The sequence below is a fragment of the Trachurus japonicus genome, chromosome 11 (assembly GCF_045865225.1).
Source record: "Trachurus japonicus isolate A0001 chromosome 11, Traja_1.0".
Taxonomy (NCBI): Eukaryota; Metazoa; Chordata; class Actinopteri; order Carangiformes; family Carangidae; genus Trachurus; species Trachurus japonicus.
In genome coordinates this window covers 22,785,491-22,925,501 of record NC_140917.1, presented here as the reverse complement: position 1 = coordinate 22,925,501, position 140,011 = coordinate 22,785,491, and the positions used below count along the sequence as shown (strand labels likewise).

The 140,011-nt window shown below is 41.4% G+C and overlaps 12 protein-coding genes across 16 annotated transcripts in view; 3 read left to right on the top strand and 9 right to left on the bottom strand.

The window, feature by feature from the left end:
* The window catches only part of yars1 (tyrosyl-tRNA synthetase 1), a 5,859-nt gene extending 4,575 nt beyond the window's left edge, over window positions 1-1,284 (top strand). Inside the window, exon 14 of the mRNA XM_085791908.1 lies at window positions 480-1,284. Within this exon, the coding sequence (XP_085648034.1) occupies window positions 480-590 (111 nt within the window). The 3' untranslated portion in view covers window positions 591-1,284. The remainder of the gene's footprint in view (window positions 1-479) is intronic.
* Window positions 1,285-1,368: 84 nt separating this feature from the next.
* On the bottom strand, window positions 1,369-36,741 carry nhsl3 (NHS like 3). Of its 4 annotated transcripts, XM_085791903.1 has the most exons (10): window positions 36,303-36,741; window positions 35,247-35,662; window positions 8,445-8,603; window positions 8,252-8,301; window positions 8,007-8,145; window positions 7,320-7,427; window positions 7,061-7,227; window positions 6,662-6,859; window positions 3,059-6,536; window positions 1,369-2,579 (listed from the first exon to the last, which is right to left on the bottom strand). In XM_085791903.1, exons 2-10 carry the CDS (start codon window positions 35,476-35,478, stop codon window positions 2,539-2,541), a joined length of 4,572 nt encoding a protein of 1,523 aa, XP_085648029.1. In that variant the 5' UTR covers window positions 35,479-35,662; window positions 36,303-36,741; the 3' UTR covers window positions 1,369-2,538. The 4 variants fall into 4 exon arrangements, with proteins under 4 accessions (XP_085648029.1, XP_085648030.1, XP_085648031.1 ...); XM_085791904.1 differs by lacking the exon at window positions 36,303-36,741 and having other exon boundaries at window positions 35,247-35,845; XM_085791905.1 differs by lacking the exons at window positions 35,247-35,662; window positions 36,303-36,741 and adding an exon at window positions 25,928-26,550.
* Window positions 36,742-46,895: 10,154 nt separating this feature from the next.
* sync (syncoilin, intermediate filament protein) lies at window positions 46,896-51,216 on the top strand. Its single transcript, XM_085791902.1, has 6 exons — window positions 46,896-47,107; window positions 48,260-49,875; window positions 49,956-50,170; window positions 50,403-50,610; window positions 50,728-50,852; window positions 50,931-51,216. The coding sequence occupies exons 2-6, from the start codon at window positions 48,319-48,321 to the stop codon at window positions 50,977-50,979; spliced, it is 2,154 nt and encodes a 717-aa protein (XP_085648028.1). The 5' UTR covers window positions 46,896-47,107; window positions 48,260-48,318; the 3' UTR covers window positions 50,980-51,216.
* A 308-nt stretch (window positions 51,217-51,524) lies between these two features.
* rbbp4 (retinoblastoma binding protein 4) lies at window positions 51,525-56,740 on the bottom strand. Of its 2 annotated transcripts, none has more exons than XM_085791900.1 (12): window positions 56,588-56,740; window positions 55,810-55,960; window positions 55,583-55,728; window positions 54,995-55,171; window positions 54,755-54,870; window positions 54,433-54,593; window positions 54,190-54,316; window positions 53,938-54,015; window positions 53,619-53,695; window positions 53,139-53,196; window positions 52,935-53,045; window positions 51,525-52,318 (listed from the first exon to the last, which is right to left on the bottom strand). In XM_085791900.1, exons 1-12 carry the CDS (start codon window positions 56,601-56,603, stop codon window positions 52,256-52,258), a joined length of 1,281 nt encoding a protein of 426 aa, XP_085648026.1. In that variant the 5' UTR covers window positions 56,604-56,740; the 3' UTR covers window positions 51,525-52,255. The 2 variants fall into 2 exon arrangements, with proteins under 2 accessions (XP_085648026.1, XP_085648027.1); XM_085791901.1 differs by having other exon boundaries at window positions 54,995-55,168.
* Window positions 56,741-58,933: 2,193 nt separating this feature from the next.
* tert (telomerase reverse transcriptase) lies at window positions 58,934-68,880 on the top strand. The gene is made up of 16 exons (XM_085791898.1): window positions 58,934-59,211; window positions 59,955-61,269; window positions 61,346-61,535; window positions 62,698-62,851; window positions 62,938-63,105; window positions 63,440-63,601; window positions 63,690-63,791; window positions 63,890-63,975; window positions 64,059-64,175; window positions 64,280-64,351; window positions 64,993-65,181; window positions 65,419-65,545; window positions 65,752-65,813; window positions 66,587-66,711; window positions 66,812-66,949; window positions 68,020-68,880. Exons 1-16 carry the CDS (start codon window positions 58,996-58,998, stop codon window positions 68,121-68,123), a joined length of 3,327 nt encoding a protein of 1,108 aa, XP_085648024.1. The 5' UTR covers window positions 58,934-58,995; the 3' UTR covers window positions 68,124-68,880.
* LOC146978860 (sodium-dependent neutral amino acid transporter B(0)AT3-like) lies at window positions 67,896-73,991 on the bottom strand. The gene is made up of 12 exons (XM_085791899.1): window positions 73,647-73,991; window positions 72,643-72,783; window positions 72,325-72,462; window positions 71,578-71,759; window positions 71,377-71,487; window positions 71,176-71,288; window positions 70,951-71,079; window positions 70,703-70,859; window positions 70,286-70,490; window positions 70,032-70,191; window positions 69,771-69,933; window positions 67,896-69,259 (listed from the first exon to the last, which is right to left on the bottom strand). Exons 1-12 carry the CDS (start codon window positions 73,786-73,788, stop codon window positions 69,065-69,067), a joined length of 1,836 nt encoding a protein of 611 aa, XP_085648025.1. The 5' UTR covers window positions 73,789-73,991; the 3' UTR covers window positions 67,896-69,064.
* Window positions 73,992-76,596: 2,605 nt separating this feature from the next.
* LOC146978859 (sodium-dependent neutral amino acid transporter B(0)AT1-like) lies at window positions 76,597-83,430 on the bottom strand. The gene is made up of 12 exons (XM_085791894.1): window positions 83,095-83,430; window positions 80,927-81,067; window positions 80,641-80,778; window positions 80,363-80,544; window positions 80,151-80,261; window positions 79,267-79,379; window positions 79,011-79,139; window positions 78,545-78,701; window positions 78,258-78,462; window positions 77,983-78,142; window positions 77,486-77,648; window positions 76,597-77,281 (listed from the first exon to the last, which is right to left on the bottom strand). The coding sequence occupies exons 1-12, from the start codon at window positions 83,291-83,293 to the stop codon at window positions 77,108-77,110; spliced, it is 1,872 nt and encodes a 623-aa protein (XP_085648020.1). The 5' UTR covers window positions 83,294-83,430; the 3' UTR covers window positions 76,597-77,107.
* Window positions 83,431-94,042: 10,612 nt separating this feature from the next.
* LOC146978858 (sodium-dependent neutral amino acid transporter B(0)AT1-like) lies at window positions 94,043-100,029 on the bottom strand. Its single transcript, XM_085791896.1, has 12 exons — window positions 99,750-100,029; window positions 98,156-98,296; window positions 97,810-97,947; window positions 97,511-97,692; window positions 96,916-97,026; window positions 96,726-96,838; window positions 96,499-96,627; window positions 95,761-95,917; window positions 95,474-95,678; window positions 95,235-95,394; window positions 94,881-95,043; window positions 94,043-94,724 (listed from the first exon to the last, which is right to left on the bottom strand). The coding sequence occupies exons 1-12, from the start codon at window positions 99,946-99,948 to the stop codon at window positions 94,551-94,553; spliced, it is 1,872 nt and encodes a 623-aa protein (XP_085648022.1). The 5' UTR covers window positions 99,949-100,029; the 3' UTR covers window positions 94,043-94,550.
* Window positions 100,030-100,498: 469 nt separating this feature from the next.
* On the bottom strand, window positions 100,499-107,757 carry LOC146978857 (sodium-dependent neutral amino acid transporter B(0)AT1-like). The gene is made up of 12 exons (XM_085791891.1): window positions 107,339-107,757; window positions 104,765-104,905; window positions 104,405-104,542; window positions 104,127-104,308; window positions 103,905-104,015; window positions 103,474-103,586; window positions 102,751-102,879; window positions 102,510-102,666; window positions 102,194-102,398; window positions 101,932-102,091; window positions 101,498-101,660; window positions 100,499-101,375 (listed from the first exon to the last, which is right to left on the bottom strand). The coding sequence occupies exons 1-12, from the start codon at window positions 107,535-107,537 to the stop codon at window positions 101,166-101,168; spliced, it is 1,908 nt and encodes a 635-aa protein (XP_085648017.1). The 5' UTR covers window positions 107,538-107,757; the 3' UTR covers window positions 100,499-101,165.
* A 3,855-nt stretch (window positions 107,758-111,612) lies between these two features.
* On the bottom strand, window positions 111,613-119,489 carry LOC146978856 (sodium-dependent neutral amino acid transporter B(0)AT1-like). The gene is made up of 12 exons (XM_085791892.1): window positions 119,197-119,489; window positions 117,145-117,285; window positions 116,326-116,463; window positions 116,048-116,229; window positions 115,826-115,936; window positions 114,530-114,642; window positions 114,319-114,447; window positions 114,079-114,235; window positions 113,439-113,643; window positions 113,182-113,341; window positions 112,576-112,738; window positions 111,613-112,434 (listed from the first exon to the last, which is right to left on the bottom strand). The coding sequence occupies exons 1-12, from the start codon at window positions 119,393-119,395 to the stop codon at window positions 112,225-112,227; spliced, it is 1,908 nt and encodes a 635-aa protein (XP_085648018.1). The 5' UTR covers window positions 119,396-119,489; the 3' UTR covers window positions 111,613-112,224.
* A 1,808-nt stretch (window positions 119,490-121,297) lies between these two features.
* LOC146978855 (sodium-dependent neutral amino acid transporter B(0)AT1-like) lies at window positions 121,298-128,910 on the bottom strand. Its single transcript, XM_085791893.1, has 12 exons — window positions 128,609-128,910; window positions 125,448-125,588; window positions 125,048-125,185; window positions 124,771-124,952; window positions 124,558-124,668; window positions 123,839-123,951; window positions 123,622-123,750; window positions 123,373-123,529; window positions 123,071-123,275; window positions 122,814-122,973; window positions 122,203-122,365; window positions 121,298-122,086 (listed from the first exon to the last, which is right to left on the bottom strand). The coding sequence occupies exons 1-12, from the start codon at window positions 128,805-128,807 to the stop codon at window positions 121,877-121,879; spliced, it is 1,908 nt and encodes a 635-aa protein (XP_085648019.1). The 5' UTR covers window positions 128,808-128,910; the 3' UTR covers window positions 121,298-121,876.
* A 7,710-nt stretch (window positions 128,911-136,620) lies between these two features.
* LOC146978854 (sodium-dependent neutral amino acid transporter B(0)AT1-like) lies at window positions 136,621-139,729 on the bottom strand. Its single transcript, XM_085791897.1, has 10 exons — window positions 139,480-139,729; window positions 138,995-139,135; window positions 138,613-138,750; window positions 138,335-138,516; window positions 138,114-138,224; window positions 137,643-137,755; window positions 137,432-137,560; window positions 137,181-137,337; window positions 136,885-137,089; window positions 136,621-136,784 (listed from the first exon to the last, which is right to left on the bottom strand). Exons 1-10 carry the CDS (start codon window positions 139,676-139,678, stop codon window positions 136,621-136,623), a joined length of 1,539 nt encoding a protein of 512 aa, XP_085648023.1. The 5' UTR covers window positions 139,679-139,729.
* Window positions 139,730-140,011: the final 282 nt, after the last annotated feature.

Genomic DNA, 140,011 nt, shown 5'->3' with positions numbered 1-140,011 from the left:
CCAAGGGATGCGCGTGAATGTGGCGACGTAGGGACGAGGGCGGGGGCTGCTAACTCCATCGGCTGACAAGACTTTATGGTGCGTTCAAGGCAACTCGTAACTCGTGTTTTTCCGACCTGTGAAGTCGTACCAGTTCGATCTGGTACGAGTTCACGGGTCGGAAGTTACGAGTGGCCGTTATAGTGACTTTCACAGGTAAAACAGGTCGGAAAAACACGAGTGGGTTGCCTGGAACGCTACAAAGTCGTAAGTCGTGACTTGAAGCTGTAATTTACAGTTTCAAAAGCCTGCCTGGAACGCAGCATTAGCCAAAACGACCGGATCGCTTACTTCTGCTTTAATAGAATGGAGCCGTTGTTGATGTTAGAACCACACCTGTGCCTCTCGTGTTAGGACAAGTCATCTGAAGTGAAAGAATAACACAGTAAATTCAGTTCTGTTTTTAGTTCAGACGTGTTATGCTCATTGTCTTTTCCCAGGTGGACCTGAAGGTATCAGACGAGTGTGTAGCTCAGTGGAAAGACAAGCAGCTGATGACCAAACTGGGACAGATCACATGTAAGACACTGAAAGGAGGCAACATCAGTTAAATACACACACGTCACAGTCGCCACTGAAGCTCCTGCTGCCGCCGACCACCTGACAACAACAATACGCTCATCACCAAATTGCCATGGCAACAACGATAAATCTTCATCATTGGACTTCATGGGACATCGATGCCAAAAGTATCAGATGCTTCAGACTGGTTTAGAACAACTTCTGTTACCTTGCTTTGACTTTAATATAAAATATCAACCACTTCTAAGAAATCTAATGTACCGTAACTAATCAACATCTCATTCATTATTTTCTCTTTTTCGTTTACTGGTCATTGATGGTTTTAGTAATGCACTTACATGTACTCAACAAATACAACAAATGTTCAAATTGGGGATAATCACAGAAGGTTTGATTGCTTGAATGCTAAGGTACCAGTTGCTCATTCCTGGTAGTAGCTCATAAGGAATCTCAGGTGTATAAAAAGGGACTTAATGTTTCAGTTCTTTTTCCAGAGTTTAATTGCACTTGTGTTGTTAGCCTTCATGGTAAATGTCAGGGCAGTGGTCAATCAATAAGAATGGTTTCATGGGTTTCAGACATCAGATGTGTGGAATTGAAATTTTTGCCTTGTGCTATAGGACGGTTGCATCAGGGGTTGTGTTGTACAGAAATCAATAAACTTTAACTGTCATAATCATATAATACATCATCTCCAATATGAAATAAATGCTGTATTCTGTGGTCTGCAGGAAGTAGTGTTTGTTTTTGATGAAGGACACATGTTAAACCTGTGGTTACTTGAAAGACAGGAGGCAGGAAACAGCATATTTAATACACTTAAATTTTTATTTATAGAAGTAATAACTGTACATAATTCTTTATAAGCATCAAAATGTAGATTTATGACCCATTACAAAGAGTCGGTATAATTCACTCATTGATTTTTGCTGGGGGAAAGCATTCTGTGCAAATAGTAATGAGCTCGATTTTTCCATCCAAAAGGCCAGGGCCAAAGATTTAGATAGCGAACATTTAATAAAAACACTGATCTCACACTAAGTCTACTTCCAGTGTATCAATCATCCAGGGCCAATCTTCACATCCATAGCCCAAAAAGTGATTTTCAGATGAAACAGGTTTTTAAATATTTCATATTTGGTAGGAAAAGGTGACTGACAGTGCTACTAGTGGAAAGAATCACACATAAATAAATAGAATAGTTTTGTTACTGTTCCTAAAAGGGTTTCACAGAATGTGTTGGATTGACCCTTCTCTATATCCAAGAAATAAACTGTTAAAGCATCTAATATAAGACATTTTAGCAGTTGCTGTAAATAGATGCCTTTGTGTTAAATCTTCATTTGTAACTTTACAAACATGCCTGTGTTATGACAAATCTCTCATTCTTGTGAATGTGCAGCATCCCTTTTGTTCAGATCTGTCTATAGCCACACTGTGAAAAGCCAGGACTAAAACTGAATGTTGTGTGCTTTTGCTCAGATATTTCTTCTCCTGTACTGTCAGCCTTTTCTGGCAACTGCCTAAAATCCCCATGAAAATTAAGTATATTACAACAGGGGGGAAAAAAACCAGACAAACTTCTGTACAGAAATGCTTTGTTGAGATAGTTTCACACTCTGAGCCGCAGTGACCACTACCTACTTCAACCTCTAGGAGGCGATCTCACACAAGCCAAATATTTACACTTGAGCCAATGTACACCATTTCATCCTGAGGGGCCTTAAGAAGAGATAAACTATAGCTTAGAAAAATACTCCAGAATAAAGCTATCATAAGAAATTGGGAGCGACACATTTTTTTTGCATAAATATGTAGGAAGGCCATAAACAGGCTAAGGCTTTTGGAGAAGACTAACACAACACTCAGACAGTTGAGCTTAATGTCTCTCTGTAATGTCAATCCTTGTTAGGAGTTGTCCTTTCACTTTGCTCCTGGCGTGAGTCTGGTCCTCATTTTCATCACCGCAAAGCTCTCTCAAAACAGTGTCTCAATTGTATCTGCTGTCACTCGTGTAGCTGGAGGAGGAAGAAAAGTGGATGTTAGACATTATGGCATTACCATTATACAGTTACAGAAACAAACATAATGAGAATTCTGCCCTAACCTAATTCAGTTACTGAGACACGATCATGAGCTTCAGGTTAAGGCGGACTGAGCCACATGCCATGCTTGCACATCTCACTGGTGGAAAAAAAACTTGTGGGCAAGTTGGCTGAATTTATATTGTGTTTGTGTGGAGGGGGTTCCATGCATGCTGACGTGGAGAGCACAAAGTATGCTCTTTTGTATAATGTTCAAGTGTTCAGCTGTTATGGTGATGCTAGATTGCTGAATTCTGATTTTCATGGGCATTGCATCAGTTATTGATTTAAGCTAACGATGGGTCAGCCTTGAGTTTACAGCCTGCGCACTGAAACACATTCGTAAAGGTGGTAATGCAAGAACAACATCAATATGTTTAAATTTAATTGTAATTAAAGTTAATTGTCCTTACTTGTTGTCTCAGGAGGTGTTATTCCGCTTGCGTGTTGTCCATCTCCTATTGCTCCGTTTCCAGCAACGCAGTGCTGTGAAGGACTGACGCTGCCGTGTGTTGGCTTCTTAGCCACAGGTGGAGGAACTTTGTCACACTTCACCCCACCATTGGAGAAAGTGACGGCCCTTGATTTGTCGGATACGTGCATAAGCTCAGCCGCCAAGCTTTGCTTCAAACTTGCCTGCGCTTCGGGGGAGGAGGCGGACGCAGTCTCAATGACGACCTTTTTTGTGCTCCTGGAGAAGATGAAGCTGGCGGTGGAGGCTGGGGACTTGTGCAAGTCACATCCTTCAGGTGATTTCGGGGACAGAGCCCCCGGTTCACTGACCAAGCTGTAAGTGGATGATCTCACACCCAGTCTGGAGGGAAGGCCGTCTCTTGAAGACATGGCTGCAGTTTTCATGCGTATGGCTTCCTGTAAGCGCATTGATTGGGTGTTCAATGTCACAGGGGATCCTTTCGCTGTCTGAGGGGGAGATTTTAGAGACAAGGACTTGCGGATGGGCTTTTGTGGAGTACTTGGAGGTCCTGGGATTGAGACTGGGCAATTCTGTTGAAGGGGAGCTCCCTCATCTGTTGGCTTGTCCTCGGTGGAAGCTTTCGCCTGCTCTTCAGTCATGTTGACTGATCTGAGGCGAACCATCTGAAGCAGGGAAGGGGTGACAAGAGGTATGTTAGCATCCTCTTTAGGAATGGGTGCACTTTTGTGGCGTGAAAGGAGCTCCTTGCTCCTACTGTCCCGGTTTGATATGCTAGGCTGCCTTCTGAAATTAACCCCATGGGTTAGATTCTCTGCTGGTAGAGGGGGGGCTACTGGGACTGTAGTTGGAGTTTGGGCACTAACGGGAGGCCCAGACTGATCTTTAATTTTCAGCGAGTCTCGTCTTAGGAAGCTGGTGGGGGAAACAACAGCAGATACTGATATCGGGATCTCTGCTCTTGTAAAATGTGGTAAAGGAGGTGCATCAACCGATGGAGGGGGGACACTCTCCGGAAGAGATGAAACACTCTCCATTGGTCTGCAAGAAATATCATCAGCAGTGTTATCTTGTGGAACAAGCACTGCAGCCTCTGGTTGGTTGTCATTTACCACCAGTTGTGGAGCAACACTGGGTAAATCTGGATTTTGTCCCTGTACGGATGTCACAGCTCCGCTTGAGTCTTCCTTAACTGTCTCTCCAGCCTCCTGTGTAGCCACAGTTTGCTTATCCAGCTGTTTGACACAACTGTCCATCACATCTGGTACAGACTCTGTTACAAAAGGTGGTGGAGGAGGAGGGAAGTCCACCTCCTCGCCTCCTTCAAAGACCGAATCCCCTTCTAAAGGAGGTGGAGGTGGTGGCCAGCAAGACTCGACCAAGTGGACCTCCTCCTGTACCCTCTGTAAATCATCTGATGACATAGATACTGATGAGGGGGGTGTCTTTCTTGAGGGAGGAGGTGTAGGGTGGTATGCCGGGGGAGGGGTGGGTGGTGGTGAGATCTTACTAATTTTGGGGACCTCTACGGAAAGAGTGTGCATGGGTGGGGCGTCACTTCTATCTGTTTGATTCTCACTCTTATCACCTGCGACCATAACCCCGTTCTGTGGAGAGGTTGCAAGGTTCTCAACAACTATCTGAACTTCTGGCACAGCACTGCTACTCCTGTCCTTCTGCTCAATCTCGACCGACTGCTCTTTTGAAATCAGCTCCTCTCTGTGCAGCACCGTCATGGGCTTCTTCATCACAGGAGGGGGGTCTTTCTTTGGAGATGTCTTTTGATTCTTTGGGCTCTTCACTACCAGGCTACTACTTTGCTCTTGTCTTTGAACATCTGCACTTGCTTCAACTTCCTTTGTTTCAGTACTTTGACATTCCCTGTTCTCAAGTTCCTCGTGGACAACAACAGGATCTGTTATCTCAGGCTTTGCTTTGCCTGTTGACATTTCTAAAATGGGTTTGACTACAGTTGTCTGTTTTTCATCTAAAATTTGCACTTCCTCCTTGGCTTTAGTCTGGGTCCCTGCCTGTTTATCTATGCAGTCCTCTACCTGTTCCGGTTTGTGAGTTTCTTTGCTGACATTGGGGGACGGCCCACACAGGAGCTCAAAGGTGCGCCTGTTGTGGACCCATGTCTCTGGAGGAGGAGGACATGGTGCCTTGACCTTGGGAGGTGGTGGGATATTCAACAGCTCTTTGATCTCTTCTTGCAGTGAAGTCGACACATTGTTATTTGGTGTGAGTTCATTTGGAGTAACAGTGGGTGAAGTTCCTTGTAGAAGCAGATTGGGGTTACACGTGGAAACATCTGGATTGACAGGCTCAGATGTACCTGATGATAGAGACGTAAGAGAAGAGGAAGGAGAAGCTGCTGAGGATGAGGCCCGGGATACTGATCTCTCTGGTTTGACTGGTTTCTTCTTCTGTTTTTCTGGGGAGGTTGGGGAGATGCCCTTAGGGGAAAGTGTTGGGGTTCCACTCTGGCTTGAATAACCACTGGAAGGGGACATGGTCCGTTCAAATTTCCCCCCTTCTGAGGGAGTTTTCTGTGGGGAGGAGCTGCTGGACCCTGACTGGGGCTCTGGTGACCCTCTTGTCTCTTTGGAAGACGTCAGTGTGGAGGAAACATCTGGAGAGCTGGACCCAGCAGAGTTGGATACAGGGGTGAGGATCTTACCGTTATCTCCAGTCACCAACTTCATCTCATCCTTTGCTGCAGGATTTTCTGTACCAGTTTCCACCTCTCCAGACACAGAATCATTAAGATCTATGCTTTCTACTAGAATCTTGGTGTTACTCCTGATCTTATTACTGTGGAGAGAGTTTGTTCTCCGTGGAGGGGCCGGAGGAAGCTTGGTCTTCATAACGGAAAGACTACGAATGAAGTTGCGCTTGTTCTTTGCATCCTCCCCAGCAGTCAGTGACGCTGACTCGCTGGATTCATAACCTTGACCTGTAACAACATATTCACTTTTACTGATGGGGCTGCCAATCCCACAAACTGAGATACGAAGACTGACAAGTTCTTGATCTCCACTGGAGTGCACCGGCTGACTTTCCTGTCCACTGGGACCCATTCTCTGAGAGTTACCACTGTATGCGCTTCCCTTAGAGGACACAGGGGAGGAGTTTGACATAATGGTCTTGGAAGACTCCGACTCACTCCAGTTTGACCCGGAAGTTGATGAGGGCATTGGTGTGGAGTCATTGCAGGAATGTTCAGTCTGGGAACCATCGCCATCTGACCTTCTGGACAACAAAGGGCTCACTGATGAGTCCCCAGATGCCAGGCTGCTTTTGCTTACAGTATGGACACCGCTGCCATGATTGATACTGCTACCACGGGTCCGGCTGCTGCGGTCAATCTCTATAACTTCGACTGAGGCTGGTAAAACTGCATTAGGGATGATCGTAGACAAATAAGTGGCCTGAGGAGATATGGACATCACTGGACCCTAGAGAAAAACAAAAAAATTCAAAAATGGTCAAGGCCGAAGCAGTTAGCGTATTGAAGAGTGAAGTTTCAAAATATTAATCTAAATGTTAGACCACATCATTAAGAGCTCGTTTTTATCCTTACCTGGGGTTCCTGAAGGAAGTTTAACATTGCTGAAGGACAGAAGGTGGAAGAAGTGGTCATGCCAGGTACAGCAACAGACTTGGGCCTCAAGCTGTAGGTGGAGCAGAAGTGGGAACCGAAGCCCTGATGGTTCAGGGACTGCTCGTCCTGGTACATTGCTTGGAGGTGCTTCCTAAGCAGCTGTTCATCTCTGGATGCCTGTTAAGGATAAGATAAGATAAGATAAGATAAGATAAGATAAGATAAGATAAGATAAGATAAGATAAGATAAGAAGACTTTATTTTATTTTATTTTATTTTATATTTATTTATTTAGGAGTTGAGAAAGCCTCATTCATACACGTTTGACAAAACACATTGTATGTTAATGACTTGTCTCTGTTGAATCCATGACTGTACCTCCAGCTCTGAAAGATGCACTCTTGCTCCTTCCTTATTTGCTGTCGGGGTTCCTCCATCAACAGTAGGAATGATAACAACCCCTGATTGGCTGCTAGTAATCTGTCCATTGTGGTTCGGGAGCTGGGTAGAACTAAGCGGCTGGAAGGTGGAGCTTCTGTGCAGTGCTGGAAAGATGTTGGATTACAATGAATAACATGTTTACCATGTAGGATACGTCATGTCTATTGGTTATTCACTGATGATGCTGAAAACATACCAAGCTCTTTCTGGACCTGGTTGGGAATACCCATGATGGTGGTGCGCCTGCTCCTCTTCTTACTCTTGTCTAACCTTTTCACTGGATTCAGGGGCTTGAATGTTGAACCTGAGAAAGAAAAAAAAAGAGGTGCTATTTTTGCAAACACAATACTGCATTTGGCACAGGAGAAAATATTGTTTGAATAATGGGGACACTGTATGATAATGCATTGAAACTCAGCCTGGGAAGGACTGGATTTTCTTGAGGGATTAAAAAAAAAAGGATTTTTGAAATATGATAAGAATACCAATCACACTTGCTGCATGTGCACACACAGAGCGGCACATTTGCCTTCCAGCTGTGAAATGCAGAGGCAGCCGCAGTGTTGCCTTTTTAGATGCTTATAACTTTTGAGTAACCACAAAAAAAGCTACAGCTGTGTGTGCATGTGAGTGTGTGCGAGTGTCTATGTGTTTGTTTGAAGTCCCTCTGCCTTTGATTTCACACTATGACTGCAGAAGCACCAAGCAGCTGGGAATGAGACGTGCATGCTAAATAAATACATGTCTATGGCTCGTCATAAAGCAGTGAAACTTTGGAACAGAGCTTTAACAAGTGCTATGATTAGCTCAGATTTTTGTGACGTGAATGAAATGCTGATGCTTCCTCTCTACACACACAAACAGAAAGGGGGCTTTTGTTTACCTTGGCGGGTGAGCACAGGCCTTGTCGACACAGAGGAGGGTACTGTGGTATCAGTATTCCCGGTGGTGGATATCGAGTCCGGACAGCCACCTCTGTCCTTGGAGCTGATATCCTGCTCTGGACAGAGGGTGTCTGAGGACTGCAGGGGGATACATATATACACACACAGCAAAATTCAGTTAGGGGGAATTTTTAGTGCATAGGAAGAGCTGGGAAACTGATCCACAGAAGTTTGGCGCACTTACAGCGACGCTTTCATCATCCGGGAAGTTACCGGTAAGTCCATTTGTGTGTTCTGTGTAAACCAAAGGGACAAGGTTATGACACAGAACCTGAACCCACTCACACTTAGTCGTATTCATCTCTACACACGGTGACCTCCATTGAGAAAACAGCCACAGACAAAATTTGATCACTTTAATGTCTTTAGTGTCTGACCTTCCTGCTGTAGGATCTTCAGTCCCTCCTGAGCCTCAGTGTGCAGGTCCTCCAGGTACTGTGGCCTGCTGCCCTCGATGAAAACATTCTCCTGGTGGTGCTGTGAGGTGGTGTAGTGGACCGTCAACCTCTTCTGGTCTTCATTACCCTTTGGGCCAGCTGTTTGGATGGAAGAGAAAGATGGCGTTGGTTCACAGAGAAAACAAAGGTTTTATCTCTTCTGGATTAAGTCAACTCCTGCTGCTTTTACCTATGTAATGATATTTTCTTTTTGTTTTGCTTTGCTTTTTTTTTTTTAGACCATGTTAATTCAGCTATTCACGAGCTGATGTCCAAGCCTTTTCACTGCTGCTTCCATGTCCTCTTACACCAATTTAAAACACACACACACACACACACACACACACACACACACACACACACACACACATTCAACAAGTGTCCATTTGCCAAAACGTCTATCAGCTTTACAGTGAATCCTTCCTGCCTCCTGGCGTGAGTGTGCGTCCATTAATGGCCACATCTTTGACGCAGCACAATCGTTAAATCTCCTCCGCCGAGCAGTTTTGTGAGCAGACGTCCCAGCCTGGCCCTCAACGGCACACACTATTGCCTGGCTAATCTCTTACAATATCTCTCTTCCCCGCCAGGCCCGGGGGGGGATTAGTTAATCTGGATTGTGCGCATAAAAAGACGCCACTGGACCCCCTGCTGTGAGACGTCCTGCGTGGGAACTGGACTGGGGTGCCCTTACTCAGTGGTAAACACAGAGGAGACTGAACTACTAGTTTCATAGTAGTTGACAGAGATGAAGCCAGCAGGGCCATGTAGGGCTGTCTTGCTGCCAGCTTTAATTCTGTTATATCAAAACACAGTGTTGGGTTCTGCAGAAATTCAATAATCTCATCTTCAATCGGAACCGTGCAATATACTGCTGTAGAGTTGTGTCTTGTGCACTCATGCATTTGCTGGAAACCCATCTCTACACAGTATAACGTGTAACATATAGGCAGGGCTGTTGCTAGGAATTCTGGGCCCCCTGAAAGAATACTAAAGTGGGCCCCTACCCCCTGACTTTTCCACTTTTTTTCTTAGGCTACGTATGTATTATCATTTTTTATTAAAGCCTACTTTGTTTTGATGCTAATGCAGCATTACTATGAGTATTAGTTAGGGTCTTATGCAGAATAAATCAGTCATACAAAGATTAGACTATTGGGTTTTTTGTGGGCCCTACTGGGCGCTGGGCCCCTAGAATTATCATCACAGCCCTGCATAGGCTCTCAATGTTGAGAGCATGGCCTATAAAAAATCACTCATGTAAAGTGGGTGTTTCTTTAGTCAAAGGTCACTGTGCAGTATCCACTTTCCCTCCTTTGTCATTTTCAACACTGCGGCTCTCAGTCTCGCCCGATTAGGTAATACTGTGTGAGTGTGGCTGTATATACTGTACAAGTTTGTGTGTGTGTGTAAGGTAACAGACACTCCCACCCCTCAATCCTCCCACATTCACACAGGTGAGGCAGCTGAGACACAATGCCGTCCCCTGTGTGCGGCTGTGGGAAATCTCAGGTCATTGTGAACCTGGGACTGTGTGGAAGACTTCCTGAGGGGGGAAGTCCAAGGACCTCCACCAGAACCAAGCAAATCTTCGCATACAAGGAGCTGTAACCAACAGTTGTGATTAAAGGAACAAGTAGCCGCTCCTTAAGAGTCCACCAGACCACTGTCAAGGGTTTAGGGCTTTTGGTTGATTAAGACGATCGCCAGAAAATCAGTTAATCCTTTTATCCCATTAGAGAGGACCCCCAAACTGCATGCAACCCTAATTCTTGCGTGCCAGTGTTTGTGTGTTTGTAGGACACAGAGACAGAGACAAGAAATCTGCAAATATCATAAAGTCTTTGCACTAAGGTAAAAATGCACACACCAATCCACCACCCCCCATGGCCTCAATAATACAACCAAAGTTTCTACAGTACTAAAAAAAGGCCACCAAACTCCGGAAACCCTCAATCAAAGCAGGTATTAACGTTATATAAACCAGCATTCATTTCCGTCAGTGGCCTTAAAATCAAAGTTACAGGCTGCCAGATTCCTCCACGTGAGTCAGCACTCACCCTTCTTCTTGAAGACAGACAGCAGGGAGTGGAGGCTCTTCCTCAAGTAGACCACCATACCTACACGTGTGCCATGGCAGACAGAAAATCTATACTGTGGTTAAGCAAAGCAGAATCCAGCAAGTCCTCCTTCTGTCACTCGTGGAAAAAAAAAGAGATCAGTACGAGTCCCAAAGAAGATCCTTATGAACTTCAAGGAAAGAAAAAATGATGATAAGAGAGCTTGAAAGCAGGTATTAGGAGTGAGCGTGGATGGTCAGGAGTGAGGAGCTCTCCGTGTCTCCGTTCACTCTGTGCCTGAGTGACTTGGGAAGGACAAGTGCACAGTAAGATCTGCTTCTAGCCAAAGCAGTCTGTCCCCAGCTGCCTTATCCCTGAGTCTGATACCCTCCTCCCTCCCTCCCTCCCTCCCTCCCTGCTCTCTCTCCCTCTGTTTTGCTTGGTCGCTCGCTCTGGCCCTCTCTGTTGCCGTTCCCCTCTCTATTGTCAAATGAAGGAACCCCCCCGCCAGCAAAACGGCTGTCAAAGTTTGGCTTTCATGAAGCATCCACCCCCACGTCTCTCAATATAGACAAACACGTGTGAGTGTGTATGCACACACACCACCATTGTGAACCCCCTTACTTCCTTTTATTGATAACCTTACATCCATAGCAGATAAAGATCAGACAAAATTGATGTTTTTATTCCGTTTTATCACCTTTAGATTCATCTGATTTATTTTGAGAGCCACTTGTTTTTACGTGTTTACTTTGTGTTTGTTCTGTGGGATGCTATTTCAAAGCATATTATTTTGTAAAATACACCCCTGACAATTATTGGATTAACCCCGATCCACCTTAACCCTAAACAGTCTTTATTCAAATGCATGGATGTAAATTTCCTACAATGTGAGAATGATAAATGTCCCGTTTTTAGATGTGAACAGAACATAACAGTGTAATAGCTTTGATGAACCAACATGGTCATTTTAAATGAACTGCCTTCTTAGGCTTCTGATATGATGAAAGTGTTGCAGCACTGGAGGCATCCCTCTTTGTGTTTACTGTCATCACTCCATCTCCGAGTACAAAAAAAGCTACGACGACGCTATAATCACTTGTATATTTTAGGGTTATAAAGTTCTACTTGTCATTGTCGCTTCCCTAATGAAAGCCTTCAGCGCCACGCATCTGCCCGCCTCTCGTTATCTAAGTGCTACAGGGGCTACATGTGACAGCAGAGGTTGTGTCCGCACGGTGAAAAGCTAAACAGCCATCTCAGAGTCCTGTACATGTATGCGTCCTCTCTCCTCTATCATCGCCTCACTTTCTCTGGCACCCTCTCTCGCCCGTCTGTCTTGTGCTGATCTCTCTCCCTTCGCATCTTTCTCTTTCTTCTCTGCTCTGCGTTTCCCTTCCTGTCTGCTCTTTGGCCTTATAGCCACTGAGGTCTAGTTTGAGTTATAAATAGCTGACATAGCCTCAGTTCATCATCTTTAATGGTGCTGTGTGTGTGTGTGTGGATGAGTTTCTATGTGCCTACTAATGTTTCCTGACAAACTGCAGAGGGTATGAAACACAACACGGCCATGAAGCAAAAAAAGAAAATAGACAAAAAAGCTAAAAAAGGCTGATTCTGTGCCAAATATACAACCAGTGCTGTGTTCAGGATTATCACCCTGGTGCATCAGCACTTTTACCCACTTGCCCTCTGAATGGATGTTTATTCCCAATGGGGAAAAACCAGCAGGGGTCTACAGCTGGTCCATACACCGGAGCGGACCAGCTGGACGGTGGCAACACAATTACTTTTACTCGCACACTGCACCAATGCATGACTCCTGGCACTTGAAAATTGAGGTGGGGATACTAAGCTTCTTCAGTGAGGAAATCTCCAGCACAGTGTCTAGGAGTCAGCCTGGCCAGCCCGGGGTGCTGGCTGCGGTTCAGGATCGGGGTTAGCAGGGCTGGAATAAGCTGAGGCCTTCAGGAGAACAGCTTTAGACATGGGAGCCAAGCCAGAGGATTAATGCTGCCACTAGCTTAACCTGTCCATCTCTTTACCTAACACCAACCACTCCTGACATTTGTGCTCCCTCCATCACCACGTCTCACTTCCATCTATCAGTCTTTTTTTACTTCAAGTCAGATCCTACAGGATCCTCTGGATGACATCATCACCCATGCAGGCGGCTAATTCACACTCATTATCTCCTAATCCATATTAATTTCTGCAAAACAGTTGACCAATATGGGACATGTGGGAGCTTATGTGCATAAGAAAACCGCTTTGTGTCGTGGTGATGTGGCTCTTTAAGTGCCAGATTCTCCCTTTCTTCGAGAATAAATCCTTCCACACCCTGTCCCCTCAAAGCAGACCTTTTCAAAGTGCCAATTTTGGGGGTCTCTGTCCCGGCATGTGTACCCCCCCCTGTTGTTAACCAAGACCCCTCATATCAATATTCATTAGATGGCCTAAAGAGACACCATCTGGTCTTGGGGGAGAGGGCAGAGGGGAGAGAGGGGCTTCAGATGCCTTTGATTGAGTCCACACACAACGCACCATTCCGCTGCATGTGCGAAATAAGTGTGCAAGTGGAAAGTCCCTGCTAAAATCATGCATTTCCCACACTCACACTTTAACCTTAAAAAAAGGATAAAACTACAAATATTTAACTGCCAGTTCCTCCTTTCAACAATTTAAAACCAAGCAGCGTAGCTTTCTTAGGAATAATTTGTCCAACTCTAAAGATAATATCATAAATCAACAGAGCCAGACAGAAGGACTTGTTAACACGTCAAACAGCCTGTTGAAGAACAATCAGAGTTCAGACAGCCCACACCCTCATTTGTTATAATGTCAAAGGCCAAAAAGCATTCGGATCATTAGTTAACGCCACAGTCAAAAATAACTGTAATCATCTGACGTGCCATTTACTGATTTCCATCTGAAGTTGTGGGGCGGGCTGCCTGGAATCTGTTGTGCAACTACATTTAGACTGGATGTAGTAGTGTTTACTCCAGTTGTTTCTTCAGAAGTAGCACACAAAAACCTTTTTTATCCTCTCATAAAGTTGTGGGACTCAAAGTCGGAGGAGACGAGGCGAACTTATCTTCAGTCTCATGTGTGGGTCAAGATAAAAAACTATTCTCAAAATAAAAACTCAACAGTATATCTTGTTAGAGCTTCTAGAAACACCTCAAACCCAGGCCAGGTTGTTTTTTTCTGACTAACAAGGTCCAGTTGCAGTGACGCACCACACCTCATTAACAGGAGGAAATCTGGGGGAAAAAATTGTGAGACATTACTGAGTCACTAGCGAGATACGCAAGTGGTGTCTTTAAAAAAAGGTTATTATATATCAGTGTTTCTAGTGGAGACAGAGACGGCCTCATCAAGACACTGATCTGTATCAATGCTGTTTTTCCTCGTGCACACCCACATGACTCCTTGCTCCACTAGGGAGCGCTGCATCAACTTCGACTCTCGTTTCCTGCATGTATGAGACTGCAAAAAACAGCAGGTCATCTAATGAGGGCGCTTAGTGGAGAGAATCCACAGGGCCTGTTTGTACTGGTGCTGGACAGGGAGCAGCGAAATGTAAAATATGACTCCCTGTGGACGGACCAAGCCTAAACCATGACACTAATACACAAACACACTTATTGGAAAATGTAATACTGTGACCACACGGTGAGTATTAGCTCATCTCATGTCCTCAGCTCACCCTCTTATTGGCTGTACAGAGGAGGAAAGATCTCATCAGAGAGGGGGAGAGGGGTGGGGAGGTGGTAGAAGGAGGGGGGCTGTTCTGCCTTTGTCATATCCTCAACATCAGTACTGGGTGAGCATAGTCGCCACTGGACCATAAGAAGTTACAGGGTTTCCACTTCACGCCCGGCTGCACTTGAAAACGGCCACCGTGTGTGCGTATCAATGGCTGTGTGGTTCAGTGAGTACATGCCGGGTTCACTAGAGAAAGAAGTGAAAGCACAAGGGGAGACAGGGACAACTATGAAGTAAAAAATAAATGAACAATTATGAATAAAAACGAAAATATTCATTGTGTTTTCCAATTAGAATCTGACCATTAAAGTTTCTGATTTGAACATATAATTTTTTTCAAGGCTCATTAATTCCTTATAATAACTCTGTAGTTAATAGCAAAATGTGCTGAGGAGTACCTAATGCAATATTGGGGGGACTATTTTCAATGGGGGATGAATACACCAGCAGGCCAGTGTATGTGGAACTCAATCAAAATAAATATAGTACCCATAGAAGCATGTCACACTGGAAATTATACGTTATAATAAATATACATGAGGACTACGGCTAAACAGCTGTGTTAGTAGTAGCACTGCTTGTTGTGGTGTTTTCACTGTTTATCATCACCAGCCTTTCTCACTGAGGTGTGCCCTGTGTATGCCCTGCAGCATCTTTAGTATGTGTATTTATCCACTGACCACTATGATTTGCTGCAATATTGGTCTAATCCAGCTGCTCCTTCCATCCCTATAGACAGATGTAATGAAACTGCCAGAGTACAGGAAGAGAGGGTTAAAATGTGACCAGCAATAAAACTCTCTCTCTCTCTCTCTCTCTCTCACACACACACACACACACACACACACACACATGGGAGTCATTATTCAGCTCATTGCTGCTCCCCTGATTTGTATTCTATAGCCCCTGTGGTGGACTTGAGTTATGAGTATCCCTCCATTGAGTGGTGTAGTATTAACCAGGGCCAGAGAGGAGCAGGTCGACCTCCATCCTCCTACATATCTAGTGGAGTATTCCATGTTTTGTGGATTTTGTTAGGATAATATCTCACAGTCCGTTCAGGTGGCCTGCACACAGGTAAATATTAACAATGAGATTACAGTAGGCTCATTCTTCTCCGTTTTTATCCGATGCGAGCTGATAGCTGAGCAGGGAGCATGAAAAATGAAACATACAAGATGTAGAACCTGTACTACAGGACTGTGGAGAGGGCAGAGAGATGACAGCAGAGATGAGGAAGGTGAGTGAAGGAGAAGGGCAGAGGAAATAGGAGAAGGAGGAGGGGAATGTCCGGGCAAGGAGGAGGAGGACATAAATCACAGAGTACAGTAAGTGACACTACTACTGATTACAGGTTATGCGCCCTTGTGCAAGGCAGCAAGCCACTTGGCAAACTGCTGCTCAGTTACCAGGTTTATTTACACGTAGTTCAGCTGACGTTGCTATTTAGAACATGACTGTATTCAGCTGTAATCTGAACTGAAGCTGCAAACACGGTTTCCTGATGGCTCGTATTGTAACCTAGCCCTGGTGTCTCACTTCTTCCTGTATGTGCTGCACCTCTTTAATCCTGACCTGAGGCAGGATGTAAACCTGAGCTGAGTCGACTGGCTGCACTTCAGGACCCTCTGCAATGGCACACACACACACACACACACACACACACACACACACACACACACACACACACACACACAGACACACACACACACACAAAGCTAAACTTAGCTGCTACAGCACCAATGTGCTTAAAAATAGCATCAGTCACTGTGTTTGTAATTATTCCTCTCTCACTCGCTCCCCCCATCTCTCTCTTTTTCATCCTGATAAAGGGATTGTGGGTATTTTTCCTCGAGGAGGATGAGCTGTTTTTGCAGCTTGTCGTTTCAACTTAAAAGCTTTTCTTTTTTTTCTCTTTTTTTTTGAGAGCCAAATTGAAAGCTCTGTAAACACAGAACCAGATATGAATGCCTCACAGCAGAGATACGGTTGACCTACTGTTCAACACATATGAGATAATAAATCTATTTGCTGCCAACTGGTGTGTGGGAGCGAGTATAGGAGTCTCCTGGGTGACCCGGGAAAATTAGAGGGTACAGAGAGATGCAAAAGCCTCCAGAGGAAACCACCCTGAGAGCAGACAGAGTAAGTGCATGGCATACTGACGGAAAAAGTCTTAACTTATTTAGTGTGTGTTCCTGTTTGCAGTTATTTGAGCAAACGGAATACACGACTTAAATGTATAATGCAGATACAAGGCAACAGGTGACATCTGAAAATAGAAAAAAAAAAAAAAAAGCACAGGTTCAGCAGAGTATTTGAGGCCATGTCTCCCTAATGGTGAATGGTCCCATTTAGTATGACTGATGAGTTAATGAGAGACCTACAGCTTCCGCACAGACTCATCTCCGAGCAGGACATGACAGGACAAGACAGGACGGGACAGGATAGATCCCCTCAAGTCTGAGTCCTTTGTTGGACCTGTATCAGTTTCAACTGAAGCGAACTCTAACCACACAGCACAGTCTCAGTAAAACATGCACATTTGACAGTTGTCATGACATACAGTCTGATATTTAAACTGTAAAAACTCAAAATCTTTCCAAGAATATTGGTCTTATTTCTTGTCAAAATGTCCCATTTCTAGTCTAAACTAATCTTTTTCCACTTTAAATAAGACTCATCACCTAAAAATTAACTTGTTTTTAAATCATTTCCACTTGTTTCAAACTAATTTTCACTTGAAATAAGTAGAAAAATCTGCCAGTGAAAGGAAGTTTTTTTTGTGCTTGTAATAAGGAAGAAAAACTTGCACCACTATCAGATTTTTCTACTTACTTCAAGTGAAAATATGCTTGAAAGAAGGAAAAAGTATCTTAAAACAAGCTACTTTTTTTTATGTATAACTATGTGTGTATATAAATATACTTAATTTAGGTATAATGAGATTTGTTTTGACTAGAAATGAGACATTTTGACAAGAAATAAGACAAATCTTCTTGGTAAGATTTTGAGTTTTTGCAGTGTAAGTGTTGCATAATGGCCTACCACACATTTTGGGAAATTCACCTTTTCACTTTCTTGTTAAAAGATAAATTAGTATAGATGCAAGAACCAGCGGCCTTCTAGCTACACAAAGCATTACTATTAGAGACAAGAAATGGAAATTTAAACACACATGTAATAAAAAATAAAAATGGTAATGGTAGCTAGCACAGCAACAGCTGTTTACCTATCAGTCAAGAATAAAAGCCCAGCATCAAATTGTATTAATTTACTCAGCAGGAGCCGTCTCCAGAGGTGAATAGCAACACAAAAATGAATGTCTATCTCCGTTCTTTGTTTTGTTTTCTGCTGTAGTTAGCTTGCTAACCAGCTAGCCCCGGCCCATCTTGTTGCTTTCTGATAGTGAGTCACTGTTGCCTCCAGTCTGCCCTGTGGACGTAGTGCTGCTTAGAGGGAGAATGATAACCTATTGTCCTGGAAACCCAACCACAGACAAAGACCTTGTCTAACAACAGTCACCATCTCATCACTGTTACTTCCAAGAAAACTCACAAATAGCCCCTTCACATCTACACCTCACTATGAATTTCCTTTATTTGAGCTCATCCATGTCACTCTCGCTCATATTTCCAATGAACAACTTGAATTTACTGTACAGATCAGTGGTTTCATGGATTCACCAATGTTTGGTACAATTCTACAAGATATCAATTGGCTACATGACAAACCACATGTGAATCTCTGCACTGTCACAGAGGACGATCCATGAGGCCTGAATTATCACCATAGAATTATGACATTTATTTCATGGGGAAAAAAGACAATTCTTTCATGGTCAGCAGCTGTAAAGACTCCTGACCTTCTTGACGTTTTGTGAAACTGCAATAATGACACAAAATCAAAATGTCACAGTCTGGTCTCATTAGAGAATCAGAATGTATGTCCGCATTTGACCGTCCTTGTAACTAAAATGTCACTTACACCATTTTATACGCCCATCCTCCACTGGAAGTTAAAGACATTGTACAGATTTCCAGACATTGACTTTTCTGTGATACAATCATCCCTTGTTCTGTTCTGTACATGGACTCTGTCCACTATAATGGATTAATTGCATGTGATTCAGCCACCGACTGCTGCCACACAGAGGAATTGATATAGAGGCCGTTTAACAATGCAAAGTGTGTATTCAGGATGAAGCGCTCACTCTGTCGCTATGGAAATGCTGATGCTTTTCATCATCATCATCATCATCATCATCATCATCATCGGGTGAGCTGATGAGAAGAGAGGGAGCAAAGTTCAGTTGAAAAAAACAAAAACAAAAAAACATCTGCTTATGTCCCGAACACTGAGCTGTGAGATACGAGTGAGGAGTCTGACAACTTTAAGTTCATTTGACTGTGCGTCATCCAAATCACGCCAGACACATTAGGCTTGAACAGATGTAGGCTGTTTTCAATACACGCCACACATGTACCACACACACACACGTAAATGCACAGGCAGTGAAAGTATGCAATATAAGTGCTACAATGTGTGTAAGTGAGTGAAAGTGAACGAGTGTTGTGGGAACGTGCGCGTCAGGCCGTGCGCGCGCCTCCTGCCCACAGAAAACAACAACTCATTCTGCCAATTGTGTGGCTTCATTAGTGTCGCATAAACACACTCTTCCTCATCGCTCTTCCTCAGTGAAATCCCATTATGCACGGCCAACGAGCTAAGCTTCCCCTCCGTAAACAAGTCGAAACCATTTTGACTGAATTAGTGTGCAAACAATTGCAAATCCGCGTGAAAAGACGACAGCGCGTTTGAGTGAACGTGACGCCAGACGTCGAAGTATACAAAAAGAGAGCGAGGCTGGCACCAGCTCCGCACCATCTGCCGGGCACAGATCCTCAGCTCCCCCGGTGTAACCAACATGAGTCCAAGGTCTCCTGACACCAGTGAAATTACATAATTATGCTTGTTGACTTAAATGATTGTCTGTCTGGCAAAGTATTACACCGACTGACTAAGTGCATTTCATGGGATTTATTTTCCTGGGACCATTTTCAAAAGAAAGAAGCAAAGATGCGACTCTTCATCCCCACTAATACTACGAGACCTCAGACAAAACAGAAGTTCAGAGTGAGCGTTCTTTCAAGGACCCAAAGTAATGATCAAATAATGATTCAAAAAGATATTCAGAAATATAGTTTGCAACATATAAAATTCTGAGTAAACAGATTTACTGTCAGTATAAATAAAGAGTGGGGGTACACAGAGGCCCTCAGACAAGATATAACTTTGTGAACCTGTGAAAATTGCAGAAAATTGCAATAATGTGAAAATCAAAGTCCTCAAAATTCCCATGATGTGTGTGTGACACTGAAGATGAATGAACGCACAGTTGAACAGATGAATGTTTTGGGTCCTGTATTTGATTGTTTGTACCCTGTGGTGCTGTTATGAACTTGTACAACCTACACAGTGACAAACGCTGTCTACACATTTACAGTTAGCAGAGTTTCTCCCAAGTTAGCAGAGTTTCTCCCAAGTTTACAATGGGTGATACACAACAGAGCTTGAAGTTTTCACAGTCCCATTGACCCTTATTTGATTCCACATTTCCTCTCCGACCACAGCTGTTATTTCAGATGTCTGAAATGATTTCAGGGAAATCGAAATGTGTGTGACCTAGAAAACCTAGACAAAAGCTTCAATGAAATATTCTGCTACAAAAGCTGCTGGTATATCTGACAGAATTTCAGAGATGAATCGAGGGACCCTGGTGAGGATTTCATGTGCTAGATCAAAAATACTGATTCTCAGGCTTTTGTGTGTTGAAAAGTAGCTACATTAAAGGGCAATACAGTACCAAAGACAGTTTTAATCACAATAATTGTTATTTTGCTCCGATAGTGGTCGTAGTAATTCCTGATTTTATAGCTAAGTTCATTCAAAGATATTGGTTTTGGCCTCGACCCCCAAACCCCAGACAGAAAATACACCAGGAAGTGATGAGAACAGCTCATCAAACCAGATTTATTTTTATCAGAGCCGGGAGAAACGTAGAAACCCCTTGTACTGAAGAAGGAGTTAATTTCAGTGAAGTTTGGTTCCCCCTTAGGTTTGATTTCACTTTCATCTTCAGCAGCAGGGCAGAACAAGCTTAGCCAAGACTGTCACAAGTTTTAAATTACAGATTGGACACAGTGATGAAGCATAATGTAAGCAATAAACAACCAGTTTGTTCTCATGTCAAAATGATAACCATCAAAGCTAAGTCAGGCCAAAAGTTGAAATAATTACCTTTGAATAACAGGGTCACACACAGGTCTGTGTGTGTGTGTGAGAGAGAGAGAGAGAGACAGTGCCTGATGCTTTAATTCAATTTAGGTGGCGATACAGGAAGCCACTGGACTTAGCCCCATTACAGGGCAATCCAAACACTGAGCCCTTTTATACTGAGGGCAGAGATTCAGCCTCTGATGCAACCGAGCTGCAGGAACATTGTTTAGACATGGTCAGAACCAGCGTGTGTGTGGTGATGTTACTCCGGAATAAATGTTACTCAAACGCAAAGTGCAATGATGCAAGCGTAAAAGAAAGTCAAGTGGTATTAAAACGTACTCATTTCTGGGGCGTCGAGTGGCGTAGTAGGTTGAGCAGGCGCTGTACTGAGGCTACAGTCCTCACTGCAGGGGGCCCTGGTTCGAATCCTGCATCGGGCGGCCCTTTCATTCCTCCTCTCTCTGCCTCATTTCCTGTCTCTCTCAACTGCACTATCTAATAAAGGCACAAAAAGCCCCAAAAATATACTTTAAAAAAACATACCCATTTCTTAAGCTAGTGATATCCAGTTGGGGCACGAAACCATTGTATTGATGCTGAACAATATGCCCAAAAAATACAAACAAAAAACAATTAAGTAAATGAAATGAAATAAAATAAAAACACAGCACCTTACAACTGACTTATTATCCTCTAATAAAGCCGCTAATGTTATAAGAAAGAATTGTTACATATTCAACACATGTGTAATTTGCTTTGATGTTTTTGTTCAATATTATATATAAAAGTTCAATATTATATATGATCATATATGTACATCAATGAAAAGATTGCGTGACTACAAGTGAGTCATTTCACATTAGACACAGTCTAATTCTGATCCATTGTTTGAATCAAATTGTTGACACGTGCGGCTTTGATCAAGCAAAGTGTTATAATGGAAAATGACTGTAATAATGTGTTTAATGGATTATAGCACTCAGGTAAAAAAAAACATTTTCACATCTACAAATGAACCCAACGCTGCTGCTAAGAAAACACTGAAAAACAGGATTTCCTTCCAAGTGGCAGCTTTTTAAGTTAAATTTGGGTCAAGTCATAAAATTGCAAACTTACACACACAGACATTCTTTTTGCACGAATGGGATTTGCTTATTGGTTGTGGCTCATTTAGAAGGAATGATCCCAACTTGAAAGTGTTCTTAAAAGAGATGCCATCCAATGACTAAAAATTTCCCATGCTACATTTAGGACAAGAGTATGCAGACTAACCACAACTGCAAGATGCCAAAACCATCCTTTGATTTAAAAAGGAGAAAACAAAAGTTACTGCTGCTAAAGAGCAAAAGAGGACGGGGCAGAGGAAGAAGGAAATGATCTCCCTTCACCTCAAAAAAACAACAACAAAAAAAACCACTCTGGTGACAGTTTGGTGCAACAGGCCAGAACTTGGTGAAAAACTGACAACAACAATTAAAGAGGCAGTAGCAAAACGAGCTGTACTGCCCTTGGGGTCTTAAGGAACCTAATGTCACAGGAAGGAGGCGTGGGGTGATGAATGACAAGGCCTTTCACTGGCTTTACACAGAAACAGGGCTTTACACAGTAAGTTGTTGATGGAGAAGAAAGGGAAACGCAGAGGTTGGATAAAAAACACTCATCGGAACTCAAAAATACGCCTTCAGAAAGAGCAGAAAAGCGACACAAGGTGGAACGGAGGTTTGTGTTTGTAGGTCTTGCTCGGCTGAATAGAAAGCTGAGAAGAGCTGTGAGATGCACAGGGAGACAGCGGCAGAACATACAAGATCAAGGCTGGAAGACAAGATGGGGCGAGGCGTAGGAGGAGATAGATAACGGAGACGAAGACTCATCTTCGCTTTATCCGCGACTGCGTGTTGCCTAAGCTGTCTGCGGGGAGCCCGTGACTTTGACAGTGGCACACAGTAAATGGGATCTTCAAAGGAGGACCAAGAAGAGAGCGCCTTAGCCCCGCTTACAGAAATCAAAAGGCTTAGGCGAGCCATACCCGGCAGGATAATGGAATATAGAATATCACACCCCGCGCATAGACAGCCGTAATGAAAATGGCAGAAAGATCCTGCGGCAGCCTTGTTCTCGAATTATACACATCCCTACACAACATGTTCACGTCTTTGTCTTCTCTTCTTCTTATTATACTCGCACAGCTGAAGTCACCTTCTTTCTGTTTCTGTTCTCCCTAATGCTGACATCAGCTTTCATTATTCTTCACCTCTCAATCCGTCACTGCCTATTTTTCCATTTCTAACAGTCAAAGGCTAAAAGTTGGCGTAAACGTCCCCGTGTCCAAATGCAAATGTCACATCTTTGGAATGTCGAAGATGAATAACAAGCCGACAATCCCAAGGTCAAGGAGATGGAGGTGGGAGGAGGGGGGGCGAAGTAGAGTGCAGAGGAATGGGATGAAGGGGAAAGCCAAAGGAAGGAGGTTGTGATTTCAACAATATGTCCTGATATCTCTGGTTTGTAGTAATATTGGTTTATTAGATGGATCATTCTGACGTCTTATTTTGAGTCAGACTATCCAGTGGTAAGAGCCAGCTGAGGCTCTCCCTGCAGAGTGGACAGTTATGAGAAGGTAATATGAAACATCTGGACACCCATCAGCTGCATCGCATGATTTTTATAAAACATCAAAAGCGGGTCTTTGTGTGTGTGTGTGTGTGTGTGTGTGTGTGTGTGTGTGTGTGTTACTCCTTCTGCATCACTCTGACCACCTGTGGATGCAGGAAAGTGAGTTCATAGTGAGCTAATCTCGTCCACTGTAGCTGCTCAGTGTTCACATCACCAGATGAATAGGCATCTTTGTGACCTCTTAGCTCAGCTGGTAACATCTCAACTCCGCCCAGCATATTGTGTCCGCTAATAGTTTGTGTGCATAGTTTGTGTGAATTGTGTGCATAGTTTGTGTGAATTTCTGACAGATGAACTAAAGTTTTCATTTAAAATAAATGAAAGCATCTCATTTATCTTCATAGCCACTAATGAAACAGAAAGTCCATCAGCATCTCTTTCGATTGTCATACTAAATATCACAATGATAATATCCTCCAATAAAATGAGGATGAGGTGGTCAGTGACTAAGCAAAAGCCAGTGGGAAGTATGAGAAGAGAAGAACAAAACACACTCCCTTTTGACCTTGAAAATAACACAGGCAGAGCAGTGCAGTGCATGTGTGACATCCAGTCGTTTCCTAGTCTGCAAAGTGTTGAAGAGCATCAACATCAACAAGCCCTGGGGTGTTATAGAAGGTTTTTTTTTTTTCATTGTTTGGATCGTGGCCAAAAAACCACGGATATGACACATATTCCAGGAGCAACATAGTAAGGATCTATTCACTGAGCTCATCTCCTGCATGCTGCATGCACTACTGCAGCACACAGACCATGAGCTCTGCCTTTACTGTGGATTTAATCCATCAACTGTGGTTTGCTGGTGTATAAATAAAGCCAAGGAGTATTGTATCGACATGACGGCAACCAGAACATGTGTACACAAAAAAACTATTTTACTCTCTGGCTCAGTTTAGCTCTGCTTTAGGATAGTGTGCAGAAAGAAGCAGCGATGATCATTTAAAAAAAAAAGAAAGAAAGAAAGAAAGAAGGAAGTGAGGCTCATTTCAACCTGCTCTGAGAAGTTGTGTGTTTGTGCGCTGGATGGGTGTCCATGCGTATGAAAATGGGCTGGAATGTAGGAATGCATTCACACCCCAGGTTTCTGAATAAACTCCCCATGAATGAGGGCGGTGAATACAGAAGAGCTGAAGACGACGATCACACACACACAGACACACAGACATCAACCACCCAGAGAGAAAATCAAATCAAGATGTGTATATATGCACACACAGTCATTATCTACTTTGAGCATAGTCTGTCTTTCATGTAGACACACACACACAACAACACACAAATGCCATCCTGATGTTGTCATGAGAGTAGTTCCTTAACTGTCCAGTTACAGACGACCACCACAGGTTTTGGGTCAGTGGGGTTAGCTGTTTCCATGGGAACGAGCAGCATCAAGGGGGCAATTTCGGCCATGTTGGGTTAAAGTTAAACTAAACCATCAAAACATTTCTCTCCTCCGAGTCTAACTGCCTCAGAAAACACACCCACAAGCAAAATGGAAGTCCTTACTTATTGATTCAATGGGCCTGATCGTTATGGCTGTTATATTTCATGTTGTCTAATGGCACAATCAGATAAATGCGTTTGGTAATATTCTAATGCACCGGCTCCAGCTAATGGCTGTGTAACCATGACGGCCGTCTAATGAAAGCAACAACAAACACGTGTGGCAGGCAACAACATCTGTTCGTCACAAGTCTTCACACATCCACTGTGAAGCAAATGTGGACATATTTATATCCATCCAAACTTGGCCACGTTGTCTTCGCCCGTGTTTGAAGTCAAGAAGCTGAAAATACTTTGTCAGTGAAGCGAAGTTGTGGGGGAAAAAAAAGATTTGATGTTAGATTTTCTAAGATGCACAATAACAAAAAGATAAAAGTAGACCTGGGTGCCGGCGGAACAAATGAAAGAGAAAACAACATCTCGGAAAAAGAAAATATCTACTGCAGTACAAAATCTCAGCGGCAGAACATTATCTGACAATCTGTCTGTGTCACTGTGAGCTCATGTTAAACCTGTTATTCAGGTGGTTTTTTTTGTTGCTTCAGGGACAGTTAACGGAGACAATGATCAGTGTGGGGCTGTCTAAGCTCTGTTTCCCACAGCAGGTATAGTGGCTGGGCAATAACAGCAGAGGCATAAAATAATCCCCCACTGAAACGCACACAAACATATACAGACACACTGTGGCATTAAGGTGGAGGGAGGTTTTGGGGGCGAATTCAGACTGTGTTCAATTAAAATCCTCTCTGACTGTGCTCATCTGTCAGCAGGAGAAAAAAACAAACAGCAGAGCAGCAAGAAGGCAAAAAGCACACTTTCCCACACACAACACAACCCTGTTCTGCTCACTTGTGCAATACACAGGAAGCCTTGAAGCTGACGAAGGTAAAGTCAGCATTGGAATATTGTCACCTTGCACCTAAAAAGCTTACTGTAGGAACTAATCTACATGCACATGGCCACACTCACACACACACAAGTCGGACACAATGGAATCCCTTCACTAACAACTTGCATTCAAAACAACTCAGACTTTACAAGCAGGCAACATAAAGCTCTCCTCCCTGAACAGGCAGTCAGGATTTTAAAATGAATATTCATAACAACACGGATCAACTCATCCTGCGCTCCTCTTACCTGTTTTCACTTTGTCTGTGCGTCCAAACAGCCAGAAGCCTTTTGATTTTTCCCGGGCAGGGTTCGGGGACGAGGGTGCGGAGTAGTTTGTCTCCGCTTCTACCTTCTTCTTCTTCTGGATGCTGTTCCCCATCGTGGGGCAGTCCTGCAGCCCCCCTTAAAGGGGGTCTCTCATCTTGCCGTCCTGTAACATTACATCTGTATTCCTCCTCAGAAGATATTCTCCAAGTCCCGTGCTGTCCAGCTTGTAATCCCACCCTGCGCGAAATTCAATAGTGCATTCCTGAATCCCTGTGGTCAAATCATTCTTGCTGATTCAGTCCTTGCTGACACACACATACACACCTTGGTGTAGTGTAGGCGCGCTAAAGACCCACTGACACCATTCCAATGAAACAAAATACACTCCAGCTGAAATGCTAACACACACTTACACACACTTACACACACGCATGCGAGTGGATCCAGAGCACAAAAATGCAACACAAACACTCCAATCAGTCCTATTCTCTGAGCTGACACACTTCTAATCATGAACCTCCAGCTGCTGGAGCGACGGCAGCATCCGGCACTGACAAGCTCACTACCAAGTGTGCGTATGCATGGATGTGTGTCCTTGTAAGTGTGTGTGTGTGTGTGTGTGCAAGTGCCCCTCCCACTCTCTGCCTCTGTGATCACGGTGCTCCCAGGCTGAGCATTCACACAGCTGAGCAATTTCAGTTTAGAGAGGGATTAAAAAAAAAACACATACATACCTTCATCAACATATAGCTAATGAACTGATTCACACTCATCACTCTGCAGTGGTTAATGGCACACTTCACTCTCCTGACTTCCTCTCTCACTGAGCAGTTATCCTTTCTGCAAATCGTTTCGAGTACAGATGACAGATCCTGTCAACGCGATGTGGTGATGGAGACAACGCAGATTCCTCTGTCACAATTACACACACACAAACACACAGCACTGACAGGAAGAGAGCGGTATATGTCGGTGCTGTCTACGCGCAGGAATAAGCACTGAGATAACAGGTTAGAGTGGAAACTACAAACAGCGAAGGAGGTTGCTCAATAATTCAACTGATCTTTACTGGTGCAGATCTGTTATCTGCCACCTTTTGAAACTCCTCACACACACACACACACATACAGATAAACACTATAAAGAACAGGATATATGCCAGTCGACTGGTCAGACAGATCAAAGCTTGTTTTGAGATGAGAACATTCCTGCTATGGTTAGAGGGAATACAGATGCTGAGCCAGATGTTACAGACACAGAGATACGGGCAAAACTCCAGAGAGGTAACATCACGTATGCTGAATATCACAGCAAAGTGAGCTAACAGCTAAAGAAGCAGAGAAGGCAACATTGCAGCAAAACCACCCTGAATATTTACTAAAACTCATCATCTTGTTCTTCATGCTCTGTTTCCCTCTGGCCGCTCCTCCCACCTACCCCAGATCCCTAAAAAAATGTACAGTGTTGACCAGCCTCTGAATACCACGGTGACTTAGCAGGGGATGTCCCACACTGATGACATCAAGACCTCTGCCATCACTCAGTGTCAGTGACACCGCTCCAGGAGCTTGTGGATCGATAGCAAGCATCCAGAAGGAGGGTCAGAGGGAGACAAATGGAGAAGAAGAGACAATATAAATCCTTATCATGTGAAACCGAGATTCCATATTGGGATGAAATGGACGAGGAAAAGCGGAGTGATGGTAAAGGGTAAGAAATGAAACCGTACTCTCCTCACCATGGTCACCCTGATCATGTTTCTTCCCACCACTCCACTCTGGTGTGTGGAGAACTGCTGGAAGATAAAAAGCACTCCAATAAAGAAAGAGCAGATTTACTGACTGTAGGGGGAAGGGGAGGGCTGCTAGGGTGCAGGACAAAGAATTTATAATCCCCCCGTCATTTTTGCTATAAAAGAAAATCGATTTGGTTCCTTCAGAGCAAGGAGAAGTTACTGGGACTTTCCAAATATGAATGTGAATGGCACACACAGCTACAGCTTGTGTAAATGCATCCATGTGAGGGACACAGGAAGATGTGAGAGTATGATGTCACTCAAGCCAAGTGTAAAACGATCTGCAATAAACTGCTCAGTGAGAGACGCTGCCTCTTAACGCAGCCCCAACAGAACCACACCCAGTACTCCGAGCCCACTATCTCATCTGACATAGAGTGCACTTAGATGGTGTGTGTGTGTGTGTGTGTGTGTGCATCTGTGTGTGTTGAGCGCTCTGTATACCCAGCCTTCACCTACGAGCTGCAATGTACCGTGCCAACCATGCCCTAGATACATTTAAATATGAGTGTGATCAAAGTGCGTGTCATTGTCGAGAGAGATTTTAGGTTTTGACAGCTGCAGAGAACTCAAAGGACTCAAAGAGTGTGTGAGAGAGTGTGTGTGTGCACATGAGTACATTAAAGAACATCAATGTAGAGGAATGCCGTTGTCAGGGAATAGTTGTCAGGGAAAGTGGTTGTCAGGGTGACCATCACCAGAGACGCAAGAAAGGATTGGGGAATCTACCTTTTTAAATGTCTCTGTGTGTACTTTATTGGTATGTGTGTATGTGTGTGTGTGTGTGTGTATGTGACTAAGGAGGATTAGTGGTCCAAATTTGAACATCTGTTTAAAACTGTTCCAGATGTAAATTATTGATTGACCTATATGACCTTGATGAGATCTATTAGCCTTGGTGCAAGGCTTTTCACATAAATCCTCACATGCAGTAAATCTGCCAACATCAGCCAAGCACTCCCATCTTGTGGCAAGACTCTGCTATCACAATAAATAAGAAAATCCTAAAGAGGCATCGATGCAGAGCATTTATTAGCATGCTCAGTCAGTAACATCCAGCTGCAGAGATGAAGTTTTGATTCAGTTTAACCTGCAGCACCTTCTGGCAAGGAGAGTAGCTGCCCATCTAAAAATGCTAATGAGCGCCATCTACAGGCAAGTAAAGTATTGAGTTACACAACTAGAGGTTTTTTTTTCTGTTCAGGTGCAGTTTGACTGTGTGTGTTCAAAATGTCTTGTTGACTCCAGCATATTTTCTGCTGAGCACTTGGGAAAAAGGAAATTATTAAGTTCACACTACTCTGAATGACACTGTGTGTTCTCTGTCCCCCCCTGGTTAGTTCAAGTGCTCAATAACAGTGGAAAGCCATTGTATATATACAGTATATAAAAAAAAGACAAACAGCTGTGGAGCATGTGTTCAGTTCAGGGTTCAAAACCTCAGCTGTTATCACTTTTAGAGCTGCGGTGATTAGTTGATCACAATTAGGAAACAATTTAGATAATCAAGTAAAAATACTCCAATATCTCTGGGTAGCGGACTGTTGGTTGTACAAAACAGGAAACATGTTGGACTCTGGGTATCTGGGATGACAGGTTTATTTTTTTACTACTACTTTTTGCCATTTCATGCTCCTAACAATTGATGAGTTGTCCAAGAAAATAAATGTCTGATTAATTAACTTTGAAAATAATCATACTATTTTTCTGTGGGTGTTGACTTTGCAAACATCTATAAGTCTAATGGAGGTATGGGATAGCAGGTGTAGAACATGTAAAACAGTTTTTACAGAGACTCTGCAGCCTGCTAAATAAAACGTGTGAGGCTGTAGATAGAAGGTCAGCTGGATGATCAATCACAATGCGTAATTACAGCTTTAGTCAGAGACAAACATTAGATAAAAGGACACTCTCTCGCTCGGACTCTAGATGTCAGAACATATATGGTTCGAAATGTCACTTCACTCAAGACTGACTGGATTCCTGAGTTGCTTTGTCATCGTCTGGTCTATTCTTCTCTTTGGAGAAAAAAAACTGAGAAGGGGGGAACACACAGCTGGATCAGGTAAACACTGCTCAACAGGTGTATCTATTACAACATGTTATGTAACAGGCACACACAATCACACACGTAGTCTTCAGGGTAAATCAGTTGAATATCCCTGTGTATACAGACTCCCACTCCCTCAGTCCCATGCTGATGTCTTCCAGCTGCGTCCTCGCCACATCAAACACACTCCACTTCCTATAAAACAACCCATTAGCTCTTATTCCATAAACAATGCATTTGGAAAAGGATTTTGATTTTGATTACAAATCTACGTATGTGTCTATAATATGTGTACTTTGTAAGGGCTTGCCTGCCTGATGCTCCAAGTTGTATGGAACATATCAAAAACATCCTATTCGCTAACAGTGCAGATGTTGTTCCCTCAGTTTAATGTTCTCTCCATCTCTATTCTCCCACTCTGCTGTTTGCTAATTTACTGTTAAAACGTGACCTGAAGCACGATGAATGTTTTACTCTGACATCACAGCCGGACCCTATTGTGCTGCTGCCACGGCAACATGCTCCTCACAATGCCGTTGCCTGAGAGACGTTTACCTCACCCGCGTGGCTTCAGGTCTGCGGTGATAGATGAGGGTTTGGAGGTATCTGCTTACTCAGGTAAAATTACCTCGCTCATCAAAGAGTGTGTGTGTGTGTGTGTGTGTGTGGTGATGGGTGCTCGCTGGGGTTGCATTAAACTTTCACACTCCTCCCTCTCACGCCTGCTGTATTAAAGTGTCCCTGAGTTGTGGCCTGTAATCGAGTTCAGGCTGTGTACAGTGTTCCCTCTGTGTAATAAGACATTCGCTCCACACTTACTTTGCCAGGTCTATAATCTGCACTATAGTTTATAAATCTACACACCCTGACTGTGTTTTGTGATGTGGCAGCCCCCCACACACACATACTGTACATCCCACAGACACACACAGACACACACACAGACGGAGAAAATCGACAGAGAAAATGGAGCAAACAATGAGATCCATAACAAACAGATTTAAAAAGTCTGCATTTATGACACAGTAAAAAGTATCGTCTGCAAACGCACAACACATGTAGAAAACAATGACAACACACACGGACACACACGCGGCATCCTAGGGATTGCGCACAATGACCTCACTGCCCAAACAGCCGGCCAAAGATGGCCTGTACTGGACAAAGCAGGTAGTTGCAGGGGCTCTATACGCCCTTGTGTGTGCACATGTGGGTGTGTGTGTGTGTGTGTGTGTGGAGGTGATGTAATGAGTGCTAGTGTTGGGATGGCGCCGCCCTAAGCCCAGCAATATGACGCTGACACACACAAACAGAGATACCCTCTGATACTGGGTAGCGTTCGGTCACACACAGAGCGCTGCAGACATCCACGCACGACTACAATCACACACACACACACACACACACACACACACACACACACACTGATTACACAGTAATAAGCAGTGAAGACCAACACACCCACACACACTGCTGCTGAATAGAGGATGTTGAGCAAAGCTGAGACGCAAATCAAAAACAGTAGTACACACAGTAATGAATAGGCAACTGCAACAAACCTGAGAAACAGAGACATGTGTTTGTGTGAGTGTGTATGTGTGTGTGTGTGTGTGTGTGTGTGTGTGTGTGTGTGTGTATGTGTGCGCACGCTCTGAAGTCGCTTTAATTAAAAAAGCATTGAGAGACTGTTCCCTAAGAGTCCTCTCAAGGCTGAATGGGGCTTTGTCATTCGTTGTAATCTCTCCCCTTCATCGCATAACTCTAGGCCCAATCTGGCATCCAGGCTGCAACGCACTCGCACACACACGGACACACACACACATACACACAAACCACTCTAATACACAGCTCACAGGAATTCAGCACATCAAAGAGTGTTTTTTTTTTTTTACAGGAGGGGAATCTGTAAAATATAGCGGGCAGTCAGAGTCGGACCACTGACCACTGGATCACAGCGGAGCCAGTCATGCAGAGATGACAGAGCCAACGTAAACCAGCCAACAAAGACATTACAGTAAGAGCAATGAGTAAGAAGACACAAGGGGACAGAGCAAAGATGTGTACTGAGGATGGCAAGGTTAAACAAAATTGTGCAGTGATACAAGAATACGAGGCTAAATTAACATGTTCTTCACCCAACTATAAAACTATGTTTTAGTTTGCTGGTTTAATAATCGTAGAAAATGTTTACCGTAGATGACCATTTATTAGCCCGGGCGTTTAATATGCTAAATCGACTTGGACCCCAGGCGTTTATAAGAACCAGGCGCGTATTTGCAACAGGCTACAATTTATTTTTGCAATGAGCAGCACCAGACCATCATGCAAAGAACAAGGAGGTCACCATAGCAACACTGGAACAAAACTACTTTTTTCCCCGACGCATCTTTATTGACATCAGACAATAAATAAAAAGACAGTTTGTCTGTGTTACCGCCACACAGGGAGCTGATCAGAGCAGTGTTATGAATGATAGCGGAAGGGGGGGTCGATCGCGGTAATTTCAACACTGTACATTAGCGCATTTATCTATATCCCTATATCCCTCAGTCTAGCGCACCTGTGTTTGTGTGTCTGTGTGTGTGTGTGCGCCTGCATGCGAGAGAGAGAGAGAGCGAGAGGAGGGGCTGACTGACAGAGGTGAGAGCCGGTGAAGCACTGTTAAAAAAAACTTTTGTTTTCTGTGCAAGACTATGGTAAACACTTAATCGCCCGGGCGTTTAATTGAACCGGCGTTTATTTTGCCAAATGAGGTCGGACCCCGGCGGCTATTAGAGCACAGGCGCGTATTTGCACGCGGGCGATTATTTGGTCATCTACGGTAACTAACTGGATGAACACCTTCTATTCATATGAACCTGTCAGTCTGAATGCAAACAGACAGTTAGACATGGGGAAGAATGAAAATGTGAACATGTGTGTGTCTTAAAGGTATAATCTGTAGGAATTACCCCCATGTAGCGGTGCGGTTACATATCGGAACGTATTCTTGATGTTGCATTCACGTGAAATCGGGCAGACGTCAGACAGACAGTGCGTCGCCCACTTATGTATTTGTAACGACTTGTAACAACTCATTCTAAGGTACGAGAAAGCTTTCATTTGTATGCAGGTGTGATTCGACTTCAGTGAAATACATATTTATGAAAGCAATATTTAATTTTTACTAAAAAAAAAAGCCAAATAAGTTACATACTGGGGCTTTAAGAAATAAGTGTGTGTGTGTACTAACTAAAGCTTGTCATGTTTCTAAAGTCACCCTGTGTATTCAGGGTGAATGAACCACAGCAGTGAGAAGAAAATAAAGGTGCAGTGTACCAATTATTTACTGGTGGGAAAAAGCAGGCTTCCCTCACTTTCTCTGCAGGAGACAAGAGAAAAAGACAAAGCAAGCCTAATAATTTGTTCACACACACATACACACACATGCACGCAGCAGACACACAAATTCACAGGTGGGAGAGGGGGAGCACCAGCTGTTCATGTTGGTAAATTAGGGAACAAATCACTCAGTCAAAGTGCATGATTGTTGCTTTTGTTGGAGTCAGACAGGACTCCTCAGGCTACAGACCTCCTGTGTGATGACAGCAGGATAACTCTGACAAGATCCAGGCTCTGACTTTCAGCTGCTCTTTGCAATATTGGCGTCCTGTTTAACTTTCACTTTCTGTTTTAAAGGTTTCACAGATCCTCTCTCCAAAAATAAAACTTTTAAACTTGCTCTAAACCCGTCTGCAGTTAGTTTAGATAGTCGACCACAGTCACAGTATCTTATTTCCAAATTATCTTAAACTAAACAATATTTAAATGGCTGTAAAACACTATGGGAAAACAGTGAATGAGTGAAAACCTCAGTCATCTTCACATGGTCTGACTGGACGCTCCGTGATCTGTGTCTTGGACATGTTTGACTGCGGTCCCTCTCAGTTTTAAAACGGGAAAATCAAAATGCCATAAATACACTTCCCACACATTCTTACCATCAGGCTCTGACCACATTATCTTCTGGGGAGTTATCAGCCTTGCTTTTTAAATCTCATCTTTGGTTTCAAATGGAGTCACAGTCTGTGTTACCCATCCAGTGTTCATAGTTCTCATAATAAGGGATCATGGAAGTCCTTTCCAGGCGGAACAGACACAAAAACCACAAATGAAGCTAGCCAGACAAAAAAAAAAAAAAGGTCTGAAAACATTGTGAATCTGGATTTCCAAGAGTTGTTGGATAGTTACTACAGTAACGTGCACACACACATGCACACACATACAATGACAGAAGAGAAAGGGGTGGCTTTAGAGGTGGAACAAAAACAGGAAATGGGGACTGTGGGTAATCTCTGTGCTGCCGACCAAGCAAACGCATCAGTAAACAGAAAAAGGGGATTAGACCTCTGTGTCAGTCTGTATCTGTGTATGTGCTTGTCACTGGTTCCAGGTTATAAACCCACAGGCCGATGTCTTGACGATAACAAAATCTCTCTTAACTTCCCATCTTAATCCGAAAGTCCAAACAGTTCACGGAAATTTCGTGACCATGCAGTGAGCCTGTCGTCAGACAAAACAAGACAGAATTATCCTGCAGAGTTGCCAAACAAGTAAACCATGGCTTCAAAACCCTGATCTGCAACTAATCTGGGCCTTGACAGAACTTGTATGCCGAGCTTATTGGAGACAGAAACAGAACCTCTCATTGACCTCAGGCTGATTCTTCTTCTGATCCAAAACCTCCGTTAGTGGATAGTTTGGCCACTTGGGGGCAGCACAATAGGCTGGGAGCATAATCGTTAGTTCAGCTATTGGGGCAAATGCTTTCGCTCTGATGCTATATGCTAAAAATTGTGACTTTTTAACCTCCAACTGACACGGGGCAACTTTAGCATTGATTCTGAGTTGTGTTTTTGGCACCTGGTGAATTTTAACTTCTACTTTTTTTCTCCACCATCACATGAGGGAAATATCTGGCTCCTTAGCTACTAAATGCTACTATGCTCACCAGCGAGTTGCAGTAGTTGCGTACAGTGACTTTTGCAGAGAACCACTGAGCCAAAATATGGGTTCATCAGAGTGGTGAGAGAGAAGCGACTCAATGATGATGTGTGTAATAAAACCAACAAAGAGCTGAGAGATGAATAAACACTCCTCAGAGCCGAGGGTCAATTGTTAACGTGATAAATATTTATTAATGTAGTATTAGTGACCATAAAGATTAACTATATCATTTTGTTAGTTTAGATTTAGACATATGTAAGTTTTGATTTTGGTGTTTGATTTGTGTTCATGAATATAATCAAAGAGACAATCCAGTTAATATTTCTCTAGTAGTTAATTCTATACACTCTACTTGTAATGACCCATTGCTACTCAAAGATTATTGTAAATGTGCTAAAGTCTTGATATTTAAAGTCATTTGTTTGTCAGATTCTTCTGTTGTCTATATGATGCCATCACCCACTCACCTTTTGCAGGATCTTGGTTCTGAAGTCCCAGTTTGGCGTCCGTCACACCAGTCCCGGTTCGGTTCAGTCCCTTGCCAATGCTCTTTTTCTTGCGGCTCCCCTTCAACCAGCTGAAGGCCTGCCCCAGGGAGCTTCCCGGCTTCCTCTGCCCACGCTGAGCCCTCGCCTCCCGGGCTAAGATCTCAGTGATGTCCCTGGGTACCAGGTCGCCTGTAGACCTCCTCCGGGACATCCCCGAGGTTGGTCCTGGGAGTTAAGGCCCAGTACTTTTCCCTTAAATCAGTGTGCGTCCTCTACCAGAAACCAGCTTACAGGGTCTGAAGTCTCCCTTCTTCTGGGGGGCGGGGGGGTTGATGAAGCCCCTCTGTTCCTCTTTGGCCTCACTCTGTGTCTCTGTTTTTCCTGTCTGTCACCACCTGGGACAACAATGAGATCAGCAGAATGAGAGAGACAGGGTGAGATGGAAAAAGAGAAAAAAAAAGCTGAAAATGGAAGCCACAGGGAGCACAGGGTGACATGAGAAAGCAGGAACAAGATGATGAAAAAAACCAGACTAATTAGAATAGGGAGATTAACTAGAATAAGTCAAACTCACAGAGGATTGTTACAAAATAAAGAGCTTAAGAAATGGCTGTTAACACTGTATCATGACCAAGAGCATTCCCACATTGTCTTACTAAAGGTTTCCCTTCACTTGTCCGCCCCCACTCTTCCTATTTTCTCATTTTTATGTTTGTAGAGAAGAAGCCCCAGGGAGAACTGGACCTCTGCAGCGTCTATGTATGTGTGTGTGTGTGTGTGTGTGTGTGTGTGTGTGTGTGTGCATGCAAGTGTGACATGTGGTTCACATCAGCAGAAAAGTAACTATGGGTGAGTTAGAGAAGAAAAAGCAGATTAATTCAATAAAACTAACAGTGGAAAATACTTTGAATGCATACTTTTTTACTTTCTAAAGACATGCAAACAAGGAACGCAGATGAGCACATGCATTTTCTCAACACAAACAAACAATGCTAAATACGCACTGCGAAATGTTCAGACGTGTGTACAACTTACTCAGCGATCGTGCTGTCGTCTGCTGCGCTCCCCTCTTTTCCCTCAGCCTGAGAACAGCCTTGCAGAGCATTTGTGTGTGTGTGTGTGTGTGTGTGTGTGTGTGTGTGTGTGTGTGTGTGTGTGTGTAGCAGAGTGAATGAAGCTCCATGCTCTCTGAACAGTCAGTCCCTCCCTCTGTGTGAGAGCCAGCCTCTCCTCCCACCTCTCACGCTGCTGTTAGGAGTTAGATACTCCATTCCAGTGCTGGCTGGTTCAAAACAGCTGGGATTTAGTATTTCAGATTGAGTGTCAAGTCCTTGACTTGACCCTTAAAGGTCAGTAGTATTTTCTTGTCATGATGTTGGCTATCCTTTCATACTTCTTCCTACCCTCCTTTCCGGGGATCAGGTGCAGTCATCCCAGTCTCCCTCAGGAGAGGAACCCCTGGGTTGCAAATCATCACGGAAGCTAGGAAAGACAAATACACTCCTTGGATCAGTGTATCCATATCATAGCACAGTACAAGACGACAAGCCTGGTGTTATTCTTTTGTTGTTTTCACAAAAAGGGACAGGTGACAGGTGAAAAATCTTTTTGCTCCAGAAAAAAAAAGTTTAAAAAGGAAATCTGATGACAAAGTTTCCTGGAAAACTACTGTCCAGTCCAGTGTTAGAAAGTGGTCTGGCAAAGGTGAAGCCAGATAAACGGGAGTGGCTCTTTCCTGTCACCCTGTAGCCAGGTGGAAACACGACACCCCTTGTTAAAAATAACATACACAATTAGAGCGACAGGTAGAGCGAGTCACAAGAGGCCAGTTACCTTTGAGTCTTGTCCACTTGTACTCACCGTCAAAACAGACATGCTCAGTGTGTGTGTGTGTGTGCGTGTGTGTATGTGTGTTGTGGGGGCAGAAGTGAGTGCAGTGCATATGTATATGTGTGTGGTAGGACTAGCTTATCTAGTTTAAATGTGGGGAGGGGAAGGGGAAGAAAAAGGACAGGAGGTGAAGGAGGAGTCGAAGCCTTGAGGGAGCAGACTGAGACACACCTGTGACCACAATTAATATATACGAATGTATAAGCTCTGTGCTTTTTAATACTTGTCACATCTCTACCCAAACACTGTAAATAGAATCTGTACATTATTGTGACCGAACCAATCAACTGTCTCTAACCTCTTGTGACTCCAATCACTAACAACCATAAGCACTGCTGTATGTTTGTTAATCCAAGTAAAGACCCAACATAAATGTCACAGAAGTAGTAAGACATCTCCATGCTGAATAAACATAAAATAAAAATGAGCCGTCATTTATTTCGCAAACTCAGCCTCCTGGTTTTAGTTTTAATAACCACAGTAAAAGGTAATAACAATCTCACAAAGCACTTGGCTCAACACCATCTGTCAAAAGTCAAGAGCTGTTCTACATTTGTGTCATAATTGACATCCCCTGCCACAATGCCCCACTATTTATTACAGTAATTAACATTCAGCCCTATACCTTCTTTTCTATATGAGATGTTATTCAGCTCTTTTGCTTTCACATTCAGTTCTGCTTCAGTCTTCTTCTTTTAGCTCCTGAGATGGTGCAGATAAATGACCTGTCTGTTGGGATTCCTGGGTTAATTCTAGCACAGGGTCTCAAGATGTCACTGTCAGCCGGTTCAGAAAAGAACCCATCATGCAGCTGTAACAGCCTCCATCCCTCAAGTACATAGGCCTACATCAAATACCGTCAGCGGCCTCTTGCTGCATCACAAGGACAAACGTTATGGAGAATCATAAAGATCATCTTCAACCAAGAAGGAATAAATACAACACTCCAAATACTGTATCAAATAATCACACATTGACTTAATCACTTCAAGATTTCAGTCTTAACTTTCTTCCCCCTAAAAGACCATCCTGATGCACAGCCCTGAAAGTGAGATGATTCATAATGTCTCTGCGTGTGATGAGGTAGTGGCTAGCTGTTTGTGTTAGTGTGTGCGTGTGTGCGCACATGTGTGAGGTGGGGGAATCCATACTGTATGCGTGTACTGGTGTGTTGGGAGGGGCTGAAATGAGTCATAGTTTAGTTCACTCATGCCGAACACATTGGAATGTTTTAACGTTTCCATGGCGATACAATAGAAAACAGCCACCGTCAGTATGTCTGTAGGGGAGCTGCAGAGTGTCTGCGCTGGTGTGTGTGTGTGTGTGTGTGTGTGTGTGTGTGTGTGTGTGTGTGTGTGTGTGTGTGTGTGGTAAGAGGTACAAAATCATTAACTCCCAGCTCCCAGAACAGTATGGGCCTACTGGGGAATGTATCACCAATCCTCCCGTTATACTTGTTTTCCCCTTACGTTGTCTAGTGTAGCTCTTGTAGCTACATTTACTGACAAATCTTACATGCACGCACATATTCTTTTCAAAGCCTTTCTGCTTGACAGAAGATTAAACAGAATCTGTTACAAACATGTTAATAGGCTACTTTTGTTTTGAAGGAAGGTGGACTATGCACACCATGTCAGATGGTAGAATGAGATTCGGTATAAGGGAATGGGACTTCTGAGCATGTTTTGGGATCTATTTCTTATGTAGCAGCAACAAACTTTAATTCTATATCATTACAGGGGGAATACAGTCAATCTGGGATCCTGTTTATTTATGGATACATGATTACAGAGATATACAGGATCTTGTTATGTATAAATAATAAATCTTACAAAAAGTGAGTCAGTATCTGGAAAACTGGGCCCATATAAAACATAAGTGCTGACCAAAACAAGTTCAAACAGTCTGAAGTACAAAAACACAACAAGCTACAAGGAACCTATGGTGGATAACACATAGGACTGTGGCATGCTAGTATCTTGCAGATACAATATTTATCATATTCACCATCTTAGCTTAGCATGTTAGCATGCCTGCAGTTGCTAATTAGCAATAAAATCAACATATAGGGCACAGTTTCAGGGAAATTAGTTTTGCAAGTATACGGTCTTAAACGCCAAATTAGCATTTTGACCTGATGAAGGCATTGACAGAGATCTGAAAATGTCATCCTTTGGAAAATTGCATTGCAATCAGACAGTACTCAAAACTACAAAAGTCAATCAGCTGGTGGCACTGTGAGATTCATCCTCTCAGGACCATGAAAATTCTACACAAATGTGATGACAATTATGTATTTGTTATTGAAATTGATATACTGACTAATCAACATCACCTGAACAGGGCTAACAATTATCACATAGATTTAAAAAAAAAACCTAATGTTGCTGAATCATGCTCACTGATTTAAAGTCAAACAAAGTCTAATGCAACCTGAAATACAGAGACAGGAACCTCAGATAAACTACCCAACATATTTTTTACATAATATATCATCATATGGTCAAATCTGATCCAAGAAGAACAAAAGCATCAAAGAACTTGAATAATGATGTAATTCACGTTAAAACTGTGGTTCCCCATCTCATAACTACTGCACACACTTAAATAGATTTTTTAATGATAATATCTGCACCAAGATAATGAAGTGTAAAGCTGCCCCCGAAAGATAAAACAGCATCTAAAGATCAAACAATTCTCTGTGGAGTGAAGCACCTTGCTCAAGGACATTCTGGGCCTTGAGACTGTCCAGTCACACGGTACCATAAACCAGGCAGCACTAAATCAGTAACGACAGCAACGCGAACTTTCTGTCTTCAGCCACTGTGTGTATGTGTGTGTGTTGGATGTGACTGAAAGGAGGCCGTGGGCAGGAAATCCATACTGCCGGTTAGGATAAGCCCAGCTCTCTCGGACCAGCATTATCATTCCCGACCTGCCTTTGTCCTGCGACAGACACATTCTTTCTGCACCGACTACTTCTCTCTGTCCATTTCTCAAACAAAAGCATCCAACACTGAAACTACATCAAAAAACACCAATTTGTTGTTTTCTTCCATCACCTCTTTAAAGTGAGAATGAATATTTACTGTTAAAAAGCATTTCTAAGAGCTGGTGGGTAATTGAAAGTGATGAAAAGGAACAAACCTCCCCAAAATTACATTCCACAGTTCACTATTTATAACATCAACCAAGTGAGAAGATGGGAGGGGTGCAAACGGAGGTGAGAGAAGAAAGAGAAATGAGGGCAGAGAAGAAAAAAAACGTGGCATGTAATAATAGTGTAAGAGAGAAGTAGAAGAGATTCCAGGTTGATACTCAGCTGTGAAACACACTGAGGGGAATCCTCTGTGCAACTGTGCAACAGAGACAGCTTTGTCTCATCAGCCTACGACTAGAATAGACGTTAGAGTGTCTGTTGGCAGGGAGTTGTGCTTAGTTCTGGTTGAAAAAGGGGGTATGGAAAGACGAATGAGCAGGGGGGAACAGACTAAAGCAGTTCAAGAGTGAAAAAGTGAAAAAGAAAAAGAAACAGTGTGGAGGTAAAAAACAATTCTCTGACCTCCGCTGCACTCCAGCCTTCCCTGTCCAGGCATGTCATTGCCCTTCCTGCTGGATGCAGCCACTCACCACATTCTTCGGACCTACCTCGAACAGGAACACAAAAACACTAGGTTATAGGGTTGTGGACAGGAGGAGTCCATTTCATCGCCTCCATAAGAACAAGTGAGGAAATGGAAGAAATATTGTTGAGTCATGTCTGTGAGTGGGTTAAATTCGATGAGGACGACAGGAAAGAGAAAATATGTGTTGAAACTGCTGCAAACAAAGCTATAGGAGTTGGCTGTTGCCTGCTTTATGGTGCCTCTGGGGAGCAATTTGGTCTGTGAGCCAACAACAGACACAATAGGGCTAAACAAGGGTTTTCATCTGTTAGTTCTACCCTCACATAAAGTGATATCCTAGAAACACTGCTGTTTTTCTGACTCCAAGCTCTATCACTCATTCTTAGGGACATATGTGTAATTTAATTTTCTGGATGTCTTACTCATGTCAGGCACACAAATTACACAAAATTACCATTATCCACAAATAATGGATGTTTATTGCCGTATTATAAAACTATGTTGACTGCTGTCACTGGCAACCTCTTCCTGACCTCCTTGACAGTGACAAGTATGGTAACTGTCGGCTGCAGTGCTTTGAACTTAAAAGATGTGATGTAATGGAGGAACTGCACCACAATGCTGACCCTAGATCAGTGTCTATCTGTTTGATGGTATCTAAAAGAGGAGGAGGAGAAGGGGGGTGGATGGGATCTTAATGTGTGTGGAACCCTGTCACACATCAGCTGCTTTAACCCGTAAGACATTCATCAAATTTTATTGGCCAATCAGTCTGGCCTTTACCTGGACACGTTCAAGCTGGTTTGTTGGTTCTTGCTTTAGGGTGACTTGACCCTTCTTGGACATACATAAACAGGTATCAATTTAAATAAAGGGACATGTAAAATGTTAAAAATGGCCCATGAGAAGCTAAACTAAACACAGTCCAAGCAAAACACACAAAGCCCAGTAGGTCTGATGTTAAAGTCTGAGGTTCACCGTTCACTGTGGAGGCTCTCATGCATTTCTAGGAATCCAGGAGTGGTCACAGCCAAGACACACCGGCCGCCTTGAGAGCCATCTGGTCAGCAAGTCACACGCACATGAAGATACACAATCAGACTAACACAATCCACTCAAGTAAAAATACAAACAGATATTTAGGCTTACACTCCAGATATATTTGATTAAGAGAAAATGTGTCTTTTTCATTTTCCTGGCCAGAAATCTTTAACTGTTTTATTGTCTTTTTAGTCATTTCATATTAAACCACGTGACCTGTTTTGATTTTGATTTTTCATTGTGTAGTTTACTCCGCACACAACAATAGTGGAAGAAAACAAAATTCACTGAAAATAAAATGAATACTGTATAAAGTTAGATTAAGTTTTATACACATCTATACTGTACATCCCATTATGTAAAATGGAGGTGGTTTAGGTAAAGAAAAACATTCATCATGTTATGATAAGGCTGAACTGCTCCTTTAACAACATGACATGAAATATTTTTACAGCAGGAATTCCTGAGAGGGTGTGGTTGCTGCTGGGTTGTTTGGGATCGGACAAAAACAGGCCACAGCTTTCCATCTAGTTATCCATCCATCCATCCATCCAACTATCTCTCTGTCTGATTTTCTTTGTTTCTCCCTCTCTCCAGTTGCAGAGGAACTGTCAGTCTGTTTTCATTCTCTCCAGGGGGTCGTTTAAATGAGGCACTGACGTCACAGCCAGGAAACCTGAGATGACCCCTGTTGAATCTTTACTAAAATAACAGGATTGGCACTCGTGCAACATCTAATTAAGAGAGATCAGAGAATCACCACTGTGGTTCTCTCAGCTTAAGCCATTCCTGAAAACAACAGGGATTAAGTCCAAGGCTTTTGGGAATGTGTAAGAATATGTTTGTTAACTTTTGAAGTCATAAAACTTACTTTATTGTAAGCAGACATCACAATATACACTGCAGTATTTACCACACCATCAACCATATTAAAACTGTTAAGTCCACCTCTTTTAAAGAATGCAAACACATAGTCATGCACTTGAGCACATGAAGACAGGCTGAACAGTCGCACCAGCCAATGGCTCAGAGCGGTTACAACATTGCCCTTACATATACTTTATATGTTTGGATTTTTAGAAACAAACAGGTGAACAGTCTGTCCTCTTTGGGGCCTTTTTGATACATGCTTGTGCTACAAGTGGTACCAGTAAGAGCTGGGTGAGCCAGAGGAATGCTACAGTTTATACAGACATTGTGTGGTGGATAACATGTTGGTGTACTCTCTGTGAGATCCATGTACACTAACACAGAAACAAGACTAAGTGTCTGCAGCTATGCTAGCAGGTCTAAGGGGCTGTAATATGCTAAATGCTGCAAAATTCTACAGACAGAAAGAACGTTTAAGACTTCTTATTGGATAACTGGCCTTGTTTAAAGGGCTTTTACAGGTCTAGTTCAGGAGTTACAGGATCAAATGCACACCACAGCCTGTTCGAAACCTTGAATGATTGTTCTCTCCAAGCATGTTTTTCAAAACTAAATGATCCTCTGCTAAGATTGATATTTTTCGTTTAACATGGTTTTCTTGCATAAAAAGTGAAAAAAAATGGAAAGCCTGGGCTTGAAGCACATCTACACCGTTTTTGAGAATTGCTGGACCAAATCATATGCCCTACCACCACTACTGCTTGCGCTAGGTCAAGATAGTTAGCCTTAGAGGAAACAGAGGAGAAATTAAACCACATATGGTTGAGGCATATCAGAAGAGTTAGCATCTTTTTTTGTTAGTTGGCATATGGTAACGGCTGGCAGAGTGTTAGTGGTTCTGTACTGACAAGGTTTTAGATTTATTTTGTGCTCCTTGGTTTCCTGCAAGTCTGATTGGATCAGGTCCTTAAGAACATGAAAAACCTGGCTGCCTAAGTCTTTCTCTAATTCAATGGTTCGCTGCAGTTCCATGGTGGAAATATGTAGTCATGTTGTTGACTGCTTTTCATAATATGTCTCCCATATCTCTTACATGTAAACATGGCTGAGAGCTTAATTTTCAAGACTGTTCAACTCTGTAGATGGAGCCTGACATCAATGGCCATAGAACCTACAGAATAAACCTCACTGATCATGTGAGCTCATCTCTGTCACCTTATCTGTCATCTTTCTATATCAACTGTTCCCATCTGCACTGCTGCTTCATGGGAACTGGTTGTGACTGTGCAACACTATGAGGGTGATACACTGAACAGTAAAAGATTGTCACAAAAGGTTGACAGAGTGTTTAAAGCTTGGGCTCTGCCTCAACACTTCAAAATGAGGGCTATTTTAAAAACATCCACTGGGTAGCTACAGCTTGTTCCCTGTGTCTTTTTAAGAGTAAGCACGTCCATCATCTTTAAATGGAGGAAACACACTCAATCCAGACCAGTGGAAAAACACACTGACGGAGGACATGGGGCCACCTACTTCATTATATTTAGTGATCCCTTAAGACTGTGAAAAGCCAACTCGTACAAACACGGAGTGGCTGATGACAGTAAGAAGATGGTGGATGGCAATTATGTAGCAGAGGCACTCTCTTTACATAAACACTAGATAAGGTCACTGTCATTAAAACACACTTAGCCACAGTGAGACAATGCTGCATGATTTCATGGAGTGACAGACTGCAGGGTACAAAGTCAGAAAACAGTGGTCTTGTTATCAGATGACCAGTTGAAATGCCTAGGGACAACGAATGAGCAACATCTCAATAAATAGTTGTCAATGTGTCCTTGAGAAGGCATTTTATCTCTTATCTCAGCAGTACAAGCCTGGTTGTATTGGATGGCACCAGGATGAAAGTGGGATTATGAAGTAAGACCATGTTTTTATGAGCTATTCTTGTAAAAAAAAAAAAGCTTTCCAGGAGAAAGGAGATGGAGTATATAAATTTTGTTTTGAATGGGATGTATAATCTAGAGGGACCTTTCAGTCATGGGAAATACACAAATGCAGATCATCCCTACGAATCTTAACCAAATTTTAGCAAGTAAGGTACCGGTACTTAAAAGTGATCTGCATTGGTGGTCCTCCACAGTCCCAGATTGTAGCAGGAAAATACTTATGAAACCATGTATGTTTAATTTCTCTGGAGTGTACCAAAGAAAACTGGTTTGAGAAAAATTAAAAAACAAAACAAACAAAAACATTTGTGAGTCCATTAAAATGCAGTTTAAGGCACAGAAAAGGGAAGAGACACAGGAGGTAGAGGACACACCGACTGGACAGTACTGCAGATTGGAGCAGACAGTAACAGGCTAATCCAAATGAATGTCCAGCATATGGTCTACCTCAGTGGGACAGTCAGTCCTAAACCACAACGCCCCCCTAAATATTTGGTTTCCCACTGCCCGGCTCTACCCCCACACTCATGATCTCTCCATCCTCTGAGAAGGAAACGAGGAGGAAAATAAATAACACAAAAGATGGGATTTTTATGGCAGGCAAGTGAGGAAGAGACTCTCTCTAGATCCAAGTGGCTGTGTGGGTGTGGACTAGCACAACAGTGTAAAACCATTGAAACAGATCATCTCTGGACATAACGTCATGTAGAAATTACTGTCTCTCTCTCCCCCAGCGCCTGATCTTACAAAAACACAGAGTCACAGTGGTCAACAAGGGTGAACTAGATAAACATTACATCTTTTCTTGAGCACAAGGGACGCAATCTGGTCATGGAAACAGTGATCTAAAATGATAGCCATTATTTTACAGGGTGTTATCTGTAAACGAGAGCATATTTGGCAACAAAACAAAACAAAACAGTAAAGGGAGTAGGATTTGAGGCAAACTGACACCATTGTCTTATTAACCCCCAATCCTTTTGAAAAGCAAGAATTGTGCATTCAAAATAACTAAAGACAAATACAGAGTAAAGAGTGGAAAGTTATTTTGTCCATTAAGGTGATTATAACAATTGAATAATTGTGTACTAAGTGATTTTATCTGGTTAAAACCTAGATATTGCAACTGTTGTGAGCTTTAACCCTGTATAGACAGAAAAGCCAGTAGAAAGAGTAGGCAGTGAGGTTGAAACAGAACTGGTTCTTCACAGTGAGGAACTCAGACCATGTTATGAGAGGTGTTGCAGAGCCATCTAGTGGTGTAATTCTATTATGTGTATAAAAAATATCAAGACCTATTCAAAAATAGTATGAGAATCACATACACAATACACACAATACAAACTATCATTTCCCAAATCAATATTTGTTGACATCACAGACAATGATGATGATAGTAAAAAAGTAGTCAAACTTGCAGCTCAAGATACAGGTTACACTAAAATCACTAGTTTTCTTAACATTTCATCATCTACATCCTCCTATTCCTCAAACACATTCCCTTTGCTTTGGATCTGCCACATATTTTCATTTCTTCCACAGATCTATCCCATCTTCCCTGCCCGCAGGCTACAGAGGAGGACCACCTGGTCCATTGTTGAGGTCAGAAGTTTAGGTGAAAACCAATCCTCCCGTGGGAAGCCACTGCAAAAGTGCAGGGAGCTATTTAAAGACTTCTCGATAATGAGGAGGCACGGGTGGAATCCTGGGAGCCATGGACTCTTTCATCATAACCATGCTCCCAACAACCACCCACCTCTCAGCAGCCGTAACAGTTGCTCCCAGCTGCAACTCCATCAGTCCACCTGTCTGATGTTACAGACAAACTATGCTGTCAGTGATGCTGTTTGTATGCTTTAAGCTACAGATGCTAAATGTGGTGATGTTACTTAGCGTTCCTCAAGACAACAAGCAGTTTAATTTATCTTTCCCATTCAGCTATGCCTATACAGTTTAAAACCAGCTTACTATGATGCACTGAAATAAAGCTGATGATTACTCTGGGGGCTCAAGGAAGAAGTTCAAGGAAACTGAGTCACAGTCTGACACTAAAACATGTATTTTATTAATGTCTCCCTATGTACTCTTAGTTATGAAAAAAGACATGTCTGCCAGGAGTTGGGTCTCATCCATAGAGGTTTGTTTTGGCAAATCTTCTATGTCTCTTGGGTTCAAACGGCTGGCTTTCGCTCCTCTCACTCTCTGCCCAGTGTTTATTAATAAACCTAAACAGATTTGAGGTAGTCATGGTCACACATAGCAGCACACTGACAGAGAGAGGAGGAGACTAGGTCAACTGTCTTAACCCCCCCTCTTCTCTCAGTTCATCTGCACACTACACTGCTCCCGCTCATTCTTTGCTGCTCACTTTGCTTTGGCGATTGAACCACAACTTCTTTCACGCAAATTCATCCTGAGGATACAGCACATGGACTGATGACCCTGGGATATGCTCTGAAAAGTAAGTTCACTTGTAGATAATTGCTGAATATGACGGTTTGTCTTAATGATGCTGATAAAATTTGAATGAAAACACTAACCATTTACGTAACTCCTAGTTTTCAAGCAACTACCTCTGTGTATAACTAAAGCCATTAAAAAAAACAAAAGACATGTCAGGGATAATAAAAGAAATCTTTAAAAAATATATATATTGTTATTGCTTAGTTGAAGGAGATAAGTTTGTTTGGACTGGATAGTAAATATAGGCCAGTGCTGTTTGGGTGGTGGAGCCTAAAGGAATGTGCCTCATGCCCACGCCTGTCCTGCAGCAGGACAGCTGGTCACTGTCATGTCCTTCCAAGGGATTTTATCTGTCATGCACAACAAAGTCCAATCATTGGGCACTGGGGACACTAAGAAGAAAAAAGCAAAAGACAGAGCCAAAGACGGAAAGGAGTTATTGGTAGTTTAGATTTAACATGATATGTATCATCAGACCTAATTTCATTTAGAGCTAAAGCTGCATATGGGATTTTGATGGAGGAAGTTCTGTCCAGGAAATAAAAACTGCCGGATAAATGTCACTCCTGTCCTCCATGCCCTTTTTACATTACAAATCTGTGTTAGATGACACTATTGGGTCAATTTGATCAATGTACTCTCTGGGAGTCTCTAGGCAGTCTTGGCAGACACCTCAGGAGGTGAAATTACAGCCACATTATTCACCAGGGGAGAGTGCAGATGCCCATCCATCGGCACAATGGCATGTTATGATAATCTGCTCTCAAATGTAATCCATGTAATGCCACTTCAGACGAATCCATCTGTGTGTGTATATATACGCAGTGTTACAGTTTTCATGTAAATGCATGAGGCTCGTTAGACGTTTGCATCGCCAAGCAGTACACTGGTGCCCAGAGCATCTACCCAAAAGGGACAGCTGCTGGTAGCATGCCTTCTGCTAAACTGTGCCCTTGCCCCGTTCTACAGGCCTGCATGTGACAATGACATCAGCATAGTTTCAACAGAAGTCTGGCCAACATATTAACTCAACTCTGTCTACATGTCGGTGCAGGCAAGGCCTAGTATCTGTGACATGCAGAAAGACTCCCAGCAACTACAGCTATCTTGCTTATCTGCTAAACTAATATATTAATTTGCTTTGGTCAAGGGATGAGACGACTGTGAAGGCGATCCTCTGTGTTCAAAGAGCGTAATTAGGCTGAAACAATGGAAGATATGGACGCCAATGCATCATCTACTGGGTTCGAGCCTCTCTTCATCACAGAAGAGGATGGGGAGCCAGACAGAAACTTCATGGAACAAAGAGAATGCAAGACGCCACAATCAGGACTCGCGTTCAAAGGAGCACAGCTGAACCAATCAGCCTTGATTAGTCCATACTTACAGGAGATGGATGAATTACTGAAGAGCTGTGAGGAACTTACTGGTATTCCCTTTGGCTCACGTTTCTCAGAAGGTTACACAGAAACAAGCACAAGCGAATCAATTCTCGGTCAGAGCAAAGAGGAAGTTCCAATGGAGAGTTACAGAGAAACAAGTATCTCTCCCCAAGCATATTTTTCCACAAGCTACATTGACACACACATGGATGGGGCTGGTACAGAAGATCAGCCAGCACAAGGGCAGCTGCAAGGCATGAGCACCACCATCAACAGGTGTGGACTGACCACTGAAGTTTCTCGCCAGTCAGTAATGCCGGTCACTTTAGCTGGCAACAAACTGAGTGAAACTATGGTGGAGTATGAGGGCCAGCTGCTGGGAATGTTGGCCATGCTGGAGAGCTGCATGGAAGAGGCTGGAATGGACTTTGAGCCACAAGATTGGGCAACAGATGTAGGCCATGAATATGTTCACATCAACAAGAATGCTCAATTTCATAGGGGCACAACGCTGGTGCCCATTCAGCAAGAGAGGCCAGTGAAGTTGGAATCACAGCCAATGCAATTAGGATCCTGGGCTGCTCAACATGCAGAGCGAGATAAAGTTTCCAAGGACAGCAGAAATGAAGAGATGGATTCAGCAGCAAATAGAGGTCAGCAGAATCATTTGCTTGGCTTTGACAACATGGATGTCACTTCAATGGAAACACTGGAAAGGTCAGTGAAAACTGACCAGGGAGTTCTTAATTCACAGTTCAGGTTTTCAGGGCCATCAGAGCCATTAGATAATAACAAAAATCATCCAATGTATTATGAAGGGACAAAGACAAAATGTATGTTTAATGAAGGCATGGAAACAAAAGTAGACATAACTGGTAGTGAGGTAGATGACACTGAAATGCCAGCTCAAGAAAGCCTAAAGGCCACTGATCTGAAATTTGATATGAATGAATTGGGAGATTTGGGGTCTCGGATGGAGCAGTGCATAGAGGAAGCACAGCAGTTACAGAAGAGGAGAAAGGAGCTGCTGGCAGAGATGCTTGAGTTGAGACGGGATAAAAATAGAGAGGAGGCAGAGGGGAGCAATAAGGTAGAAGAGGTCACAGAGGAGCAAATTGACACCAAAGTGGCAGAACTGTTGGCTATACTAAAGAGTGAGGAACAGGGGAGAAGGGAGGAGAGAAAGAGGGAGATTCAGAGCCTCAGGAAGGAGAGATCAGAAGAGGAGAAGAGGATGTGGAAGGTCAACCTGGAGAGACAGGGGCTGCATGAGGAGCACAGAAAGCTGAAAATGCGGCTCTTCGTCATGGCCAGGGACTGTACCCACAGTCAGGCTTCCCTTAACAATCAGCGCCGTGAAGTGGAGCTGCTGAGGAGAGAGGAGGTAGGAAAATCTTCAGGAAGAGTCTTGATCTGTGCGTTGTATTTCCCAAGAATAAACCTAACTTTCTTCCTGTGCTCCAGGAGAAACTGCAGTCCCTGTTCCTGCAGCTGACAGAGGAGAGAAGCCAGCTCAGGTCAACCCAACAACAAAAGGTCTTAGAGCTACAAGCAGAACTTCATGCCCAGGCCTCCAGCCAGACCTCCAACACCCAGGAGGAACTGACAGAGTGCAGGAGGCACTCCTGTGGAGACATCCAGCAGTATTTGCAGGGTGGGCTGAAAGCCCTGGAGGACAGGTGATGTCACTGTCTTGTACTGGTTATTTTTCAAATCCCATTTAGCATTTAGAGGCTGACTACATTAGTCCTATACACTGTTACCCAAGAATAAATCACATTGTCACAATCATTTCATGAGAAGAGGTAAAAAAAATATTCCAACTTTATGGGCAACCATGTACTGTAGTACCTCATCTCAAACACATACTTTAGTTGTGCGTAGATAACGTTCAATAATTGCCTTGGCCAGGTATGAACCCATTTTGCTGGCATTGCTGAAGAGGAGAGAGGCAACAGCTGGGGCGGTAGTGAAAGCCAAAGAGCAGGCCCAGGAGATGAGAGCCCAGCTGAGACCCCTCAGAGAGGAGATCCAAAAGCTGAAGCTCCAGAGGGCTTGTCTGGAGGAGAAACTCAAACTAATCCACATCCATCGGCGAGAGGATGTGGGGCAATACAAGGTGAGCAAGACGACGGTGAGAGGGTTGAAGCAGCTGTGTGGGGGTGTCCCTCGATTGAACATTATTAAACGTGAAGTAATTGGATACTCAGAGCACTTAAATTTTCCACTATTACAGGAGACGGTGTACTATCTAGAGGAGAGCAGCAGAGAGCTGAGGACGGAGTTAAAGATTCAGAAGAAAAAAACCAAAGAGATAGAAGAGTTGAGAGACAGTCTAACCAAGCAACTCCTCCTCCACAGGTAAGATCTGTTCATCTCTTCTTTATTATACTTAAAACTCTCCAAGAAAGCATTCTAATTAAATGATTCCTCTAACAGGGCTGCCATTGAGGACCATCACAAGTGCAACAACGAGGAGGAGATCTGAATCTTTTTTAGAGAGACACAGTCCTTTGACTTAGTAACAAACTGATGATTATTTTCTATCTGCAACCTAGTGGACACCAAGTTTCAATTAATGCACTTTGCACACAGTACGAGCCGCGCTGTTGTTAAAACACCTAAAACTACGACTGACAAGTTTTTCATTAGTCTGTAAAGACGATCTAGACTGCTGCTTGTAGAAATGTTTTTGTTATGAATAAAAGCTTTAAGGTTCTTGCAACCTGAGTGCGACTGATGAGTTAATGTCTGACTCTGGAGCGCAGAGACGGTTCATGTGCATATAAGGGCAACATGGCCGAAGAACTAAACAGTGGGATGCAGAGTCATGGAGTGAGAGTAAGATCAGGAGACAGGAGCGCACCAAGACGTCACAACAGACACATTAAAAGGTCTGAGCAGTGAGCGTGATGAGGTGTAACCAACGGTTTCATTGAAAGGATTATTTAGGTTTGTTTAAAAATTCCTCGGACCTTAGCAAGACACAGATACTTATCCTGCCACGTCTTGAGATCAAGTGCACCCAAAAACTGATGAAAGACAGTTTTATTAAGAAATGCGCTGACAATTTAACTGTACAATTGCAAAATCTCAAACATAGAAAAATTTATTTCACAACAACAAAAATGATTAGTAAGCTATTTAATTGCTTTAAATGAGTAATGTATCGTTAAAGGTGAGAGGACATGGGACAACAACTTGACAATTCACACAAATACAGATTCACTTATTTTCATTCAGAAAGAGCTGGTGTGGAGCTGGAGTTCAGAACAATTCAGTGGTGACCAAACGGACATATTGTGTTAACCTTTTACGTAAAACATGACAACCGCTACAAGACGTGTGGAGGGAGTTGTGTGTACACTCTAACGTTGGGTTATTTGAATAAGCATTGTTCTTGGGCTCTCAGTCTGATCGCCCCCATTTGCTATAGAAAAGCTTCTTTGAAAAAGCATTAGCTGTAACGTTTTAAGTGTACAAGGGAAAGCCAAATTGGTTACAAAAATATACCTTTTATGTGCAGTGCAAAAAACATGGCTGAGATTCACCAGGCAATAAATTACTGAGTCTCCACTTTCAATATTCCAAACACGACCAGGGCTGTACACGACTCCACTCTCTCCTGTATTTACAGTGATTTGCGACATACAAATGCCCCACTGGTGAAGTCGAACGGGATGAAAAGAAGTAGCTGCATGGATCTTCTGAGGTGGCAGTTTGTGATGAGGTTACAGGTCAAGACACAAGTATGGGCAAATCAATTATGCTGTGGCTTCAGGGTCCGTGGCACCCTCGGGATCTTCATCATTGTAGATGTTCTCGGCCTGTGGGCAGAATTAGCATGCCAGTCATTCAGTGCATCAAAGGATTCAAGGACGACCAGAAAAAGATATACTATGAGGCTTTCAAAACACCAAACTTTGTCCATAAACACACAACTTCATACTTCTACACTAGCATTGCTGATATTAGTGACAGTTTAGTGTTAAAGAAAATACATTATAAAATATTACAGAAGGAATTGAGGGAACCCACACCTGAGTTAGTGCATTTAAAATACTCACCATTTCTTTTTTTCTGTCTTGTCACATTGCCCTGACTGAGTCCCTCCAAATGTAAAATCAAAAATTGATCTTGACTGAGATTTTCTCTTGCAGCCGCTAGCTGAAATTCCAGGTACTTCGCATCGTGAAATCTTATTCATACACAGTTCACTGATTGCTGTGATCCACCGAGTTAAGAGTTTTTCTTTAGAAACAGGGTATCCAGAGAGCAGTGGCCTCTGCTCTCTGTGACCTTTAAATGCTCCTGTAAAGTTATGTTTTCTGCATGTTGTGTTTCGAAGTTAATTAATTCCCTATAAAACAACATTATACAAAAGTATATTCTTCACCTGTCCACAGCTAACATATTTTAATCAAATGGACTTGGTTGTCTTACCATTTGCCAGACTTGCATTATGTTGTCTTCAGAAACAGAGCAAATCACCCAGGGCTCGTTGGGGTTCCAGGAGAAATCAGAGATCTTGGCTGTATGGCCTCCATGGATAAACTAGTACACAGAAGAAAAGCCACTATTGTCATAATTATGATACAAGGTGATGTTAACAGCTACTAAAGATCAGGAGGCTTCAGCAAGACTCACCAGTAGCTCAGGGGGGCCGTCCTCTGCATCCTCTGGGGACTGCTCCTCTCCAATTTTACTACAAATAAGAGACACAAGAGTCAAACTTCTAAACCTTGTTACAGAATGGCAACTGTCAACTGTATCATGATACAAATGGGGTGTTTTAGAAGTGTTATGTAGGTCTGTTCAACAGGAGCTATATTTCAGATGACTATGATGAAACTTCTATACCACACCATCTCATCTTTAAATTGTATATGTGCTGCCTGAATTGGGTAAATTAGCCAAGGAAAACTTAAACTACTGCTCTGCTGTACTGCTCTGGCAAAAAATCAACCTGGCAAGCAAATAGGCACAGACCTGAGAAGAGCCACATCTTGGCGCGACACTTTGTTAACAGACCAGTGGACATTACCGCATAGACTGAAATAGCAAGGGATTGTCGGTACACGAGTGCACATTCACTGGACATTATGGGTAGATGAAGAAATCGTTTACCTGAGATCCCAGACATTGAGGCGACGGTCTGTTCCACTGGATGCCAATATTGTTTCATTATGAGGTGACCACTGAACCTGCAGGAAACAGATCAGACAACTCAAATTAGATCAACCTGAGTATCAGCACCAACTGAAAAAAAAATACTGAAACATCCAATGCATCCGTAGGAACATTAAGCTCAGAGTTCATATGTTTACATTACAAATTTACTTTGTCTTTTGTCTGACTATACAGATTTGAAAACAAGATATCTTGCAATCCTTATATCAGGAATGTATGATAGAGGAATGAATTTCAAGAGTGATTAATATTTTACCTGGAAGATCTCATCCTTGTGCGACTCAAAGGAATGCAGCTTCAGTTTCAGGTTTCTCAAGTCCCAAAGAGCCACAGTCTGTGAATAGGAGAGGGGGATTACACATTACTGCCAGATTTTTCTTCTCAACTGTGATTACACTGCAGGGGGTTTTATAATATGCAAGACTACCTCACACAACCCCACATTAAAAACTATTCCTTTAATCAATCTAAAAAGAAACAAATACAATGAGGTGGACTATTGCTTCACCTTGTCTGCAGAGCCAGTAGCAAGGATGAACTCGCTGTATGGGTTAAATGACAAGCAGTTGACCTCTGCAGTGTGGGCATCAACTGCATGGCTGGGTTTGGAGGTGTTGTTTGAACGAGTGTCCCAACTGAAATGAAGAGAGGCGGGGTGGTCAATTATTTGCATTGTTGTAAAAAAAAAAAAAAAAAAAAGATTAAACAAAAGAATATCCTGTCAAATCTGAGTCATTATGAAGCTCTTTACATCATGAGCTTCTGATCATCTGCCACGGATCCAAAGAGCGACTCATGGAGCAAGTGCCAGGAGACGTCTTCAACCACAGCGGTATGACCGGTGAAGATCGTCTTGGCATCAACTATTTTTCCCTCCTTTGGCACGGCACTTATGTCCCACAGACAGATTGTCTACAGTTTAGAGAAGGGTGAGAAGTAAAAACTGCATCAGTACCTCAGATCCCATGTTTGTACACTTTCAATAATTTGTACAAATTCAAATAAAAAATACAGAATATGTGAGCAGGTCTAATAGTTCTCAACATGAAAGTCTTCACCAATTTGTCTCTTACATGGTCATCTGATGCACTAAGCAGACAGCCAGACAGATTTGAATTCCAGGACAGACCATAGCCCTCTTTCTGGTGACCTCTGAGACGCAGATCAGGGCGACACTCGCCATTAACATCTGTGGACAACAAAACAAATGAACTCTATTTATTTCACTGCACAGAAAACAGAAGCACAGTAATGAGATGGAAAAAAAAACATCCAGCCTGAAGCAGTGTCTGTACTGTGTTTAATCTATGTACCTGGCTTAGAGGGATGCTTGGTGTAGTCAAACACAAGCACGTCTGACGTGGGGGTCTTAGTGGCGATGATGCAGGGATTCTGTGGCATGTAGCGGGCACGGTTAACCTCTCCTTCATGGTTGATCTTGATTTCGATCTCGATCTTGCCACTCACTGAGCCAAAGCCTCCAAACTCTACTGAGACAAACAAAGACATATACGGGTGTATTATGGGGTTGTATACGTGCACTGTACTGTGAAAAAAAGAAAAAACAGAAAGTTGTGTCAGGATTGTGGGCTATCCAAAAAAAAAATCTGATAATAAAGCTGACTGAGCCCCACTCAAGTGACACATAATGGGGGCTCTGTGACTTGACATGTGGTGTTAGTTAAAAACCTTAATTACAACAGTCACAGTCCACATTAAAAGTATTCTACTCCATTACATAGTATAGCTATCACAACATCATTTAAGGTATCTGTATTTCTTAAATATGGACTTACCGTACTCAACAAACACTGACAAAAATATATTAACAACTTATCCTTTCAAAGTAGGTACTTAATATATAGCATGTGACTATAAAGGTAATTGTAAAAGTCTCCAACCTCCTTTTTCGCTGTCATAATGTGAGGCATCAAACTGGGCATCGTCATTGGGCAGCTGGACACTGGCAATTACCAGGTGATTCTGCTCATCAGATGTGTGAGTGCCCAGGACCAGTCTGTGCACACTGTAATCCTTCCCCTCTGGCCTGTTCAGGAGAAAGGGTGTAATGGTTAATCATTATGAACTTCTTGAAAGAATATTATCATATGTGTGTACAATTGTTTACCTGGAGACATCGGGCAGCCACTGAGCAGTGAGGCTGGGCCACTCCAAAGCATGGGTCATAACCAGGTCGTAAAGGAAGGGGGTATTTTTCTTCCATATCTTGTACTCCTCGTTTATCACCCTCTCCTCCACCGCATCGTCAAAAGCGCCAGCTACAGCAGACATGGGGTGACAGCAGAACCACTGATCAACGATTCGCACTTACACCTTTCATTTTCAATCATTTTAAGCACGTGTGTCCATAATTTTACATCCCCAATTATGTCAGTCAGTGTAATATTAGGGATTTGACGGTGTATCACAGCGGCAGTGAAGACAATAACGTTACCAATGGCTAATGCTATGAAGCTTTGGCAATGGCTGTTGGTATTTATAGTCGACAAATGAATTAACTTTCAACCTGATCGGTGCCACATATGTAGGCAGGTTTGGCATTACATATCACCGTTTGGGTTACCTGACTATCATGTGTATACTCTCGATACACGGTTAGCATAACGTTACCTATTGTAACTACGAGTGCGGCGTTGCATCCTAAATTGCTACTAATATACGACAAGAAAAGTCCAGTGGTGGATAAAAACAAACAACGCAGAAACAAGACCCGAGAGCGAAACCTTGCGAGTTACAAATAATATAATGTAACATTTACCCGGTTTGGGCTTTGAAAGTTAAAGGTTAGAAGCTACATCAGCTAGCTGCTAATCGAGCTAACCGGATAGCTAGCTTAAAAGAACAACGTTGTACGTCTGTGATGACAATAAAAGCCACCATTTTACCTTCCTTGTCTGCCATTGCAGGTATCTTAAATAGCAGATAGGCCCCAGAGATTTAAGATTAATTGATCCTCCGAGTCAAATAGCGTCGCTTCTGCTCCTCTTGTGCACAGGACCCTATTGTCGTTTAAAGCACAGACGGGACAAAGCTAAGCTAAGAGCTAGCTGAGCATTCGCGCGCTCAGTACAAGCGAGAGCGGCGTCTCTCCGCCAATCAGGGCGCAGCGGCTGTTCTCCTGCTGACCAGTGGGGGGCAGCAGGGGGCCGCTGCAAAACATTACAATCTTATTTTTGTTCTTCCCAATGGGCACAGTCACATTCATTTTTTTTTTGACCTGCCACCTGTAGTGACATAATCCAGAGTCGCCCCTTACACATTTCACGAGTGAAAAAACAAAGAAACAAACTAAACAGCAAATTTTGCTGGTTGCACAGTAGATGAAAAATTCCTGCACTGTCTCAAATTTTAGGGGCAGTCTGGAGCCCTGTTATAGTATAAACTAATCGTTTATAACTGTAAAACAAAGATACACTGCAGAATATGTTACAATCCCACATCCATTACAAAGGCAAATGTTCATTTCCTTTTTCAATTGATAGCTTTCAGTGACGTCACTTCCCAGGGACCTGGCGGTCAAAAGCAACATTCCAAAGTGGCCCCGCAACGGACTTTCTATGGACAAACAACCGAGTAATGACTTAAATCATCTGCCAGCAGCCGAGAAAGAAAGATATAAAAACAGCTTTGAAGTTTTGGGCACTTGTGACCCATATTCAACACCAGCTGCTGTATACCAGCTGTTTAAAATGACCAGTTCCCTGCCGAAGCTCCAGTTGGGCGATGTTTACATTTACCTGGTGGAGAATCCATCATCCTCCACCGCTTGTAACCAATATTTCCGGTGTTATGGCTCAACTGGTGTCTGATTAAAAGCCCCATTTTGTAGTTTTTTGATCTTAAAATAATGTTTCTGAACTCGTTGAAGTGGTAGAAATGTACCTGTAACTTTCCTGTGTGGGAACACCGTCCTGGTACCGCAGCTCCGCTGAGCTCCACAGTCTGAGCTCCAGCTCACTGAGCCCAGGCTCCCTGCTCCTCTCACCCACAAACCAGAGCCCTTAGCTGGGCTGCACGGTGACCAGCTGCCCCCCCTTTACCCCCCGGAGCTTTGCTACGCACCGCTACCGACGGCAACGATGACGGCGGTCCGATAGCAGCGGGACCGGCGGCGGCGGCGATGGTAACCCGGCGGGACCGCCCGCCACCGGACACGGCAACAGCACCGCCCGCGGCGGCAGCGACACGGTAATGGGGGTCGGGACCGACCGCGGCGCGGCGAGGACGATGTTGTTATTGTATTTTCAGAGTGTTTTCCATTACTTCGTAACTTTAACATGACAGGCTTTGTCATAGTGCAGTATTGTGCAGAGTCAGAGTAGTGTGGCGCTGACTGACTGTAGGTTGCCTGAACAGGTTCACTCACAGAAGCATATGGCTGCAGTAACATGTGAACTGCGGCTTGATTTGTGAATTTGTGACAAATCTGCGGACGGAAGTGCAGCACAGCTGTTGTTCGGTACGGTAACCAGTTAAATCAGACACCAGTTGGGCCATAACACCGGTATTTTTGAAGCAGCAGGGAGCAGTATGTGTTTTTCTGCCATGTCCTAAGCCGCGGACAGCGGGGAAGTGGATTGTTTTGACCGCCAGGGGGGCGTTCCATACGGGCCGTGACGTCACATGAAAGCTATCAATAGGCTATTCCCGTGTTAAAACGTGAGAACACTTTCTAATCGGACTAGCATGTTATTTAAACAAAAAACAAGCGATATGGTTCACTATAATATGGTGAATTATGTTCGTAGAATATTTTTAACCGGTGTACCTTCAGCTTCATAGATTCTACGAAGCATTTAGGCTACGTTTTAGTGAAATGTTTCTCACTAAAATAGAAAAGATTGCAAGAAAACTTTCTCAAAGAATATTTTAATACAAGCACAGGAACATCCTGTGGTTGAGCCGAATTCATAATGACTAAAATACGGTGTATCTCTATCATTTTAGAGGCGAAGTTAGGGATAACTTTTACCACGCATGACCATCGCTCTGTGTAGTAGGCCTCCTACTGCTACATTTTTTTAGCTGGAAATATCCAGTTTCCTCCTCATCTGGTAAGGGGGAAAAAAAGACAACATGCCGTTTCTTATTTGCAGTTGGTTAGCTGTGATTTCGCCGCCGCAGTATGAAGCTACATGATTGGACCATTTGTGTAACCTGCTCTCTCATTGGCTGAGGATGGCGCGGGTCCTTGAAACACCCAAATAATAAATCTCATCGTTACCCTCCTCGGTGCGTTTAGGGTTTATCACACACGTCCTGAGTGACAGCACGACAGGTTAATTCTGTCATAATGTCGACGAGTCAGATGTCCGGTGTGCTCGACATCCTTCAGTCCCTCTATCGTCACATTCAGACACTGGAGGAGTTTGCGAACAGCATCGTGTTTAGAGAGGGGCAGGGGGCTGCACTGGTTGAACAGTCAGACACAAACCGCTTTAAAACATTCGTCCAGAGTGTTTTTGTCTGCTTTGACAAGGAGCTGCAACAGGTACCGAGCTGTAACCAGGTACGTTTCTATACCCACTGTCACTGGTATTGTCAAGCTGACTCGTGCTTCTACACAACCATGGGGCAGGTGGCTAATTACCGAGCTAACTGTTGTGTTGCCAGGGCACGAGGGCAGTGATGATGTCGTCATGTAAGCAGAGTTCAGATGTGCTTTTGGTTTTTACAAAAAGTTGGGACAGACGTGTATGGGCTGTGGCAGATATATTATTTCAGCTCATCAGCAAACCCTTATCAAACGTGGTATTATGGAAATGGCCCACATGTTTATGAAAAGATAATTCATGGGAATTAAATGATTTATATTTAGCTGAAAATAGCTACACAACCTTGAATCATGACAGGGCTGCACAAGCCATTAAGCTCTCTTAGTAGTAGTAGACCAAATTTGAAGTTTTCTTATTTATTTATTGTGTAGAGACAGACATTATAAGACACGTGGTGATGACAAGAATAAAAGACAAACTAAACAAAAAGCAAAACAGGACAATACAGAGTAACAGGTGTGACAATATATAGGATGGGACTTAAAGACAATACCATGCTGTGATGACAGGCAATGCTACAGTGCTACTACTACTACAAACAAAGATAATAATAATAATAGTAATAGAAAAAAAAGTGATATTGATAGACATAGTGAGTGATAGATATAATAGAGTGTGATGAGAGGTTTCATATGGGAGAGAGGAGGGGAAAAAAAGGTTCTTACATCTAGTGTCTTGTATTGTATTTTTTCCACAGATCTGCACCCTGCCTGAACTGCTGGCATTTATCCTGAACACTTTGAAAAGAAAACGAAAACGAAACGTCTTGGCACACGGCTACAGCTATCTCTCCGTGGCTCAGGAGGAGCGGGATGCAGACCACTTCAAATTCCAAGGAGACGTAACCCAAAGTGCTGCTTACATCCATGGCAGCGACATGTGGAGGAAGGTCGCAATACGTCTTGGTACGGACATTACACGGTACCTGTTGGAGAGCTGCTCTGTGTTCGTGGCAGTCCCTCCTTCCTGTGTTTTCCAGGTGAGCGGCGTTCCTGTGTATGACAGGGTTTCCATGGTGTCTCCCTCCACTGGTTTCCGTCTCCAGCCTCGGCCCAGGGCACGTAAGAGTGCTCGATTTAGAAGGCGTCAAAGATCATTGACCTTCAAAATGAGATGTAAAGTCAAAGATCCTACCCTCAGCAAAATGAAGAATAGCACGGATGTAAGCATGAAGAGGGGGAAAAGAAAGAGAGAAATTGACCAGAAGGATGAGGAGGTGGTTATGGCACGTTCAGGAAAGAGGAGACGAGTGGGACAACTAGAACCCACACGGGACACCCAACAAGTTTGCTCCGAGACAGCAGAGGAAGGGCAGAGCACGTCTGCAGAACAAACTCTGTCTGCTAAGCCTTTGGAAAATGCTGGCACTGGTTCTAAACAGCCCGCCGAGATACAAACAACCACAATTGCCTCGGAAGGAGGACCCAGCTGGAGATCCGGTGTTTACCCTCCTTTACCTCCCTCGCAATGTTTTATCCGCACACTAGGATTCCTATATGGGGGAAGGGGAATGCGTGGCTTCCTTCTCAACAGGAGAAAGAAGACCGCGGTTGGATCCAGAAGGCTAGAAGGGCGAGATCTGATAAGACTGGTGTTCTTTGAGGGACTGGCGTATCTCAACGGGCTGGAGAGGAAACCAAAGAAACTCCCCCAACGCTTTTTTAACATGGTCCCTGCGTTTGGTCAACTGTTGCATCAACATAGGAGATGTCCGTACAGCAGGATACTGCAGAGGCTGTGCCCATTGGTGGAAGAGAGAGATGCAGGACAGGGAGAGTTGAACTCCCTCTTGCCTCAGCATTGCGCACCTCACCGGGTCTACCTGTTCGTCAGGGAATGTCTCTCAGCCGTGATCCCGCAGGAACTGTGGGGCTCCGACCACAATCGACTTAATTTCTTTGTCAGGGTCAGGGGCTTCCTGTGCAGCGGCAAGTTTGAGAGGTTCTCATTGGCTGAATTGCTGTGGAAGATGAAGGTGAATGACTGTGGATGGTTGAAGATCAGTAAGACGGGTAAGAATGTCACCATATCAGTTGGTTGTCTTATTCTGCTGCTATATGGTTTTTGAATAACAACCCTCATCTGCAGGCAGGTTCCCACCCAGTGAGCTTTCATACCGGACACAGATCCTGGGTCAGTTCCTGGCTTGGCTTCTGGATGGCTATGTTGTAAACCTTGTCCGAGCCTGCTTCTATGTCACTGAGAGCGTGGCCCAGAAGAACGCTCTCAGGTTCTACAGACAGGAGGTCTGGGCCAAACTACAGGATCTGGCCTTCAGGTACACACACACACACATCTGCATGCATATACTGTATACAGGACGGGGCATATCAATAAATTAGAATATCATGGAAAAGTTTATTTATGTCAGTAATTCAATTCAAAAAGTGAAACTAATACATTATATAGATCCATTACACAGAATGAAACATTCCAAGTCTGTATTTATTTAATTTATTTTAATCGTAATGATTATGCCTTACATTTAAAGCCCTAGTGTGTAAAATTGGGGGGAAACTATGACATCCAGTGTTCAGATTCTAGTATGCAGCGCTCACCCCTCCCGTCAGCAAAGTGACGGTGGCCCTCGAGGACAAACTAACCGCTAACTGATAACAATAACTCTTAATACTGTTGGTGATTTTTTTTAACACACATGCAGACTTCCACTTCAGTCATATTTTGCAGCAAAAAGTTACACAGGAAGACTTACAGTATGTGCCAGTTACGCAGCGCAGTCCCGTGACGGAAGATTAGAGGACAAACATACTCGGACATAGATGTGCATCACTTGTAACAACGGCCCTGCTTAAAAAAAAAAAAAAAAAAGGACGTCAAGTGTGCTCTCCAGCCGGTTCACCTGCAGCTCCACAGAGGAGCCTCTGCTGTGCCTCTCTCTTCAGCCTGGTGTTTGGCTGCACTTTGTATAAAAACTGTTCAACATTGGAAGATTGAGCTGCTAATGCTGCTTAGCTGTAGCACTGTGTGTGTGTGCTTTATAAAAAAAACAAAAAACAAAAAAACACTGTCGATCGTCCTCCGATCGGCACAAGCCTCTAGTCACAGACACCAAGTTTGTCCGCTTTCGCCTACCGTAGCTTTCATTTGTATGCGATTGTGATTAGACTTCGGTAAATACGTATTTATGAAAGCAATATTTAATAGGTTACACATAGACCTAAATTTCAGTATCTCCAAAAATTTGAATGTTACACAAGACACATTTAAAAAAAGCATTTTTAATATGGAAATGTTGGCCTTCTGTAAAGTATGTCCATCTATATGCACTCAATACTTGGTTGGGGCTATTTGACTTGAACTTCTGGAAAAGGACTTTTCCACGATATTCTAATTTATTGAAATGCACCTGTGTCTGTGTGTGTGTGTGTATGTATATATGTACAGACCTCACAAGCTCACAAACCATTTTTGTGATTTAGAGGTCACCTTTCCAAGGGACAGATGGAGGAGTTGACTGCAGCACAGGTAGCATCCCTCCCTAAGGCCACTGTCATCTCCCGCCTTCGCTTCATCCCCAAGACTGATGGCATGAGGCCTATCACACGAGTCGTAGGGTCGGATACCAAAACGAGGGTACATTTCTACACAAGACATTACAGTGAGTTTTATGTTGTTACATGTTGCAGGATTTTTGGGACATTTCATTTATCCTCCTGCAGCTGTACCGAGGGCGTGTCCGTGACCTACTGGATATGCTACGGGCCTGTGTGCGCGCCACTCCATCTCTCCTGGGCTCCTCAGTGTGGGGGATGACAGATATCCACAAGGTGTTGCTGTCTCTGGCTCCAGCCCAGAAGGAAAAGCCGCAACCCCTCTATTTTGTTAAGGTTGGATTATTTTTTTTAAAGATGAGATAAGACTTTATTTATTCCTCAATAGGGGAACTTATAAATAGCAACAGCTCCAACACAGCCTTAGAAAAAGAGTCAGGAAAATATTGGTAAAGAAATAGACGAAGAGATATGAGTACAATAATAAAAATACAATATGAAAAAATATGTACCATGTTAACTTAGATGTTTGAAATAAATATTAAAAAAAAAAAGAATAAATAATGATAATGATGAAAAAAAAACTTTGTTGTTTATTGTACTTTATTGTCTCATTTTAACATTAATTTCTGCATTTACTGAGTAATTCTGTCATGTCTCTGGGCTTAAGGTGGATGTGAGTGGAGCCTATGAGAGTCTACCTCATGACAAACTCATTGAGGTGGTTGGCCAGGCCCTATCACCTGTCCAGGACGAGCCCTTTACCATCCGCCGCTACGCCAAGATCTGGGCTGATCCACATGAGGGCCTGAAAAAGTCCTTTATCAGACAGGTACCATCGCACACACGCACACACACTCCCATGTATGTTTACACACATTATTCAACCTGCTTGTGAATGTTTACTTTTGTCAATACAGGCAGATTTCCTGGAGGACAACATAGGATCCACCAACATGAAAGGGTTTGTAATGTCACTGCAGAAAAGAGGCAAACTTCATCACGCCATACTGGTGGAGCAGGTGACATTCTTCGATGTGCATTTTAGTGAAACATATTGATATCCCACCCATCCCCCTCTTTTTTTTTTTAGAATTTTCATAAAATTTCTCTCTTCTAGCATTTCTGCTCAGATCTTCACGGCAGAGAGGCGTCACAGTTTTTCACCCAAATGCTAACTGGTAGCGTTGTTCAGTTTGGGAAAAAGTAAGCAACGCCAAGAACTCATTTTCTGTCACTTACAATGTGAACATGAGCGTTAATCTGGTCTTTGATGTTTTGTTTTGCAGAACATACCGTCAGTGCAGAGGAATTCCTCAGGGATCGGTTGTGTCCAGTCTGCTCTGCTGCCTCTGCTATGGTCACATGGAGAATGTCCTGTTCAAACACATAACTGGGAAGAAAGGGTACAGCAGATCTCTGCTTTTCCATTACAGATATCCTCTTTACGTGTAGTAACACATGTCCAGCAGCAGGGAGCAGTCTTTCTATATTTCTCTCTCTCCTCTAGGTGTCTGATGAGGCTGGTGGACGACTTCCTTCTGATCACACCAGATCTACATGAAGCACAAACCTTCCTCAAGTATGACACTCTCCAGCTGTTCATTTGATACAGTCGTTATCACACACATATTTTTAAAGAACTTCCTAATTTTCACTCTTGCTCTTTCGTATTCAGAATATTCTGGACCTTAAAAAATCCATTATATCTATTATTATTAGTTCTTCATGAGTTTCAAAATGAGACAATCACATTTTCTTGGTTGTAGAAAAGGTCTGATGTAATGGAACCTGTAAGTACAAGGCTGCAGTATGATTTGCAGTTCCTACATTTAGTTTGGATTCTGTATCAGTACAATAATAATGATAATGGTAATAATTATTTGTATTATTATTATTGTTGTTGTTATAATATGTGAGGGTGTAGTTATTCATCTATAGTAGTTTTTCTTCTGTTTTCTTTTTGTTTTAGTCAGTTTAAACATCTCAAGGTTAAATTGAATCATTGTGATTTTTGACAATTGATAGAAGTAATTTGTAGGTTCCTCTCAAAACAAAATTACAAAGCACTTCATACAAGACAGGTGCTTAAAATCAACAGTGGATAAAATCAAGTGATGGAGGTCATTCGAATGGATAGTCACAACCAAAAGTTGTTAGCACAACATGATGCAGAATGTTTTGGTTCAGCAATTGGTAGTAACACTTGAACACGGTGTACAGGATCTTGTTGGCAGGGGTGCCACAGTATGGTCTAGTGGTCAACCCGCAGAAGGTGGTGGTCAACTTTCAAGTGTCAGGAGAACTGGGCTCTTGTCCCGACATTCGCATGCTGCCCCCTCACTGCCTCTTCCCCTGGTGTGGGCTGCTGCTGGACACAAACACACTGGATGTCCACAAAGACTATTCAAGGTGAAACATTCCTCATGTTGTAATTGCAGTTAATTGTTGGCAACATTATGCTTCATGAATAATAACTTACTGGAATTTTGTTAGTCTTTATGGTTTCTCGTAAGCCATGTAAATGAACTTTGTACTTCCTCATAAACGTTCTACGTAGAGATAACTCCTAGCATAGCATGGATGATTAAATCTGTAATATTAAAGTGATTTACTTTTTCCCCTTTTTTAACTTTCCACCTGTGACAGCTATGCTGGCCTGTCTCTGCGCTACAGCCTCACTTTGGGCTCTTCCCACTCAGCTGGACAGCAAATGCGGAGGAAACTGATGTATATCATCAGACTCAAATGTCATGCTCTGTTCGTGGACCTGAAGGTCAGGGAAGTAGTTACTGTGAATAATATTATTAGTAATAACATCCCTTGTAAACTGGAAGTGAGGTTGCAAATTGAGTTTATGAGTCGTGACTCATTTTACTCTTTATCGATGCTGGACATCTCACATTTATTTCCGTTTAGGTCCCTCTTGTTTCATTTTTGTACTTGCACTTTTAATGATGATGGATTCATTTTCCTCCTCAGACCAATTCTCTTGAGGCAGTCTACAAGAACATCTACAAACTGGTGCTGCTTCATGCGTGCAGGTAAAGACACCAATCTCATTTCTGGCTATTCACATATCACATATTGACCACTGCCGAGTCAATGCACTGAAATAAGCAATAAAAAATACAATTTGCTTCCATTTTCTGATGTGCTCACTGGCTTTGACTTAAAGCAACATTGTGGAGTTTATCGGCCTTAAAATAATGTTTACAGACTCATTGCAATGATAAAAAAAAAAGGTTAATAGGATGAATGAGCCGGGTCACGTCGGCTGAAACTGCACTATGTAACTTCCCTGTGCGGGTAGGAACACCGCCCCTCCCCCCTCTGCGTAGAGCCGTAGAGTGTGACCTGCTTCACGGCATACACACGCTTACCTGACTGTAGCCTAGAGTGAGCCAGCAGCAAAAAATAGAGCGTAGACAGCAGCTAACCAGAAAACAAAGCTATCGAATTACCTGTTGAACACTCTGATGGGGGGCAGATAGCAATTTGAACACATTAGCGCGATGTAGCGCATATGTTTATTACCGTCACCACTCCACCTGTCCAAGTGCGTGTGTGCGCGAGAGAGACGGCGGTCGCCACAGACTCGTTTATTAATGGGTAATGTTGGATGCGCTGGCTGATAAGTCCCCCCCCCACAATGTTGCTTTAATAAATAGGTCAGTAAAGATAATACTGCTATTAGAATAAACACAGCTCAGGATTTTGATCAATACCTGCTCTTAGCTGCAAACTAATTGCGGTGCCTTTTTCCTCAGAATGTAAATATCTGACGTTACAGGGCCTTTGTATGTTTTCTCTGTAGGTTCCATGTGTGTGCCCAGAGTTTGCCCTTTGGTCAGACGGTTGCTAAGAACCCTGTCTACTTCCTGCAGATGATATGGGACATGGCGGAGTACGCCAACCACCTCATCAGGCTCAGCAACAAAGGCACTATTTACCCCACACGCATCTGGAAAAAGTAGCACACAATATTATCAAGTTCAAAATGTATTCTCATCATTTTTTTTCCTGCCTCCTCTTTTTCCAGGATTGATTTTAGGCAGTAGGACTCAGACAGGCATCATACAGTATGAAGCAGTGGAGCTGCTTTTCTGTCTGTCCTTCTTGCTAGTGCTCTCACAGCACCGTCCTCTCTACAAGGATCTTATCACACGCCTACACAGACGTATGTACCTGCAGGAAACACACACATACAGAAATTACCCAAGAAGAGTAGCATAGCTGTCGTGGCACAGTCATGATAATAAGAATAATTTAATTAATACAGTCAATACAGATGTAATGAAATATGCCACTAAAAATATTAAGCATCAACATAAAGACACAAATGCCAGATAGAGAATGACTGAAAACTGAGCAGAACAAATTATTTTACAAATGGAAAGAGATAAGTGAAATAAATCAAATTAACAGTAAAGTATGCATGATTATTTCACCATCAACTAATCTGATATTTTTTAATACCAAGTGGGGGTGCCAAGAGCCTGAGGTGAAGTCTTCATATACAAAGTTTATTTAGTCTGAGCAATAAACCAAAACCAAAATCAGCATACTGTATGTGACCGTGAACTGAATAAAGACAAGAAAAAAGGTCTGCACAGTTCGCTTTAAGCACAAACTGAGTCCAAAGTAGGAGATGGATTTTTGTTTGAATAAGTATAAAGTAACACGTGGCATCAATCAATAAAATGATTTCTGGTGGTGGTGTGCGTGGTTAAAATCATCCAAACAATCCGTGAGGGCGTTGGGAAACATTAACTATTATTGAAGTCACCACTGCTGTGTACAGTATCACTGTCAAAGTCAATGGTCAAACTGAGTTGCAGTGGTGGATTACACTGTGACATACGGACAGCATTACTCATAAATCGCAGGCATTACAGAGATTATGGTTTATAAAAATATGTTTAGATCCATGAAGTTACAGGATAAGCAGAAAAAAGTGCATGTGTGCAGCAGCCGACTTTACACCTGCAGGAGGACCAAGCCCTCGGTCTTTGGAGAAGAGATGTAATGATCGATATGAAAACATCCTCACTGAAACTTTCTAGGAAGGCCAATCCCTTTGAATGTGGACTTTGGGAGAGATCCACCCAACTCCGTGTGATGTTACATGTAATCAAGTCAAGTTTATTGCCACCCTTTAAAATTGGTTTCATACACAAATAAATGTTGCACTTTGCCACCAAAGATAAAAAACACCTTCCTTGTTATTCTGTTGTCATCTCATAACAGGAAAATGTTGTCTTGAGCGGCGTCTGGGGGATCTGAGGCTGGCCAGGGTTCGACAGGCCACTAACCCCAGGATTCCAGATGACTTCTTGACCATCCAGATGTAAACTACCACCAAGCCCCAGTTACTGCTTCTAGAAACCCTCAGCAGTTGAAAGGTACTGATAATTATTAGTTATAGCTATTTTTTCTCTAAAATCTATTTATAATTGTCTTGATTAAGACCAAAACATTCATCTCTGCTTATCTCATCCTCAGGTTTCGAGAGAATGAGATGAGCAGTGTGTTGAAACCGGTCATTTGGAGCGATCTTATCTGTCAGTGTGCCAAAATATGTACCGTCAGTGTCAGGAAAGTAGGTTGCAGTGAATGAGAAAAGGCAGCTCTTAGTCATCTCGTAAAAAACATTGAAATGAAACATCGTAAGTGCACCCAATAAAACAAAAACCTCCATACCAATAAAGACGGATAATTGAAAATCAACCTGTACAACACTCTGTCTCAATCCTGAGCTGTTTGTGTCTTTGGACTTTGATTTACACTCTGTTGTAGTTTTCCACAAAGAGGTTGTGACATCACAGCCTCAACCTCAATTATTTCTATGTAAATCAGCCCACAGAAATATTGTATTTACAAAAAGTGAGACAAATGGTTTTTGAGAAGATGATAAAGAACCAGTTGATAACTGATCTTTTAAAGAATCTCAGAAGCAGCACAAACAGATCTCATGCAGTGATGCTTTGTGACATTTCTCTTCTAATGTAAGGTATTGTAAACGTGAAATAAAGACGACTGATTGAATATTAGTTACAACGTGCACAGTAATACCATGAATCTGACTGAAATAAATCCAGTTTTGTTATTGATGAACAATTGTAAGTTTGTCATATTTCAAACCAGGTCAAATGTAAACATCAAAAATTTACCGAATAGCCTATTTACATTTTTAACTTATGTTGGCTCTTTGGTGAAATAACAACAGTCCACAGAAGTGGTGACAGCCATCAAGAGATCTGTCTGTTTCCTAAGCAAGCCGATTCCTCTCTTCCTATGTTTCAACCTCAAAGCCGTCGTTGCAGTAGGGGTTAATTTCAGTACCAGCAGATGACCGTTTGGTACCCCAGCAGATTAGTCTGTAGATGGCCACCAGAGGAATGGAAATCACGGGGACCACAGAGAGGAGGATGATGATGGCAAAGACCCAGTCTGGATATGGTTTTACTTCAGTTTCGGGGAAAAGTTCCTAAAGGAAAAGAGATGCACAAAATCATGATGAATAGATGACATCACTTTTGAATTTGTTACCAATTTCTTTGCTTCATATGACAGCCAGCTTAGAGTCACTGGTCAACTATGAAATACTTGTAGTGCACACCTACCCTGAAAACATAACTTATTCTTTTCTGGTTGGCTCTGTATTAGGAATGCATGCATGACCCCAAATTTATGGACGCTTCCTGGCATATTTCTCTTCATCTTTGCACAAAGTCGTGAGATTAACATAGCCGCTCAACTCGATATCCATAGCTCATTTCCTGCATGTGCCGTCTACACTTAGCCAACAGACCTGATCTTACAAACAAGACCCTTTGGATGTTGCTGTGTGCAACTACCATGGAGGTGAGCAGCGCATGAAAGGAACTCCCTCAAGAGAGTGTGTGGAAATGATACCCACATCTCTAGGACATGGGAAGCCACTGAATATTTGGATGCATTCTATACAAATGTCTCAGACAGGCCCTCAGCCAACTTACATAGAGTGTGTTCCATGTGGGGTAGGTGGGGTGTTTCTGCACCTGGATGACCACATATGCAACCAGCACCACCAGGAGCATCACAGGACTGATCACCATCCAGCATGCCTTCCAAAAGATGTTGGGCTTCTTTCCAGTCATGAAATAGATGTCCTCACTGAAGCTATAGCGAAGACACGAGAGACAAGGAGTGGGGGTTACATTTTTATACGAATCTCAAATGGAAACAGGATTTATGTAAGAGGAGGAAGGAGAGATTACGTTTTCATTCCACGAACGTAAATGACCCCAACGATCTCAAAGAATGCAATGACCAGAAGCGGCACAGATCCCACATAGCTGTTGAAGACCTCCACCCAGTAGTTACCCGATCCCAGGGAGAAGATGAGAGCTGTCAGGAAGGCTAACAGGCAGATAACCGCTAAAAACAAAATATGGGGGGAAAAAAACACTGAGAGAGATTCAAAGGCAACATAATTTTGACTTCAGAACAACTTGAGCAGATCTGCAGGTACCTGTGACGAGCTCATTAGGGATCCATTTGGGCAGCAGTTTGAGGTCATGGATGGGTGTGAGGACTCCCTCCAAGTTGCCAAACATGGAGGAGAGGCCCAAGCTGAAGAGCATTACAAAGAACAGTATGGCCCATATCTGTGAGCCTGGCATCTCTATCACCGCTTCAGTGAACACGATGAAAGCCAGTCCGGTACCTGAGGCGCTCTGGGGGAGGAAGATAAAAGAGGCAACAAATAATGAGGACGTTTCAACTGGCTGTACATATTGAACAGCTCATGATGTACTGTACTCCAGGAAAGAAAGGGGCGGCAAGAACAGATAAACTACAGAAGAATTAAGGGTAGAGAGATAAGAAAAAGGAGACTGACACAAATATTATGCGATGTGCAAAACTGGAGGTGTTTTAATTAAAATACCTGGTCAAGGAATGTTTTCAAGTCGCAAGTCCTCAGGTTCAAGTTGGCCGTTAGGTTAGGATGTGCCTGATCTAGATAATCAAACCAGCTGTCGTAGTTCTCCAGTGTTATGTTCTGGTCTGAAATCTCAAAGTGGTTGGTCAGTGTCCAGATGTTTCTGTAGGAGGGGGGGTACAAAAAGATCTGCTTTATGGTGTTGAAAAAGCAAAGAGGCTAGAAAGTTAAACAAAGGAGATGTGCGAACATACTCTTGTAGGCAGTTGTTGAAGCCACTTTTAGCTTTAAATCCCAGGATGGAAAATATGGATATGGAGGCATACAGAGATGTGGCACTGTTTATAACTCCTACGAGAACGGCATCCCTCTCACAGTTGTTTCTAGTGGACACAGAACAGAGTAAATTACAAGTTTTAAGTGGTACAAATCAATAAATTCAATCAATTAAAATCAATTTTATAGGTTTCAGTTCTTACCTCTCTTCATTGTAGCTGGAAAAAGCTATGAGACCTCCAAAGGCCACAGAGAGAGAGAAGAAGATCTGGGTGGCGGCGTCCAGCCACACCTGAGGGTTCATTAGTATCTCCCACTGGAGAGAGTGTAAAGACGGACATCAGGTCACTGTCTGGACAGGAAAGATATTTCTCATACCTGCAGTAGCAACAAGTCTTGCTCACATCAGGAGAGAAGAGGTACAGCAGTCCATCGGTGGCTCCAGGCAGAGTGAGGGCACGAATCAGGAAGATGGTCAGGACCAGGTAAGGGAAGGTGGCTGTCACATACACAGCCTGAATTAAAAAAAATATTTATATATTAGGCATGATACTGTGGTGGATTTTTAAATTGGAGCTTATATGTTTTTCACCAGATGAACTTACCTTCCCCATGGACTCGATGCCTTTGATGAAACAGACGTAGACTATGCTCCAGGCACTGGCCAAACAGATGACTATCCACCACTGCAGGGAGCCACTGGTCTCAATGTTAGGTGTGATGTTCAAGGTCTCCCGATACCAGAAGTAATTGACAGGTGTGCTCTTCACACACTCAACATCATAGCCTGCAGAGGTACAAGAACATTAAGTAAGCGGCGTTAAGGTAATTGCATGTACTTGAATATTCAGGACATTTGTTTTTGTATTTCACATTTGTAAAGCCATCCTGCATAAGGTTTCACTATCTGAGGGCCTGAATTTGATGAAGGCTGATTTGGAGTCAGTCAGGCAATACCTGTTGAGCCAAGAGTTCTTGCCACACCACTCTTGCACACTTTTTGCACACTTTATTTGGGATCTAGTAAATCAGCCCCTAAGTGTATTGTTGAAAACACATGAAAACGTAATGAAAACAATGTGTGCTCTTAGACTGTCACACATTTTCTACCACTGTGCAAATACTTCATGAAAACACTCCCTGAATATTTTATGTTGCGGTGTACTATTCCTTTGTGCCATAAAACAGTCCAGTAGTTTTCCTAGTTATGAGTCCGCTCTAGAGAGTTTAGTAAGTTTGAGGTAAATATGAAAATATCACCTACTCAGGGTGGTGTCCATTTACTATACTGTACTGTATGTCCACAAAGTTACCAACAGCAGCTAGACTGAGGGCAGTTGAGTTTGCCTCACCTGTCTGATTTACATTGACTGGACACTGGCTCCAAGGCAGTGGGTTTTGGAAGGAGTGACAGAAGTACCAGAGCACCCAGGCCAGGATGGTGTTGTAGAAAATACACACCAGAAATGACACCACCATAGAGGCAATGCCTACATGGAGGAAATAATGTTATGAGAATAATATAATTAATAATAATAATAATGATAATACAATAAGGAATAATAATAGAAAAAGGAATTGTGTCATAGCAGTTTAATATTTAAAATTTAACATAACAATGGTGACATTTCTTTTAATTTGTATAGAGGAGATGTTACTAGACCACCTACCGAGCCCACCCAGCACTGGTGAGATGGAGTTCCAGACACCGATGGGGCCCATGCGGAGCCTCTGTCCTATAGCCAGCTCCAGGTAGAGCAGGGGGAGGCCCTCAAACACCAACGCTATCAGGTATGGGATGAGGAATGCGCCTGAGGACAATCAGTAAACATTTGCTTCACAGTTAAACATCAGTCAAATTACCATCAACATACTTTGCTGTGAAATTTAAAATGGGTTTTGTGATCATGTGTGGCCATTAATGAAGTCACCACCATTTTTAATTATCCTAATGGAGCCATAATAAGATAAGTCATATTTATAAATAAGGGCACTGCAATACTGAAAGATGTACATATTATTTATATTGGATTACAATGTTAAACATGAGGGGACCTGAGTCAGGTGAGTAAAAATGTAAAAGAAAAATAAATAAGTATTAAAATCTTCACTCGTCACTGCATGTGTACCAAAAAATCTGGAATGAAAATGAAAGAAAATGTGACTAATTGATCCCTAAGCCGAGGTCAAACAGAGTCTGAACCACTACCTGTGGGAATCTCAGAATCTAAACATTGTAACTTGATAGACGTCTGCACATTTGCAGGATTGGCTGTTTACTCAACTTTACTCTGACCCAGGTCCTTTAGGATTCTGTCTGTGGGCCTCAAGATATCTCACTGAAAGCTATGAGGAAGTAAATACAGGAATTTAGTCTATTGAATTGGAAAGATCTGTAATGCTCCCACCGATCAAACAAACATAGATAAGCCTCACCATTTTCCACAGGCAGTCACAATGACTGGCCTGGTCCATTTGGTAATGAGTAATTACACTAAGACAAAAGAGAGAATCTTTGCTCTTGTGGAAATTCAGCTGTGGCCAACAATAAAGCATCTCATGACTAGATAAGACAATTGATAACACACTTGAAATCTCTCACAGAAAATGTGATGAATTATGGTCAAATGTGAAATAATGTGGGGAAAAAATGAATGTAAAGGTAGCATCTCACCCCCTCCATAAATTTGGCAAAGGTAGGGAAACCGCCAAACATTTCCAAGTCCCACTGCGAAGCCGATGCATGTTAGCAGGTACTGCACCTTGTTGTCCCATTTGGGTCTCTCCTGTGCCTCAGCGTTGTTTGTTTTGCCCATCCTCAGCTGATCCACTGCTTGGCATAACCACAATTCTGTTACAAGAATGCAACCTTCCTAATTCCAACATTCACTGTATACCTGTCAGGTCGTATATATATTTGTCATTTAATCCAGAATTCTCCTTCTGCTCTCAGCCCAGTGTATGTTAGAATAGATACTGTTTTCAGTGATGTTTAGTGCTCACCTCTCGTCCTCTGTCTGACTCCCTTCAGTGGGCTGTCCTTTAAAATCCTACCAGATTCACCTACAAGGCAGGTTTGAGTGTGATGCTTGAAATTAATGGATAACCTGGTGATGCTGTACCAGTGTTCCACTGACCTACAGCACACTGTTCAGTCGATAATGTAGATATCATGAAAGTTGTAACGTGTTGTTAAATGAAACTGTACACATGAAGCTGGTTTTGTTAATTAGAATGCAAGACAAAATAATAATAAAAAAAGGATTTAATTTAAAGTTAACAAGTCACTGTTCAATTAAAAAAATATATTTTGATAGCACAATAACTATGGTAATTTACCTCATGTTTAAGTAAAGGTGAAAAGATTCATAGAGAAAGTATTTGAAAGTTCATGTGTGCCAAAGACTGCTGCAGCAATCTAGTGAGAATACAATATAAGTTTTAGAGTTTTCTGTGCCTCTGAGAATGGTCTCTTTCCAGGAATGGGTGGTGGTGGTGGCAATGGCACATTGGAGGCTACCTGAGTTGCTGTAGTCATGTGATGAGCCAGATGACTTCAGTTGAAGAAAATACATGATGCTTTTGGTGAGTAAGGGAATTTCAGGGTGAGGGTTACTTGCTAAACTTAACTCTCCTGTTCTCTGACCTGGTCAGTAAACCACTGTTAAAACCAATGTTATCAATGTACTTTATATGGGAAATGTGAAATGTGCACTCTTCAGTCCCCGCTCCAATGTTTTAAATTACATTGAATTAGTTTAATTTAAGTTTTTACCAACTCTCCCAGTGCCTGTCATTCAAGGTGTACATGTGAGCATGCTGTGTGCATGTTGTGGAAACATGCTTTCTGACCAATCACAACCAAGATATAAATGCATGTGTCCAGCTTATGTTAGCTAGACTAAATCTAACCTCAGCACAGGGAAGGAAGATGTAATAGCATCAGTAGCTGAGACTTATTCAGAGCAGTAGATTGGATGGGCTAAGGGTAGCCAGTTAGCATGCTAACTTTGGTTGATAGGCCTTTCTTTGCAATACATGGACATCGCTGACACAACATTAAATGTTTAGTTTATTTACATTCTGTTGACAGTCTCAGTTCATGAGACTATATGATCATATACTAGGTTTTGACCCACTTTTGTTTTATCTCTGGGCGCCGGTTTGGTTGCCAATAGCAGTCTTATCTGCAGATTAGAAAAGAAACGTGTGATAAAGCCTTCATGCCTGCTTCCTGTCTGTGACTGTGAGCTCAATCGTGTCCTCCCCTCACAACTTGGGTTTTAATTAAATAAGTTGAAAGAGGTTTTTAGTCATTTGTGCTGCCTGCAGTCATGGTTTCTCTGTTTTTCTACAGTTGCACATAAACAGTGAGAGATTGTATGGTTCCTGCCAGTGATATAATCACTGTGGAGAAGTGAGTTAAACTGATACTGTATTATTGCTGCTGCCAATTTTCTTTTATTCCCTATGAATGCAACACAGAACAGTTGCATGAATGCTTGTAAAATTGATTCGCAGTTACACTAAACTTCTTTTTGATAGATTTCTAGTCTGTCCAACTCCCTCTGTATCCTCCAACTGTTCCACAAATCTCTGTCTTGAAGCACAAAAAGGGAGAATTTAAAATGTACCAAAAACGACCATATTTGACACAATTAGTTCATGAAAACCATTACTTTACACTGTCAACTCAGACTACGCCTACATAACATAGATGCAAGGACTGCAAATGTGAATAACTTCTCTACTACACCTGATCTCCTATAATTCTTTTCCTGTTTTAAGGGAACAACTCTCAGCAGTTGTCTGTTTCTGCCACCTGCTGGTGTGCTTCTGTGTGTCTTCAGTTGTGTCCCATCCTTCAATCATTTAATTGCCAACTTCACTTAAGAATCAAGGATGTTTTTAATGTTACAAATATTTATTAAATGCAACATTGAAACATAAAGAAATCAAATAAAAAAGAACAATGTCACAATACAATGCGCACCAGTCACCTGGACAGAGAGAACAACAAGTTGTTCTTTTGGCAGGCTCTGGTGCTGCTGGTTACATACAGTGAAGACATGTTCATATTCACATGTCTATACCTACATTTCATTTCATTTATTGTTTATTTGACAAGGACAGTGCACATTAATGAACAATTTGTGACGCGCACATCACGTCATGTAAATATGCTGGATTTAGCTCAAAGCTAAATTCCATATATACACATGGTTCCTACGCAAGTATGGAAAGTATGGAAAAGTATGGAATTTGATTTTATACATTTCCAGGTCTGGAAAAGTATGGAAAATGGAAACTATTGTATGGAAATATATTTATTTTATTTATTTATACTTAATCTTGGTTTGGTCTTATCTGAGGTTATTTGGGTTAACTATTTTGTATGTGCTATTGTACTTAGCTACAATCTTCTGGAAATTATTTGGTTGCATAATGGCATACACATTCCGAATAATGAAAACAAGATAAATTGCATGCTTTTTTTATATTATGCACATCTATTTACTTAAATATCACAAATTATTTGATTTTTTTTACAGAGAAGTCTGGAAATTAGGTTCTGGAAAAAGTATGGAATTTGGACATTTCAAATGTGTAGGAACCCTGTATACATCTATATTATGCATTCACTAACCATACAAATACATTCACATGTATATGTATGTCTATTTTTAATGCATACATACACATACCCCACTTACAGTATATACAATATATTGATATACAGTATATGCATAATCACTAGCTCACTTGTAGAGTTTATATACACATATAATACAGATGGGATAGTTATGCACAGAAACTATAAGTATACATATAAAATCAAACAAATAAGTCAGTTAACAATAAGTGCCTTCAAGTGCTTATGTACTCATAAGTCCAGCTGAAGCATTTTTTCTTTTGTCATTTACACAATTCACAATACCTTACTTATACTCTAAGGGGATATTGTGTTTAATAAAATAGTAGATATGCATTAAGTTAATGCAACTTGCAGTTTGGGCACTAAACTTTATAGTAAAAAAAATTGAAAAAAAAACAACTGAACAAACTGAAATAAAAAATCATGCTTTTTTTTTTTGGTTTGTTTGTTTTTTGGTTGTTGGCTCAGAATTTTTCACTTTAGGAAATTTCCTTAATTTTTTCTCTTGACGCACATTTTTTCTTACACCAGACATAGACCAGTCGACATAATGCAAACACAGGCACTGCCAGGCTGGGGACTCCTGCCAAAAGAAATATGACTGCACTTATCCATGAAGGGTATGGTATTGATGCCAGAGATGGAAACTCCACCTGAATAACACAGAACATTGTTATCAATACTTATCATTATATGTTATAGCATTAAAATATAATTTATCAAAATACAGTATATCATTATAAATTTATCTTTTTCAATAAGCCATGAGAAAAAGCAGTGTCAGTGTGACCAAATTTGCTCTGACTTCCAATTATTAATGATCACCAACTAGTACTGTTATGAATTTATGTGCTTACGGTGTTGATGTCCCAGACTAAATAGGTGAGCTCCTCTTGGGCTTGGGTCACGAGGTAGAAAACTAAGATAACCAGGATGATCAGAGGACTGACAAGTCTCCATGAAACCTGCCAGAAGAGGCAGGGCTTACGTCCAGTCATGAACTCCAAGTCCTCATTGAACCTAACACACAAGAAGGTTTCGATTGGGTTATAACATATAACTTTAATTCATCTGGAAAGTTCTTTGCAAAAAAGCCATTTTACAGGGGAGTCCTTGCAAAGATACAAGAAAACTCAATAAACAACTCAACTCAACAACTCAATAAACAATACAGTATGCAGGAATAGGTAGTGCTAAGTTGAGTGATACTTATCTTTAGGTTTGTTGCTACAGGTTATAGAGCAATTGTTCCATTAAAAATATGAATGCCTGTGTCCATATGGTAATTTCACAGTGAGATGTACAATATCATATGATATTATATGAAGTAAATACAGGAGCTTCGTGAACTAACCTGTCGATGCCGTAGATGTAAACAACAGCGATCAACTCAAACAGTCCAATGGTCAGAAGTGGAACAGATCCAGCAAAGTTGTCAAAGAGAGTTACCCAGTAAAGTCCTGAGTACTGCGCAAACAGGAGGGAGATGACAAAGGACACAGCGCATGTTGTCCCTGTAACACACATGCACGGAAACAAAGTAGTTTGTGTTAAGACCAAAACCAGACATAGCTTCATCTCCGGTTGCAAAGCCGACGTGAAGATTAATTTAACTACAAAACAGAATACCAGTCAGTGCTTCCTGGGGCCATTTTTTAGGAAACATATTCAGGTCTTTCAAGGGTACGACCACTCCTTCAATGTTGCCAAACAGGGTTGAGACCCCCAGGCAGAGAAGCATGACGAAAAATAGGACAGACCACGCTGGAGAGCCAGGCATCTTGGTGATGGCTTCTGTAAACACAATAAAGGCCAAACCTGTTCCCTCCACTCCCTGAGCAAACACAATGCAGATTAGAGTAACAAACAATAATAACTGAGGAATTTGATAGATATACGTACATCAAGATAGTTACCTCGCTGAGAAGTTTATGCATGTCACAGGTTTTGATATCCAATCCAAGAACAGTGTCAGGATAGGAGCTGTTGAGCTGATTCAACATTGTCTCATAGTTGCTCGTAGTGATGTTGTCTTCAGGGAGTTCAAATGTATTCAATAATGTCAAGATGTTTCTGGAAAAAGATATATGACTGATTAGCAATTTTGGATTGCTGGAGTCAACAGAAGAGATCATATTCGTGTTTTTACTCACTTAAAAAAAAAAGTAAAAGTAAGTAATAAATGGCAAATTTGATTTGATATTCCTGATGTAAACAAAAAACCAAACAAAACTTAGAAACTGTCTCTACCAATTCCTTGAAGGCCCAATCAATCAGTCATTTTTTGCTATAACGTCCATCTTAATATACATTAAATTGTGGAGTGTTTTTTTAATCATCATTGAAAAAAACAAAGAAACCCCTTTTAAAAACTGTACTCACTCATTGATACAGTTGTCAAATTTCTCAGTGGCCCTGAAGCCAATGATGGTGTAGGTGACTGTGGCGGCATAGATTGAGGTGAAGCCAGTTATTGCAGTCAGGATCACAGCATCTTGCATGCAGTTGTTGCTAAGGAAAGACAATAGGGAAATGATTGAGGAAACACCATGTCTGACAATGTTTTTTTGTTTTTTTTGATTGAAGTGATCATTGACTGTGGTTATAAAACACTACATGTCTTCTAAATGTCTCTTACTGAACAGGGTTATAGCTTGAGAAGGAGATGAGACCCCCCCATGCTATACTGAAGGCATAGAAGACCTGGGCACCTGCATCAAGCCAAGTTGTAGGTTTCATCAACTCCTCCACCTGCAAGAATATATGGATTTGAGTGCAGAGGTAGGCTTTATAACAGTTTTTGACATTTTTGACCATAACTGACTGGGTAGTAGAGTTCAATGAGTGATAAAGATATGCTATTGGATATGTCATTGGTTGATGGATTTGCTGATCATTTGTCAAAAGGACCTGGAACCAGCAGCTTCTATTATAATGTTGGATGCATTTACAATGGATTCACAACTACCCTCATTTCAGGCAAGTCATTAATATCTCTAAATCCATGTGTTTGATCTGTTTAATTTGTCATTCTGGTATGGTAGTACAAAGCCTCTGGTCCGCTCCTGATTGCCAAATTAAAGTTACAGCATACAACTTTCCAGTTGTTGAGGTTTCTGATGTTTACATGCTTTCACATGTATACACATACAGTACATGCTGCTAGTTTCTTTACTTTAACAATTGCTGATGACCCCTTTCTCCTTCTATACTATCCTTCATGCCTAATGATTTCTTTGCCAATTTTAGCAATAATGACACATAATGGAAGAAGTTTATGTGCGGTAATAGATGCATAGTTTGGCCTTAAAGCCACATTTCATGCCTTGGTTGTTTCAACAACTAATTAAATCAGATCAATCCAATCAGAAATGAAATTTCTCTGTAAGCTTTTACACTGTATGACAATTTCCTGAAAGAAGGATTTCATCCTGGTGTGTTGAATTAGTATACTCTTTTGATTTGTACAAATGCCAGAGAAATATACCAGATATTGTTGCTCTATTAAGATTTGAAACATACGTCTGGTGTGAAGAGGAACTGTATTCCACTCAGGGCTCCTTTAAGAGTCAGTCCTCGCACCAGGAAGATGAACAGCACTATGTACGGCAGGATGGCTGTGACGTACACTGCCTGAGGTGAAGACAGGATATTAAAACACATGAAATAATTGCGATAGTGACTGATAGCAGTGATTCAGTATTATATATTATTTAACATCAGATTCTACAAACCTTGCCTGATGTGCTGATGCCACGTATGTAGCAGATACAGATGAGTGTCCAGGCAGCTAACAGGCACACCACTATCGGCCAGTGGAGCCCCGTTGAGTCAGCGATAGAGGACGAACTATTTAGAGTCACTCGATAAAAATAGTAGTCCACAGTAGAGCTCTGTTGACACTCTGGAATGAATTCTGTGGATGCAAGGAAGAGGCATCTGCACATGTTTCCATCATGAGTTTGGGGTGCTCACTGTGCTTGAGTTTGTGTTTGTGTGTATTTCCAAATACCTGTCCCATTCTCAGCGAGAGGACACTGGGTCCAAGGCAGTGGGTCTTGAAAGGAGTTGAATAAATACCACAAGATCCAGGCAATTAAAGTGTTGTAGTACAGTCCAACCAAAAAGGACACCATCATGGAGGCTATACCTGTGGGAGAGCGTCACTGACTGTGATATCGCACATTCATTAACACAAACATTCATTGACAGCTTTGTGTTGCTGTGTTTCCATGTTCTTTCAACTTATTCATTTTGCCTCTGCTTTAGACAATTGTTCCAGAGCCTACTATACTTACCAATACCGGTTAAATAAGGGCTGATGGCTCTCCACACTCCCACACTGCCTTTCCTGAGGCGCTGGCCAATGGCAAACTCCATCAGCAGAAGAGGCATTCCTTCCAGCACCAGCAGGATCAGATAGGGAATCAAAAAGGCACCTGTAAAATGTAAGTGATCAGTGGTGCACTATTACACCTGTCATACTGAATTTCTGACAATCATAAATCTTTTTAGCAATCAAAATGTAAGCATTGGCTACAGATAAAGCTTTGATATTTAATACATCGATTAACCTTGGCTGTAAAACATTAGGTCAGTTTCATTAATCTCTCAATGCTGGACTCCCGCCATCCAACCCCTGGGTTTGGCCCCCTGCGTTTGTTGTTATTCCAGAAGAATTACCTCAATTTGCTCTCATCTGCTGTGTGCCAATCAGTGTTTAGAGTTAAGTTAAATTTACGCTTTATTAATGTGTGTACAGTTAAAGCAGAAGTAAGCGATCCGGTCGTTTTGGCTAACTTCTTGTCAGCCGATGGAGTTAGCAGTCCCCGCCCTCGTCCCTACGTCACCACATGCACGCGCATCCCTTGGCTGCACACACAGAGAGGACCGCCCCTTTATGCCGTTCTCTCTCCTCATTGGATAAAGGTTGTAGGATACAAGGAAAGTTTTCTCCTCGGCTTACAGCAGAGCAGAGTGACTGACAGACCCGTGTTTCGGACCAAACACTCTATATAAGTGATTCCCATCGGAAGAGATAACTATTTAAGACTTATATTAACACAAATATTCCGCTTACTTCTGCTTTAACTCATTTGTGTTCTCAGCCCATTTTCTTGGTCATGTTTATAACCACTAGCAACACTTTACTGTGAGTAAACTATCTAACAAGCTACCATGATAGTTAGAAGACTTATCTCACAAATTTTAGTTATAGTGTTGTGTACGTACAATATTTTTTGTTGCATTCCCATTTGTAAATGACATTTATGTCAACATCCAATTAGTAATTCCAATTATTGCAAAAATCTGCATCGTTCTTGATGTCTGCAGTATCAGTCTGAGTGATTTACACTGTTGCCCATAAAGTTGGAATAAAATATATATTTTTACCTCTTCTCATGAAATGATTGTGACAATGTGATTTATTCTTGATAGATAAAATGTATATTTTCTCAAAACTTTATTGACAAATCTCTTCTAGATGTATTACTGTGAAAAGTAAACCACAATTAAACTTTATAAAAGGAATAAAAAGGAGGAATGTGTCTGAAAACTAAATTTTTCCAACTTTATGGGCAACCGTGTATAATATAAAAAAAAGTAATTGAAGACAATCCACATACAGATACACGCAGTCATACAGATACAGTGTTATGTTCCACAGCGTAGTGCAGTATTTTTAACATCTACAAAACTATCTTTGTAATTGAGCTGTTTGATGACGTAATCACTCTCAGGTTGCAAACATGGGAGTTTTTCCAGTGGGGGCGATCCAAAGCTGGATATCAGTTACAATAACCAAAAACAAACACAAATCACTATGCACGGTGTTGGAACTGTAGTGTTAACAGAGCAGAGCATATACTTAAACTAATGACTGCAAAAGACAACAAATACAATACTACTGTTTGACCGTTAAGATAATTTTTATTAGTGGTAGAAATAGAGGTAACAGGAGTGTTTGCTGTGTTTTTTCTTTCCTTTGCGCTTACTAATAATTCTGCCACACGTACTTGCACTTGCATGAACCAATATGAAATTGATTAACAATCTAATTTCTTCTGTAATTACATTGATTTCAGTATTTTGTTTTCCCTGCTTTGTCCCATCGGTGGGTTGCCCGTTGTGTTACAGTCAATAAAACAATACATTATATTATAATAAATTATCTTTGCAAAATTGTCTCATTCCCTGAGGCTTAATACATAGTATTTCAGATCCATTGTGGCTCACTTGGCACAGCCACTTTTGAAAATGATACTCAATTTCCAAGTGTGTGCTTCCTTTGAGAGTGAAAGTGTTCAGAGTTCAGTTGTATATTATCAGCAGTTGCCTTTTGAACCCTTTCTTGAAGACCAGTACTAATAGCGAGTCCTTCCATGAAAATCACATATACAGTACAAGACCATTCTTTTAGATTCATGTAAGAAGACGTCGCTTTACCATTTCTGTTTAGACTTACCTCCTCCATGACTTTGACATAAGTAAGGGAATCGCCATACGTTCCCAATTCCTATGCAGAAGCCCACACAGGTTAGGATGTACTGGGCTTTGTTGTCCCACTTGGGCCTGTCACTGGACTCTTCCTTCTCCAGCCGCTCCAGATCTTCATAGTTGGGGATCCGGAGATCCAAGCCCCGGTTGGGAAATACTAGTCTCATGGCAAACTGGTCAAAGCAAAGATGTTAACACTATCGTTCTTGGATGTTGAAGTGAGCCCTTGGAGTATGCACTTGCCAAGGTTGAGACATGTTTATGATCTTTTACTTTATCTGGAGCAGTTCATTGGCTGGTGCATACTCTGTACTTCTATTTTTATGCCACCAGTCTTGCTGAGTTGTTGTTCCAAGTATATTAATATGGGGTATCAGGTGTAAGGGTCTGTTGAATGGAAGGTTTGCCAAACTATCTCTAACTTTACAGCTGAGGCAGTCACTCACTGAGTAGAGTTTCACCTTGAGAATGAAACGAACCCTCCAACGAGGTCAAAGGGAAGAAAACCTGTTCGCTTGCCTCCAGCTTGTCACATGGATTTATGAACTCAAGGGAGCACGGGGTAGTAAGATTTCATAAAACAAACCTGTTGATTTAGTACCACTCAAAACTGCCCTGGCCATTGTAAATAATACATGATTGAAGTTACTGTGCATTAATCTACTGTTTCGGTTTAATAAAATTGACTGTGGTGATAAAGAGTGAACAACCAATGCTAATAAATTGAGGTCCACACGTGCAGGACTGTGTAGCAAATCTTACCCCAGTGTTTACACTGTCATGATAGCATAAGTATAAGGTGACAGCTATAACCTCAACTGGGATCTCTTATAATCCCTAAAATTATGTCTCGTGTAAATAAAAGGGAGAAACATCAGGAAATCAAAACAAAATCTCTGGATTCCCTTTATGCTGTTCTTACTGTGGTGAACCACAATACCATTTGTTTTTGATTGTTTGTATCCGGTATGCATTTGATGTGATAATGAGGGTGTAAAACCTGCTCAGGTTTAACTTAAAGCACATTACTTATATTCTATATTTTCCATCATGTCATAAATATAGTACACATAATCATTTGTACTTTAAAAATTAAGTTTAGTAATTCAGTTTATATGCTGTAATGTACTTCGCTGAAATCATGACAGACTACATGAAAACAAATTCTGAGACACCTCTATTTTTATAATTTGTAACAATGTCCAGAGCTAATATAGAATAGAATAAAACTTTATTGATTCCCCAAGGGGGAAATTCACAGTGCAATTTTGATGTGTCACTCACCTCTGAAATATGTTATAATGATGATATTAGAATTCACGAGCCTTTAGGTAGCTCACACAGTTACAGTACATTAAGTATGCAGTGGGGGTCTATCAGTGAATGACCTGTTGATGATCCTGCAGTAAAATTCACAATTTATAAGACATCAGCAATATAAAACGTTCTGATACTGTTATCGTTATTATGAATTATTAAAGGACAATAGTTTGGCAATTGCTCAGGTACACTTAATCAACAAGAAGCAAAGTTCAGTTTGTTCAGAACATGCTTCCATAAAAGTTATTTTAAGTTATGAATCATTACTGATTATTAGTTGTAAATGTTACCACTAGCGCCACCAATCAATCATTGTCAGTGTACATAATGTAATAAAAGCAAAATATATCAGATTAAATCATATCCTCCTATACAGCAGTTGGATAAGTGCACAAATAATGGCTTTATTATCAACAGTGATCTGTTGATACGTCATCACAGTGGAGGAGCCTTTAACGTTCCTCCTCCACAGTGCTTTGTGCTTTACTGTGTCCGGTTCACCTGACCTTGCCACTACCCCGAGTTCTGTCAGTGAAATGTCTCCCTCTCCTGGTCGATTTGCTTTTAAGCCGATCTTCAACAGCATTACTGTTCAGCTGATTCAGTCCCTTACTGTATGTCATCTCATATGTTCAGTGAAAAAGTTACTATTTTATCCACACTATCCTTTGTATCTGTTCTAGATGTAATTTCTTAAGTTACATCTAGAGTAATTAAATTTATAGGCGCCATGAGCCAGAGATGTTCACAAGTCTTTTTTTGCAAGTCCAAGTCAAGTCTCAAGTCTTTGGTCACGAGTCCGAGTCAAGTCTCAAGTCTCTAAAAAAATAAAAGTCTCCTGTCTCTTCTGGTTGTAATGACCCTTCTATCATCTGCTGCTATCCGGTCTACTAAGGATACTGCACAGCTATATCTTAGAGATTCAAAGCATTTACTGTAGGTTATTATCACTCCTTTATCTATACAGTAGGGCCACTTTTTGGTAAATCACTTAGGAAACTAAGAAAAAGCACGGTGTGACACTGAATTATATTTTTGTAGTTAATATTGACTGTTTTTAATATGTTTTTGTTGAAATGACATAATCAAATATAATTGTTCAAGTCCTATAGCTTTTGAAACATCGGCTGTCCAACATTTTTGAGATGAGCATTGTTCAGGTAAAATGGGCCACGTGTTCAGGTAAAATGAGCCACGCATCAGCTAAAATGAGCCACTCAAGCAAAACACAGTCATTTCTTCTTCTTTTTCTTCTTTTTTAAAGTTTAGTTTTGGGCTTTTAGGCCTTTAAGTGATAGGGCAGCGAGAGACGGAATGACATGCAGCAAAGGACCACCAGAGGAATCGAACCGGGGCCAAGGACTATAGCCTTTGCATATGGGCACCTGTTCTATCTACTGAGCTAAACAATGCCCTCAAAACACTATCATTTATGATAAAACAATTCACATATATAGCCTAATATTATTATATAACATTTGAATTCATGAACAATAACATTGAAGCATTAAGAATGAATAGAATATTAGAATAACATCATGACAATTTTGGAACTGTGTGTTTGTGGTGTTAGTGTGCGTGCGTGTGTGTCTGTATGTGTGTGTGCGTGCGTGCGTGCGTGTGTGTGTGTATGTGTGTGTGTGGTGTTAGTGTGCGTGCATGTGTCTGTGTGTTTGTGTGTGCACAGGTCACGATGCCTCCTGCACCAAAGCTAAAACACGCACACACAAACATTGGGTCTGTATAATAACAAGGGCAATGTGAAGATACGTAAAATATGCTGGAGAAACCATCAAAACTCAACTCTGAAGGTGGCTCATTTTAGCTGAAATGCATGGCTCAATTTACCACAATGCATTAAGGTAAATTGGGCCACCCACAAAAAATGCATTTAAATTAAAAATAAGTAAGCTTAGCAAGAATTTTGCATTCTATCCAATGGGGGGAATCACAATGTGTATTATAAATCACATTTTTTATTGTAGATCTGTTTTTTTACGGAGTTGTCAACCTTATCAGTTTCAAGTGAAATTTGTTTGCCAGGCCACTTTTCGCACGCTTCTCCTCAGCAGGCTGGATATTAAGCATTGTCCCACCCAAAACAGCAACCAGAGACCACTCAAATCAATTGTTTTTTGTCAAGTACAGTTGTAGCAACAATTTGAAATAATTTACAGCCATTGCCTGTTAAAACTTAAAGAGCTAGGAGGCTCAAACCTTAAATGGCTCATTTTACCTGATGGCCCAATTTACCTGATGTCACCCTATTGATTAGTTGTTTATTATATGATCACTTTAAACAGGATATTGCAATGCATGAAGAAAACACACAATGAAAGCTTTCCTTTAAAGGAAACTGTATTCTGAGCTGCTCTGCCCCTGGCCTTTTCTCTCTTTTTTGCTTTGTTGAATTCAGAAAACCCAGATGAACAACATGGAAAATGATTTAGGTTGTTAATTACGGGTCATAAGATCTGGATAGCTCACATCTTTATGTGCAGCAAAACCTTTCTGGAACCGCATGTTTCTGAGAGAAGAACTGGTTGTTATTATTTTTTTTATTTAGCTCCGTCAACTCATGGGGGCGTGTCAACACGTCCAGACTTCCATACATGCCTTATATTTCGCAGCAAAAACATAAATAAACAGCAGGATTTAGCCTACAGTAGCCTGATGTGCCAGCAGCTAGTCCCCGTGAAGGAAGGTCTGACAACAAACGGACGTTGTACCTCACATGTGGGCTAGGGACGGTGCCGCTATTAAATTTTTTTTTTTTTTAAAAAGCCAGTTTACAGTCACCTGTCACTCACCTGCAGCTGACTGCGCTGTCAGAAGAGCTCAGCTGCTCCTCGCTCTTTAGCCTGGTGTTTGGCTGCACTCTGTAGGAGTTCAATATGAAGATCTAACCTCCATCTGAATAACGTTACCGGCCATGTGGCGCTGCTCCGCTAGTGGTGTGTTAACGGCAAAAAAAAAAAAAAAAAAAAAAAGGTCGTCGGTCGTCCTGTCAGGAGGGAGGCATGAGCCAAAAAAATAATGATTGTTCAGGAGTCTCAAAACACGAGTCCGAGTCGAGTCTAAAGTCTTTTGGGCACGAGTCCAAGTCAAGTCTGAAGTGTCTGTGGGTGCGATTTAAGTGCGACTCGTAGTCCAGTGACAATGCCCCCCAAAAATTGAGATACTACCCCTACCGGAGGTAGAACAAAACCTAACAATGTTTTTCCTCATCTCCAAGGTCTCCCATATATGAAATGGATTCTTAGGTTAAAATATTTTACTGCAAACATTGTTAAATTGATAGCCTACATATTGTCATACACCCCAAACTTAAAAGAACAAAAATACAGCCTGGCCGTATGGGAGTTAAGACATATAAACTCATGTAGATTAATAACACAAGCTCTGACAGCTTTGAAACTTGACATAATTGTGGCCAGGAAGTTCGTTTACCTATTGGAAAAAACTGGATGTGAATATCTTGATGTGTGTAACATATAGAGACCTATAAACACCTGCCTTAAATAAGCGGACATGCAAAAAAAGAATATCTATGCAGAATATTCTCATTTACTTTGTAGTTGCTCGGCCAGGGATTGTCATAGAAACACATATGATGGCTTGTTTGAAAGATGGAGTTGTGAATCCAGTGATACCAAATATGTGAATATAGCATGCATAGTCAGCATAATACATCACCAAATGTATGAGGTGTCCCAAATGAAAGAAAGTGAAACATTAACATAATCAAGTCTCCACAGCCCATTATCAATGGTGACAAGAATGTTGACCAGTTCAATCTTACTGCAACCTAAGCAAGTAACTTTGGGTAAGTGCTACTCTTTTTTATAATACATTAAATAATAGCATATTTCATGATGACACCTTATATAGTTCATATGGAAACAAATATCCAGTAGAATTAGTTTAAATTGAAATAGAACACCTCAAAAATAGGCGCACTTGAATTTATTTTTAGTCAAGTCATTACTGCATAATGGAAAATAATTCTGATGTTGACCCTAAATTTTGTAAGAGCCGCCATTGCCATTTGCCATGAAGTCAAGAGTGGATGCTGAATTAGATCGACTCGAGAAGGCTGGTACGGTGAGTGGGCTGCGCCAGTGGTGCCTGTAGTGAAAAGAGACAACATAATTCGGCTGTGTGCCGATTATAAATTGACAGTAAATCAGGCTGCCACCTATCCCTTGCCCCGAATTGAGGAGCTGATGGCAGGAGTGTGTTTTCAAAGATCGATCTTGCCTCACCATATCAGCAGGTCCTTCTAGAGGATGAGACAAAGAAACTACTGACCATCAATACACATCGAGGGTTATTTGTGTACAATAGACTGGCTTTTGGTGTTGGTTCAGCACATTCCATTTTCCAAAGGATTATGGAAAATCTAATGAAAGATCTGGATGTTGTTGTCTATTGGGATGATTTGTTAGTTACAGGAAAAACTGAACAAGATCATCTGGAAAAGCTGCAAAAGGTGCTACAGAGACTCCAAGAGAGAGGCTTGAGAGTCAAGAAAACCAAATGCGAGTTTGGTAAATGCAGATTGAATACTTGGGACATGTTTTGAACAGCCAGGGCATTCATCCATCTTCAGACAAGATAAAAGCAATCAAGGACGCACCAGCACCATTCTGTGTGAAAGAACTGAGAGCATTTTTGGGGTTAGTGAATTAATATGACGATTTATGAATAACCAAAGCACTGTACTAGCTCCACTCCATAGGTTGTTAAAGTATGACGGGGCATGGGTGTGGAAGAAACCAGAGCAGGCTTTTGAGGAGTGCAAGAAGTTGCTAACAAGTGACAAGATTTTCCTGCACTATGATTCTAACCTACCCCTCACTCTGGCTTCTGACTCCTCAGCTTATGGTATAGATGTTGTCATTCAGCATGAGAGGCCAACAGGAGAAACCCATCCCATTGCTTATGCGTCACGGACGCTATCCCCTGCTGAGAACAAATATTCTCAGATTGAAATAGAAGGACTGGCATTGATTTTTGGAGTCAAAAAGTTCCATCAATATTTATGGGGAAGGAAATTCAAGCTTGTCACTGATCATAAGCTTTTGCTGACTCTTTTTGGAGAACACAAAAGCCTGCCCACCATGGCTGCTGCCTGGATTCAAAGATGGGCAATCATCCTCTCTGCTTATGACTATTGCATTGAGTACTGTGCTTCGGAAAAACACAGCAATGCACACGGACTGTCAAGGGTTCCTTTACCTGACACAAGCGATGTAGGGACTGAAGCCATAGCGCAGAACATTCATGCATGTTCTATGAACTGAACATTTGATGCAAGTGCCAGTGGATGCTGATCAAGTTGCACGTGCCACATGCACAGACAGTGTGCTAGCCAAGGTTCTGAAATACATTACGAATGGTTGGCCTGATGATGTGGACAATAGTCTGAAACCCTTCCACACACGCAGATATGAACTGTCAGCTGAACGTGGATGTGTACTCTGGTGCACCAGGGTGGTTTTGTCTGAGAAGCTCAGAAAAGTTGTGTTGAAAGAGTTGCATTCTGGTCATCAAGGAGTTGTGAAAAGCTCTGGCACGCAAATATGTATGGTGGATTTGATTGACACGGATGTAGAGCCGATTTTGCAGGCCCCTTCTTACTGTAGGTCACACCTTCATGATTGTCGTAGATGCCTACTCCAAGTGGCTAGAAGTATTCAGAATGCCCAGCACCTCATCACAAGACTAAGGAGACTGTTCGCAGCATACGGTCATCCGGAGCATGTTGTAACTGACAACGGAACGTTCACGTCTGCAGAGTTCAAGAACTTCATGCATCAGAATGGAATTCTGCACTCTACAAGCGCCCCAGGCCATCCTGCTTCTAATGGTCTCGCAGAGCGATATGTGCATACATTTAAGAGTGGAATTAAGAAGCTTTCTCAGACTACACTCGACATTGAGGACAAGATCTCTGTGTTTCTGATACAGTATTGCTGTACCCCAAACTGCACCACTGGTCAGTCGCCTGCGGACTTGGTCCTAAACAGACATATGCAAACTTGCCTGGACCTGATGCATTCTGACACTGCAGTCACAGTGTTCGCAGAAAGCAGTACATGCAGAAGTTCTATCATGACCAGCGGGCAGTGAGCAGATCTTTCTCTTTGGCTGACCCTGTCTATTTGCAAAATACGGCAGGGGGAAGAGAGAAGTGGATTCCTGGAGTGATAGAGCACCAAACAGGACCAGTGTCCTACAAAGTGCAAGAGACAGACACAACATACAGGAGACATGGGGATCAGTTGAGATCCCGTGTCACAACTGATGGACTCATTTTGGATACTGACTGTACAACCTCTAATACTGACACGTCCACCCAGCCAAGTGTGCTCCAAGACAACGTGTCAGCCGGTGCTGATCTTCTGACAGTGCAGAGGTGCCAGCAGCATCTCCAATGCTGCGCCACTCAGCCAGAGAAAGGAAGCTGCCTGACCGCTATGACCGTTAATGTGCAGATTGATCTTGATTGTTCTTTACAAGCAGGTTGACACTTGGACTAAGTTGGTCAATATAATAATAATGTAACTACTGTTTTCAGTTCAGTATAGCTTTGTTACATTATGCCTGTCTTAAAAAGGTACAGAATTAAAAACATTTTTTTTAAAAAAGCAAGACAAGGGAGTTTGTTAAATTAACTTAGAGACATTTGTATGAGTTTGTATGGTAATACAAGGCACTGATATTTTAAGTCATGGTGTAACAAAAGTGTACTTTCATTTAAAAAGGGGAGGGTGTGATGTATCAGATTTTGAGTTTTGTATTCTGTGTGACCGTTGTGCCGTTGTTATCAGTGTACCAAGGAATGCTGGGATATGTATGTGAAGTTCCGGTTTTGCACGAGCTGAGTAAAGGTGCCATGTGCAGTAAGAGTCACTGCGTCCTGTGCGTTATTAGGGAAATACACAACACTAACACTATTATTTTCCATTATGCAGTAATGACTTGACCAAAAATAAATTCAAGTGGGTGTATACAGTATATATTTAAGGTGTTCTATTTCAATTTAAACTGATTCTACTGGATATTTGTTTCCATATGAACTATAAGTGTCATCATGAAATATGCTATTATTTAAAGCAGAAGTAAGTGATATATTTGTGTTAATATAAGTCTTAAATAGTTATATCTTCCGACAGCAATCACTTACATAGAGTGTTTGGACTGAAACACGGGTCTCTCAGTCCCTCTGCTCTGCTCTGAGCCGAAGAGAAAACATTTATCGTATCCTACAGTTTTTATCCAATGAGGAGAGAGAACGGCATGCAGGGCTGTGTGTGCAGCCAAGGAACGCCGTGAATGTGGCGACGTAGGGACGAGGACTGTTATGGTGCGTTCAAGGAAACTCGTATTTTTCCGACCGTGAAGTGGTACCAGTTCGATCTGGTACGAGTTCACCGGTCGGAAGTTACGAGTGGCCGTTATAGTGACTTTCACCGGTAAAACAGGTCGGAAAAACACGAGTGGGTTGCCTGAAACGCTACAAAGTCGTAAGTTGTGACTTGAAGCTGTAATTTACGATTTCAAAAGCCTGCCTGGAATGCAGCATTAGCGAAAACGACCGGACCACTTACTTCTGCTTTAAAGCAGAAGTAAGTGATATATTTGTGTTAATATAAGTCTTAAATAGTTATATCTTCCGACAGCAATCACTTACATGGAGTGTTTGGACCGAAACACGGGTCTGTCAGTCACTCTGCTCTGCTCTGAGCCGAGGAGAAAACTTTTCTCGTATCCTACAATTTTTATCCAATGAGGAGAGAGAACGGCATGCAGGGCTGTGTGTGCAGCCCGTCTATGGTGCAGCCAAGGGATGCGCGTGAATGTGGTGACGTAGGGATGAGGACTGTTATGGTGCGTTCAAGGCAACTCGTAACTCGTGTTTTTTCGACCTGTGAAGTCGTACCAGTTCGATCTGGTACGAGTTCACGGGTTGGAAGTTACGAGTGGCCGTTATAGTGACTTTCACAGGTAAAACAGGTCGGAAAAACACGAGTGGGTTGCCTGGAACGCTACAAAGTCGTAAGTTGTGACTTGAAGCTGTAATTTACGGTTTCAAAAGCCTGCCTGGAACGCAGCATTAGCCAAAACGACCGGATCGCTTATTTCTGCTTTAATGTATTATAAAAAAGAGTAGCACTTACCCAAAGTTACTTGCTTAGGTTGTAGTAAGACTGAACTGGTCAACATTCTTGTCACCATTGATAATGGGCTGTGGAGACTTGATTATGTTAATGTTTCACTTTCTTTCATTTGGGACACCTCATACATTTGGTGATGTATTATACTGACTATGCCTGCTATATTCACATATTTGATATCACTGGATTCTGCACAACTCCATCTTTCAAACAAGCCATCATATGTGTTTCTATGACAATCCCTGGCCGAGCAACTACAAAGTAAATGAGAATATTCTGCATAGATATTCTTTTTTTGTATGTCCGCTTATTTAAGGCAAGTGTTTATAGGTCTCTATATGTTACACACATCAAGATATTCACATCCAGTTTTTTCTAATAGGTAAAGAAACTTCCTGGCCACAATTATGTCAAGTTTCAAAGCTGTCAGAGCTTGTGTTATTAATCTACATGAGTTTATATGTCTTAACTCCCATACGGCGAGGCTGTATTTTTGTTCTTTTTTAAGTTTGGGGTGTATGACAATATGTATCAATTTAACAATGTTTGCAGTAAAATATTTTAACCTAAGAATCCATTTCATATATGGGAGACCTTGGAGATGAGGAAAAACATTGTTAGGTTTTGTTCTACCTCCGGTAGGGGTATCTCAAAAACTAAAGCCCTTTGTCACTAGCCTATCGAGTTCAAGTCGCAAACTCGAGTCCCCATCTCTGCCATGAGCCTATAAATTCCCCCCATAACCCAGATGCCCACAATGTTTAGATTTTGCACGTTTTCAGACATATTTTTATTTCTTTATACATAAAGACATTTCAAAATATTTGAAGCTATTTCCTTTAATTTTTACTCGTTCAAACTTTTCTCCTCTGAGAAATACATTAAGTTAATGGCAAATGAAAATAAAATAACAAAAATAGGCAAGGCACCAGGCGGTTCATTAGCAACATATAGTTAAGTTATTTAGACAAAATTATATTACACTGAGGTGAAAATGATTTCAGCAGCAGAACTTTGTATGTCTGTATAAATATTTATACAGAATAATATGTTTCCTTTCAAATAAAGCATGTCTGGATGGAAACTAACTTTCTCTCATCTCTGCGTTAATAAAAAATGATACGACAATAAACTGTATCTGTACGGTGAGTCAGTATGTTTATACAGAAGCCATAAAACAGCACAAAAACTGAACAGAAACAGGTACTTTACTTAAGTAGCTATTTTATCATGTTGATCGATTTCAACAAGACAAAGAAATGATTTGGTATCTGGATTATTATAAAATGCAGAGGTGTGGACTGAAGTCACATGAGTTGGACTGGAGTCACAACTTTGACAACTTCAGACTTGACTTGAGAAACACAAGAAAGACTTGAGTCAACTTTGAGCACCACTGACCCGTGACTTCACTTGGACTTGGTCCCTTTGACTCGGAGAGGCCTGACAGTCTCCCTATAGCCAAAAATTTAAAAAAGAAAAATGCAATTAATTACTTTGTGCAAGCCCCACAATGCGTTAGGAAATGTTGCCTGGCTTTGTTGACATCTGGAAATCCAAGATCCACCCTGAACTAATCAGACAGCCAATCCTATTGCACGTGATAACAGTTCAGGCAGTGTGTGTGAGGTGTGTGGCTCTTAAAGAGTTCATAGATAAAACAGAGGTGAGCAGAAGTATGGTTACGATATTAACAAAATAAGAGTGGCAGTATGTATCAAGCCAACAACAATCAGCTTTATGATGTTAGGTGGAGGTGTGTGTCTGTGTGTGTGTGAGAGAGAGAGAGAGAGAGAGAGAGACTGAGAGTGTGTCTGTTTAGGTTTAAATACTTAAGTCTATGAGTGCCATTACGATGTTCATATTGTTGACAAGCATTCATTTGAACCCACCTTTGCTAAAGTGGATGATATAGGACATCTTAAGAAATTTGGTCCTGTTTTTCACTGATTGCATTCTTTTTCTTACAGCAGACATAGACCAGTCGACAAAGTGCATAAACAGGCATTGCCAGGCTGGGGACTCCTGCCAAAAGAAATATGACTGCACTTATCCATGACGGGTATGGTACTGATGCCAGAGATGGAAACCCCTCCTGTGAAATAAAGAGCAGTGTAGTAAGTACAGTATATTTACCATGCAAATGCCTTTTTAAACTTTGATGAATGTGGTCAAGCTCTTTGATATGCTATTGCTATGCTATTTTTTAATGGTCTTATGCATAAGCTGATTTCACAGTTTATATTCTTACAGAGTTGGGGTCCCAGACTAAATAGGTGAGCTCTTCTTGGGCTTGGGTCACAAGATAGAAAACCAAGATAACCAGGACAATTAGAGGACTGATGAATCTCCATGAAACCTGCCAGAAGATGGAGGGCTTATGTCCAATCAGGAACTCCAAGTCCTCATTGAACCTGAATAACAAGAGCATTGAAATTAGATTAGTTTTGAAACTTGTCATGGAATATGGCCTGGACTTTAATAGATCAACCATCATCATAAGATTTTGCTGAAAACTGGTAGAATTTGGTGCTGCTATGGAGGTATTTTGAAGCCATTTTGCAAAAGATAATATGTTGCTTAAAATAACTGAGCTAGCACTAACCTGTCGATGCCGTAGACGTAAACAACGGCGATCATCTCAAACAGTCCAATGGTCAGAAGTGGAACAGATCCAGCAAAGTTGTCAAAGAGAGTTACCCAGTAAAGTCCTGAGTACTGTGCAAACAGGAGGGTGATGACAAAGGACACAGCGCACGTTGTTCCTGAAACACATTAGTTGTCCATGATTAGTTGATGAAAATGTGATAAACTGACTTGAGTTGATCTGTAAAAACTGGCTACCTGTCAATGCTTCATGGGGCCATTTTTTAGGGAATACATTCAGGTCTTTCAAGGGTACGACCACTCCTTCAATGTTGCCAAACAGGGTTGAGACCCCCAGGCAGAGAAGCATGACGAAAAATAGGACAGACCACACTGGAGAGCCAGGCATCTTGGTGATGGCTTCTGTAAACACAATAAAGGCCAAACCTGTTCCCTCCACTCCCTGAGCAAACACAATGCAGATTAGAGTAACAAACAATAACAACTGAGGAATTTGATAGATATACGTACATCAAGATAGTTACCTCGCTGAGAAGTTTCTGCATTTCACAGGTTTTGATGTCCAATCCAAGAACAGTGTCAGGATAGGAGCTGTTGAGCTGATTCAACATTGTCTCATAGTTGCTCGTAGTGATGTTGTCTTCAGGGAGTTCAAATGTATTCAATAATGTCAAGATGTTTCTGGAAAAAATGATATATCTCCGATTAGTAACTCTGGAGTCCACATTATGGGTTCAAATTTTACAGGAATTGTCCTAATAGAATTCCCATATAGACACTGAAATGGTAATTGGTCACTATTATAGTTGCTCTTGACCCTGTACTTATGCAACAACTTCTGAGTCTGATGTGTTGAAGCTACTTTGAAGGCATAGCTTTGGAAGTTACCACTCACTTAATTTGTACAACAGTCAAACTACCCTATCTATTTAGTCTAGTTAATTCAAACTATTTAGACAGGTAGTACAAACTACTTAGCCAAAAAACATCAAATTTACATGTGATACTTATGATTGCATGATAAAAAAAAACAAAATACAAAAAAGTCTACCTGTTTAGAGGTCATATGGTACATAAACCAAAAATAAGTAATAAATAAATAATTTTCTAGTGGCAAGAGTTGTCATCATGCATCATAAAACATGCATGATAATGCTGCTCTGCCTCTGACCACAGCATTAAAAAAGACACATGTACAACTATAAACAAATTAATGTAAATAATGATTTAAGAGTGGTTTGTCATGACTGAAGTGTACTCACTCATTGATACAATTGTCATATTTTTCAGTGGCCCTAAAGCCAATGATGGAGTAGGTGACTGAAGCAGCATAGACTGAGGTGAGGCCAGTTACTACAGTGAGGACCACAGCATCTTGCATGCAGTTGTTGCTGAGGAAAGAAAACAGGCAAACAATTTAAAGTAATCTAAGTGAGAAATGAGCTCCTGTGTGGTTATGAAACAACAAGTATGTTTAAATGTCTCTTACTGAACAGGGTTGTAGCTTGAGAAGGAGATGAGACCTCCCCATGCAAGACCAAAAGAATAAAAGACCTGGGCACCTGCGTCCAGCCAAGTTGTTGGTTTCATCAGCTCTTCAACCTGCAAGAGTGAGGTACACATTGTAATTTTGGCTTTGACAAACAATACACTTTTCTCACAACTCGAAACATACATACATCTGGTGTGAAGAGGAACTGTAATCCACTTAGGGCTCCTTTAAGAGTCAGTCCTCGGATCAGGAAGATGGCCAGCACTATGTACGGCAGGATGGCTGTGACGTACACTGCCTGAAGTTATAACAAAAACATGAAATGCTTAACAACAGACACAAAAGTTTTTTCAGCTATTTATTATAGTCGACCATTTGACCATTTCTTAAAACCCCTTCCCCAGATACTAATTGTACAATTAAAATGAACTGCAACCAGACTCTGGATTTGGATCTCCCTGCATGTGGAGTGTGTCGATATGAAGCTTTTAAGAGGCAATACATACGTTTTCTGTGCCACCAACTGAATCTCTTGTTGAGAACCAGTTGTGCCGATTGTCACTTGACAAGAGCTTTGGCCATTGTTTTTGTTGTGATACAGGAGGTTACATAAGCAATGCCACCTGTCCAGAGCAGATTGGAAGCTACAATGGGCTGCCATCACTTAAATAACTGGTCTGCATTACACCATAAGGCTTTAGAACGAACAGACTTTTAAACATCTTACAAAAGTAGATAAATATATAAATCCGTATGTTCTTATGATTGACAGTTCAACAAACCTTGCCTGAAGTGCTGATGCCCCTTATACAGCAGATAGCAATAATGGTCCAGGCGGCAAATAGGCAGGCGACTATGGGCCACTGGATTCCTTCAGAGTCATCTATAGTGGTCGAACTATTCAGAGTCACTCGATAAAAATAATAATCTATGGTGGAGCTCCGTTGACACTCGGATATAAACCCTGAGGGATCAAAAAAAAATACAAATACAAATAAATAATAGAGCAAATTGGGTGCTTTAGTGTGTATCAGAGTGTATGATAAAATGTGTCTAATATAATATTTTTCTGTTCAGATACCTGTCCCATTCTCAGCAAGAGGACACTGGGCCCAAGGCAGTGGGTCTTGAAAGGAGTTGAAGAAATACCACAAGACCCAGGCAATTAAAGTATTGTAGTACAGTCCAACCATAAATGACACCAGCATGGAGGCTATACCTGTGGGACAGCATAATTAACTGTAAAGGTTTGTGGCTCTAGGAACTCAACAAATAGAAAACTGAAAAAACAAAAAAAAACAACAAAAAAAACACATGCAAAAGAAGTTTAATTTGCAACAGTTTATCTGTATTTGTGTTTTTTTCCTAAGTTTTGTTGCATACTCATCGGACATTAAACTCAGTTTTGATCCAGAGCCTATACCTACCAATACCAGTCAGATAAGGGTTGATGGCCCTCCACACTCCCACGCTGCCTTTCCTGAGACGTTGGCCAATGGCAAACTCCATAAGTAGTAGAGGCATGCCCTCCAACACTAGCAGGATCAGGTATGGAATCAAGAAGGCACCTAGAAAACATATGTGACTATTAGTTTAAAGGGGACAAATTGGCCCCTAGTTTCGTGGCATGGTGCAGGGTGGCGAAGCCGGCGCAGTGCAAGTTTCAACCAGCGCAGCCCTGCGCAAGGTCAGTTTGGCAGTTTGGTAGACCGCAGTGCGCCGAGATGGGTATGGCGGCGCGACAGGGGGAGGCGTCACAGATTTAGATTGGCGTAGTGGAAGTTTAGTGCCAAAAAGCGGTGACGTGTGCACAGGCAGGTTTCCACAGTTCCAGGCACATTTAAATGCAATAAATAATCACAACTATTTACTGCGCACTTGCGCTGCGCCTAGACTGCGCCTGGTCTACGAATCTAGGGCTCATTATGTAAATATCACTCTCTGAAGGCTCTTAAACATCTATATTTGGGTGTTTTGCTTGGCTTCCGGCCCCAAAAATGTGAGAATTTACAAAAAAAATCTGTAATTTGCAGGCTCCCTAGGTTGAAATCCATGTGGTTTTACAAGCTGTTCTCTCAGTTGTCAACCAATGGTAGCATTAATTTTCGAATTTGCATAATACCACCCCTACCTGTGTGTATCAGTACCGAGGGGCGGGGTGAGTAGTGGCTCATTTGCATTTAAAGGGACAGGCACTGAAACTGGCCGTTCTGAACCGGGCTAATTTTTAAATGTGGAAAAGGGGCATAATAGCGCTCCTTTAAATCTTAATTTCTAAATAAAAGATGTTTTTCTTGAACGTAATCAAATAAAATAAATCTTTGTTAATGCTGTCACCAGTTTCATCTGCCATCATAAAACTGATGATGATTTGGATAATGGGCCTCCATTTTGGTCCATACGATACCTCATGAAATTCAGCTGCATTTCAGCATTTTAGGCTTGTTTGTATAGATTTTGGTGGCTCTCGGCAGGGAAAAACTAAGACATAATGTAAAAGTTTTATTAGAGGAATTTTGCTGATAAAAGTAGTTAATAGCAGTTATGTATTAACTATAAGTACACTGTCATTACTGTGGCTGATGATATGGACTATGGACAGTGGTTTTAAGTGTACAGTGTGGACCTGACTTTTCAAGTTAACAAGTGACAGAAACAAAAACACATAATATTTGATTTGCTCTGATCTATCTCCAGTAGCCCGGTGTGCAGCACATCAAAAGAATAACAATGACAACTCCTTTAACACACAAATAATTATATACAGTACAGGAATGTATAGCATTCTTTGCTGTTGTTTCAACTAAAGGCAGCATACCTCAGGATCTCTGTCTTTGGCTCATATGTGATGCCATAGGTTAGCTATTACTTCAGAAGACCTCATACACTTGAGAATCATTAATATGACTTGATGGTAATTTCATGACATTCTCTTCTTTCCATGAATGAGTAATATATTTAACTCTCCATTTCCCCCAGTTGCAAAGGACCAGTGATTTTGTCGAGAGTGAAATGGCTTACCTCCTCCATGGCTTTGACACAAATAAGGGAATCGCCACACATTTCCAAGCCCGATGCAAAACCCCACACAGGTGAGGATGTACTGGGCTTTGTTGTCCCATTTCTGCCTGTCCCCAGCCTCCTCCTTTTCCTTCCTGTCAAGATCCTCATGGCTGGGGATCCGGAGATCCAGTCCTGGGTTCGGAAAGACCAGTCTCATGGTGATGACATGTGTACTGAAACAGAGTGGCAGTGTCCTCAATTGTACAGTTGAAGCATTAGTGAGAGATTGAATGTCCACATGGAAGCACCCAACAATGTTGACATGTTCATAATCTTTTACTGCTGCCAATCATTGATTAGCCAGAGCAGACTCTGAACTTGTTTCCTTATATACAGGTACGCAATCATTCCTATTTGTGACTCACTTTCATAATTAAATTTCATATGTAAAAAACTTCATGGACAATCTGAGAAAAAAGTTTGGATTGAGTTAAATTACAGTCGAATTACATTCAATTTTAATGACTGGAAGCCCATTTGACACAGACAGGGGAAAAATAATTTTTAATTGCTTTTGTGATTTCTTAGTGATTTATTTTAAGGATTTGTTTGAAATGTCAGTTACAACAGTATAATAATGATAATACTGTGTGTATGTACAAGTTTGCTCAGGAAAACATAATCTAAAGTGCCAGCTCATGATAGTCTATATTGTTTACATAAATAATTTTTTTAAATAAAATTTTCTCTGAAGTCTTAACTGATGAGATGCTTACTAGCAGATGAGTCAGTTAATGATGGTATAAGTATAGTATTATAATGTACACTAGAAATTAAAACAAACAGACAAAAAAAGTGGATTTAAAAAGCCCTGATGACATTGATTTGTATGTCGGAAGATGTAACAATAATTAATTATTTTTGCCAAATATTAAAGACAACAACAACAACATTTTTGTATAATAGAAATATGCATTATAGTAAATATACAATATTAAGGTAGAGACGTATTACTTTTCTTTTCAAAGTGAGACAGAACTGATGCCACTCATTATAGGCCAAGCTTGTATAATCGACAACTGCTGGTCCCATTATATTTGGTGCACACACATAAGAGTGATATCAGTCCACTTGTCTTCTTGGTGAGAAAACATATAAGTGTGTTTCCAAAAATGTCCAGCTGTTCCTTTAATGCATAAATTTACACCTAAATGTGAAACATGATACAACAGGAAACTAATATTAGATAATGAAAAACATATTATTAAAGTACTTATGCCTTAATGTGCTTTAATCACCAACAGTATTTTACAGAGAATGCTTTAAAAGTTTACTAACATGTTTTTCTATTATTGTACAGGGTCAGATTTATACAAAAAATAACAAAACAGGCCTTGACTCATTTTGGTTTAAAATAATCAAAAGAAATACTATTTAAAATTTCATTTTGTCATCCATTTGTATTTTGGCAGAGATATTGTCCAGTGTCTTGTCACTGTAGTCCTTCTGTTTGCAGCATTTCTTCTGGATGAATTTGAAGAGGGCAACAGCTGGGATAGATAAACTGGGAATTCCAGCCAGGATGAAGATGGTGACGTAGATCCAGTTGGGATATGGACGTGGTTCAAGGGTAGGGAAGTCCTCCTATAGCCAGAGTCAAGAGAAAATTTTGTGATTTTTCAGTAGTGTATTAAATAAAATATTAATTTATCACAAGATAGAAGAACGCGATACATAGTAATAATAGAAACAGACAACAGACTTACCGCCTCCAGGTCCCAGACCAAATAGGTGAGCGTCTTTGAGACTTGGGTGATGAAGTAGAAAATCAGGATGAAGATCATTATGAGTGGGCTGACCACTCTCCATGTCACCTGCCAGAAAATATTGGGCTTGTGGCCAATCATAAACTCAATGTCCTCGTTAAACCTGCGTGGAGGCAATAAGAGGGAGATTTTATGCCAGCTAAGCATGTGCGGAAGCATCTATGAAAAATGAGTTTGTATTTTTATAGTTTTAGCGATAATGTGTTGCTGATATTGTGTTCCCCTCGTGAGGCTGTGTGTATGTGTGTCATCATGGTAAAATGTTGTCCAGGAGAAATGTACTGTAGTGGGATCTACCACAAGTCCTCTTGCAAATGTCTGTTTTGTTATCGTGTCACTGTGTAGGAAGCAGTCACAAAACTGTATAGACTCACCTATCTACGCCATAAATGTAGATAACAGCAATCATTTCACACAATGCGATGATCAGAAGGGGAATGGAGCCTGCAAAGTTGTCAAAAAGAGCTAGCCAGTAGTTTCCTGAGCGTTGAGCAAATATGAGCCCAACAGCAAAGGAAATGAAGCAAGTAAGGCCTGAAAAAAAAGACAATGATAAAAAAAGTGGTTACACCTAAATCTATATCAAAATTTCTAACCCCACATAAAAAGGTATTTAATATTTATAAGGAAAATTACCACAGAAAGCTTCTTTGGGCCATGTCCGTGGCAACACTCCTAGGTCCTGCAGAGGGACCACTACTCCCTCAATGCAGCCAAACATGGTTGAGAGGCCAAGGCAGAAGAGCATGATGAAGAAGAGAACCGCCCAGAGAGGAGAAAAGGGCATCTTGGTGATGGCCTCTGTGAACACGATGAAGGCCAAACCTGTTCCCTCCACACCCTGAAGACACAAACATCACATTTGCCAATCACTTACCCTTTGGCTTATCAAATGTGTGAGAGAGAAAACTCAAAGTTTTGGTTGAATGAATATGTATTGATTTTTACTGACCTGACTGAGGAAAGTCTGCATGTCACAGAACTGCAGTTGCAGGTCTTGGATGACATTTGGATTTGTCTGGTTGTGATGAGCCAGAACCTCTTTGTAGTTGTTCTCTGTGATGTTTCCTTCAGGATAGTTGAAGGCATTCATCAGCTTCAAGATGTTGCTGCAACAAAAGAAGAGACAAAGGAGTTAAGTCTGATATAGTAAGTGACTCAGTCTCTGTTCCTTTTGAGAAATTGAAACTCACTCTTTCATGCAGTCATCCAAGTTTTGCATGGCCCTAAAGCCAATGATAGAGTAGATAACGATTGCAGAGAACACTGAGGTGCAGCCATTGATGATAGAGATGAGAACAGCATCCTGCTCGCAGTTGTTACTACAAGAAAAAAGTGATGACATTAAAGCAGAAGTAAGTGATATATTTGTGTTAATATAAGTCTTAAATAGTTATATCTTCCGACAGCAATCACTTACATAGAGTGTTTGGACTGAAACACGGGTCTGTCAGTCACTCTGCTCTGCTCTGAGCCGAGGAGAAAACATTTATCGTATCCTACAGTTTTTATCCAATGAGGAGAGAGAACGGCATGCAGGGCTGTGTGTGCAGCCAAGGGATGCCGTGAATGTGGTGACGTAGGGACGAGGACTGTTATGGTGCGTTCAAGGAAACTCGTAACTCGTGTTTTTCCGACCTGTGAAGTCGTAGGACCAGTTCGATCTGGTACGAGTTCACGGGTGGGAAGTTACGAGTGGCCGTTATAGTGACTTTCACAGGTAAAACAGGTCGGAAAAACACGAGTGGGTTGCCTGGAACGCTACAAAGTCGTAAGTTGTGACTTGAAGCTGTAATTTACGGTTTCAAAAGCCTGCCGCAGCATTAGCCAAAACGACCGGATCGCTTACTTCTGCTTTAAGACGTGTTCAAAACAGTTCTCATTGCATAATGGTGCAAGCTGAATCTGTTACTCACTGAATAGAGTTGTAACTGGAGAAAGAGATGAGACCTCCAAAAGCCAGAGAGAAGGAGTAGAACACCTGAGCACCTGCATCCAACCAGGTTGATGGATTCATTAACTCATTCACCTAAAAACAAAATATGAAGAAGATATATTCTTCGTAAAACTGAGCTGAGATAGTTAAGCTTATTAGTTTCTATCCAGTCTAATTTAATTAACACAAAATTCATCAGGAAAATTAGAATTTAACAATGTTACTACTATTTAATGACTGAAAACTGGAGGACTTTATACTTTTTTGTCAGTTTCAAGTCCCTATGTGATATTAAGCTAAAAGCTTCTGACTGGCCTTTTACTCTGACAGACAGCTCATCTTGAGTGGATAAAAAACACGATTTAAATTAAACAGTGACAAATGCATATTGGTGTTCACAACTGTCCTTACATCTGGTGTGAAGAGAAACTTGATCCCTTCTACAGAGCCTTTCAGAGTCAGTCCTCTGATAAGGAAGATGGTGAGGACCACATATGGCAGAGTGGATGTGATGTACACAGCCTGAGAAGCAAGAAAATAACAAAATAATCAAGAGGTATATCTGAATTAACACAAAGACACAAAAGCAGGGATCATCCCCACATTGGGATTACTATGATGTGACTTGCAGACCTTTCCAGTGGTCTCGATGCCCCGAATGCAGCAGACATAGAGCAGAGACCAGGCAGACAGCAGGGACAACACCATCCACCACTGCAGACCCCCAGACTCATCAATAGCTGTTGAAGTGTTCAGAGTCTCCCTGTACCAGAAGTAGTCAACGGTGCTGCTCCGAGCACACTCCTCTACCAGACCTAGACAGAACCAAAGAGTGAAGAACTGGATGTCAGAAACCTTCAACATTTGTTTTTCACTCACTCTGACTTCAGTCTTGATAGATGGAGGAATACCTGTCCTGTTGGCATTGAGAGGACACTGGCTCCAAGGCAGAGGGCTTTGAAAGGAATTGAAGAGATACCACATGATCCAGGCCATGATGGTGTTGTAGTACATACCCACCAAAAACGAGACCAGCATGGATGCAACACCTGCAACAGGATAAAACAAAGAGTCTAGAGGTACAGTACTGGTCTTTCTTTTAAATGTGTCTAAAAATCTGCAGATGATCATAAGTGTCTCTACCACATACCAAGTACAGTAACTGTTTTGATTAAAGTGCTCAACTATACCTAACTGCCCTCCCTGGGGCATGTGCTTGTGTCATTTGATTTATTCATTTTTACAATGCATGTTGCTTTTTGTTTACCCACCAACTCCTGTCAGGTAGGGATTGATTGATCTCCACACTCCCACGCTGCCTTTCCTCAGACGCTGACCGATGGCAAACTCCAGGTGCAACAGTGGAATTCCCTCCAGAACCAGCAGGATCAGAAACGGGATTATAAATGCTCCTAGAGGTAAAACATTTGCATCATATTGAGTCAAGGTGAGTGGTTGACTTCATTCAGTAGTGAAAGTGAGTCAATACTCAGCAGCTAATGCTGTTCAAAAAGTGTTCCAATAACCTTTTTGTTGACTTGGGGTCAACACTATGTCACGTTTAACAGCAGAGAGAAAACCCTCGAAACGATCACTTTTCAACTTGAAATTGACTTCTCCTAGTTTAACCCCAACATCCAGTGTTGTGCCTGAACGCATTCAATGAACAATCGTTCACCGTTCAACTGAACGTGCTGTATTTCTGCTTGATGAACGTTATTGTGAACCGTGAATGCATTAATTCTGGTGTTTGTGAATGCGCTCTCTCACAGTATAACTTTGTTCAAGAGTGTGCCAGATTTCCATAGAGCTTTCTAGGCAAAAACCCAGCTGAAACACACCATGAACAGGTGTTAATATGTAGCAGAAAAAACACCCAATCTGGCAACAGTTTGGATCAGCGGCGCATGGAAGAGGCGGAGTGATACAGCGTGTCGCTGAGCCTGCCTGTATGGAGGAATACTGACCCAGTTGGTTAGTATACCAGATAAACGGGGTTAGAGAGGGAAGTCCAAGTAATTTGACATATTTGAGATTTTTATGAAATAGTAACACAATAATTACTTTTCCTGGTAATTAATTTATTTCATCACGTTACTTTTGGGGGAAAGTAACTAGTAACTGCTGTCTGTGGTTCTAATAAATTTAAAAAATAATAGCTTGCAGCAACATATTGAAAAGAAAAAAGAAAAAACAATATGAACTAGTTCAGTATCGGAATTGTGAACTTAGTTCAACATTTTGAATTATGAACTATGAACTGAACTAGTTAATTTTGAAATATGTGAACTGAACTTTGAATTAGTTCATCTAGAAAGTGAACTTTCCCAACACTGCCAACATCAGAAATTACAAAACATCTACTTTGTTTATATTTCCATCAAAGCTGTTCACCACCAGGCTACATCACACTACAGAGAGTGACACACACAAAGACACACAGAGAGGAAGGGAGGGAGAGAGAGCCTGAGAGAGAAATTCAGATGAATGCTATTGATTGATCTCTGAAAAACCGGGACTTTACTGGTTGGGCATAACCCCTTTACGACTCCACACTTGACTCAAATTCAAGCAGAACACACACACACGCACACACACCAGCCAAGCCAAGAGAGTGGTGATATTTTTCAGAGAATCAGGAGGAATAGCTCAACAAAGATTTAGAGGAGGACACAGTATGAGAGCAAGATGGAGAAGAATATAGCTAAGAGCATGATGCATTATCTTCAGATGAAGAAGACATTTCCCAAGACTGAAAGATATAATTTTTTTAAAGATCTGCAATATGATATGGCTGTCATCACCATTTGACAATCAGGGCAAATATTCCACATGTTCATCAGACCAGCCAATGAAAAAATCATCCTTAACAAACATGGGGGGTTTGTGTAAATTAGAGACCTCTCAATAATAATAATAATAATAATAATAATAATAATAATAATAATAATAATAATAATAATAATAATAATCGTAAACCAACCATTCATATAGTTTGTGATGAATGACCATGATTGAAAATACATTTTGGGCTTAAAATGCAATTAGGTTGCTTTATTTTGCAGGCTTAGTGGAGGCATGTCTTTTTTGACCGTTTTGACAAAGAGAGTATTTAGAATGTTAAGAACACACAAGAGATAAAGACAACCATAAACTGTAAAAAGAATGTTTCATTATCTATCCAAGGGTACAATATGACTCAAGAATCAGACTCACATGTTTACTTTTGATGCTGTAATGGTAAATTTGAATATTCCTTTGTTTTAATCACTTGTGACGTCCCTACCCCCTGCTTTCCCTCCAAGGTATCAGATCCTCTTTTGTTTGTCACCCATTTGTGTATTCTAATGTCTAGACCTTGTAATTGCATCAGGTTCCAGAGACACCCAACCTCTCATTTCCTCATGATATACTCAAACCCTTTTGTATTTTAAAGTGCATTGATTAGACCTCTTAATCACACTCCAGGATGTCAGTGCCAATACCTGAAAAGATATCCTGAGTAGGGGGCTGACCCCTGCAGCAGACAAAGGGGTGTGGAATATACCTGAGGGGGCGTTCCTCAAGTATAAATGTTTAGGTCTCCCCATTTTAGAGGTCTTTTCTATACCATCACTCGGATATGAATTGACCTTTTCTTGCAAGGAAATAAACACATGTCGGCCGGCAAGTCTCTATTTCATTCTTCACCAGCAACAGAGAATTTCCACGACAATGCACAGTTCCCTTCATTTGTGTAGCTACAGTTCACTGCCTTATCATGTGTTACAAACTCTGATCTGTTTTCTTAATCTTTTACTAATTCAGAAGCCAATCAGAAAGTATCCAGTCCCTTTCCATCTTACCTCCTCCGTGACTTTGACACAGGTATGGGAACCTCCAGACGTTGCCAAGTCCCACACAGAAGCCCACACATGTGAGCAGGTACTGGGCTTTGTTGTCCCATTTGGGCCGGTCCCCAGCCTCGTCCTTCTCCATCCTCTCCAGGTCCTTGTGAGAGGGGATTCGCAAATCCAGTCCCGGGTTTGGTATCTTCAGCTTCATGGCCACTTTTTGTAAATTTCGCTGGACACAGAGTTGGAAAATGTAGCCGCGGAGTCTTCCAGTTGGTAAGTAGTTGTTGCTTTGGTGCTTTTCTCTGGCCTTTGCCAGGCTGTGTGTCCTTCTCAAAATTAATCTCCTCTACCTGAAGCTGTTACTGATTCTCTGGTGACTGTCCCTGTCTCTCACACCCCTTCTGAGTGTCTTCTGAAGTATTTACTGTGACCTATGGCACCTAAACTGCAGTTATCAGTTGCTCATCACAGTCTGTCTTGTATCATGTAATGTCAGCAAGTTTAAGCAGAAAAAGATGCAAGCTTTGTGATAATGGTTAATAAATCACATGTCTGGCCAACACTTTTCCAGAAATTATGAGTCTGGTATTCATGAGCTTTTAAAGGAAAATATGTGATGTGGTGCGAACAAATGACAGGTCTTATATATCTTAGATCTTAATATATTGGAGTTGAAACAAGATTATTTTTTAATAATGGTTTACTCTTCAAAGGGGGGTTCGAGTGCTCGTGGTGGAAACAAAGGAGTAAGCTCCAGGTGTTGCGGGGTGCTCTTGAAGTTGAAAAAGAATTTAAGAGACGAAAAAAGCACAAGGCTTAATCAGGGCATGGATACAGGATAAAAAAGAACGCCGACCGGTTAATTGTTTACTCTTCTTTAAAAAAGCCAAGCCTATTTTTTAGGCCTTTTCTCGAAAATTGCATATCCATAATAAAATGAGTATATCTCTGCAACCACAAGGTCTATTTGAATACTTTTGGTGTCATAGTAAAGGGAAAAAATTGAGAAATTGCTGAGATGTGTAAATTTCAGTAAATGTGTTACTGGTGAAGAGTAAATGAAGATGACACACAGAAAAAATTAAATCAAATTAATATTCGCCTAAAAAAAAAATCATATTTTTGATGAGTGTCCCTTAGAATAATGCTATCCAAGCTCAAACCCTCTATAAAATCATTGCACAACATATGAACATTAGATAATTTATTATTAACATTGTCTCTGCAGTGGTTGATTCTGATTAATTGAAGCAGGACAAAATTATTGAGATTTTACTACAAAATATTCAGGCAAGCTTTCCAAAATGTCCATTTTTGGCACAGCTTGGAACCACCTGCCACTATAAACCATTGTTTAATCTTTATTTTCACACAATTTGCATAAACTAACTGAAAAAGAATCAACCGGGACTGAATAAGAACTCCCTTCCAGGCCCTCTGTGTCCCTCTCATGGATGTGTTATGGGTCCCTCTGCATAAATCTGCACTGAGAGCAGCTTATTTGGGTGGGTTTGGCTGCCTGGCTCTATCTCTGCAGCGGATTGGTTGATTCGAGTGATTGACAGTGCATTCGAAACGTTAGAGCCAATAGAATGAGGCTATACCCACGTTAGTTGTTTGTTTGAGTAGTGTTTGGGCTGTGTTTGGGTCATATAAACATGGTTTTTACACGTTGTAGCCCAGCTTCTGCTGTTTAATTTGACATATAATATATATTCTTTCATAATTAGTGCAGTGGTGGCTCTGTGATTGTTCTGCATGTCTTAAAGTGGTTTTGTAAAGCATCTAAAGCATTTAAATGCTAGCCTCGTAAACCAGCCTCTCGCGGAAGTGCACTTCATTTCATTCCGAGGGAGAGTCTGGCCCCATCCCCATTCTAAGCGTTTGGCCTGAGCCAATCAGCGTCGCCCGCTGTGATTGACTGGTGCAAAGCCCCGTCACTACACCAACTTGCTGATTGGCTGAATGGGGTTGTCTGTCAACGCTACTACCAAAGATATTAAACCGTCTTTGCTACTACTCCCGCCCACCCCAAACGCTTAGAGGGGGGATGAGGCCAGACTCTCCCGAGAAATGGAATGAAATGCATTTCCGCGAGAGGCTGGTTTACGAGGCTATTTAAATGCCACAACAACACAGATTTTTTCTCTTTCTTGGAAAACATAAACATATATGGAAAACACAAAAATGTTTGACCTTATCTTAACAACGCCTTGTCCAGTCCTTGAAAAGTCAAATTGTTTTATTGCATAGTGATTGGTTCAGTCCTATTTATCTCATACTTCAATGTAAATTTCTGAACCACTCTTACAGCAGTGATTATCACCTGAGTGAATGTAAAAAATAAAAAAAAAAGTTACCTAAACTAACTAACTTAAATTCAATTCAATTTTATTTGGGTGGGACAGTGCAAGTTCAAGAACAAGAACCATCTGTTGTCCCATTTACATCTGTTCCCTGGAGTACAATACAATAAATAAAAACATGTTACCACAGTTATAAAATAGCAGCATTCAGTTACAGTTCACTTTTTAAAGTAATAATAGCCTACATACAACTGATGTTTGTATGTTTGTTTTGAACACAATAGTAGGATAGAGAACGCACATCCAAAGTATTACAGGTACAGGACTAACAAACAAACAGACTTATAGAAAAAGGGTGAAGTCTGCACACTGTTGTAGCTCCTCAAATGTTTATTGTAGGCTCTATAAGGCTCTATTTTTTTCTGCTGTGTAATTGTAAAGCAATTCAGAGAGCTGATAATCTTATCAGTGTTCCTTTCTCTTGCAATAAAAAAAGAGTTGTGTATACTGACTGGTAGGCAAATTTGGGGTTTTTAGGTTATTAAGAATGTCTTAAAGCTATCAAGCTATATTTATGTATAACATGTACTTGGTCCATAACTATTTAGTAAACCTCATAATAAGAACAAATATCTCCACTACATAACTACAAACTTCAGAAGCAACTTGACATCACAACGACATCAAATCATTTTCCATTGGAGTCCAAATTTCAACATAACCCACGTCATTATTTTCCAGCCTAAAGCCTAAAGGCCACTTCCTCTAAATTCACTGCCTCCATTGCCCCAGTGACCCACTCCCTCTCCGATGGAGCTTTGGAACAGATCCAGTTGTTGATGATCACCTTTTTTGTGATGATCATGAATAAAGAGAGGGACACCTTCTTGTCCTTAGGTGGAACTTTATTAAAATTATGTAAATCTCCTAATATACATGGTGTTAGTGGAATAGTTATGTTAAAGCAGAAGTAAGCGATCCGGTCGTTTTGGCTAACTTCTTGTCAGCCGATGGAGTTAGCAGTCCCCACCCTCGTCCCTACGTCGCCATATTCACGCGCATCCCTTGGCTGCACACACAGAGAAGACCGCCCCTTTATGCCGTTCTCTCTCCTCATTGGATAAAGGTTGTAGGATACAAGGAAAGTTTTCTCCTCGGCTTACAGCAGAGCAGAGTGACTGACAGACCCGTGTTTCCGACCAAACACTCTATATAAGTGATTGCCGTTGGAAGATATAACTATTGAAGACTTATAATAACACAAACATTCCGCTTACTTCTGCTTTAATATGGGTCATAGCCTGTTTTGTTATACCAAGCCAAATTTATTTTATTTTATGGCAATCCCAGAGCAAGTGAAACAAAGTTCCATCAGATTTGATTTTGATTTGATGGTCTGTAGTAGCCTATAATCTGTTGAGTGTTTTGAATTGTCTTAGTTTATTTTTTAAAAGGAAAAAAAAGAAAAAGAGGGAATATGCGCACACTGGATTAAAGCTCCCATTTATTGGATACTTGCATGCAACATTTCGACCAGATGTACTAGTCAGTCCTCAGGCAACCAGAGAGAATTTTTTAAAATAGGTTTACTAGGTTAAATCAGTGTTGTTTTACTGTATCTAGTAATGGACAAGTAAAGGTTATGCACTACAGCTTTAAAGCAGAAGTAAGCGGAATATTTGTGTTAATATAAGTCTTATAGTTATATCTTCCGACAGCAATCACTTATATAGAGTGTTTGGTCCGAAACACGGGTCTGTCAGTCACTCTGCTCTGCTGTAAGCCGAGGAGAAAACTTTCCTTGTATCCTACAACCTTTATCCAATGAGGAGAGAGAACGGCATAAAGGGGCGGTCCCCTCTCTGTGTGCAGCCAAGGGATGCGCGTGAATGTGGCGACGTAGGGACGAGGGTGGGGACTGCTAACTCCATCCGATGACAGGAAGTTAGCCAAAACGACCGGATAGCTTACTTCTGCTTTAAGTCTAAAATGATGAGATGACCATAAGCAGACGGCAGTTTATGGCATTGTAAGTAGTAGCCTATTGAATGTACATATTACACTAAAATTTAAAAAAAAAAGTCCTCACAATAGAGGAAAACTCATCATTAAACCAAGGGGACTAAAAAGCACATGAATGTGACATGATTGTAGACATGCTTTTAAGTTTGTCAGAAGTTTCAATAAGACTCCTCTCCTTTTCACAAAAAAAAAAAAAAAAAAAAATTATAATGGAAATATGCATATAGTAATCTTACAATTTTAAGCAATGGACGTACAGTATTAGTTTTATCACACAGTGAAACAGAACTGCACTCTTGGCCAAGCTCATAGAATCATAGCTACCTATCCCTTTATATTTGGTGCACAGACAGGAGCAAGAAAATAGCAGCAGTTTCCCAAAATGTCTAGCAACATACAGCTACACAGATACAACAGGAAACATATGTCACAATAGCCAGAAACACATTATTAAATTACCCTTTTCACCTAATTGCTTCTGATTTTTATTGGCATTTTTTCTATAATACAAAAGACAACAAAACAGGCCTTAACTCAATTTGGTTTTGGATAATCAAAATAAACAATTTAAAATTTCATTTTGTCATCCATTTGTATTTTGGCAGAGATACTGTTCAGTGTGTTGTCACTGTAGTCCTTCTGCTTGCAGCATATCCTCTGGATGAATTTGAAGAGGGCAAAAACTGGGATAGATAAACTGGGAATTCCAGCCAGGATGAAGATGATGACGTAGATCCAGTTGGGATATGGACGAGGTTCAAGGGTAGGGAAGTCCTCCTATAGCCAGAGTCAAGAGAAAATTTTGTGATTTCCAGTAGTGTATTAATAATTAGCTAATTAATTAATGTATAAAGAAAATATTCATTAAGATTAAATAAACCGATACATGATAATAATAGAAACGAACAACAGACTTACCGCCTCTTGGTCCCAGACCAAATAGGTGAGCGTCTTTGAGACTTGGGTGATGAAGTAGAAAATCAAGATGACGATCATTATGAGTGGGCTGACCACTCTCCATGTCACCTGCCAGAAAATATTGGGCTTGTGGCCAATCATAAACTCAATGTCCTTGTTAAACCTGCGTGGAAGCAACAAGAGGGAGATTTTCTGTCAGCTAAGCATGTACGAAAGCATCTATAAAAGATGGCCTTGTATTTAACAGCAAATAAAGCAAGAGGTTGATGACACACAACTCGACATTTTGCTCTCACTGAGTAACAATTTTCCTGCTTTCATCAACACTATTACAGTATTGTAACCTTGTTTGTAGCTTTGTTTTTTTATGAACACACTCAACACACTTTTGCTACATTACAAAAATAATCTGTACATCTTTATCTTCCCTATGATGGATGTGACACATTTTCTCTGTTCCAAGGTAACAGTCGGAACACAGAACCCTGTTATTTTCTACCTCGTTACCAACTATGATAGCATGTTTCTGATGTTGTTTTCACCTTTTCAGGTTGTTTGTGTCATGTCACAAAACTTTACAGGTGGTCATTTATTGGACAAACTTACCTATCTATGCCATAAACGTAGATAACAGCAATCATTTCACAGAATCCAATCACCAGAAGGGGAATGGAGCCTGCAAAGTTGTCAAAAAGAGCTAGCCAGTAGTTTCCAGAGCGCTGAGCAAATATGAGCCCCAGAGCACAAGAAATTAAGCAAGTCAGGCCTGGAAAAAAAAGACAAAAAGTGTGATTACACTCAAATCTCTATAGATCAGAACTAACCTCACGTGGAACTGTATACTTAATTCATAGTAAAATTACCACAGAAAACTTCTTTGGGCCATGTTCGTGGCAACACTCCTAGGTCCTGCAGAGGGACCACCACTCCCTCAATGTTGCCAAACATGGTTGATAGGCCAAGGCAGAAGAGCATGATGAAGAAGAGAACCGCCCAGAGAGGAGAGACAGGCATCTTGGTGATGGCCTCTGTGAACACGATGAAGGCCAAACCTGTTCCCTCCACACCCTGAAGACACAAACATCACATATACTAGGGCTGACCCAAAAAAATCGAAGCTTCGAAGCTTCGTTCGTTGCCATGGTAATCGATCATAAACTCCGTGATCGATTGTTTTTTTCCCCTTCCTTTTTTCCTTTTTGACACCGGTTCTCATCGGAAATTGTTAGATTAAAATGAGTAGGCGACTTGGCATCCTGGAAACCTGCCTGATTTTGGAGACATGCAGTGTTTGTTTGCCATTACTTACATCATTTCCGCTACGATCGCCCCCCCACCCCCTGTCGAAGCTCCGATTAAAATCGATTTTATGTCCGTAAAGCTTCAATTATGAAAATATGATAATCGGGTCAGCCCTAACATATACCAATCACTTACCCTCTGGTTAATCATCTATGTGAGACTAAAACTTGAACTGATGAATATCTAATGATTTTTACTGACCTGACTGAGGAAAGTCTGCATGTCACAGAACTGCAGTTGCAAGTCTTGGATGACATTTGGATTTGTCTGGTTAAGATGAGCCAGAACCTCTTTGTAGTTGTTCTCTGTGATGTTTCCTTCAGGATAGTTGAAGGCATTCATCAGCTTCAAGATGTTGCTGCGACAAAAGAACAACAGAGAGAGCGAGAGAGCGACGTAAGAGTTTAGTCAAATATACATAAATGAGAAATTGAAACTCACCTTCCCATGCAGTCATCAAATTTTGCTGTGGCCCTGAAGCCGATGATAGAGTAGATAACGGTTGCAGAGAAAACTGAGGTGCAGCCATTGATGATAGAGATGAGAACAGCATCCTGCTCGCAGTTGTTACTACAAGAAAAATAGCAATCATGTTAGAACAAGTGTTCAAAACAGTGCTCATTGTGTAACTGCAGCAGAATATGTTACTCACTGAATAGAGTTGTAACTGGAGAAAGAGATGAGACCTCCAAAAGCCAGAGAGAAGGAGTAGAACACCTGAGCACCTGCATCCAACCAGGTTGATGGATTCATTAACTCATTCACCTAAAAACAATCAAAACTAAGTGTCAAGCATCTTTCCTGGAATTAAATGCTACAAATTACAATTATTAGCTGCTTCTGACCTCCTGCTGAAGGTTTCAATTCATACATATACAACTGTGGCAAGGTGAAGAGGGCCCAGCCGGGCCGGGCTCTGCAAGCTATAGCAGCTGAGACGAAAAGTGTTACAACCATCCCCGGCCTCAATAAATCTTCAATTCAGGTTTCACGTCATATATTTAACTCATTTAATTTTCAGCAAACTTGTGCATTTCAGAAGTAATTCATGTCTGCACCGTAGCCTAAATATGAAGCGGGGTCATCCCTATGTTCCCCGGGTCCCATGTTCCCCACTTTGTATGGGACCGGGGAACATAGAACCCTATTTTTTTTTTTTTTTAAAAAAGGTCCTATATGTTCACCGCTTTTCCCCAAAAGGGTCCTATTTTCCCCGCTGTGTCCAGACCGGGGAACATAGAACCTTATTTTAGAAAAAGGGTCCTATGTTCCCCACTTTTCCCCAAAAGGACCCGGGGAACATCCAATTTTTGTACCCATAACTGGAAGCGGAGTTGTGAGTGACTTGGCATATCTCTGCCTATTTTTGAGTGAGAAGTTGAGTTGTAACTTTGAGTGAGAAGTGGAATTGTCCCATTGTTTGGGTTTAGGCAATGAAGAAAGGAGTTGGTTAAGTTTAGTAAAAAGACTAGGTAGAGGTTAGACAGGCCAGATAGATAGAGAGAGTCCAGATAAGTAGAGAGAGTCCATCAACCGGCAACAGCGGGGAGTGGAGAGACTGGAGATGTTCCCCAGTATGTATTGCGACCGGGGAACATAGGACCCTTTTTGGGGAAAACGGGGAACAAAAAGGGGGTCCTATATTCCCCTATGGGGGAACATAGAACCTGGGGGAACATAGGTACGCTCCCATATGAAGCACACAGACTGCAAAAAGGTAAAATTAGCTAGCATACAACGATAACAAAATTCACTCACAGCAACTCTCACAACCTGACATTTAACTTATCATAAGTCATATGTTAAACAAATGAGACTTAAGCTTTTTGCCAGTCTCAAGCCCCTATGCTAAGCTAAGCTAACAGCTTCTGACTTTAGCCTTTTACTTTTCATATCATTTAAGGAAAACAACACATTATGAGCCTACAGTGTTTACAACAGTGCTTACATCTGGTGTGTAGAGAAACTTGATCCCCTCTAGAGAACCTTTCAGAGTCAGTCCTCTGATAAGGAAGATGGTGAGGACCACATATGGCAGAGTGGATGTGATGTACACAGCCTGAGAAACGAGAAAATAACAAAAATAATCAAAAGGTATAATATTGACTTAACTTAGACACAAAAGCAGGGATCATCCCCACATTGAATTGCTGTGATGTGACTTGCAGACCTTTCCAGTGGTCTCGATGCCCCGAATGCTGCAGACATAGAGCAGAGACCAGGCAGACAGCAGGGACAACACCATCCACCACTGCAGACCCCCAGACTCATCAATAGCTGTTGAAGTGTTCAGAGTTTCCCTGTACCAGAAGTAGTCGACAGTGCTGCTCCGAGCACACTCCTCTACCAGACCTAGACAGAACCAAATAGTGAAGAACTGGATGTCAGAAACCTTCAACATTTGTATTTCACTCAGTCTGACTTCAGTCTTGATAGATGGAGGAATACCTGTCCTGTTGGCATTGAGAGGACACTGGCTCCAAGGCAGAGGGCTTTGAAAGGAATTGAAGAGATACCACATGATCCAGGCCATGATGGTGTTGTAGTACATACCCACCAAAAATGAGGCCAGCAATGAGGCAATACCTGCAACAGGGTGAAGCAAAGATTTTATTGGTAGTGATTTTATAGACCACTATGACAGGACTAAAGATCTGCAGCTGTGCTAGCTGCTCTGTGAGGCTGTAAATACTTTTCAGCAACATGTTATCTTGTGTCTCTACCACACACTGAGTAATTTTTTTGATGAAAACGGTCTCAGATGAAAGTGTTGGACATCAAAGGGACTAAGAGGAGTTTCAGAAAGCAAAGTGTTTTCACTCTACATTTCCCATGAGCCTCCGTGCACACGGTGAAATTCTTGGACTGGCACAAGATGGACGAAAGCAAAAGCATTTGCCAAGAATGTTTTCATTAATCAAGAATGAAAATCGGAGGTTCGAAGACGATCAGATACCGTCGTAGTTCCGACCATAAACGGCGATCCAGCGGCGTTATTCCCAACCGAAACTAGGAAATGCAGAGCGAGTTGACCACTAAATAATTATATCAAAATAACTATAAAGACAAAACGATATATTTATCGAAAATGGGCCCATTAACAAGAGTGGATAATGTAGATTCATCCACATTACGTAGTATGAGACTCTTTTATAATCAAAAGCAAACTCCTCGGGGTCTCTTAATACTGTACCCTCCCTAGGGCATTTGCATTTCCATTTGTCATTATTCATTTTTTTAAATGTTTTTTTTTGTTTGTTTACCCACCAACTCCTTTCAGGTAGGGACTGATTGAGCTCCACACTCCCACGCTGCCTTTCCTCAGGCGCTGACCAATGGCAAACTCCAGGTGCAACAGTGGGATTCCCTCCAGAACCAGCAGGATCAGGAATGGGATCATAAATGCTCCTAGAGGTAAAACATTCATAATAAGTCAACACCACGGTGAGTGATTGACTTTATCAGTAGTGAAAGTGAGTGAATACTCAGCAGCTACTGTATGTCGTTCACAAAAGTGGTCAACACTATGTCTTGTTTAACAGCAGAGGAAAAACCTTTAAACAACCATTTTTCTAGCCTCGTAAACCAGCCTCTCGCGGAAATGCATTTCATTTCATTTCTCGGGAGAGTCTGGCCTCATCCCCATTCTAAGCGTTTGGACTGAAACCCTCAGAAGGCCGAGCCAATCAGCGTCGCCCGCTGTGATTGACACAGCACGTTGGCCAATCAGGGACCGACTGGTGCAAAGCCCCGTCACTACACCAACTTGCTGATTGGCTGAATGGGGTTGTCTGTCAACGCTACTACCAAAGATATTAAACCGTCTTTGCTACTACTCCCACCCAGCTCCCGCCCACCCCAAACGCTTGCAGGGGGGATGAGGCCAGACTCTCCCTCGGAATGAAATGAAATGCACTTCCGCGAGAGGCTGGTTTACGAGGCTACCATTTTTCAACTTGATATTCAATGACTTTTCCTGGAGTCAACCCACCATTAGAAATCTCCTACTTTGTTAGTATTTCCATCACAACTGTCCATTGTGGTTCTGAATGTAAATTATCATCATAGCTGGGTCTGACATGCTGGTGCCCTTCCACTGGTACAGTCCACACCACTATCAATAAATGAAGTAAATCTGGCCAGAGTTCAGTATACAATTTAGCTACTTCACTTACCATTACCGGTGTGGACTACGGTACTGGTGGAACAACACCTGCAGCCAGCACACCAGCAACCACCGCTCACTCAATCTCTCCTATTGGGAGTGGACTGGCCATGTTTTATTCGCTCACAGCCGTCTCACCTACTCATCTATGGTCTGTGGTGTGGACAGAGACATGTGAGCTGGGGAGAGTGCAAGGGACGTTTACCAAAGGTTCAGACTTTGGTTATTTGCATATTTTGCAAATGTTTTACTTTCCACTTAATCTCCACTTAACATTTACACTTAAATTTAACTTTTTTGATTTAGATCTAACATTTAGATGTAACATTCAACATTTTGAATTGGATTAAACATTTAACATTAGATCCAAGCATTGAAATTAATGTTTTACGTTTAAAATGATTGAATATAAAATGTGGTTTCATAAGAATTTCTGTCTCAGAATACTCACTATTAGCAATATTACTGTAACCAAGAGAGAGAGAGACATTTAGAATGTGTGCTACTGATTGATCTCTGAAAAAACAGGACTTTGTTGTACAAGTGTGGTATCATTCAAATTTACGTTTCAAGTCCTATCAGTGTCAAATTCAATAAACATTAATCGAAAACATTGTTTACTACTGAGCATGTAGTCTCCATTAGTCAGAGTAGGCTAATACTGTATATGCAATGAGGTATCATCTTCAGATGAAGAAGACATTTTCCAAGCTGAGAGAGATACATTTGTTAAAGAACAGCAATATGGTTGTCATCACCATTTGACAATCAGGGCAGAATGGCAGCACAGAAGTCAAAAGGGTCCCGCAAGATTATGTAGTTGCTATGCGCAGAAGAACATTGCTTTAATATTCCACATGTTCATCACACCAGCCATTGAAAAAATCATCTTGAACAAATTTGGAGGGTGTCTGTAGGGATAAAGGGATAACGAATCCCATAAACTTAAAAAAAAAAAAAAAATCATGGTTTATTATCTATTAGCTATAGGTACAATATAAGTCAAGAATAATGTCTGAACACAGGTTCTTTCATAGTTTGATGTATTCTTCTTCTTCTTCTTCTTCTTCTTCTTCTTATTATATTATTATTTGATGTAATATTTTATGGATAAACAACTCAATCAGAAAGTATCCAGTCCCTTGCCATCTTACCTCCTCCATGACTTTGACACAGGTATGGGAACCTCCAGACGTTGCCAAGTCCCACACAGAAGCCCACACATGTGAGCAGGTACTGGGCTTTGTTGTCCCATTTGAGCCGGTCCCCAGCCTCGTCCTTCTCCATCCTCTCCAGGTCCTTGTGAGAGGGGATTCGCAAATCCAGTCCCGGGTTTGGTATCTTCAGCTTCATGGCCGCTTTTTGTAAATTTTGCTGGACACAGAGTTGGAAAATGTAGCCGCGGAGTCTTCAGTTGGTAAGTAGTTGTTGCTTTGGTGCTTTCCTGAAAACTGTCAGTCTCCTCTGGTTGAAGCTGTTACTGATTCTCTGGTCACTGTCCCTGTCCTTTTGAGTTCTACACCCCCACTGAGTGTCTTGGGAAGGGGAACTTAGGTGTTTACTGTGACCTATGGCACCTAAACTGCAGTTATCTGTAGCTCATTACAGTCTGTGTTGCATTACGTAATCTCAGAAAGTTTATGCAGAAAAACCTTCATGATCATGGTGAATACATACAAGATAAGTTTGGTATTCATGATTTTGAAAAGGGAAATAGTGCAATGTGCTGTTGGGTGAACAAATGAAATGTCTTTATTTACATAATAAATTAAGGAGTTAAAACAAGCTTGTTTATTATTTCAACTGCAAGATTCAATCTAGTGGCAAGCAAGCATCTGAAGCATGAAATTACTACATATATTGTCTCTTTTTGGACAAAAATGTAAGATGAAACTTAAAGGCAGTACATTTTGTCAGTAGTGTAACCTTATTTATGACTTGTGCTATTATTTTTTATTTACAATCTACTATTATGTTGTTTATATGTTATTATAAATTATTACATATTATATTGATGCTATATTATATTATTATTTAATATATATTGTGCAGTATGGTTTATTATTAATTTTTAAGATAATTGTTTTATTATCAGTTGTATTAATTTTAGTTCCTCCTGCTCATGTTTTGCAGGGGACAGGTAAAAGTGAAGGTCTTACATCCTTTGACTATAGTTTGCAGCTGGCATGCGATCACCATGTTGAGGTGTGTGAGAGCTATAAATTTGGAGTTCTACTTTCCGGATGTCCTGGTGCCAATTTTTGAAGGTTTTTACCCCCTTGTATCCTGCATTGTCCCACAGCTCTGAGAAAGCTATACCAGATCCACAAAAAAGTTCTTACAGTAGTGTTTTAGTTTTGAAGGGTTTATTCAAAATCACTGTTACAACAGGAAATATCGCATGTGCAATAAGCCTGTGAATATTCTCATTTGTCCAGGTCATAGTTATCTAAAGGAAATATAAATCGAATGCATGCAAAAATTGCATTCGATTTAAATCCTTTCCTTGAGATATTGCATGTGCAAGCAGGCAAAAATAATTTAAAGTGCCAAACAGCTCATAATATACTGCATGGTTTATACGGTAACACATATTTCTTCAAAAATCAAGCAACAACTTAATTTTGCACCTATATCTGAACTAATCAGCTAATTATTTACATGTAAGTACAGTATAGTGCCATAATGTACACTGGACATCAAAACTTTACAAAAAGAAAAGAAAAAGACTGATGACATGAATGTTGTCATGTTTACATTATGTCAGAGGTTCAAACAAGAATCCAGTCTTTTTTACAAAGTGTCAAAATAAAACATTTTCTCGTTGATATGTTTATAATAAACTAACAATATTAAGCGATAAACAACACCTTGAGAGAGAGAGTGCAAGAAAGTGACACTACTGGGTCAAAAATGGTGCAGGGAACTAGTGTATAACTTTGTGTGATGAAAATGTGTGTTTTCAATTAGCTGCCCCATTGTGAATGAGAGGACGCTGGGCCCAAGACAGTGAATCTTAAGAGAAGTTGATGAAATACTCAGGCCTGTTAGCCCAGCCTATATGAGCGAACCTCCAGAGTCTCCATGCCAGTCTTTTGTTCTTCTTGTCCTCCCCTTTTTATGGGTTAATTTTCAAATATTTAGCCCTTTTCCTATTGTGTTGTTTTGCCCTAGGGTAGGGTATAATCTTTTACTGCTGCCGATTACTGATTAGCCACACATTTCCAAATGCCAGTGGCAAATATTTCCATTCACACATTACATTATCATTTTTATGAAAAGAGTCCCCACAATAAAAAAAAAAACTCCTCATAAAACCAAAGTGACTAAAACGCACTAGTGACATGATTGTAGTCATGCTTTCAGTTTGTCAGATGTTTCAATAAGACTCACTCCTTTTCATAAAAACACAAAAATAAAATTCTTGTATAATAGAAAAATGCATAGACTTCAGTGGGCCTAATGTTTTAAAAATAAATAAAAATAATTACAGTGAAACAGAACTGATGTCACTCACTCTCTAGGCCAATCTCCTAAAGTCAGTATCTACCTATCCCTTTATATTTGGTGCACAGACAGGAGCAAGAAAATAGCAGCAGTTTCCCAAAATGTCTAGCAACATAGAGCTACAATACAACAGGAAACATATATCACAATATCCAGAAACACATTATGAATTTACCCTTTTCACCAGAATTGAATTTGACAGAAAATGCTTCTAATTTTCATTGGCATTTTTTTTCTATTTGTGTATCATGCATGTACATGATATACAAAAAACAACAAAACAGGCCTTAACTCAATTTGGTTTTGGATCATCAAAAAATAAACGATTTAAAATTTCATTTTGTTATCCATTTGTATTTTGGCAGAGATACTGTCCAGTGTCTTGTCACTGTAGTCCTTCTGCTTGCAGCATTTATTTTGGATGAATTTGAAGAGGGCGAAAACTGGGATAGATAAACTGGGAATTCCAGCCACGATGAAGATGATGACATAGATCCAGCTGGGATATGGACGAGGTTCAAGGGTAGGGAAGTTCTCCTATAGCCAGAGTCAAGAGAAAATTTTGTGATTTTTCAGTAGTGTATTAAAGAAAATATTCATTAAGATGAAAGAAAACCATACATAGTAATAACAGAAACAGACAACAGACTTACCGCCTCCTGGTCCCAGACCAAATAGGTGAGCGTCTTTGAGACTTGGGTGATGAAGTAGAAAATCAAGATGACGATCATTATGAGTGGGCTGACCACTCTCCATGTCACCTGCCAGAAAATATTGGGCTTGTGGCCAATCATAAACTCAATGTCCTTGTTAAACCTGCGTGGAAGCAATAAGAGGGAAATTTTATGCCAGTTAAGCATGTACGAAAGCATCTATAAAAATTGACCTTGTATTTAACAGCAAATAAAGCAAGAGGTTGATGGTTGAAGACACACAACTCGACATGTTTCTCTTTTTGTCACTCTGAGTAACAAAACACTATTATTTTTGCCTTGTTTGTAGCTTTGTTTTTTTCAAGTTCAAGTTCAAAGTGATTATTGTCATTTGCACAGTGGAAAGGTGAGTTTCCCTGACAATTAAATTCTTACTTTGCTGTCCTCGTCATAGAAAGCCAGCAATTATAAGGAAAATACTGTAACCCTGTTATTTTCTACCTCGTTAGCAACTATGATAGCGTACTGCTGATGTTGCTTTCACCTTTTAAGGTTGTATGTGGCATCATGTCACAAAACTTTACAGGTGGTCATTTATTGGACAAACATACCTATCTATGCCATAAATGTAGATAACAGCAATCATTTCACAGGATCCAATGATCAGAAGGGGAATGGAGCCTGCAAAGTTGTCAAAAAGAGCTAGCCAGTAGTTCCCAGAGCCCTGAGCAAATATGAGCCCCAGAGCAAAAGAAATAAAGCAAGTCAGGCCTGAAAAAAAAGACAAAAAGTGTGATTACACTCAAATCTCTATAGATCAGAACTAACCCCACATGAAAATGTATTACTTAATTAATAGTAAAATTACCACAGAAAACTTCTTTGGGCCATGTTCGTGGCAACACTCCTAGGTCCTGCAGAGGGACCACCACTCCCTCAATGCTGCCAAACATGGTTGAGAGGCCAAGGCAGAAGAGCATGATGAAGAAGAGAACCGCCCAGAGAGGAGAAAAGGGCATCTTGGTGATGGCCTCTGTGAACACGATGAAGGCCAAACCTGTTCCCTCCACACCCTGAAGACACAAACATCACATAATCACTTACCCTCTGGTTAATCATCTATGTGAGACTAAAACTTGAACTGATGAATATGTATTGATTTTTACTGACCTGACTGAGGAAAGTCTGCATGTCACAGAACCGCAGTTGCAAGTCTTGGATGACATTTGGATTTGTCTGGTTAAGATGATCCAGAACCTCTTTGTAGTTGTTCTCTGTGATGTTTCCTTCAGGATAGTTGAAGGCATTCATCAGCTTCAAGATGTTGCTGCAATAAAAGAACAACAGAGAGAGATCTAAGAGTATGGTCAAATACGTAAGTGACTCAGACTCTGTTTCTTTTGAGAAATTGAAACTTACTCTCCCATGCAGTCATCAAATTTTGCTGTGGCCCTGAAGCCGATGATAGAGTAGATAACGGTTGCCGAGAACACTGAGGTGCAGCCATTGATGATAGAGATGAGAACAGCATCCTGCTCGCAGTTGTTACTACAAGAAAATAGCAATCATGTTAGAGGGGTGAACAAGTGTTCAAAACAGTGCTCATTGTGTAACTGCAGCAGATTCTGTTACTCACTTAATAGAGTTGTAACTGGAGAAAGAGATGAGACCCCCAAAAGCCAGAGAGAAGGAGTAGAACACCTGAGCACCTGCATCCAACCAGGTTGATGGATTCATTAACTCATCCACCTAAAAACAATCAAAAGATACATTCTTCGTAAAACTGAGCTGAGATAGTCATGCTTACTTATTATATTACTTCTAATATTTGATTTATCAGTGGGATTATTGGTTGAGAGGGGGCAGAATAGTGTTTTTGGACTAAAAAAGTGTAGCGTTTTTGCAATTCTGATTTCACGTCATAGGCTATTTAACTTAATTTTAGGCCATAGCGGTTGACTCTGTTTATGTTATAAACAAACCAGTTAATTTAAACTTGTGCATTTCTGAAGTAGCCTAATTCATGTCTGCACAGTAATGAAGCTAAAGTTACCTTAGCACACAGACTGCAAACAGGTGAAATATCGTCCTAAGATAACAAAATTCACTAACAGCTGCTCCAGAACTCACAACCTAACTTTACCTTTTACCTTTTACCATTTACCTTATCATAAGTAATAGACAAATGAGAGCTGGGGAACTTAAAGCTTGTTTTGCCAGTCTCAAGCCCCTATGCTAAGCTAAGCTAACAGTTTCTGACTTTAGCCTTTTACTTTAATATATCATTTAAGGGAATGACATAACATTGCTGCATTATGAATTATAGTGACATTTGGTGTTTACAACAGTGCTTACATCTGGTGTGAAGAGAAACTTGATCCCTTCTACAGAGCCTTTCAGAGTCAGTCCTCTGATAAGGAAGATGGTGAGGACCACATATGGCAGAGTGGATGTGATGTACACAGCCTGAGAAGCAAGAAAATAACCAAGATGTATAGTTGAATTAACACAAAGACACAAAAGCAGGGATCATCCCCACATTGAATTACTGTGATGTGACTTGCAGACCTTTCCAGTGGTCTCGATGCCCCGAATGCAGCAGACATAGAGCAGAGACCAGGCAGACAGCAGGGACAACACCATCCACCACTGCAGACCCCCAGACTCATCAATAGCTGTTGAAGTGTTCAGAGTTTCCCTGTACCAGAAGTAGTCGACGGTGCTGCTCCGAGCACACTCCTCTACCAGACCTAGACAGAACCAAATAGTGAAGAACTGGATGTCAGAAACCTTCAACATTTGTTTTCACTCAGTCTCACTTCAGTCTTGATAGATGGAGGAATACCTGTCCTGTTGGCATTGAGAGGACACTGGCTCCAAGGCAGAGGGCTTTGAAAGGAATTGAAGAGATACCACATGATCCAGGCCATGATGGTGTTGTAGTACATACCCACCAAAAACGAGACCAGCAATGAGGCAATACCTGCAACAGGGTGAAGCAAAGAGTTTAGTACTGATTTTATAGACCACTATGACAGGACTAAAAATCTGCAGCTGTGCTAGCTGCTCTGTGAGGCTGTAAATACTTTCAGCAACATGCTGATCCTAGTATCTCTACCACACACTGAGTAATTGTTTTGATGAAGGTGGATGAAAGTGTTGGACATTAACTACCCTTCCTGGGGCATTTGCGTGTGCAGTTTTCATTATTCATTTTTATATTAATTTGTTTTTTGTTTACCCACCAACTCCTTTCAGGTAGGGACTGATAGAGCTCCACACTCCCACGCTGCCTTTCCTCAGACGCTGACCAATGGCAAATTCCAGGTGCAACAGTGGGATTCCCTCCAGAACCAGCAGGATCAGGAACGGGATCATAAATGCTCCTAGAGGTAAACCATTCACATCATGAGTTAACACCACGGCGAGTGGTTGACTTTATTCAGTAGTGAAGCTACAGTATATGTCATTCACAAAAGTGTTCCAATAACCTTTTTGTTGTCTTGTTTAACATCAGAGAAAAACCTCTAAACAATATTTTTTTGTCTTTAAATTCAACAACTTTTCCTGGAGTCCAGAGTTCACTAATTACTTACAATTTAGCTACTTCACTTACCATTACCGGTGTGGACTACGGTACTGGTGGAACAACACCTTGTACTGCAGTCAGCACACCAGCAACCACCGCTCACTCAATCTCTCCTATTGGGAGTGGACTGGCCATGTTTTATTCACTCACAGCCGTCTCACCTACTGATCCATGGTCAGTGGTGTGGACGGAGACATGTGAGCTGGGGAGAGTGCAAGGGACGTTTACCAAAGGTTCAGACCTTGGTTATTTGCATATTTAGGGCCCGAACGGGAAAGTCCCACGCAGACCCTATCGAAATCGCGCTGTTTATTATTACTCCTGTGAACATTTAAACCCTATTTAGCCCCTGAAAACACTCTAAATTTTGCACACACGACCGGTCCGGCGAAAAAATTTGGCAGCGTCTCACATGGGCGGGGCCAAATGGCGAAATAGCTCAACACAGCTCTCACGCCCATGTACTTGATCCTATCAAGTTCAAACTTGCTGGATGGCTCCGCCTTGAATCACTTGATATATTTCACACTTTACACTTTACACACTTTACTCATAGCACCCCCCTGGTGGTAACAGGAAGTGACCAGTTTTTACTTTAATGTGTACTGATGCAACATACTTGACCCCATCAACTTCATTCCACTTCTAAAACATGCCGAACAAGTTGGTGAAGCTACATTATGAACGCTGTGAAGCTACAGTATGAGTAATGGCGTTTGTGTGGCGATGCGGCGACTATCAATCCCTCGCCATTAAAATATGTTTGGCTTTTTCATGTCTTTAATGAACTCGTATCATCATGAAAATTGATGCATAGGTCAAGGATAGCTAGCTCTTACATCTGATTGGGGCATCGCCAATGGAGCGGGGGGCAAATTCCTCTATAGCGCCCCCTCAAAGCCCCTCCCCATAGGATTTTTTGGGGATTTGGAACATAAAAATTGGTACAGATGTATGTTGTCCAGACACACATAAAAGTCTCTGAGACTGGCACCAATGGTCTACTCCAAACAGGAAGTCGATCATTTAGATTTTGACTTGTCATTTTGGCGTGATTTCCACATGTTGTATTTTAACAAACTATAGGGTTTTATCCAATCGACTTTCCAAATGTTTTTACAAATCATCCAGTACATGATAAGAGCCCTACCCTCAACGCCTCCATATGCTCAAAAGCAATCTTTCTCATGGCGCTCCCTTGTGGAAACAGGAAATGCCCTATTTTACATTGACATCGTCCGATTTGCTTGAAACTTCACATCTGGTTTTGTTTTTAGCGCCACCTGGTGGATGAACGAAACATCGCATTTTTCGCTCCTGCCAGGTTTTTTTCCCCTTCTTGCTTCACACCACAGCCCCCACGTGCCTCAGGCCCCCGCGGTTGCATGGGGGAGGGACGGCCCGATCATTGCCGCTTGCAGCTTTATTTTCTCAACGTTTTGCTTTACACTTGACGCCCATTTAACATTTACACTTAAATTTAACATTTTGATTTAACATTTAGATGTAACATTTAACATTTTGAATTAGATTTAACTTTTGATTCAACATTTATCATTTAGATTATATTAAAGCATTCAGTTTAATGTTTGATGTAAAGATATTTAGAGCAATAGTATATGAAATATTGTTTTATAAGAATTCTTGTCCCAAAATATTCTCAATATATCAGCAATATAGCTGTAACCAATTTGACATTCAGACCCCCAAATGTACAAAGATTGTTTAGTGTCATTTTTGACCCAGCATGTAAAACCACAGTCAAGGTAAGTTACATGCCATAAAAACTACAAAGACACACATACACGGACACACACACACTACTGATTAATCGCTGAAAAAACAGGACTTCTTTGTTGTACAAGTGTGGTATCAACCATTGATTCAAATTTATAGTTAAAGTCCAATGAGTGTCAAATTCGATAAACATTTATCAAAAGCATTTTTCACTACTGAGCATGCAGTCTCCATTAGTCAGAAGCATTTATGACATGAGAGCAGCTTTCAATGCCAAATCATTTAGCTATGAGTGACTTCAAGTGTATAAAGAATGCAGTGAGGGAAGAGTGTCATTGTTTTTGCTTGTATGAACTGTGTGTGAGTATCTGAGTTTTATTGTTTATTTTATATCTTGTATGGACTGATTTTACATGGCTGCTACCTTGGCCAGGTCTCTCTTGTAAAAGAGATCTCAGATCTCAGTGGGATTTGCTGGTTAAATAAAATAAATGTAAAAAATGCCCAACAGGCAATAGACCTGCTTTTTTCCTGAACCAACTGGGGAACAAATATTCAAAGGAGGGGGAAGTATCTGAGAAGGAGATGGGGGTGAATATTATTCAGACTATCATGCATCATCTTCAGATTTGACAATTTCCCAAGCTGAGAGACATACTTTTTTTTTTTTTTAAGAACAGCAATATGATATGGTTGTCATCACCGTTTGACAATCAGGGCAGAATGGCAGCACAAAGTCATAAGGATGATGGGACCCACAAGATATGAAGTTGCTATGCGCAGAAGAAGATTGCTTTAATTTCCCGCATGTTCATCACATCAGCCATTAAAAAAATAAGCCTAAACAAATTTGGAGGGGGGCCATAGAGATAAAGGGATAAAGAAACCCAAAAACTGTAAAAAAAAAAAAAAAAAAAAAAAGAGCATGGTTTATTAACTATTCTATGTACAATATGAGTAAAGAATCATGTCTGAATGTTGACATTTTGATGCACAGGTTCCTTCATTTGTGTAGCTGTTTTGGTTTATTTTATGGATAAACAACTCAATCAGAAAGTATCCAGTCCCTTGCCATCTTACCTCCTCCATGACTTTGACACAGGTATGGGAACCTCCAGACGTTGCCAAGTCCCACACAGAAGCCCACACATGTGAGCAGGTACTGGGCTTTGTTGTCCCATTTGGGCCGGTCCCCAGCCTCGTCCTTCTCCATCCTCTCCAGGTCCTTGTGAGAGGGGATCCGCAAATCCAGTCCCGGGTTTGGTATCTTCAGCTTCATGGCCGCTTTTTGTAAATTTCACTGGGCACAGAGTTGGAAAATGTAGCCGCGGAGTCTTCAGTTGGTAAGTAGTTGTTGCTTTGGTGCTTTCCTGCAAACTGTCAGTCTCCTCTGGTTGAAGCTGTTACTGATTCTCTGGTCACTGTCCCTGTCCTTGGGGAGGGGAACTGACTTATACTGCAGCTATCAGGAGCTCATAAACAGTCTGTGTTACGTAATGTAATCTCAGCAAATTTAAAAACATTCATGATCATGGTGAATACATACAAGATGATTTTGGTACTCATGATTTTGAAAAGGTAAATAGTGCAGTGTGCTGCTGGGTGAACAAATGAAATGTCTTCATTTACCAAATAAATAAAGGAGTTTATTCTTTCAACTGCAAGATTTAATCTTGTGGCAAGCAAGTATCTGTAGCATGAAATGACAACATTGTGTTCTAGCACAAGGCCCAACCTTTTTTGGCTTACTTCTAAAATTACCAGGTCAAAATGATCTACCTCCATTATTAATGCTGTCATCTGTGTTTTATATCTATCTATATACAGGGGTGCAAACTTGTCACCTTTCGGCGAAATTCGCCGTTTTGGATCCCAAATTGGTCATTTGTGTGATTCGTGTAAATCCGCAATAAAAAAAAAATTGGGTGGGGGGGGGGTCCGGCGAGGCGAGGCAAGCCGAGCCGAGCCAATGCACCTGTCTCTTTAAGGCGCATGCACCTTATCTGGATGACAACGAGTGGTGGCAGCACTCCTCTTCTGTCCAGCAATACACACCTGAAGCTTCACTTTTAATACAGACTAACTAACGCGACTTTTTGAGCATGGCGAGTGAAAGAGTCGGAGCAAGAAGATGCGCCAGCAGCGTTGTATAGGTGCTGTATGGGACCGCGTGTGTGTGATGATCGCGATCGCGGCCAATTAGCGATTAGCGCGTTTAGCTTTATTAGCTCCAGTGTCTCCTTCTCTGGAGGAGGGTCTGGCGAGCGAGACTAGCTCCAGCGCGACCTGTGCATGGATGTATTATATTAACGGACCTGTGCAGCAGCAGCAGGAGGAAGAGGAGGAGGAGGTGGACTGACTGTGGCAGGACACCTCTGCCTCTGTTTCACTTTATGTTGCTGGTAAATAATGTGGTTGTAAAAGTAGTAGGCTAAAGTTAAATTATTTAGTATGCACTAATTAAAGGGGCAGAGCTTTAAGAGACATTTTAGCTTTTATATTTTATAAGATATATTTTTTGTAAGAACCACAATTAATAAATATAGGTTATATATTTCAGTGAATATCTAATTGTTCTTAGCATTTGTTAGATAACTTTATTTTCCCAATAAATTAAAACATGTTGGAACTATCGATGTCTCCTCTCTCGCAGCCAGAATCTCACTACTTTTAACCTCAGACTGTCACAATGATGGATCAGATGTCAGACTGCCTCATTCTTTAAGTTTTAACCTGAATATACAAGACATGATTGATTTTCCCAACGATCAAAGTATACGAAACCGAACCGAAAACCATGACCACAAAACCGTGAACCGAACCGTTTGCTTGAACATCTTTTAAATACATATTGCCGCTTAATATGTTTTATGTAACCTATGGCATTTTTAAGCTTCATGTGTGTTATTGGACAGAAAGAGCAGCGCTGCCTCGGAGCATAGCCTACGTAGCCTACAGAAAACACATTTACATCAATAAATAAATGTTTCATAATGAACCAATCAGTCTGTATTAAATTTTATTTAGTTTGAAGGCAAGGTTTGCAAGGTTCATCTGATGGACATCAAGGGACAGATTCTCTAAGTTTTGCACAGCTTTTGCTCATGCTAAACCTGCAAAGGCTGAAGACCCCCTTCACATATTTCAAAACCAAACACAGAGAGACAGATTGTGCAGGTTTAACAGGAGCAAAAGCTGTGCAAACCTGAGTAAATCTGGACCCTAGTCTCATGCTAAAATTGACTGTAAATTCACCTTTAAAGTTGGTTTTTTTTTAAATTTCCCCGGGGGAGCATGCCCCCGGACCCCCCTAGGGGGTCGGTATCTTGTCACCTTTTTTACCCCTGATGAGTTTGCACCCCTGTATATAGTATATATGTGTGTGTGTGTGTATGTCTCTGCTGTTTCTTTCTATTTAGCCTGGCATATGGCTGCACTCAAAACTGTTCAAAATGTGAAGAGCTAATCGCCATGTCTGAGCCAGAGCACAATGGACGCGCCGCTGCACAGCTGGAGCAGCATGCCTGTTGTCAACACATGTTTTATAACATCAACAAGAAAAAAAGTATTGCTGATCATCCTTTCAATCACTGATCGCCGATCGGCACAAGACTATTTGGGATGACGGATAATAGACTAAAATCTAGTGGGAAAAAAAAGATTGAATGTCACGCGATCTACACGTAGCCTACTATCTTTGCATTTTACCGGCCCATTGCGATCGACATAATGAGCACCCCTGCTCTAGCACAACTAAGCAAAAATATTGAGATGCCTCACACGGAAGCACCAATTAAGGGTTTGCACAATGTTGAACAATAATGTTACAATGTCGGAGTACTATAATTTAAGGTGTCCATTACACATGGCTCCAATTATGTGTCTGACATAGAAGGCGCTATTTACAGTGCACTCATGAGGGTTATTGGCTATCAAATTAGTAAAATATTAATATCAGAATATTAATAATTACTATAAAAAAATGTATAGGATTTAATTGTATTAAATACACCTCAGGGCACCAGACAGCCAATTTACCAAAATCACTCTCATAAAAGTACGCTTTATTAATACAGAACCTTGATCTAATAATTAAGTTAATGATTATAAACATTATTACCTCATTAATAGTAGCAAAGTTTAAAGATTTAAGAGTTCTACAGCATAGAGGTTGGCATATCACTCTTGTACAACGTGCAGATGAGCAAAGTTTCAAAGGAAGTTTATTGGACACATCTAGAAAATGAAATAACAAAACATTAACTATCATGAGCTACATACAAGTACACAAGGTGTGTTCCAAGTCACATGAAGGAGAGAAGATTCCAGTGGTTGCGGCTCCTGTGGTTGCTACAAAGTCCAGTTGTTGTGTCCTTGTTCAGTGATAGATAGATAGACAGATAGATGGATATAGATAGCCTTTATTATCATTGCAACGAAATTGAGGGTGCTCCCACAGAGCCACCATGCACCACAAGATAAAAGGAGACAATGTTCGTTCGATGCTGCTCTAAAGTCCTGCTCCTGGCATCAAGCTGGAGTTCTGATGAGCCTGACAAACTACATTAAACATTATTATGATTAGCTATTGGTATGAAAAACTAAGAATTTTTTTTAATAAAAATGAATTACATGGTGAAAAATGCGTTGTACTGTAAATGAGAGAAACAGAAAAGAAGAGTGGAGGAGAACAGTTATTAGGAATTAGGAATTTATTTATTTTAAACAGGGACAATGCACAAAAACATAAATCTTGTAAAACAAGAGAAGATGCCTTGAGCCAGGTTGTAGCAACATTTGTTAATTTCCACCTGTAGTCCCTGGGCGGGTAAGAAACAGACAGATAACAATATATTAAGAATGCTGAATAAAAGTGATATGATCTGATATAATAATATTTTTTAAAAATAGACAGAGTTAACTAGCAAAAGCACCAAATCATGAAATGCACAATAGAGTTAAATGAACAGCACATTCGTTTATTCTCATCACACATTCAAACACAAGCACACACATAGACAACAGTCCAACTATCTCCTTTACTTTACTTCCCCATCCTCACCCTCATCTAATATCCACACTCATGCACATATAACCAGACACATTTGCATACACACTCACATGTAACTCAACAATGCGCTACCAAACTGAGTTCTACATTGTGGGATGCTACACTCACCCCTTGTAACAGATTGAGTTATTCGTGCTGTATTTTCAGAGCAGAATGTAACAAACTTTTTCAGAGGGGGAGCATAAGCATTGTAAATAATTTTGTGAAGTGAACGAACATTTGAGTGTATTATCAAGTTTTCAAAACTCAAAATATCATATTTAGCAAGTACATGACAATGATGATAATGCCATGGTTTTTCAGCATGGGTCTTGAGGCTACTTTTATACAATGACTCTAATGGTTTCATAACTGTTTTACTTGCCTGAGACCAGGATGTGATAAAAAAAAAAAAGTGTGCGTGTGTTTTCTGTGCGCGTGGTCACTTTTTGGGAAAAAAGATCCCCCGCCTCCACAAGGCCACAAGTTCCTTTACCTCAGCCCTGTACGTTGTCTCGTCCCCGTCGCAGATGAGTCCAACCACAGTGGTGTCGTCTACATATTTCATAATGCAGTTGGTTGGGTGGATCGGAGAACATGTGGATCGTGGATCGTGGGTGTACAGGGCGTAGAGTAGAGGGCTCAGAACGCAGCCTTGGGGGGAACCAGTGCTGAGTATGAGTGTGGAGGAGTGGTGGGCGGGGGTCGAGTTTCACAGACTGTGGACAACTCGACAGGAAGTCTTTTATCCAGATGCAGGTGGGGAGGGGGATCTGCAGCTGAAACAGTTTTTTGAGGAGAATGCCTGGGATGATTGTGTCAAATGCTGAGCTGTAGTCCACAAAGAGCATCCTCATGTAGCTCTTCTTGTTCTCCAGGTGGCTCAGCGCTGTGTGTAGTGTGATGGTGATGGCATCCTCTGTGGACCGGTTTGCCCTGTAGGCAAACTGGTGGGGGTTGATGGCTGAAGGTGGAGGGGAGGCAGTCTCTGATGTGCTGGGAGACTGATCGCTCAAGGCACATGATTACGGACATCAGGGCGATGGGTCTGTAATTATTGAAGTTGTGTATGGCAGGTTTTTTGGGGATGGGGACGATGGTGGAGGCCTTCAGGCAAGTGGGAACGGTGGCATGTATCAGGAAGCAGTTGAAGAGCTTGGTGATTATCCCTGTCAGCTGGTTTGCGCATGCTTTAATGACCGCTTGGATACCGTTAGGACCAGCAGCTTTCCTGGGGGTCACTTTCTCTCATGTTCTTCCTCACCTCATGCTAAAGGATGTGGGAGGGGTGTGGCCTTTGTAATTGGTTAGGGCCTGGATGCCCCTCCACTTTCCTTGTGTAGGAATCCTTGGCCTGTTTGATGCCCCTCCTCAGGTCAGCTCTGGCGGTGCTGTAGAGAGTTCTGTCCCCCGTCCTGAAAGCCGAGTTGCGAGCTCTGATCAAAGTCTGGACCTTCCTGTTCCGGAAGAGACATTGAACTACAGCTGTCCTGGCTGTGTAGTTCAAGTTTCGGTCCTTAGTTCTCCTTGCATAGTTGGTTGTTTGCTCTACTTTGGGTGGTGGCTCCATTACTTGTTAACTCAACTAGTAGACCTTGTGTCGTGCTAGTTGGTTTCCATCCTTAAATCCTTTGGTAGACACTCACGTCGCTACCAAGGTCCAGTCCAGTGGAGGCCTCTGCTTTATGCAGGCCTCATGGAGGTTGGAGAGCTGTTGGGAGATTGGAGCTCAGAGGAGCAGAGAGAGAGGAGAAGGATACTTCTCCTTTTATATATGGCCTGGTGACCTCAGAGGTCCTGGGCCATACAGTGACCAATGAGGGTTAGAAGTGGGGGTTTTACACCAAGGTGTGAAAAGGTGAAGGATGGGGCGGTGCGTGGCGCAGTGGTTAAGGCGGCCGCCCCATGTAGAGGCTACAGTCCTCAACGCAGGCGTCCCCAGTTCGAATCCCGCATCGGGCAGACCTTTCCTGCATGTCATTCCCCCTCTCTGCCTCCCCCTTTCCTGTCTATCTATACTGTGTGCTATCAAATAAAAGGCAAAAACGCCAAAAAAAAGAAAAGGTGAAGGATGCAGGGAGGCTGAGTTCAACAGCTTTCCTTTGTCTGGGGGAAAAAAAAGCCATGAGGTCTTATCCCCCCCATATATATATATATATATATATATATATATATATATATACTGTGTTTGTGTGTGTGAGAATGATGTTGTCTGGCCTGCCCTGAGTGGGTTTCAAACCCGGGTCTCCCGCACTGCGGGCGACGATACTAACCGTTTCGTCAAGAGGCCAATGGCCACTTGACAAGTTGGTTAGCACGTCTTTTATGGGTGAGTGAGTTTAACTTCAGTACTGCTAACCGCCACACGCTGTCACTTCTCCTTACTGGTACCTCATGACTGTGATTATACTTGCGGACCTCTGTTACATATAGTATATGTATGTATTGCAGGGGACAGGTAAAGGTGAAGGTCTCACATCCTTTGGCTAGTTTGCAGCTGGCATGCGATCACCATGTTGAGGTGTGTAAGCTTAGAGCTATGAATTTGGAGTTCTACTGTCCAGATGTCCCGGTGCCAATTTTTGAAGGTTTTTAACCTCCTTGTATCCTGTATTACCCCACAGCTCTGAGAAAGCTATACCAGATCCACAAAAAAGTTCCTACAGTAGTGTTTTAGTTTTGAAGGGTTTATTCAAAATCACAGTTACAACAGGAAATATTGCATGTGCAAGTGTTCTCAGGCAAAAATAATTTAAAGTACTAGACAGCTCATAATATACTACATTGTTTCCTTAAATACGGTAACACATATTTCTTCAAATTGCAAGCAACCACTTAATTTTGCACCTATATCTGAACTGATGAGTTGATTATAAGTAAGTAAGTACAGTATAGTGCTGTAATGTACACTGGACATTAAAATTTTACAAAAAGAAAAAAAATAGACAAAACAAAAGTAGACTGATGACATGAATGTTGTCATGTTTACATTATGTCAGAGGTTCAAACAAGAATCCAGTCTTTTTTTTTTTTTTTTTTTTACAAAGTATCAAAATAAAAAAATATTTCTTGAAATATGCTTATAATAAACTAACAATAAACATATTCGATATTTTACAGTTTGAGACAGAGGCTCAAATGCTCAATGCTTGCAGCATTTCTTTTGGATGAATTTGAAGAGGGCAAAAACTGGGATAGATAAACTGGGAACTCCAGCCAGAATGAAGACGATGACGTAGATCCAGGAGGGATATGGACGTGGTTCAAGGGTAGGAAAGTCCTCCTGTAGCCAGAGTCAAGAGAACATTTTGTGATTTTCAGCAAAGTATCAGAAAACATTCAGTAAGATAAGGGAAAGCGATACATGGTAATAATAGAAACTTACCGCCTCCTGGTCCCAGACCAAATAGGTGAGCGTCTTTGAGACTTGGGTGATGAAGTAGAAAATCAAGATGACGATCATTATGAGTGGGCTGACCACTCTCCATGTCACCTGCCAGAAAATATTGGGCTTGTGGCCAATCATAAACTCAATGTCCTTGTTAAACCTGCGTGGAGGCAATAAGAGGGAGATTTTATGTCAGCTAAGCATGTACGAAATCATCTATAAAAGATGACCTCGTATTTTTATTAGTTACGGTAAATAAAGCAAGAGATTGATGCGTTTATAAGAGCTCATTACTGGTCTTTTGATGGGCTTCAAAGAAACACAACTCTATTAGAAACATTTTTCCCGCTTTCATCAATACTACTATTGTAGCTTTAAAAACAAACAAAAATAAACTTCTGATGGATGTGATGCATATTCTCTGTTCTAAGGTCTGAACAGTCAGAACACATCACCCTGTTATTTCATGCCTGGTTACCAACAAGGATAGCATGTTGCTTTTCACCGTGTGAGGTTGTGTGTATGCATGTGTGTGTCATGTGTGGTCAAATGAGATCCTGGAGACATGATATGTCTGTTTTGTCATCACCATGGCATCATGACTTTGTAAGATGGAGTCACAAAACTTTACATGTGGTCATTTATTGGACAGACTTACCTATCTATGCCATAAACGTAGATAACAGCAATCATTTCACAGAATCCAATGACCAGAAGGGGAATGGAGCCTGCGAAGTTGTCAAAAAGAGCTAGCCAGTAGTTTCCAGAGCCCTGAGCAAATATGAGCCCAACAGCAAAAGAAATAAAGCAAGTCAGGCCTGAAAAAAAAGAAGGCAAAAAGTGTGATTACACTCAAATCTCTATAGATCAGAACTAACCTCACATGAAAATGTATTACTTAATTCATAGTAAAATTACCACAGAAAGCTTCCTTGGGCCATGTCCGTGGCAACACTCCTAGGTCCTGCAGAGGGACCACCACTCCCTCAATGTTGCCAAACATGGTTGAGAGGCCAAGGCAGAAGAGCATGATGAAGAAGAGAACCGCCCAGAGAGGAGAAACAGGCATCTTGATGATGGCCTCTGTGAACACGATGAAAGCCAATCCTGTTCCCTCCACACCCTGAAGACACAAACATCACATATAGCATCACTTCTCATGTATGTGAGACTAAAACTAGAGATTTTGGTTGAACTTATTGATTTTTACTGACCTGACTGAGGAAAGTCTGCATGTCACAGAACTGCAGTTGCAAGTCTTGGCTGACATTTGGATTTGCCTGGTTGAGATGAGCCAGAACCTCTTCGTAGTTGTTCTCTGTGATGTTTCCTTCAGGATAGTTGAAGGCATTCATCAGCTTCAAGATGTTGCTGCAATAAAAGAACAACAGAGAGAGACGTAAGAGTTTAGTCAAATATACGTAAGTGACTCAGACTCTGTTTCTTTTGAGAAATTGAAACTTACTCTCCCATGCAGTCATCAAATTTTTCTGTGGCCCTGAAGCCGATGATAGAGTAGATAACGGTTGCCGAGAACACTGAGGTGCAGCCATTGATGATAGAGATGAGAACAGCATCCTGCTCGCAGTTGTTACTACAAGAAAAATAATGATCATGTGAGGACAAATGTTCAAATAAGTGCTCATTTTTTAATTGTACTTGTATCTGTTACGCACTTAATCGAGTTGTAACTGGAGAAAGAGATGAGACCTCCAAAAGCCAGAGAGAAGGAGTAGAACACCTGAGCACCTGCGTCCAACCAGGTTGATGGATTCATTAACTCATCCACCTAAAAACAATCATTATTGGTTAAGATGTCTCAGAATGTGCTGGCAGTATAATGTTTTATAGACTTTGCATTATCAACTTGTATCAGTGCGTATGTTGCTGTGTAATTGTACATTGCATTGGAAGTAATGTCTGCGCTGCCTTTAAATATGAAGCTAGAGTTAGCTCAGCACACAGACTGAAAATAGCTAGCTTGGTTTGGTTTGGTCTTAAGATAACAAAATTCACTCCAAAACTCACCACCTGACATTTACCTAAAATGTTCATAAAATAAAGTATCAGTCTATTCATCTTAAGGGAATAACAAAACATCACATTATGAGTTACAGTGACAAACGCTGATTTACAACAGTGCTTACATCTGGTGTGAAGAGAAACTTGAGCCCCTCTAGAGAACCTTTCAGAGTCAGTCCTCTGATAAGGAAGATGGTGAGGACCACATATGGCAGAGTGGATGTGATGTACACAGCCTGAGAAACGAGAAAATAACAAAATAATCAAAAGGTATAATATTGAATTAACTTAGACACAAAAGCAGGGATCATCCCCACATTGAATTACTGTGATGTGACTTGCAGACCTTTCCAGTGGTCTCGATGCCCCGGATGCAGCAGACATAGAGCAGAGACCAGGCAGACAGCAGGGACAACACCATCCACCACTGCAGACCCCCAGACTCATCAATAGCTGTTGTAGTGTTCAGAGTTTCCCTGTACCAGAAGTAGTCGACGGTGCTGCTCCGAGCACACTCCTCTACCAGACCTAGACAGAACCAAATAGTGAAGAACTGGATGTCAGAAACCTTCAACATTTGTTTTTCACTCACTCTGACTTCAGTCTTGATAGATGGAGGGATACCTGTCCTGTTGGCATTGAGAGGACACTGGCTCCAAGGCAGAGGGCTTTGAAAGGAATTGAAGAGATACCACATGATCCAGGCCATGATGGTGTTGTAGTACAAAGCCACCAAAAATGAGACCAGCATGGATGCAATACCTGCAAAATTGAAGCAAAGAGTTTATTGGTATAGTGGTACTGCATCTGTGCTAGCTGCTCTAGGCTGTACATGCTTTCAGCAACATGCTGATCCTAAGTGTCTCTACCACATACCGAGTAATTGTTTTGATGGTTCAGTCAGGATGAAAGTGTTGGACATTACTACCTTCCCTAGGGCATTTGCATGTGCTTTTTATGTATTAATTTTTATGATGTTTTTTTTTTGTTTTTTTTGTTTACCCACCGAGTCCTGTCAGGTAAGGACTGATTGATCTCCACACTCCCATGCTGCCTTTCCTCAGGCGCTGACCGATGGCAAACTCCAGGTGCAACAGTGGGATTCCCTCCAGAACCAGTAGGATCAGAAAGGGGATCATAAATGCTCCTAGAGGTAAAACATTTGCATTATAATAAGACAACACCACAGTGAGTGCTTCACTTCATTTAGTACTTGAATGTGAATAAGTACTAAGCAGCTGACACTATTTACAAAAGTGTTCCTATAAAACACACCCACAAAACTGTAAAAAGCATGTTTTATCTATTCTAGGTACAATATGAGTCAAGAATCAGACTTGCATGTTAACTTTTTGATGCACAGGTTCCTTCATTTGTGTAGCTACAGTTAACTGTGTTATTATGTGTTACACACTTGGATGTACTGTATTTTCTTAATATTTTATAAATGAAGAACTCAATCAGAAAGTATCCAGTCCCTTGCCATCTTACCTCCTCCATGACTTTGACACAGGTATGGGAACCTCCAGACGTTGCCAAGTCCCACACAGAAGCCCACACATGTGAGCAGGTACTGGGCTTTGTTGTCCCATTTGGGCCGGTCCCCAGCCTCCTCCTTCTCCATCCTCTCCAGGTCCTTGTGAGAGGGGATCCGCAAATCCAGTCCCGGGTTTGGTATCTTCAGCTTCATGGCCGCTTTTTGTAAATTTCCAAATAGTGAGTTGTATTTGAAAAATGTAGCCGTGGACTCTTCCAATTGGTTAGCAGTAGTTGGTTTGGTGCTTCCCTGCAAACTTTCAAAACCTACAATCTTCTCTGGTGGAAGCTGTTACTGATTCTCTAGTGAGAGTCCCTCTCTCTCAGAGTCCTACACCCCTACTGAGTGTCTTGGGAAGGGGCACTGAGGCTTTTGCTGGAACCTATGAATGGAAGGATTAGTAAACTGTAAGGAAGTAAATTTTCCTTCTGAGCTTATCGTAATTATTATGCAACACCTTTTCCAGTCCTTGAAAAGTCAAATCAT

What these genes read in the sequence shown, in the direction of transcription:
- nhsl3 (XM_085791903.1), bottom strand. Translation starts at nt 35,478, where the DNA reads ATGTCCCGGAGGAGGTCTACAGGCGACCTGGTACCCAGGGACATCACT. An exon ending in CGGATGATGAAAGCGTCGCT is followed by an intron (nt 8,146 to 8,251) that starts GTAAGTGCGCCA and finishes ATCCCCCTGCAG; the next exon opens with TCCTCAGACACCCTCTGTCC. An exon ending in ACTTCCTTCAGGAACCCCAG is followed by an intron (nt 6,537 to 6,661) that starts GTAAGGATAAAA and finishes GTTTTTCTCTAG; the next exon opens with GGTCCAGTGATGTCCATATC.
- sync (XM_085791902.1), top strand. Translation starts at nt 48,319, where the DNA reads ATGGAAGATATGGACGCCAATGCATCATCTACTGGGTTCGAGCCTCTC. An exon ending in CTGAAAGCCCTGGAGGACAG is followed by an intron (nt 50,171 to 50,402) that starts GTGATGTCACTG and finishes TGCCTTGGCCAG; the next exon opens with GTATGAACCCATTTTGCTGG. An exon ending in AAGCAACTCCTCCTCCACAG is followed by an intron (nt 50,853 to 50,930) that starts GTAAGATCTGTT and finishes TTCCTCTAACAG; the next exon opens with GGCTGCCATTGAGGACCATC.
- rbbp4 (XM_085791900.1), bottom strand. An exon ending in TTATGACAGCGAAAAAGGAG is followed by an intron (nt 55,172 to 55,582) that starts GTTGGAGACTTT and finishes TGTTTGTCTCAG; the next exon opens with TAGAGTTTGGAGGCTTTGGC. An exon ending in ACAAGGATGAGATCTTCCAG is followed by an intron (nt 53,696 to 53,937) that starts GTAAAATATTAA and finishes TGTTTCCTGCAG; the next exon opens with GTTCAGTGGTCACCTCATAA.
- tert (XM_085791898.1), top strand. Translation starts at nt 58,996, where the DNA reads ATGTCGACGAGTCAGATGTCCGGTGTGCTCGACATCCTTCAGTCCCTC. An exon ending in GAAGCACAAACCTTCCTCAA is followed by an intron (nt 64,352 to 64,992) that starts GTATGACACTCT and finishes CACGGTGTACAG; the next exon opens with GATCTTGTTGGCAGGGGTGC. An exon ending in GTCCACAAAGACTATTCAAG is followed by an intron (nt 65,182 to 65,418) that starts GTGAAACATTCC and finishes CACCTGTGACAG; the next exon opens with CTATGCTGGCCTGTCTCTGC.
- LOC146978860 (XM_085791899.1), bottom strand. Translation starts at nt 73,788, where the DNA reads ATGGGCAAAACAAACAACGCTGAGGCACAGGAGAGACCCAAATGGGAC. An exon ending in TTCAACAACTGCCTACAAGA is followed by an intron (nt 70,860 to 70,950) that starts GTATGTTCGCAC and finishes CCCCTCCTACAG; the next exon opens with AAACATCTGGACACTGACCA. An exon ending in CCACATGGAACACACTCTAT is followed by an intron (nt 69,260 to 69,770) that starts GTAAGTTGGCTG and finishes CTTTTCCTTTAG; the next exon opens with GAACTTTTCCCCGAAACTGA.
- LOC146978859 (XM_085791894.1), bottom strand. Translation starts at nt 83,293, where the DNA reads ATGAGACTAGTATTTCCCAACCGGGGCTTGGATCTCCGGATCCCCAAC. An exon ending in TGCATAAACTTCTCAGCGAG is followed by an intron (nt 78,463 to 78,544) that starts GTAACTATCTTG and finishes GTGTTTGCTCAG; the next exon opens with GGAGTGGAGGGAACAGGTTT. An exon ending in GCCCCAGGAAGCACTGACTG is followed by an intron (nt 78,143 to 78,257) that starts GTATTCTGTTTT and finishes TGTGTGTTACAG; the next exon opens with GGACAACATGCGCTGTGTCC.
- LOC146978858 (XM_085791896.1), bottom strand. Translation starts at nt 99,948, where the DNA reads ATGAGACTGGTCTTTCCGAACCCAGGACTGGATCTCCGGATCCCCAGC. An exon ending in GCATCAGCACTTCAGGCAAG is followed by an intron (nt 97,027 to 97,510) that starts GTTTGTTGAACT and finishes TTATAACTTCAG; the next exon opens with GCAGTGTACGTCACAGCCAT. An exon ending in TGCAGAAACTTCTCAGCGAG is followed by an intron (nt 95,679 to 95,760) that starts GTAACTATCTTG and finishes GTGTTTGCTCAG; the next exon opens with GGAGTGGAGGGAACAGGTTT.
- LOC146978857 (XM_085791891.1), bottom strand. Translation starts at nt 107,537, where the DNA reads ATGAAGCTGAAGATACCAAACCCGGGACTGGATTTGCGAATCCCCTCT. An exon ending in GTGTCAAAGTCACGGAGGAG is followed by an intron (nt 104,906 to 107,338) that starts GTAAGATGGAAA and finishes TTTTACCTCTAG; the next exon opens with GAGCATTTATAATCCCGTTT. An exon ending in GCCCAAAGAAGCTTTCTGTG is followed by an intron (nt 102,092 to 102,193) that starts GTAATTTTCCTT and finishes CTTTTTTTTCAG; the next exon opens with GCCTTACTTGCTTCATTTCC.
- LOC146978856 (XM_085791892.1), bottom strand. Translation starts at nt 119,395, where the DNA reads ATGAAGCTGAAGATACCAAACCCGGGACTGGATTTGCGAATCCCCTCT. An exon ending in GCATCGAGACCACTGGAAAG is followed by an intron (nt 115,937 to 116,047) that starts GTCTGCAAGTCA and finishes CTCGTTTCTCAG; the next exon opens with GCTGTGTACATCACATCCAC. An exon ending in TGCAGACTTTCCTCAGTCAG is followed by an intron (nt 113,644 to 114,078) that starts GTCAGTAAAAAT and finishes TTGTGTCTTCAG; the next exon opens with GGTGTGGAGGGAACAGGTTT.
- LOC146978855 (XM_085791893.1), bottom strand. Translation starts at nt 128,807, where the DNA reads ATGAAGCTGAAGATACCAAACCCGGGACTGGATTTGCGGATCCCCTCT. An exon ending in GTGTCAAAGTCATGGAGGAG is followed by an intron (nt 125,589 to 128,608) that starts GTAAGATGGCAA and finishes GTTTACCTCTAG; the next exon opens with GAGCATTTATGATCCCGTTC. An exon ending in TACATTTATGGCATAGATAG is followed by an intron (nt 122,366 to 122,813) that starts GTATGTTTGTCC and finishes GCTTCCACGCAG; the next exon opens with GTTTAACAAGGACATTGAGT.
- LOC146978854 (XM_085791897.1), bottom strand. Translation starts at nt 139,678, where the DNA reads ATGAAGCTGAAGATACCAAACCCGGGACTGGATTTGCGGATCCCCTCT. An exon ending in AGTTTCTCTTCACACCAGAT is followed by an intron (nt 137,756 to 138,113) that starts GTAAGCACTGTT and finishes GATTGTTTTTAG; the next exon opens with GTGGATGAGTTAATGAATCC. An exon ending in TCCAGTTACAACTCGATTAA is followed by an intron (nt 137,561 to 137,642) that starts GTGCGTAACAGA and finishes TTTTTCTTGTAG; the next exon opens with TAACAACTGCGAGCAGGATG.